Source organism: Dasypus novemcinctus, chromosome 9, assembly GCF_030445035.2.
Source record: "Dasypus novemcinctus isolate mDasNov1 chromosome 9, mDasNov1.1.hap2, whole genome shotgun sequence".
In the NCBI taxonomy this organism is placed as follows: Eukaryota; Metazoa; Chordata; class Mammalia; order Cingulata; family Dasypodidae; genus Dasypus; species Dasypus novemcinctus.
In genome coordinates, this window is record NC_080681.1 from 50,086,365 (window position 1) to 50,229,365 (window position 143,001).

The window sequence follows — 143,001 nt, forward strand, 5'->3', positions numbered from 1 at the left end:
CTACTTTACGTCCATTTTCAAACTTATTAATTGTATTCTAAATCCTTTTTAAGGTCTCTGCCTACCCTAATAGATTGTGGGTTCTTGAGATTGTATATATCCTTCCACCTAGTGCTGGGACAGTGCCTGACACATGAGAGGAACTTCACAACCTCAAAGTGAGATCCATGATTCACCTCCATTGGAATCACCTAGAAGATGTGTTAAAATGCAGATTCCTGGACCCCACCCCAAACGTACAGAATCTGCATATTTGTAAGGATTTATGAGAACTCACATAGGGCCTTCAAAGTGTATCAAGAAGATGATGAATCCAAAAGGCATAAATATCTATGGGCTGATTTTCCCTATTATTTATACACTATTGTTTGGCCATAATTATTTGCTGAATGCTGAAATGCAGGAGAAAGTGTCACTCTAGGTAAGCCTCCCTTTTATAACAAGAACCTCTTAGGACTCCTTTATCTTAGAGATAACACAAGAGTATTGTGGCAGTGCATATCTCAAGTGCTTTCACTGAATCAAAACAAATAAGCTGGGGACTTTAAAGCTTAAGGGACCTTAGAGGTCATACCTTATACAAAATATGTTGAGGAAAATATATCAAAAATGAGTTAAAAGCATAAAGGTCCGCACACTCCATCTGTGTTATTCTCACCATTTATTTATACAAAATTTAAAAGTCTAGAACTCAAAACCCCAAACTCTTTTTTTTCAAGGACAAAAACATTCATAATTTTTTTCATGAAAATGTTTTTATTTTACAGTTATTTTAAGTACAAGAAATATTACAAAATTATTATAACCTTATTAATAATTCACTTTTTGATTAGCACATTACTAAATGTATACATCCATAAGTAGGAATATAATAAATAATGCATTTAGAACAATATCAAAATATATAGTTTCACAGATTGGTTAATCCCCAAAATTCAGTACCAAAAAAATTTTTTTTAATATATGCTATAATTTTTTGAAAAAGAAAAAAACTATTTTTTTCAAAACAAGGATATAATTTTACCTATTCTTAGTCAATACTACTGTATGGGACAAATAGTTCAAAATATTAAATGTTTACTTAAAACTATCTTTAGGAAAAAATTTTTAAACTTTTCCTTTTTCTTACTACTTGAAAAACATGTATACAACTTAATGTCTCCAATTGTAATAAAAATGTCACATTCAACTTATTCCTCCAAGCAGATAATAACCATGAGTCATTTCTGAGAATCAGATTTTCAGGTAATAGTGTAGGGACAGGCTGTGCCATTTTGCACACTTCAAAATTTTAGAAACTTTTTATAACCATGATATGTGTAAGGACTTATAATTTACTCTGATACCTCCTTCAGTCTGTGTCAAGAATATAATAAATGTGCATTTTCCACAGGGCACTAATACTTGGGCCTGTGAGTTGAATGGCATCTACTATCGCTTTTTCCACTGACCGCTTGGGTAACACACTTAACTGTCCTTCTAACCTAGAACCTCCATCAGAATAATAGCAATGCCATTGGTATCCACATATTTCAGATATATCAGAGAAGGAAAAGGACATTATATTAACAACCTTTTACATCTCTGGCGGCTAACAATGATCTATTTAGAAGAACCATTATTCTTTTTGAAAACTCCATTTGCAGATAAAATTCGTTTTGCTATTATGTTAGGTAGCCAAAGATAACTGAAGAAATCCAGGAGAGTCTCTAGATTTGATGAAGGTCCAGAAATAACATGGGCCTAAATGAAGTGTGCTTTACTTGGGGAAAATGGCTATCTGCTAAAGTAACAGTGGAAAATATTGCAAATTATACACCATTTGGAAAAATTAAGTTCATTCACTTAGTTAATTATCAGTCACTTTATAATATTGGATATAGCAGCTACAAAGAAAAGTAAACTAATTACTGCCTTTATAATTTAATTCTTAAGGGTTTTACATCATGTCCTTATATTTTTGAAAGATCACAGAAACTCAAAATGTGCCAATTTGTAATCATCAGAATGTGTATATTTGATCAGGATAGAATTATGTTCAAGGCCCCATTGAGCCCAATGTTCAATCATCATCTGCATTCTCTGCCACAATCAAAGAAAACACATCATGTGCTCTTAGTGGCCACAGAGAAGATGGTGTTCTGTTTGTTCTGTATGAAAGGAAATCAACAACAAATGAAGTATTCATCCTAGATTGGGAAAAACTAGCACAGAACAAGAGAAAAGCACAGGGTTCCTCCGAAAACGTCCAGTATCACCAATGAAATGAAATGTTTAAAAAAAATGATCTGGCTAAGGAAAGCAGCAGAAAGGGAGCCCACATTTGTAGATTATGTGACTGCACAAAAAACAGATCCTGCTTTTTGTGCAATGTTATAAAAAGGTGCAAAATCCACAGATAGATATATTTTCAGTGTGGAAACAAAACGACATAAAGAAATTGACCTTGTTATCAGTTTGGCAAGAGAGGTGAGAAATAAGGATATTTCAAAGCCAAACCTAACAGTATGTAAAGCACCTCAGTCCAGTTGAAGACCTTAGGAATAACTGCCCATTTAATTCTAATAGACAAGTATAGCTACAGTTGTACATGGATATAGGCAGACACCAAATATTCTAGAAAGATCATTGTGAGCACACCTAGTTATGACAATCAATGACTCCCAAGGAATAAGCACCAAGCATCAGTCTTCTATGCATACCCAAAAAGGAAGGAGAAACTGACATCCACCAATAATAAACAATGACTTATCATTTCAAATCTAACATGTAGTACCAAGAAATTTATTTTTTGTTTCCTGCGGGCCTCCTTAGTCATCCAGTAATTTCACCATTCCTGAAACAGCTCTCTTTTTGTCCTTCTAAGACAGATGGGATTAAGAATGAATAGGCCGAGCCTCAGCAGAGTAGAAACTCCTACTCTCTGGTTCGTTGGACTTACCCAAGTCAGCTAACAGGGAGGTGAAGATGGTCAACCACCACACCAGGGAACCAAGAGTGCCTACAACTGCAAGCAGAGGAATTGCATCCATCATCCATGTGGGATCTAAGCCCCCTCTAGATATAGAGTGGGAGTGGACATCACCATCCCAGGGTCCGCAGGATGGAGGAATAAAAATATTAGAGTGGACTTATTGATACTCTACTATAGAACTATTGTGACTAGTAATGAAGAAATTGTAGCATTGATGTGGATAAAGTGGCCACAGTTGTTGCTGAGGGCAGGGAGAGGCAAGAAGAGATGTGATGTGGGGACATTTTCGGGACTTGGAGTTGTACTAAATGATATTGCAGGGACAGATGCTGGTCATTACATTACATATCCTGCCATAACCCACTGAATGTACTGCACGAAGAGTGTAAACTACAATGTAAACTATTATCCATGTGATACAGCAGTACTCCAAAATGTATTCACCAAATGCAATGAATGTGCCACAATGATGAAAGAGGTCTCTGATGTGGGAGTGGGGGGCGGGGTGGATATGGGAACCTCTTGTGTTTTTTAATGTAACATTTTTTGTGACCTATGTATCTTAAAAAAAATACAATTAAAAAATAATGGGGGTGGGTGGTGGGAGTGGGGTATATGGGAATCTCATGTTTTTTAACTTAATGTTCTTTGTGATCTATTAACTTTTTTAAAAGATAAATTTAAAAATTAAATTAAATTTTTTAAAAAATGAATAGGTATTTTGGGGTTTCCAAAAGAAAACGACTAACCAAGTACCAGCAAATTACAGTCCAAAATAGATTCAATTTTCAAAAATGAGCAAGAGCAATAAAACAATCCATGTTCCTATAACCTACTTTTGTTACACATTTATGACTAAAACAGTTTCTGTGCAGGTTTCAGATTTAACAGACAAAAAATATCACTTTTATAACATTAAATTTATGTGAAAGAGGAATGGATGCCAATAAAACTAGTCTCACCAGAAAAGAGTTCTCTAAGCAATAACCCAGCATGAAAAGGGAACTGCTTCTGATTTCTTAGAATGCACTTCTCACCAGTTATTATTTCTGATTGCCATGGCAGCACATAGCATTTTTCATGTAACACTTTAGAAGAATACGTGGTCACACCATGCTCTGCCTTATTAAATGACCTATTTTGAAACAATTTATTTCCATTTTTTCTTACATCTTTAAAACATCAAATAAGAGTTATCTATCAGTCATTTACCCTCAATTTTCTCAATAATGTAAGGTTTTTAGAAAGAGCATGTTAAAACTCTAAAAGAATAGGCTAACATATTTTCCCAATTCTCTTTCTCCTTTATTTCCACAGGGAGGGGAATCTATATCTGAAAGTATCTCCTTTAAAGTTTAGGGGGCTTAAAAGAGTTGTTCTTTAACCCAAAAAAATATTCTCAAGCATATGAATTTTCTGAATAAATATCTTTCAAATAAAAAATTCTATGAAGAATGTAAAACCTTCCCTGTAGTGTTTAGAAAGGGTAATATAAACATAGTTCTAAGTGAAAAAAGCAACAATGTTTTAAGACATGGTTCTTAAAAAATCAAATAGTAGTTCTAACCTACCTGTCTCTTTTCCTCCACACAAACAAATAAATACATACACACAAAGGACAACAGATTTTAACTACGAGCTTTGTAATTACAAAGAAAAAAAAAATCAATCAATCCTTATTTCACAAATAGAGAGAGGAGGCCATAGAAATCAACAGACCACAGGAATCTTTCTCTTTTTCTGCAGAGGATTAAAAGCAATGCTTCTCATTTGACAACATGGATGAACCTGGAGGATATTATATTGAGTGAAGCAAGCCAGATACAAAAGGACAAAAGGACAAATACTGTATAATTGAGCTATTATGAATTAAATATACTATGTAAACTCATTGCATTAATAATTAGAACATAGGTCACCAGAAAATAGGAGGGTAGAAAATGGAAAGCTAAGTGTTAATATGTGCAGAATTGGTAAAAAGGTTGTTTGTAAATCTTTGGAAGTGAATAGAAATGGTTAAAACACATCATGGTGTTTGTAACTAGCAGTAGTATTGTGTGGGTATGACAGTGGTTAAAAGGGAAAGTCTAAGATCATGTATATTAATTGATGGAAAGCTAAAAACTGTAACATGGGACTGTATGAGATAGTAAAACCTCATGTAAAACATAAATATAGGTGATATTGCATATAAAAGACTATTTTTACAAAATATAAATACAAATATCCTATAGAGAAGGAAAAAGAATAGCAGCTATGTACGGCAGGGGAAGCATAAAGAGATTGAGAGGTGATGAGTTTTGGTTGTTTTTTGTTTGTTATTATTATAATCGAAATAATGAAAGTGCTCTAAGAATAACTGAAGCAATGAATACACAAATGTGTGATTACATCAAAAACACTGGTGGTACACTTTGGATAGATTTATGCTTTATTAATATGTATCAATAAAACTGATAAGACCAAAAAAAAGGCAATGCTTCATGGAAAGCACCTACTTCCCATGTACAAGGTCCCAGGTTTAATCTCTGGAACCCCCTAAAAAAATAAAGCAAAACAAAACAAAACAAAAAAACACAATGCTTTAAAGCTACATTAGGCATAAAATCATATTTTATTTCCTGAACATATCCTGATCAAGAAAGTATAACAGTATATAAGACGCTATAAGGTAAATTATACCCCAGTCTAATGTTCATTGCATGAAGAATTGGCAAAACAATCACAAAGGTATTGTACCCAACAAGTTACACATGGAAAATAAAGCATTGGCAGTAATGAGGAATAAAATCTCCTAAAACATTTCTTAAAATTTGCTTCAAAAAAAATTTGAATAAATATTCAAATTGACCAAGATTTTTGGTAGTTTGTCTTAAGCCTATGACATAAGCAATTGCATAAAAATTACCAAATTATATTTCATATCTCGTATACACATATTAAACTAAATCAGAGTTTGTAATGTTGTCTAAAATCAGACCCTATGGTTTTAAAAAAAGAAACAATGGTTTATTTCTTCAGAGACGGATCATCCATATCATTATTGTCCTCGTTTGGCATCACCAACTACTCCCCAAACATCAAAGACAAATTCATCTGGGAAGGCAAAGTCTCCAAGAGTTTCATCAAGTGCCACAGCAAATTCATCTGGATTAACCTTGTCCTTTCCAGCTTCAAACATTGTGGCAGCTATCAAAAAAAAAAAAAATTTTTTTTAAGTTAAAAATAAATGAAATAAGCATCAGAGGACTGAAAAAAATGGTGCCAGGAAAATTACTTTTGAAAAGTTAACATGTATATCACACACTTCTAATGCAAATTAAAACAATAAGATACACTCTATAACATATCAAGTAGCAAAGGCATGTTTTAACAATTTTCCACTGAACCCAGTTTGCAGCTGCCACCCCTGGCCTCTCCCCAACCTTGCAATAATCAGTTGGGTATGGTCCTTCCCCAATCTCCCCGTATTCACTAGCTTTCTCCACTCCCCTTCAGTACTCACCATCAACTCTGATGCAGCCTAGTACCCCTTTGCCAAAGAAAAAAAAGACAAAGTATTATACTTGCAATGGGACAATCAAGCTCAAGGCAAAATAAGAAAGACACTTTTCTATCCATGAACTCAAAGCATTACTTTTCTGCACTTCTCTCCAGTTCAGGATAGAAAATAAAGGTGGTGCCACTATCTTCTTTTTTCCCTAGTAAATTGCCTGGGGCCCATTTTCTGTGTTTGTGGAGTCAACATCCGAAGGAATACAGATTCCCATGGGACTTGCTCCAGCTGTCTGGGAATCCATGAGGCTCAGTTGGTTCTTGCTCAGCCCCAGTAAGCACCAGCAACCAGGAAGAAAACTGTGACTATGATTTGGGTCTTAGGTAAGTTCACTCCCCTAACCTCCAGGGGAAAGGAAAACACTAAGCCCAAGAGAAACATTCCAGTGCCTCCTTTCCTCCCAGGGTAGGGTAGACAAATCCAAGGTGATATGATTTCTCTGAATGAGCCCCATGGTCTGTTCTTCCAGCTGAAATCCTCTGGGGCTCTTAAGAGCAGGTAAGAGCTCTTCTTAAACAGTTCAGGACTAAGGCAAGGCAGGCTGAGGGCAGTGGAGAGAGGTGACCCATAGTAGGGCACAACAGTCAGGGCAGAAATGCAGGGTGGGAGTGGAGAGATGAGGTGCAGGGATAAAAACCTGAGTGAGGTGAGGTGGGGCAGCCTGACGTTGGGGGTAAGAGTCCAGGTGTGGTGAGGAGGACATCTGGGGGGCAGGGGTGAGGACAACAACCACAGTGATAAGAGATTGGTTAAATACATGGGGCTTGACTGTGGAAGTACATATATTAATAATGGGAGCCAGGTTTGTCATTGTTAGAGGTCAAGTAGGGAAGGGAGAAAGTAGAATGAATCCTGTCACATTGAATTGGAATTGGAGATATCGGTGGGACTATATATATATATATATACAAAAAACAGAGATAGATTATTCACACATGCACACACACCTAGTTCAGCCCACTGAGAGGGCCTGGAAGCAGAGACAACCCAGTAACAGAGAGCACACAAAGCACCCAGTTGTTGATTCTTAAATATCATTCTCCATGAAAAGGAATCAGAATTCCTTGGAGAAATGGCTGATTTCAGGGATAAGCAATCAAAGTACAATATGCACCCAAGAATATCTTGTGCCAGAAAGTAAGAAAGTATCAGAAAATGGTGGGAGGACATAAGACATCACCAAAAAAAACCTCCCCAGAGATTCAGTGAATAGAAGGACAAATCCCACTTGCTTAGAACTCTGGAGGACAGCAGCAGAAGACTCCACAAATGCTAAACTGAAGAAAGAAAATTATCAGGTAGGAAACTTCCAGCCTGACCCACTGGTCCTCTTCCATCCCCCTCACTCAGTCCCACACAGCTTGCGAGTTGCTCAGAAGCAGTGGCCATGATCCCTCCCACCTCCCACTCAGGACACTAACAGCAGTGAGTCAAAATGCCACACATATCAAAGCACAGGGACCCAAATCTACAGAGACCTAGAAAAACACAAGCCACTGAGGAATATTGCATACAAAAAGGCCCCCAAGGGATGGGGGAAGAGACTGTGGTAGAAGGGACCAAATTGTCAGCTGAACCAGCTAAACCCAAAATGGACTTTTCTGTAGTGACCCACCTTTCTGGATGACCCCATCTGGCCCCCAGGGTGAAATGCCCTAATGAGGAAGAATTCAGAAAAGTCTCACAGATAAGGGGGGGGGGGGGGGGAGAGAGGGAGGGGACATTAAAATGAATTCCTGTAAGACAGGAGGGTCCCAGAATTGGAAAATGTAAGGAAAATGGGGCACAGAGTGACAGAGAATTTAAACAAATCCTAGGAGCTGGGGAAAAAATTCTGAACAAAAACAAACATAACAGATCAAGATTCCTGAAGAAGAAACAGAGAAAATGAAGCTCTCTTCTGGAGGTGAAACAATCACACAAAAAGTACAATCATAAAAGCTGTATTGTGTGTCCAGGGCAAGAATTAGATGAAGAGCTAAAAAAAAAAAAACCTGATCAAGATCCAGAGTGATGGACCTAATGCCAAATAAGAGTCTTAATACAAAGCCAATCAACAATAAAATCCTTGACAAGAGGGAGAAACTGATTTTCAGAATTAACTCATCCAGATAATCAGATGCCTAGACATCAGCAAAAAATTACAAGCCATACTAAGAAATAGGAAAATATGGCTCAGTCAGGGAACAAAAACTCAGAGGAGACACAGAATTTGGAACAACTGATCAAAGAAGATCAAACAAATTTAAATTAATTCAAGGAGATACAGGAAAATATGTATAAGGAGATCAGGGATATTAAGAAGACAATGTGTGAGCATAAAAAAGAATTTAAAAGTATAAAAACAAACAGCAAAGGGAAGCAGATGTGGCTCAAGCAATTGGGCTCCTGTCTACTATACAAGAGGTCCAGGGTCCAATATCCAGGGCCTCCTGGTAAAGGCAAGCTGACCCATGTGGCAAACTGGCCCATGTGAAGAGTTGGCACAGCAAGATGAAGCAACAAAAAGTGACACAGAGGAGAGACAATAAGAGACACAGCAGAACAGAGAGGTGAGGTGGCGCAAGAGAATAAGCACCTCTCTCCCGCTCCAGAAGGTCCCAGGATCAGTTTCCAGAGCTACCCAATGAGAATACAAGCTGACACAGAAGAACACACAGTGAATGGACACAGGGGTGAAATAAATAAATAAATAAATAAATAAATAAATAAATAAATAAATAAATAAATAAATAAATAAATACCGCAGAAACTATGGGGATAAAAAGGCACAGTAGTAGAGATTAAAAATATACTAGAGGCATGCAACAGAAGATTTGAGGAGGCAGAAGAAAGAATCAGCAAACTAGATGGGAGGACAATCAAAACCATACTGTTAGAAACACAGATACAGAATAAAACAGAAAAAAATTGAGCAGGGTCCCAGGGAACTGAACGACAGCAGAAAGCATACAGACATAAATATCTGGGGTGCCCAGAAGGAGAATAGAAGAGAAAAGGGGTAGAAAGAATATTTGAGGAAATAATGACTAAAAAATTACACTAGTAATAAACAATCTGAAGAAGAAATCAAGAAAAAAATTCCATTTACAAAAGCAATGCAAAGAAACAAATATCTAGGAATTCCATACAGAAAGCTACAAAACATTGCTAAAAGAAATCAAAGAAGATCTAAATAAATGGAAGGATATTCCATGTTGATGGATTGGAAGACTAAATAATGTTATTATATCAATTCTACCCAGAATGATTTACAGACTCAATGCAATCCCAATCAAAATTCCAACAACCTAAATTGAAAATCAACAACCATAAAACTCCTTGAAGAAAACGTAGGAAAATACCTTCAAGATTTTGTGGTAGGCAGTAATTTCTTAAACCTTGAGTCCAAAGCATGAGCAATAAAAGAAAATATAGATAAAGGGGACCTCCTCAAAATTAAACACTTCTACAACTCAAAGTTTTTTGTCAGAAGGGTGAAGGCAACCTAGTCAATGGGAGAAAATATTTGGAAATCACATATCTGATATAGGCTTAATATCCATATCCATGATATATAGAGATAGTACAACTCAACAATAAAAAGACAAACAACCCAATTTAAAAATGGGCAAAAGACTTGGAAATTACCCAAACAAGAAACACAAATGGTGAAAAAACAAAAAAAAAAAATGTTCAACATCACTAGCTATTAGGGAGATGCAAATCAAAACTACAATGAGATATCATTTCACACCTATTAGAATGGCCACTATTAAAAAGTCAGAAAACTACAAGTTTGGAGAAGATGTGGAGAGAAAGGAACACTTATTTCACTATTAGTGGAAATATAGAATGGTACAGTCACTGTAGAGCACTGTTTTGGCAGTTACTAAAGGAAATTGAATATAGACTTGCCACTGACATAAACAGACATCTGTGCACCAATGTTCATAGCAGCATTAGTCACAATTGCCAAAAGATGGAAACAACCCAGGTATACCTCAACTGATGAGTGGATAAACAAATTTTGGTGTAGACACACATGGAATATTGTGCAGCTATAAGAAGAAATGAAGTCGTGAAGCATATGACAAAATGAGTGAACCTGGAGGACATTATGCTGAGTGAAGCAAGCCAGACACATCAGGACAAATATTGTATGATTGCACTTTATGAACTAAATATACTGTGTAAACTCATGGGGTTAATAATTAGAATATAGGTCACCAGAAAATAGAAGGAAGGTAGAGAATGGAAAGCTGAGGGTAAATCTGTGCAGAATTGGTAAAAAGGTTGTTTGTAAATCTTTGGAAATGAATAGAAATGGTGAAAGTACACCATAGTGCTTGTAATTAGCAGAGATAATACATGGGCATGACAGTAGTTCAAAGGGAAAGTCTAAGGACATGTGTATTACAAGAAGGAAAGTTAAAAAATGTAACATGGGGCTGTATAGCATAGTAAAACCTCATGTGAAATATGAATATGGGTACTATTACATACATAAGATTGTTTTCACAAAATATAACTACACAATAAACTACAGAGACAGAAACAACAGTAGCTATATACAGCAGGGGAAGCACAAAGAAATTGAGAGGTAATGGGTTTTCTGTTTTTTGTTTCTCTGTTTATTGTTTATTATTATTAGAATAATGAAAATGCTCTAATAATGATTGAAGTGATGAAAGTACAACTATGTGATTACACCAAATATCACTATTTGTACACTTTGGATAGATTTATGCTTTATTAATATTTATCATTAAAATTGATTTGTTTGGGCGGCGGACTTGGCCCAGTGGTTGGGGTGTCCATCTACCACATGGGAGGTCCGCGGTTCGAACCCCGGGCCTCCTTGACCCGTGTGGAGCTCGCCCATGCGAGGTGCTGATGCGCACAGGGAGTGCCGTGCCACACTGGGGTGTCCCCGCACAGGGGAGCACCACGCGCGAGGAGTGCGCCCCGTAAGGACAGCCGCCCAGCGCGAAAGAGGGTGCAGCCTGCCCAGGGGTGGCGCCACACACACGGAGAGCTGACACCACAAGATGACGCAACAAAAAGAAACACAGATTCCTGTGCCGCTAACAACAACAGAGGCGGACAAAGAGGACACAGCTGATGGACACAGAGAGCAGACAACGGGGCGGGGGGGGAATAAATTAAATAAAATTTTAAAAAAATTTTTGATTTTTTGGGGAGCAGATGTAGCTTAGTAACCGAACACCTGCTTCCCATGTACGAGGTCCCGGGTTCAATCCCTGGTACCTCCTGGAAAAAAAAAAGGTGAAAATTGATTTGTTTAAAAAAAAAAAAAGGAACAATGAAGTTAGAGGACCCACACTTCCTGACTTTAAAACATATTACAGGGAAACAGAGGTGGCTCAATCAATTGGGCTCCCGTCTACCATATAGGAGGTGCCGGGTTCGCAGCCCAGGGCCTCCTGATAAAGGCAAGCTGGCCCACATGGCAAGTCGGCCCATGCAGAGTGCCGGCCCACGCAGGAGTGCCGCCCTATGTGGGAGTGCTACCCGGTGCAGGAAAGCCACCCCGTGGAGGAGTGCTAGCCAATGCAGAGAGCTGGTGCAGCAAGATGACTCAATGAGAGACACAGAGGAGAGAAAATAAGAAGAGGAAGCACTCAACCACTTGTGCTACATCTACTCCCAGGCCAGATGATTTCTTACAAGACTGCAAAGTCCACTCAATTGGGAAAGAATACCTCTCTTCAACAAATGGTGCAGGAGGATCAGATATTCTTATGCAAAAGAATGAAAGAGGAATGCAAAATGGATCAAAGACCTAAATATAAGAACCAGGGTCTTGTTTTAGGTAATAGTTAATTAGACTTTATCCCAAAGCACAAGCAACAAAAGAAAAAAATAGATAAATGGGAACTCCTCAAAATTAAAAACTTTTGTGCCTCTAAGACTTTATCTTGAAAGTAAAAAGACAGCTTGCAAAATGGGAGAAAATATTTGGAAACCGCATATCCAATAAGCATTTAATATCCAGAATATATAAAGAAATACTACAACTCAACAACAAAAATACAACCCAATTTTTTAAATGGACAAAAGACTTAAAAAGGCATTTCTCAACAAAGAGAATACACAAATGGCTAAAAAGCACATGAAAAGGTGCTCAACATCACTATCTATTAGGAAAATGCAAATCAAAACCAAAAGATATCATTTCACACCCACTAGAATGGCTACTATTTAAAAAAAGGCCACAAGTGTCAGAGAGGATGAGGAGAAACAGGAGCTCATTCATTGCATATGGGAATGTAAAATGGTGCAGCCACTGTGTAGACAGATTAGCAGTTCCTTAGGAAGCTAATTATACAATTGTCATGACCTGGAAATCCCACTGGTATCTACCCAGAAGAATTGAAAGCAGGGATTCAAAGAGATATTTGCACCCATGTTCATAGTGGCATTATTCACAATTGCCAAAAGCTGGAAGCAATCTTAGTGTCCTTTAAACAATAAATGGAAAAACAAAATGGGGTATATACATAAAATGGAATATTATTCAGCCGCAAAAAGGAATGAAGTTCTGATGAAAGCAAAAACATATGAACCCTGGGGACATTATGCTGTGTGAAATAAGCCAGACATAAAAAGACAAATATTGTATGATCCCACTGATAAGAATTAGAATAAGAAAACGCATAGAGTTAGAATCTAGAATATAGGTTAGCAGGGGATAGACTGGGTTAGAGAATGGGAATATTTAATTTGTACAGAAGTTCTACATAGGTTGATTGTCAAGGTTTGGAAATGAATGGTGGTGATGGTAGCACATTATTGTGGGTTTAATTAACGGCACTGAATAATATTGGTGAATGAAGTTAAAAAGGAAAACTTTAGGTCACAATTTTTACTAGAATAAAAATTAAATGATAAAACATAATATAGCGAACCCTACTTAATATTATGAGAGTGTTCTTTAACAAATTATAACAAATTATGACATTAATATAATAGTGTTAATAGTAGGGTAGTATATGGGAAAATTATATATCCTAAAACAAACTAAAGACAGTAGTTAATATCTTTAATACTATTTCAATAATTTTTCATCAGTTGTAACAACAGTAATTACTGTTAAAAAAAACAGTAAAATTATAAATACACACATATACACACACAGGCCTTTAAAAAAAATAATGGGAACATATGAGAAGAACACAGAGGCCAAAATTAAAGCGCTCCCACTAATGAAATAAGGGACAATTTAAGCATCAAAATAATAAGTAATAGTAAAAGATTATAACCCCATTGAGTAAAAGGAGAAACTATGAATCCATTTGGAAATAGGTGATAATTGAAGGAGAGAGGTGTGGGGAGAGGGTGGGAGGGTGGGAGCTAGTTTGATAAGGAAAAAGATATTTACATAACTTCATAATTTCTCCCCAGCAAATACTTAATTACAAAGATAATATCTTCACATGGAGAAGCCTAGCATACAGCGTTTTAAAGTAGTCATCAAAGAGACCAACAAACAGAAATCTTTGCTTCCTGGTAGGATGCAATGAAAAGAATATGGTATCATTTTTGTGATATTCCTGTCAAAGATGTAACCCAAACATCATTATGGGGGGAAAAAAATCAAACAAACCCACTTTTACCTTGAAGTAAAACACACAGGTCTACTAAATTGTTACTTGATCTGTGTAAGCAGAAAAGTTCTAGGTCTAGTGAACAAAATTCAGAGTCTAACCTGAATTACAAAAAGTGAGTTATAGCCCCTTAAATCAATTTCCAGACTTGAGAGAGTTTACAGACCCAGAGCCCCTCAAATGAAGGGAAAGTCAGGTCCCCTTGGAGAAGGCCCCTGTTACACTGCCAAACATTTATATGGCTAATCTTCCCCCCAGCTTTCCCAAAGAGAACTTCAGCCTTTTACCATGGTAACTATGCACTGGAAAAAAGAAATTATCAGACATGTTGGGGATTATTAGACCCTGACTCAGAAATGACATTAATCCTAGGAGACCCAGAACATCACTGTGGTCCACCAGTCAGAGCAGGGACTGTGGCACTCAGGTGATAAAGGGGGTTTTACCTCAGGTCTGTCTCCCAGTGGGTCCAGTGGTCCCCATACCCATTTCTGTGGTTATCTCTGCAGTTTCAGAATGTATAAATAGAATAAACATATGCAACAACTGGCAGAATCTACACATCCGTTTCCTGACTTGAGCGGTGAGGGCTATTATGGTAGGAAAGGCCAAGAGGAAGACACTAGAACTTCTTCTATCTAGCAAAATAGTAAATCAAAAGCAATATTCCTGGAGGGATTGCAGAGATTAGTATCATCATCAAGGACTTGAAGGATGAAGGGGTGGTGATTCCAACCATATTCCAATTCAACTCTATTTGGCTTGTGCAGAAAACAGATGGATCTTGGAGGATGACAGTGGATTATTGTAAACTGAACCAGGTGGCTACTCCAATTGCAGCTGGTGTTAGAGATGTGGTATCATTGCTTGAGCAAATCGTCACATCCCCTGGTACCTAGTATTAACTATTGATCTGGCAAATGTTTTTCCTCAATTACTATTAGTAAAGACCACCAGAAGCAGTTTGCTTTCAGCTGGCAAGGCCAACAGTACTTTCTCTGTCCTGCCTCAGGGGTGTATCAACTTTCCATAATCTAGTCTGCAGGGCCCTTGGTTGTCCCTCCCTCCCACAAGGCACCATGCTGGTCCATTATGTTGATGATTGGACCTAGTGAGCAAGAAGTAGCAACTATTCTAGACTTACTGGTTAGGCATTTGCATGACAGAGGATGGGAGAAAATCCAACAAAAATAAAGGGGCCTTCCACCTCAGTGAAATTTCTAAGTGTCCAGTGGTATGGAGGATGTCAAGATATCCATTCTAAGGTGAAGGATAAACTGTTGCATCTGGTACCTCCTACAACCAAAAAAAAGAGGCACAGTACCTAATTGGTCTCCTCAGATTTTGGAAACATATTCCTCACTCAGGTGCGCTACTCCAGCCCATTTATCTAGTGACCTCAAAAAGCTGCTAATTTTGAGTGGGTACTGGAACAAGAAGAGGCTCTGCAACTCTGGGCCGTATACTCCAGCAGATCCAATGGTGCTAAAAGTGTCAGTGGCAAATAGAGAGAGCATCTGGAGCCTTTGGGAGGCCCCTATCAAGAGTCACCGAGCAGACAATTAGGATTTTGGAGCAAAGCCCTGCCATCCTATGCAGATACATACTCTCCTTTTGAGAAACAGCTTGGCCTATTACTGGATATTAGTAGAGACCCAAAGCTTAACCACGGGCCACCAACTTACCATGAAATTCAAGTTGCCTATCATGAGCTGGGTGTTGTCTGACCCATCAAGCCATAAAATTGGGTGTGCACAGCAGCACTCCATCATAAAATGGAAGTGGTATATCTGAGATAGGACTCAAGCAGGTTCAGAAGGCACCAGAAAGTTACAAGAGGAAGAGGCCCAAATGCCCAAAGTCTCACTCCTGCCACACTGCCTTTGCTTTCCCAGCCCACTGCTTTGGCCTCTTGGGGAGTCCCTTACAATGGGTTGACTAAGGAAGAGAAAACTCGGGCCTGGTTTACAAATGGTTCTGCACAATGTGCAGGTACCACCCGAAAGTAGACAGTTGCAGCACTACGGCCCCTTTCTGGCACATCCCTGGAAGACAGAGGTGAGGAGAAATCCCCCCATTGGATGGAATTTCAAGCAGTGCCCCTCGGTTTTCATTTTGCTTGGAAGAAGAAATGGCTGGAGATATGTTTGTATCCTGATTCATGGTTTGTCACCAATGATTTGGCTAGATGGTGAGGAACATGAATGGAAAACTGGTGACAAAGAGGTCTGGGGAAGAGATAATAGAAAGACCTTTCTGAATGGACAGTGACTCTTGTCATTGTCCAAAGGGTTCATGAACAAAGTGGCCATGGTGGTAGGGGTGAAGGTTATGCATGGGCTTAGCACCATGGACTTCCACCCACCACAGCTGACCTGGCAACAGCCACTGCCAAGTACCCAAACTGGCAGGAGCAGAGACCCACACTCAGCCCCCAATATGGTACCATTTCCCAAGGTTATTAGCCTGCTACCTAGTGGCAGGTTGGTTATATTGGACCACTTCCATCATGGAAGAGGCAATATTTGTTCTATTTGAAATAGACACATACTCCAGATATGTGTTTGCCTTCCCTGCACATAATACTTCCAGCAAAATTATCATCCATGGACTTAAAGAATGCCTTATCCCCAAATTCAGCATGTAAATACATTACATTCCCTCCAGCATGGGAGATGACTCCCGGGGATGAGCCTCCCTGGCACCAAGGGATTACTAGCAAGCACCAGCTGGTGATGTAAATAGAAAAAGACCTTGAATAAAAGGGTCAACTCAGACCAGCAGAATATCTCGGCCTACATGTAGGATCATGTGTTAAAAACTGCTTTTTGACCTTTAATAAAAGGGGGAAAGTCAAATGAGTTTATATGGCTAAGAGTCTTCAAAAAAGAGTCAGGAGGCATCAGAGGGGTCACGCTTACACATTCCTCAGGAGGACCCTAGAAAGAGCCAAAGTGGATACAACCCAGGTACTGGTTCTCCTAAGGTCTTCGGAGACCCACAGGGATATGGTCATGGCAGATAGCTCTGGAGCTCAGTACCATGTCAGTGGGCCCTACTTTGGAATTTGTGTCCCTGAGTGTGATGGAGTTGGACTCAGATGTGAGTCTACACATGCCTCTTCTGTCACTTTTTTTTTTTAAGATTTTTTTAAAATTTATTTCTCTCCCCTTCCCACCACATGCCCCTCCCCCCCCCCCCCAGTTGTCTGCTCTGTGTCCATTTGCTGTATGTTCTTCTGTGACTGCTTCTATCCTTATCAGTGGCACTGGGAATCTGTGTTTTCTTTTTGTTGCATCATCTTGTTCTGTCAGCTCTCCATTGTGTGCAGTGCCATTCCTGGGCAGGCTGCACTTTCTTTCGCGCTGGGCACCTCTCCTTATGGGGCACACTCCTTGCATGGGGGGCTCCCCTATGTGGGCAACACCCCTTCATGGCAGGGCACTCCTTGCGCGCATCAGCACTGAGCATGGGCCAGCTCCACACAGGTCAAGGAGGCCCGGGGTTTGAACCGTGGACCTCCCATGTGGTAGGTGGATGCCCTATCCATTGGGCCAAGTCCACTTCCCTCTTCTCTCACTTTCAATGAACTTTTGGTTGGTACTAGCATTGGTGTACACCCAGGAGACTTGAATCTCTGGACTCTCCATGTGCCAGCTGGACCCTGAGCCTCAGCAGAGTTGCAACTCCTACTCTCTGGTTCATTGGACCTATGCAGGTCAGCTAACAGGGCCATGAAGATGGTCAATCACCACACCAGGGAACTGAGAATGCCTACAATTGCAAGCAGGAGAATTGCATCCATCATCCATGTGGAATCTAAGCCCCCTCTCAATATAGAGGTGGAGTGGACATCACTATGCCAGGGCCCACAGAATGGAGGAATAAAATATGGATTAGAGTGGAAAAAAATATATATTTTACAATAGTTCAGATTTTTTCTATGCATATTTATACATATGCAGATTTATAAAATTGAATTTTACTATATATTATAATCTAATTGTTTTTATAACTATATTGTTGAACATAATTCCCTGTTTATATTTCTATGTTCTACTTTTAAGTGGCTACCAAATGTATGGATGTTTATTTAAGATCTGATTTATTTTGAGCACTAAATACACATATATATATGTGATTTCCTAAGAAAAACAAAACAAAACAAAAAAAAAGAATGCCTTATCCACCATCATGGCATTCCACACAGCACTGCTTCTGATCAAGGAACACACTTCATAGAAAATGAAAAGTAGGAATGAGCACATGTTCATAGAATGTGCTAGTCTTACCATGTTCCCCAACATCCTGAAACAGCTGGATTGACAGAACAGTGGAATAGCCTTTTGAAAACTCAGTTACAGCACCAACTAGGTGGCAATACCTTGCAGGGCTGAGGCAATGTTCTCCAGGAGGCTGTGTATGCTCTAAATCAGCGTCCACTCTGTGGTGCCATTTCTCCCACAGCCAGGATTCACAGGCCCAGGAATCAAGGGGTTGAAACGGAAGTGGCACCACTCACTATTACCTCTAGTGATCCACTAGAAAATTTTTTGCTTCCTGTCCCTGCAACCTTAAGCTCTTCTGTCTACAGATTTTACTTCCAAAAGGAGCACTTCAACCAGGGAACATAGGAATGATTCCACTGAACTGGAAGTTAAGACTGCCACCTGGCTACTTTGGGTTCCTCTTGCCTCAGAATCAACAGGGAAGGAAAGGATCAATCCCAGGGTGATTGGTTCTGACTGTCTAGGAGAAATAAGGCTGCAATTACACATGAGGTAAAGAAGAGTTTTCTTCTATTCTGTAATAGAAGAGATCTCTTAGGGCATCTCTTGGTATTAGTATGCCTTGTGATTAAAGTCAAAGGAAAACTGCAACAAACCATTCAGGGCAGGACTCCCAATGGCCCAGAAACTTCAGGAATGAAGGTTTGGCTCACCCCACTAGGCAAAGAACCACAGCCTGCTGAGGTGCTTTCTAAGAGTAAAGGGAACATGGAATGGATAGTGGAAGAAGGTAGGGACAAATAAGAACTATAACCATATGACCAGTTACAGAAACAAGGACTGTAATGGTTATGAATATTTCTTCCTTGTTTTGTTATGAGTATATTTGCATATGTACATAAAGCAAATATCTGTTTTCTTCCTTATCTTCTTACATAAGTTTTATTAGTTTCATGTCATAGTATTTATTTTTTAATATTAATTTTTTACCTTCCATTCTTTTATTTTTCATTTTCCTCTCCCCTTCCCTTCCCACCCACCTCCCCACCCCCACCCCACCCCCAGTTGTGTGCTCTCTGTGTCCATTTGCTGTGTATCCACTTATATTCTTGTCAGCAGCATTGGGAATCTGTGTCTCTTTTTGCTGCATCATCTTGCTGTGTCAACTTGCCGTGTGTGTGGTGCCACTCCTGGGCAGGCTACACTTTTCTTGCACAGGGTGGCTCTCCTTACAGGGTGCACTCCTTGCACGTGGGGCTCCCCTACGCAGGGGACAGCCCTGCGTGGCACAGCACTCCTTGCATACATCAGCACTGCACGTGGCCCAGCTCATCACACGGGTCAGGAGGCCCTGGTTTGAACCCTGGACCTCCCATGTGGTAGGTGGACACACTATCTGTTGAGCCAAATCCGCTTCCCTTTGTCATAGTATTTAAGTTATAGGATATCAAGTTTAAGAGTGAATTTTACCCAAGGACTTGTTCCCTCTTCTGGAGAGAGTTAGTACATTTCCAGTTGTATACAGGACAATTGAGTATTGTTAGATAAAAAATAGAACTGTTATTGTTTCTTTATTTAGAGATTAAGTATGGTTTAAGGTGCCAAGTTGACAAGGGGTGGATTGTGATGGTTAGGTTCATGTGTCCATTTGTCAACTTGGCCAGGTGATGATATTCAACTGTTTGCACTGACGTGATTGTTACTGTGAGGACATTTCATGGACTTAAATCACAGTAAGTTGATTGCATCTATGGCTGATTACATCTACAATCAACTGAGGTGATTCAATTATGAGACATCTCATCTGATCAGCTGAAGGCTTTAAAAGGAGAAGTAATGGTTCTAGCAGTCAGAAAAGAGAATTTCCATCTCTACTTCAGCCAGCCATCTTCTCCTGGGAAAGTCACTGAAAATCTTCATCAAAGTTCCCAGCTTGCAGCCATATCCTATGGAATTTGGACTTGTGCATCCCTATAGTCATGTGAGACAACTTTTATAAAAATCTCATAATATTTAAAGATATCTTCTATTGGTTATTTCCCTAGAAAACCCTGACTAATCAACAATTAAACGTAACAATGTGACTTTAAACAGGATAATTTTGCTGTAATGGATATTAGAAATTTGATAAAACATGAATAGAATCTGAGTGGTAAGGTATCAAAGTTAATTTCCTGATTTGAATGATTGTATTGGGTTAGATAGAAGAATGCCTTTGGTTAAAGGAAATACACATTAAAGTATATGGGGACAATGGCACATCATTAAGGAAACCTACTCTCAAATATTCAGGAGGGGGTAAAAAAAAAAAAAAAAAGCCTGTGTACTTTATTTGTAACTTTCCTGTGAGTTTGAGATTGTTTCCAAAAAAAAAATTTTTTTTTGAGGTACAGGGCCCGGGAATTGAAACTGGGACCTCGCATGTGGGAAGCCAATGCTCAACCACTGAACCACATCTGCTCCGCTGAGTTGGTTTTTTTCATTTGTTTGCTCGTTACTTGTTTTTTGTTGTTGTTGTTCTTAAGAGGCACCAGAAACTGAACCCAGGACCTTCCATGTGGAAAGCAGGCACCCAACCACTTGAGCCATATCTGCTCCCAAAAAAACTTTTTTAAAAACCAGAAAGAGCAAGGAGGAATTGAGTCTCTTCTCTACAGCAATCTCCCTTTCTTCCTTGCTTTACTCCAGTCCTCACCCATGACCCAACCTAGAAGCAAACACTTCTAAGAAAACTTCTAAAAGGAGGCCAGACCTTGTCCACAGCTAGAATTTCTGCCCCAGCCCAGGGGCTCTAGCAAATTACCCAGACTCTCTCAAACCTCCCAAGTTTAATAAAGCTTTATATATACTTTTGTTTGTTTTAATGATATGCCAAGATACAGAGAAACAAACATTCAGATATACTCTTTTGACTCTGTAAATTTTGTTTTTGAAAAACAATTTTTCAACAAGTATCAAAATCCTTACAAATGCTCGCATCCTTTAATCTACATCATATTTCCACTTCTAGGAATCTCTTCTTTAAAAATAAAAAACTAAAATAGAAAAGATCTATTTTCCTAACAGTTCAAAAAAATACTAACATTACAGGATCATTAAGTTACTTCTCGTATGATGAAATATATTAGATTAAATAGCTAACATATTTTAAATCATTTTAAACAATCTATATGAATAATTTTTAATAACTTGGAGACATCATTTTCTGTTAATATTAGCCAAAAAAAAAGCAGTACATAAATTTTATATGATAATCCTACCATGTTTTGCAAAAATCTATATATAGGATGGGTAAATGGAGAATGTGATAAAGCAATTACAGAGAAATATTAATGTAGGTGAAAAGTATAGAATTATAGCTAAAAAGTTTTTCAACTATGCTGTATGTTTGAAAATTACCATAACAAAATATTGAGGGTACAGACAAAGGAAGAAAACTTAGCAAAACTTAATAGATAAGTTCAAATTGGGGAGAGAATTTTTTTTTTAAGTTAAGGGTATTTGATGCAGTAAAACTGCACCTAACTTGTAATACCTACTCTGTGTGCTCACAGACACTAGCTGCATTTTAGAAATTATGAATAAAATAAATAAAATGCATAAAATAAACTTGGATTCTCTATTTCATATAGAAAAATAAAATTCTAGAATATAAGTCAAGAAAAACAAGTTCTAGAGAAATAAAATTCTAAGAGCAATTATAGGGATTATAGGGACAAGTTATTTTTAAAGTGGTTTAACTATTAAGAAATGATATCTATCTTAAAAGCCTAAACTTAAATGTAGGTCTTGCTAAAATAGGACTTATATTCAGTGTTTTGCTTAATCTGCCATTTTAAATGATCCTCATAAACCCTACATATTGAGATAATTACTTAAAGATTCCATTGACATATGGATGAAACACAATTTAATTGAGGAAGAAATAACGTACACACAGGTAAAAGATATGAGAACATGTACAGACCATCAGCAGCAGAAATTAACAGTGTAGATGACTCTTCAGTGCTGGAGGAGACAAGGGCATGGATCCAGATGTCCACTGGTGGTTGAATCAATCATTCAACAATGCCTCCCTCCTCCCTTTTCCTTCCCACCCCTTCTAATTTTACCCTAAGAAAGAAACGAGTTGGCACATGTTTTTTCTTTGTACCTCAGAAAGCTCAGCAGCACTGTCTAGGGTACTTAGTCTGGGAACACCAAATTCTAGACCTAAGCCCACTCTGACTTGCAATCTCTGCTTTGGTTTCCTTAGTCACAAAATGAGGAAAATGTTGGCTATAGGTGCCCACGTTATAACTTCACAATTGAAAATGTATCATCTCACAAATGCACTAATTCTGGCATACTGGAAAAGTTGAAGAAAAACCCCACACACTAAATATTGGTCAAGGCCTCCAATTACAAAGTCTTACACATTCTACCTCTACTACCACTACAATTATTAGTACTAATAATAATTAGTATATTTGCAGATGACATGATCCTATACATAGAAAACCCTGAGAGATCTACAACAAAGCTTCTAGAACTCATAAATGAGTTCAGCAAAGTTGCAGGTTATAAGATCAATGCGCAAAAATCAGTAGCATTTCTGTACACCAATAATGAGCAAGATCAGGAGGAAATCAAGAAACAAATACCATTCACAATAGTAAATAAAAAAATCAAATACTTAGGAATAAATTTAACTAAAGAGGTAAAAAAACTTATACACCGAGAACTATACAAGACTGTTCAAGGAAATCAAAGAAGACCTAAATAAATGTAAGAATATTCCTTGTTCATGGATAGGAAGACTGAATATTATTAAGATGTCTACCCTACCACAACTGATCTACACATTCAATGCAATCCCAATAAAAATCAACACAGCCTTCTTTAAGGAACTAGAAAAACTAACTATGAAATTTATTTGGAAAGGAAAGAGGCCCCGAATAGCCAAAGACATATTGAAAAAGAAAAACGAAATAGGAGGAATCACACTTCCTGACTTCAAAACATACTACAAAGCTACAGTAGTGAAAACAGCATGGTATTGGCATAAGGAGAGACACACAGACCAATGGAATCGAATTGAAAGTTCAAATGTAGAACCTCATGTATATAGCCATATAATATTCGATAAAGCCACCAAACCCTCTCAACTGGGAGAGAATGGCCTATTCAACAAATGGTGCCTGGAGAACTGGATAGCCATATGTAGAAGAATGAAAGAGGATTACCATCTCACACCTTATACAAAGATCAACTCAAGATGGATCAAAGACCTAAATATAAGAGCCAAGACCATAAAGATCTTGGAAAGCAGTGTAGGGAAACATCTACAGGACCTTATAATAGGAAATGGCTTCATGAATATCACACCAAAAGCACAAGCAGCAAAAGAACAAATAGATAAATGGGACTTCATCAAAATTAAAGCCTTCTGCACCTCAAAGGAGTTTGTCAAGAAAGTAAAAAGGGAACCCACACAATGGGAGAAAATATTTGGCAACCATATATCTGATAAGAGGCTTATAACTCATAAATCTTGAAAACAAAACCCATTTAAAAAATGGGAAAAAGATTTAAACAGACACTTCTCCAAAGAAAAAATACAAATGGCTAAAAAGCACATGAAAAAATGCTCCAAATCTCTAGCTATCAGGGAAATGCAAATCAAAACTACAATGAGACACCATCTTACTCCCATAAGATTGGCAGCTATGAAAAAAACAGAAGAACACAAATGCTGGAGAGGATGTGAAGAAAGGGGAACACTCATCCACTGCTGGTGGGAATGCAGAAGGATCCAACCATTCTGGAGGACAGTTTGGCGGTTTCTCCAAAAACTAACCATAGATTTGCCATATGACCCAGCAATACCACTGCTGGGTATATACCCATCAGAACTGAAAACAAGGACACAAACAGATATATGTACACCAATGTTCATAGCAGCATTGTTTACTATCGCCAAAAGTTGGAATCAATCCAAATGCCCATCAACAGACGAGTGGATCAATAAAATGTGGTATATACACACAATGGAATACTACTTGGCTGTTAGAACAAATACACTACAATCACACGTGATAACATGGATGAACCTTGAGAATCTTATGTTGAGTGAAGCAACCCAGGCACTGAAGGACAAATACTACATGACCTCAATGATATGAAATAAGCAAACTGCCTCAGAGAGCTAGACTCCAGAAAAGAGGCTTACAGGAAATTGGAGGGTGGAGGAAGGATGTGAGTTAACGTCGTCTGTAGGGGTGGAATCTGTGATGAGTTGGCGGTAAGTATGAGCACAAAGGGACAAAATGGGGGCAAGGGGTTACCTTCGGGTGGGGCTTTGTGGGTTTGAGGGGGGCTGGGGATGGGCAGAGGGGTAATATTGTCAAAAATTGGGGGGAGGGAGGGGCAACATACAAACATGGGAGAGTGTCAGGTGTCCGTTGAGAACAAAATGTTGAGAAAATCGTATCAAAGTATAAGTAGGAGGGTTACCTGTTTAGGATGCTCAGGGGGTATGGTCTGATGCGGGACGGACTCTGGGCGAATAGCTGAAGGCTCATTTTGCCAAGGTGGGTTGTACCATTGGGAAGAGACCCAAGAAGTGAGAGTTGGGGTAGACCCACATCCTGGGGAGGATCAATGCCGTCAAATAGAGAGAACTGTATATCTAGTGAGAAAGGAGGGCTCCCAGGGCATTAGGGCAGTTGAGAAAGTCAGGCCCTGAATACTGCTGCAAGTATCTCTGGACATGGCTTCTCGGGAAATGGAGATTGGCTGGCGTTGTGGACCCCAAGGGGAGGGGAAAATGGATGTGGAATGGATGGAACCAAGGTAAATATGGGGGCAAGAGAGGAGTTTTGTGAGAGTACACGAAGATGAATATAAAACATGTAATATTACACCAAAAACATATAGGGGACGACAGACTAATAATGTAAACCATAAGGCAAAACATAGGATAACTAAAAAATTTAGAAAACTATACAACCTAAAGTATGGACCACATAGTAAGCACAGATGTCATCTTGTTTGAAAGCTATTGTCTCGGAATCTGTACATCAGTTTCAGGAAATATGATATGAACAAGTTAAGAGATTATCACTGTGGAAGGGAAAAGGTTTTATGGTGAATCTGGGGAAGTACTGTATATTGTATATATGAATTTCGGTGATCTAAGACTCTTGTGAAGCTGACATTATGTTGGTATTCACTTCACAGGAAGTTTTGGATCACAGAGTGGTTCAACAATGGCAGCGGAGGAATACTGATATAGGATGTTATTGACAGGATATATATGGTTGACAGGGAGTCATACAGGGCATATGCCCAGGGTATATAGTAATGTCTAGATATACTCATAGTGGAAACAATTAAAAACAACAGCTGAGGGGGTACTGGGCCCCTGGCCGGGGGGTCACTGTCATGGACACTGGGGGAGCAGTGGCAGTCCCCCAGGTACAACGGCAAGAACCAGGAAGGAAGGAGGGCCCAACAGTGGGCTCTTGATACTAATGGCTATGCTTTTGAGCCTATACACCTGCAATAAGAATAAGGCCTAGAGTAGCACTGTGCCTGGGAGTTTCCTCCTGACAGCCTTCATGTTACTCAAATGTGGCCACTCTCACAGCCAAACTCAGCATGTAGATGCAGTGCATTCCCCCCAGTGTGGGACATGACACCCGTGGAATGAGCCTCCCTGGCACCGAGGGATCACTACCACATACCAGCTGAAGATGCAACTAGAAAAGGACCTTGAATTAAAGGTTCAACACGGATCAGCAGAATATCCCTGTCTACATATAATAACATGACTTCAAAATGCTGTTTGACCTAATGTAAGGGGGAAATGGAAAGGAGAAATGAGTTTATAAGGCTATGAGTCTCTAAAAAAGAGTCTGGAGGTTGTCAGAAGGAATCCCCTTATGCACAACTGAGCAGAGTCTGAGAGACAGATAAGGAATAAAGAGACCCACGGGTTCTATGGTCATGGCAGATGGGGTTCACTGCCATGGCAGATGGCCCTTCTTTGGAGCTGGTGTTTCTGTGTGATGGAATTGGACTCAGAGGGGATCTCTTTTCACAAGACTTGCATGCTACTTTATTGGAATTGTAGTTGGTGCTGGGGTTTTAGATATATTTAGGGGATTTGAATCTCTGGACTGATAATATGACACCCAGGCCCAGAGCCTCAACAGACTTCAGCTCCTACACTTTGATTTATTGGACTTAACCCCACTCAGCTAACATCGAGTTGAAGAAGGTCAACCACCACACCATGGAGCCTAGAGTGTCTACAACTGAAAGCAGGAGGAGTGCATCCAGTATCCATGTGGAATCTAAGCCCCCACTTGACATAGATGTGCAATGGACACAACCAATCCAATGTCCACAGAGAAAATGTGGAATGGGTGTGGGAAGGGTAGCCATGGTGGCTGCTGGGTTTGGGGAAAGGGAGGAAGAGATGAGATGTGGAGGCATTTTCGGGATGAGGAGATGTCCTGGATGGTGCTTCATGGACAATTACGGGACATTGTAGATCCCCCCAGGGCCCACTGGATGAAACGTGGGAGAGTGTGGGCTATGATGTGGACCATTGACTAGGGGTGCAGTGATACTCAGAGATGTACTTACCAGGTGCAATGGATGTGTCACGATGATGGGAGAGAGTGTTGTTGTGGGGGGAGCGGGGGGTGGGGGCAGTGGGGTTGAATGGGATCTCATATTTTTTTAATGTAATTTTTAAAAATAAATAAATAATTTTAAAAAAAAATAATAATAATAATTAGTAAACTTTGCTAAGAGTGGTCTAGCTACACGATTATTTATTAACCATGGAACAAAAACTTCATACATTGTACTTAATTTGATCTCTTGGTAACTCTGTAAGGATGTTTTTATTGTATCCCTTTTATAGATGTAAAAACAGGCTCAACAGTAAATTTTTTTTTTAAAGATTTATTTTTTATTTATTTCTCCCCCCCTCCCCAGTTGTCTGCTCTCTGTGTCCATTTGCTGTGTGTTCTTCTGTGATCGCTTCTATCCTTATCAGCAGTACCAGGAATCTGTGTTTCTTTTTGTTGCATCATCTTGCTGTGTCAGCTCTTCATGTGTGCAGCACCATTCTTGGGCAGGCGGCACATTTTTTTGCGCTGGGCGGTTCTCCTTATAAGGCACACTCCTTGTGCGTGGCACTCCCCTACGCAGGGGACACCCCTGTGTGGCATGGCACTCCTTATGCACATCAGCACTGCACATGGGCCAGCTCCATATGGGTCAAGGAGGCCCAGGGTTTGAACCCCAGACCTCCCATGTGGTAGGCGGACGCCCTATCCATTGGGCCAAGTCCGCTTCCCTCAACAGTAAATTATTTGCTCCAAACTGCTGGAACTAGAACTCAAACTCCCTGTGAATGGCAGTATGTTTTGTGTCTCTCAACAAACATTAAACCATCAAACATTTACCAAGTACTTACTCTGAGACAAGTACAGTTAATGAGCTAGGATTGAAAACTGAGTAAGATCTGGTTACTGCTTCCAAGTAACTCCTGGTGTTATAAAAGGGACAAAAATACCAGGCTGCATAGCCATGTTAGAAATGCTGTATATAATACCATGTTCCATAAGTCTTTCAATAACAATAATTTACTAGATGAATTTAAAAAGAAATTAAGAATACATTTGAAAATATTATGAGTTTTTCCGGATGCATAAAATATAAAGGTAACTTTTAAAAATCCCTAGAGGAGAAATAAACTGGTATAATTTTATTCTTTTTGATAAAAGATAAATATTTCTGATTTAAGAGAAAGGCAAATTATTTAGCAAAATGAAATAATTTTTGAAAGTTACATCATATTATTATAATGATAGCTACTAAAAAGCTTTTCATCTGTTAACTATAATAAAGTTGCAACATACTACAATAATATTTAACACCTGAATACAATCGGGCAAAAAATACTGTTCAGCAGATTTTTTATAGCAGCTAAGTGCTGTCCTCTAGTGGCCATTTTGAGAATATTTTTATGTCATTACCACTACTAAACTATCACTGAACCACTACATATTTTCATTCTTATTAATGATAAACTCATTTTGGTGATACAGGTCAATCTATATTTTCTGTTAATTTTTAAAATATTAAACAAAGGCTTTAAACATAATGTATTACTGCATAACGAAAAATCTTGGTACAAAAGTCTCAGGATTTAATCTCAAATCTTACTGGTTAACTTGATTTGAGCAAGTTACCAAACTTCTCTGAACCTCAGTTTTCAAATCTATAAAATGGCACATAGAAAATTTTAGATAAAGATTAGTCATAACCTTTGTTAATTTAACAATCTATTGTTAAGTTGTTAAATCCGTAAATTTAACAATTTATTTCCTTCTATGGAAGGTCTTAAACACTTTCCCTAAGACTTTTCATAAATATTCCTTTCAGCCAACTCACACATGTGTCAAACATCAAAAATATGGCAAAGGTAGAATATGGTTTTTTTTTGTTTGTTTTTTTTTTTGGGGGGAGGGGGTGTTGTTGTTTTTTAAGATTTATTTTTTATTTATTTCTCTCCCCTTTCCCCCACCCCTGCCAGTCGTCTGCTCTCTGTGTCCATTTGCTCTGTGTTCTTCTGTGACCACTTCTATCCTTATCAGCAGCACCAGGAATCTGTGTTTCTTTTTGTTGTGTCATCTTGCTGTGTCAGCTCTCCATGTGTGCAGCGCAATTCTTGGGCAGGCTGCACTTTCTTTTGTGCTGGGTGGCTCTCCTTACGGGGTGCACTCCTTGTGCGTGGGGCTCCCCTATGCAGGGGACACCCCACATGACAGGGCACTCCTTGCGCACATCAGCACTGCACATGAGCCCGCTCCACACGGGTCAAGGAGGCCCAGGGTTTGAACCACGGACCTCGCATGTGGTAGGCAGACACCCTACCCATTGGGCCAAGTCCACTTCCCTGGTTTTTTTTTTAAATGAAAATCTTCATGGATTTATCTGAGAAGGATGGCTTTATATAAGGTCCATTGTTTTGGCTTCACTGAGAAAAAAAAAGTTAGCCTTGGAAGAAAGGTAATTATCTCTACTAAAACATCATTATTGTATACTTTCATGAGCTATAAAAGATCTTAAAGGAAGAAGACTTACAAACTATTATTCAAATTTCCTTCCTATACATTTCTGGATCTCTTAATAAATCTTTACAACCAACCAAAGCACTTCCATCTGCTACATAAAGACATTTGAATTATTTTCCAGTTTCAAATGGTACATGCATCCCAATCCTTCTGTGAAAGATAGTGCTTTGTTTTTACTTTCAAAAAAAATTTTAATACAAATGTACATTAACAACTCCAGAATATGATGATGCCAGTGTAATTTGCATTGATTATTAACATTTTTGAAAGCTAATACTGGGAATATAAACAAGTAAGTATATTTGTTTCTCTGTTAAATCAATGTCGCATTTGTGATTTATATTCCATGCTAAACAGATTTGAATGAGAGAAATTCCTAATTTAACAATGGGTGGCATAGTTCAAATAATTATTTTCCTTACATTTTATCTCCCTGGGTGACTGATCACTGGTAATCAAAGTGCAATAATAATTATTTTTCATGTCAGTTGGAGGGATTTGCTGCAGATGATTAATTAACTTTACAAAGTATAACTAGTTAATTCACAAGAAATTTGTGAGGAATGTTTAGTGCCATGAATTTAAGTAAAAGAAAATTGATCCTTAACAGTTTCTTAATTCATTTACAATTATTAGCACCATTTTCCAATGCTCTGCCCTATATACTTGTATATTTTTAATAACTGAAGAGCAAAAGTAATTTATATAATTATCCCCAACTATAAGCCCTATGCCCAAAATTAAGGTTTAAAGTAGGGGACTAAGATCCATCTTTGAAAATTATGGTTCTCCTAAATTCAAGCTCATCAAGACCCAGTAATTGATAAATTAGTTCAATTTTATAATTTTATAGTTTTATAATATTCATAGCTATATTTTTGGAAACTTCTCAACTGAATAAAGATGTATATATTATTTTCCAACAAATACTACCTAGTTAATCTGTTTAAGAGCACTGCCATTTCTAAATCCCCTACAAGCCCACTTCATTTTTGCAAATTCCTATATTTGGGGAGAGAAGCTGTAAGAAATTGACTTTCTATAAGATCATCTCAACTTTAATTCCTTGTCCACATGGAGCAAAAATCTATTATATGCAAATTTTATATTTCTCTTCAAGAAGCTAGAAAGAGTCCCAATTATTTTCCAACTACAGACATCATCTATACATCCAACAAGAAGTTTTTCTTTTAAAACTTCAGACAAGCCACAAAAAAATAAGTTCCATATGGAAAAAAGGAAGATGAGTGGAAATGGAAAAGGGAAAGAAGAATGAGCTTCAAATACTCTACTTTGTGTCAGGGAGACAAAATAGTCCACTTTCTTGACTTTAAAAATTTATTAAGTTCCTGATACAAGTGTACACATCCATGCACACACACATGGATGCAAGCAGGCAAAAATGCTACCACTGTAATGCATAGTTATTCTTTTTCCCATCCTGAATCCATCTCCCTTCATGTGGTATTTTGAGGCTTGTGTGGACCCCAGAAAACTATGTTCTTAAAGCTAATCCATTCCCGAGGCTGCAAACCTAGTGTAGGTGGAACCTTTTGAATAAGTTACTTAGGTTAAGGGCCTTTTGATTAGTAGCATAGGCGGGTCTTAATCCTTTTACTGGCGTCCTTTATAAAGAGGATGAATACAGAAGGGAAAAAGTCACAGGAGAAGACAGAAAGCCACAGGAGCAGACAGAAGCCAGAGGAAGCCAGAAGCTGAAGGCAACAAAACCCAAAAAAGAAGGGAGAGACCAGCAGACAGAACCATGTGCCTTGCCGTATGACAGGGGAATCCAGGATCACCAGTAGCCAGTCTTCAAGGAGAAAGCATTGCCTGATGATGCCTTAATTTGGACATTTTTTTGCAAGCCTCATAAGCTTACAACCTAATAAATGCCATTATAAAAGCCAACCCATTTCTGGTATATTGCACTTCGGCAGCCTAACAAACTAAAACAGTTCATTTATTTTGATTCTACGTGGGAGGCACCATGGCTTTCCAATTCTCAGCCCTTTATCTCAGGGTCACTCTCAACTCCGAAAGTAGAGCATCTGACCCAGACCAAACCATCCCTTCCCTTAGTGACTGGCTCCAATCAAACCAGCCAGAGACAGTCCCAGGCATTTGTTTGAATGACTTGGAAGAAGTCAACAGGATGTAGACACTGGAACCACAGCCGTCGTTTTGCCTCCATGAGGGAGGCTCCTGGAGCTGCCAGGGGATGCTCTGGGAGCATGAAATGAAGCCAGAATTGAGAGAAGAAAAAACCACATCCTGATGGCAGCATAAGAATTCTGGATCCCACCATTCTTGAAGCCAGGATCTACCTCTGGACATCAAGTATACAAACTAATACATTTCCCCCCTTTTTTCCTTAAGCTAGTTGGATTTGGTTTTTTGGTCATTTGTGACTGATAGAGTAGTAAATCAAGACCCTGACATCCTAAAGATGACATAAGAAATACCCAAATGTGTTCCTTTTCTTCATATTTCTGATTCATTGTTCATAGTTTAAGTAATTCTAAAATAGTACAGATTTTAATACCCTAATAAATATGCAATTTAATCAATATAAATCTCATTTTATCAAATAAAAATGTCTTTCATATGTGTCACTTACAAAATTCTTTACATATACATATATTTTTTAGTCTATAAAAGAATCCTATGAAGGGAATGTTGTTATTCACATTTTGTAGGATGAGAACTAAAGTTCAAAAGAGTTAAGTTGGCTCTATGACCCCACAGCTAGTTAAGTTACCAGGTCTTCTTTTCCTTATTCTTATTATCATTTGTTTTTGTTTTTGTTTTCACTATTTTTTTTTCATTACTTCACAAATACCTTTTTTCTTGAAAAGCAGAACTGTCTATGAATACAAGTAAGACTTAAGTATTAAATTCCATCAAAACAAGAAATAGAAGACATTTTAATAGAAAATTCTTACCTAAATCAATATCTCGAATTCCCATGTACAATTCAAGAAGATCATCAATCTTTTTAATTGCCTTTTCTTCGGTTTCAGAGGGCTTTATCAAAGAAGAGAGAGGTAAGAATTTATATTTTTATAATGAAATCTCTTGAATGCCAAAGAATCCATAGGGGAAATTTTGATGTGAGTCAGTCCATGGTTATGTACTTTAGCATTTAATAGAAACATTTCATGGAAATATATCTGTAACTCAATACGATAAATACTTATTTAGTGTCAGAATTAAGTGTTAAGAGATTCAAACATGAAAAGTCAGGGGACACAACACCAAGTATATTTAAAAATCAGAAGGGGGGACAGAGGTAGAAATAAATAATTATCTAACAATAATAAGGGGGATTTTTAAAGGATGTAAAAGGTACAGAGGCACCATGGGAAGAGGAAGCAAATGCAAATCTTTAAAAGTCAGGAAGGCTTCCAAGAAAAGATGACATAAGAAGTGTGTTTTCAAAGATGACCAGATAAGCAGATGAGGGCACTTCAGGTAGAAAGCAATAGATGCATAAAGCCTACATGAGGTTGCAGAGTCTGAGAAAAATTATAACATGTTAAAGGAACATAATGCCAGACACAACTAGATATAACCGGAGAACATACTGCCAGACAAGACTAGATGATAAGGGATCCTGTATGCCATGAGAAGGCTTTGGTCTTTTTGTGTGGGACAGGGTTCCCAAACATTTAATGGCTCACCCCAATAATAAAACATTTCTGAACATATACCCATATTGTTTATTTTTTATTTGATTGTATATTTTTAAAATTACACACTTGTTACCATATTAATAGTTTACGTACATTATAAAAGTAAACAAAAATACAAATTTCATAAAGATGAGATAGGGATTAAATAATATTTTAAAATAAGTTCTCTTTTTATGTATTAGTGGTACCAAAACATTTTTGTTCTTCCCACTATTATTCACAAAATAATAACGCTATTAGTATTCATTTTTTAATGCTTAATCATGTAAAATTTTATTTCAAACTCAATACTTTAGCCTGAAAAGGTTCTAGTTGATGAAAATGTCAAAAGCAGAAAGATAGGAATGTTTTATTAGTTATGTGCCTTTAGTTTCTGACAAACGCTAAGTAGACTTTTTAAATGTTTGCTGCCAGAGCTCAGAGTTTTATTAAAATAGAAATGGAAAAAAATAATAATAATATTGCTAGTGAAAAACATGACTGAATAAGTTTTGTTATTCTTTTAAAACCTTGGTTTAATATTTGGTAAAGTGTGGTTCTATATTCAGGTCATTTTTTTCTAAAGGTACTTGGGATTGAACCTGGGACCTCCTACATGGGAAACAGCCAGTCAACACTGAGTTACACCCGCTCCCCTCAGTTCATTTTGATACTAGTTTTAAATGACTTCATAACTGAAAAAGAAATTGCCCAGGGAGTGGAAGTGGCACAAGCCATTGGGCACCTCCTTCCCATATTGGAGGTTCTGGGTTCCGTTTCCTGTGTTCCTAAAAAAAAACAACAAAGACAACGAACAGACACAGAGAGCAGAGAGCAAGCACAAACAACAGCGGGGTGGTGGGGCGGCAGGGAGAAATACATAAATAAAATAAATCTTTAAAAAGAAAAAGAAGTTGCCCAAAGATGCTAAATGTACAACTATAGGTACACATGAAGAATTCATGATTATGCTGTATGAAATTCATATTACTTTTAATACTATTATAGATGTCTGTTGCTTTGCTTTCTCAAAATTTATTAAAATCATGCATTTTATTGCAAGTGAACATTTATTTATTGCTTTGAGGATATTGGTTTTCACATTTCTCACATTTTTATTTGCATGAGCTAAGCCTTAAAAGCAATAGCTCTTGCTTTCATTACAGGATATTTTGAATTGAAAAGCAACAGGCTATACAAAGTAATCTAAATGTTTACCTTTGTATCTATCCAACTAGATTGTAAACTCATTCTCATGAACTAGGATTGGTATTCAGTAATCTTCATACACAACTGGCCACCAATTTTTTTTTTTAACCATTCTATCTCCTAAATAGCTCTTGATCTTATCACCTCTTCGTCACCCATATTTTGATTGCCTTGGTACAGCCCTCATCTCTTCTTATTACAGAAGTTTCCAATGCACCCTGTTCAACAACTCACCACCTCAGAACAAAGGTATTTTTCTAAAACAGAAAACTAAGCACATGGCTCTCCTCACAATTTTTAGATGACTTCACATTATCCAAAAGGCCCTTCACTTCCTGACCCAGGCCTCTATCTCCGTTCTCATCACCCCTACCACTACCTCCAGCACCCAACACTCCAATCTCATGGATGGCTTACAAGGTCCCCAAGTCCACCAGTTTCATGCCTTCAATACTCATCCCATCTTTAGTCAACTCAAGCCTTCCTTTTGAGGGAAATTTCCCTTACTTCCTCCTTCCCTGACGCCTGCCAGCAATAGATCAGCCCCTCCCTTTGTATGTGTGACATGAGTGTACCTTGTACCATACTTCAGTTAACCCTTACTCCACTGGTTTATAAGAGCTTCTTTTCATTCTTCTCTTTCTTTAGAAGAGAAAGTGTCATATTCATCTTTGTATCACTAGTCTAGATTGTGCCTGCATAAAAACCTCGGATTGAATAAATGATGAGAGATGGAAGTAGAGTATCTTTCATAGTTCTCACAACTTGTGCTAGGTTATAAAGGGGTGATTTGCTTCAAATCCTATAACTATTTTGGCATTTAAATTAAATTGGAAATAACTTGTATTAACTTTAATATTAGCACAAAACTAGCTTTTTAAAAATATACACATATTTTTAAAGATACTTAGATTACATAAATGTTACATAAAAATATAGAGGATTCACATATGCCCCACTCCCAACCCCTCCCACATTTTCCCACATTGACAACATCTTTTATTAGTGTGGTGTATTTGTTACAATTGATTAATTCATTTTGGAGCATTGACACTAAATATGGATTATAGTTTACATTGTAGATTATACTCCTTCCCACACAATTTTGTAAGTTATAACAAGATAGGCGGCAGACTTGGCCCAGTGGTTAGGGCGTCCGTCTACCACATGGGAGGTCCGCAGTTCAAACCCCGGGCCTCCTTGACCCATGTGGAGCTAGACCATGCGCAGTGCTGATGCGCGCACGGAGTGCCAAGCCTCGCAGGGGTGTCCCCCGCGTAGGGGAGCACCACGTGCTTGGAGTGCGCCCCGTAAGGAGAGCCACCCAGTGAAAAAAAGTGCAGCCTGCCCAGGAATGGCACCGCACACACAGATAGCTGACACAACAAGATGACACATCGATAAGAAACACACAGATTCCCATGCCACTGACGACAACAGAAGCGGACAAAGAAGACACAGCAAATAGACACAGAGAACAGACAACCAAAGTGGGAGGGGAGAGAAATAAATAAATAAATCTTAAAAAAAAAAAGATTATAACAAGATATATAATGGCTTGTATCTGTCATTGCAATATCATTCAGAGCAATTCCCAAGTCACAAAACTAGCTTTTTCTTTTCATTCTGAGCTATTTTTTAATACATATATTTTTAAAAGATATTTAGATTACATAAATGTTACATTAAAATATAAGGGATTCCCATTTGTACCACTCCCTACATCTCCCACATTTTCCCACGTTAACAACATCTTTCATTAGTGTGGTACATTCATTACAATTGATGAAAACATTTTGGAGCATTGCCATTAAGCATGGATTACAGTTTACATTGTAGTTTACACTCTCTCCCACACATTTTTATAGGTTATGGCAAGATATGTAATGTCCTATATCTGTTGTAATCATTCAGGACAATTCCCAAGTCCCAATAATGGCCCCATATTTCACCTGTTTTTCCCTCTCCCTGTCCTCAGAACCTCCAGTGGCCACAGCCTCCACATCAATGATATAATTTCTTCCATTGCTAGAATCACAATAAGTCTATAGTATAATAAGACACCAGTAAGTCTACTTTAGTCCATAGTTCATTCTAGGATTCTGGGATGGTGATGCACACTCCACCTCTAATAGAGAGAGGATATAGGTCCTATGGGGCAGATGGATGGAACTCTCTTGCTTGCATTTGTAGATTCTCTCAGTTCCTTGGGATGATCCTTGTCCATGATCATCTCCTTGTTAGTGGGCCTGGGTGAGTCTAATGAACTGGAGAGTAGGTGTTGCAACTCCGTTGAGATTCAGGGCCCAATTGGCACATGAACAGCCCAAAGATTTTAGTCTCTTAAACATACATCAATCACTCCTAGTACTAATTATAGGTTCACATAGAAGGGTCAGAAGAGCCTTGTTTACAGAAATCACAACTGAGTCCAACTCTGTTACACTGGAGAGCATAAATTCCAAAGTAGGGCCCACCGGCAAGGCATCAAACTCCTGAGCTACCTTCCCTGACTATAATGTCTGGATGTTTCCAGAGCCCTCACAAGCCCCACTATTTGAGGTAGTATTTACTTTAGCAGTCAATGAAATCCTGCATAAGCATAAACTCTGGAATGAGCTCCCAACTAATTTTCAAGTCTCTTAGCCATGTAAACTCATTTGTCTTTACCTTTTCCCCCTTTAGGTCAAGGTCTTTTTCCAATTACATTGCTAGCTGGTGGTTTAGTAATCCCTTGGTGCCAGGGAGGCTCATCCCTGGGAGTCATGTCCCACACTGAGGGGAAGGTAATATATTTATATGCTGAGTTTGGCATAGAGAGAGGCCACATTTGAGTAACAAGGAGCTCTCAGGAGGTTTTTGCAAATAACTATGAGTCTTGTTCGTCAAGGAGTGAAGCCTGGTGGTTGCTGTGGGTACTGAGGGGAGGAGGAAGGAGGAATAGAATAAATGGAACATGGGGCATTTTGGGGGTGATGGAAGTGTTCTACAAGATCTTGCAATGATGGATACAGGCCATGTTAAATTTCATCAAAATTTATAACAGTGTATGGTCCAAAATGTAAACCATAATGTAAACCATTGACCAGGGTTAGTAGCTATGTTCCAAAATTTGTACATCAATTGTGACAAATGTACCATTTACCTATAAAATGTTATTAATAGGGGGGAAATGTTATTAAAAGGGGGGAAGGGGGAGAATGTTGGGTATATGGGAAACCCTATATTCTGTACCTGAGCTCTTTTTATTTTCCCTGTTTAATGACACAGGGTATGCAAATAAGAATGGATTTTAGTTGCTTATTTTTGAACAAGTCTTTCCAACCTCCCAAATAGACCTGAAGCTACTCTTTCGTATCCCAGCACGTTATACATAGCAAATGTATGTAATAAATATGTGTTAATTATGTTAACTATTAGAAGATAACACTCCTGTGCTTTCTTTGTAAGCTGTTTCAAGGTCTGCCCATTGTTCCTCACAGCCTGAAGGGGAAGAACTAGCTGGCATTCTCCTAGCTCTCTTATTGCCAGTTCCATCTCTCTGTTTTTCTATTCTTACAAATTTCTCTCTGCTACTGAAGTTTGTTCATTCATTCAAGAAACATTTACTAGCCTTCATCAATATGCCAGGCAGTGTACAGGATAAATAAAAACCTTAAACAACCAGAAATTTTTGTTAACAAGCCTCATATCTCATTTTCAATATACTTTTGGCTATACTTGGTACCTCAGTTGCCATACATCTCCATATCAATCCTTTCACTCACCCAGGACCAATGCACCTGACTCAGACAGACTCTTCCTCCAGATTCCCCAATCCTAACATCATCCTGGGTGAACCAAACCTTCATAAAGACAAGCTTTACCTCATGGTTCCTTGAATCCTAGAGTCTCTGTTATAACCAACCACTCCCATGACTGACCCTGGACTTTGTCACCCAAAGAGCTCTGTGACACTCCTTTCACTTGTTTCACTCCTTTGCTCTTCAAACACACCAGGAATCCTGGTATTCATACACAGAAACGAGAAGTGCCCACTACCTGTGCCTCTGCCTTTAGGAGCTTCTGAGCCTCAGATGCCTGTCTGACTTGCCAACTGCCTACAGAACACATTATACCACTGTTGTCTTCACTGTGTTGGGCGGATTTGCCACTTCTAATCTTTACTGCCTCTAATCTCTGCTATTCTTTCCTTCCATTAGTTTTTTCCACTCAAGTTTCCCTTTGCATAGACACTGCCAATTGCTCTGATAGAGCAATCCCTGCTTTGCTCAAGCTAAAATGAATCACGTATTAGTTCATTCATCCAGCAGAGAGTTGCATTCCTTCAATGTGCCAGGTATTCTAGGTGCTGAGGTTACAGCAGTAAACAACACGTAAGATCAAAGGAGCCAGACGACAGACAAAACGTAAACATGATATGAGTCATGTGGTGGTTAGAGCTTTGAAGAAGATAAAGGAAAATGAAGTTGAGCAGTGTGGGGTGAGGCGGTAATTGCTATTTATACAGATATTCAGAAAAGGTCTTTTAGTAAGGTGATATTTGAGCAGAAACCTGGAGAAAGAAAGGAAACAAGCTATGCAACTAACGGGGGTGGAGCATGCAGAGAGAGGTAACAAAGACCTTAAGGGAGGGAGAACAGATGTGGCTCAAGCGATTGGGCTTCTGTCTACCATATGGGAGGCCCCAGGTTCAATTCCCGGAGCCTCCTGGTGAAGGCAGGCTGTGGAGAGCTAGCAGCCCATGCCACGGAGAGCTGGCACAGCAAGATGACATAACAAAGGGAAACACAGAGGAGAGACAGTGAGAGATGTAGCAGATCAAGGAGATGAGCTGGCTCAAGCAACTGAGTGCCTCTCTCCCACACTGGAGGTCCTGGAATCAGTTCTCAATGCCTCCTAAAAGAGAAAGATGAGAAGACAAGCAGACATGGAAGAATACACAGCGAATGGACACAGAGAGCAGACAGTGAGCACGAACAACAATGGGGGGGGAGGGGGGGAGGGTGGCATAGATCCATTTAAATAAATAATGAATGAATGAAAAATGTTTTAAATTTTAAAAATTTTTAAAAGACCTCAAGGGGGAGATGCATCTGGTGTGTGCAGGGACAGAGAGCAGGCCACCATGGCTGAAGGAGAGGGACACAGGGAGAGAGTGGTAGGAAATGAGAGAAGAAAGGGGAAGTAGGATCATGTGGTAACTCTCAGGACTTCACCTTTTATTCTGGGTGACACAGGAAGCCAACGGAGGGTTTTGAACAGAGAAAGAAACTAAGCTCACTTTTGTTTTTAAAGCTTCATTCTGGCTGCTGTTCTGAACACACACCGAAAAAGGAAGACTCGGTAAGAGGAGAGGATGGCAGTATCCAGGATAGAGAGGACGGTGCCTTGGAACCAAAGGTAGGGAGAGAGGTAGGGAGAAGGTGTTGGATTCTGGTATACTTTCAAGATAGAGCCACCAAGACTTGCTGATAAAAGAGACGTGGGAACATGACAGAAAAGGGTCAAATATGACTACAAAATGTTTTGGCTGAGAAGAGCGGAGTTCATGAATATAATATTTTATTAACAAAATCTTTATTAATGTATTTACTCCTATTGGTGGTTCTGAGACCTTTTTCTTAACTGCCAGAGACTGTTTGTTGATTTTTAAGTTTCTGACCTAGTCCAGATATCTTTAGACTCTAGTCAAAGTTTTCTGCAGGTAGCTGAGGATTGCTATAGAAAACAATCTCGGGAAACGGACTTGGCCCAGTGGCAGGTCTGCGGTTCAAACCCCGGGCCTCCTTGACCTGTGTGGAGCTGGCCCATGCGCAGTGCTGATGTGCGCAAGGAGTGCCCTGCCACGCAAGGGTGTCCCCCGCATAGAGGAGCCCCACGCGCAAGGAGTGCGCCCGTAGGGAGAGCCGCCCAGCGCGAAAGAAAGTGCAGCCTGACCAGGAATGGCGCCACCCACACTTCCCGTGCCGCTGACGACAACAGAAGCGGACAAAGAAACAAAACGCAGCAAATAGACACAGAGAACAGACAACCGGGGGGGGGGGGGGGGGGGGGGGGGGGGATAAATAAATAAATAAATCTTTTAAAAAAACAATCTCTTCTCAGGCACTTAAATTCTGTATTTTCTTCTTAAATGCCTTCAATAATTTTCATATTGGTTAAGAAGGCAATGGATTAATATCCAGGTTTTAATTAACATGTAGGTGTGATATTTTATTTAACTTCATGATTTTGCCTTTATTTCCTGCTTTAATGAACATGAATGTCCATACATTTCTAAGAAAAATGGGAATTAAATGAATATAACAAACCTCTTCTTCCACTATAGCAGGACCTTTTGATCTCAGTCGAAGTGTCCCTCTTCCAGTACCAATTTTTTCTGCTGACGACTTTCCAGTTTTTGACCTTGGCTCTATTTCTATAAATATACAATGAATGGGGAAAGGTACCTTTATTCAGAAAGAATTACAACATATTCTTGTAAAATCTAATGTCATTTGCATTCAAAAGTTACATTCAATTATTACAGAGATTTGATAAAAGGTATGCCTTCTTATAGAATTTCCCAAAACAAAATAAATTGACCTGCCATCCATTCTTCTCCTGTGGGAGTCTCTATGAGAAAGTCCTGGGTATATAAAGAAAAAGGGAATATGTGACATATACAGATGGAGAAGACTAGAATTTATAAGGAAGAGGACATAAAAAGAAAAAATTAAAACAATTGGATTTATTACCAGGGTAAAGAGGTTTAGATGGCAGTGAAGCTGGCTAGTAAGATAGGGAATCAACAGATGGATCTGGACTGGTCAGAGAGTCTACAAGGACATCAACCTCAAGATGGCTACTGGAAGACCCTTCCCAAGATTCTGCCATTCAAAACAAAGACTTCCTCCAGAAGCCAGGAGAAGCCCTGTATATTCTCCAAGGACTTTATCATTGGGCCCTCATGGGGGATTGATGGGTGGGGTGATCAATCAAAACAGCAAACAGCTGGAACCCCTCCCCTGCCAGTAGCAAAGGGGTGGAATAATTAAATGGTTCACAAAGCGGACTCACTCTCTCACCTTTGGACCCTGATTCTAGCCACCTTCTCCCCCTCCTTGGATTAATTACTATGCAAGTAAAACCTGGGCATTTATAATCTATAACGAGGAATAGTAGTTGGTAAATCAGCCTGCTTTATCATTTTTCAGCCCCTTCCTCTTCACCTGGGACCCATGGTTTGTTATTTTCTCCCATTTCTCATCCCTCCCCACCTTAATAAATTACTGGCCTAACTCACCAATGTACTTTTGAAATTCATTTCTGCAGCATAGTCAAGAACCTAAACAAAATCCAGTAACAGCAGGACAGCAGAGATAGATCAGCTGGACTTTATCAAGGTCATGAAGAAAGCAAAGAGCCTTCTTGATAGAAAGGAGGGACAGAGGCACTAATACATGAGCACCTATGTTCTGATTGATGTTTGAAGTACAAAATCCCATTTAATACACATATCCACCAATGAAGCAAGTTATCACTCTCATTTTACAGATAAGGAAATTGAACTCAGTAGGAAGCAGAGCCAGGACTGAAATAAAGTCTGGTGATCCCAAAGTCCATATGCTTCCCTTAACAATACCCGCCTCATGGAAGTACAAGGAATAAATTCAGAGGGTCCTGAAGATAAAGAGCCTGGGAGCAGATTCCAAGGAAGGAATATCCCCATAGAAGGTAGGGGAAAGAACAGGGTGCAAGAGTCTACAAAAAGCCTCACCTTTCCTTATGCTTGCTTTTTTGGTTTGTTTTTGTTTTTCCAATGCTGCTGGAAAAAGTCCCCTCTCCAATATCAAACAACAAATGAGTGAAAGGGTAGGGTGGGGACTGAGGACAAATGGAAAGGGTGTGCCCTATCTCCGCCACTCCAATTATGTTTTGCCCAGTGGAAATGTAGGCCCTGCAGAACCAGATCATATGTTTTTTTGTAAAGAAACTGGATATTCAGAGCGTCAAGTGAATCTTCTGATTTTTAAATCTTCGCAATTAAGTCAACTATTTAACAGACCTATCTTAGCAAAATAAAATATCTATGAGTCAAAAGCCAACCAAAGGCTACCAATGTATAACTTCTGCAAATAACCCTGACTCCAGCCTGAGGACATTATGTGGTAAGGATTTGGGACAAAGACCTGGAGATATCTGCACTCTAAGGAGTCACACTAAATGCAAATAGTTAGTGAAGGCTGAACAAAGTCCTCAAGACATAGACATCCACCTGGTGGCCTGCACGAAGGCATTCTTACTAAAAGCATACTATCATTTCCATCTTCAGCCAAGTACTGTTTTGTTATTGGGAATCTATTCCAAAGTGACATAGGATTTTTTTATATTCATTTTAACTCGTATTTGGGGACAAAATCACCAAAACATAAAACATAAGATTTCCTCTGAGAATAAAACTATAAAAAATTATCATGCACTATGTAGATCAGCCACTCTGAACAAAAACCTATATGTGAGGTAGCTGGGGAGTTTGAGGAACACCCAAATACTAATCATGGGGACCAGACAGATTCTCAGGAGGCTAGGGCTGTGTTGGCAAGTCTACAGTGTTGGCCTCGCCAGGTAAACCGCACCCTGTCTGCAGGAAGAATGTAGTAACAGAAGCGAGAGGCTCAGCACACTTTCTAAAAGGTGTCCAAAGAAAAAGATTAGGCCAAAGAAAAAGATTAGGCCGGTTTGTCATCAACATCATCCAAGATTCTGCTCTAATCAGCATGTGAGTATTCACAGGCCAGAGACTTATCTACCTCTGAAGTGGAGAAGATGGGCTTGGCTTAATAGTACTAAAAGTTGAACAACCTCCCTCCTCCACTTCACTGCGATTTCACCAGGCAACCTACTTAGTATAATTTGTCTCCCCATATCTATTTCCTTCAGGGTGGAACATGAACGGCTCAGCATTTTAGCCTGCCATTACATAAATATTTCTAATTCTAAAGTAATCCATTGGCATTCTGAGTTATCGACATGTCTCTTGTGACTTTGATGTGCATTACATAGCCCTGGAAAATCGAACAAATCTGGAAGCACTGAAAAAATAAATAAAAAGCCTTCTGAGATTTACGAAGCTAAGGACCCAGACTCTGGAATTTGGGGACTTCATTAAAGGTATTATCCTGCCTAAAAAGTCAGCTGGGGGAGCAGATGTAGCTGTGGCTGAGCACTTGCTTCCCATGTACAAGATCCTGGGTTCAATCCCTGGTACCTCCTGAAAAAAGAGAGAGAGAGAGAAGTCGGCTGGCCTCTCTACATGTCTCTGACTCATCTTGCTCTGCTTGGCAACACCAGTAACTAGAAGGGAAAATGTACATAGAATGGAAGTTGTTTTTTCAAATCTGTGTATTTGTCAGCCATCTTCTCTTTCTGTGTGACATCTCAAGACTAACCACTGGGTGGCATCAAAGCAAAGGCTAAATTTAAGTTCTGGCCTGGAAATGCCTTCAGAAAGGCAGTTTTCACTGCTAAGGGAATGTTAGCCCTCTTTCTCAATGATCTGGTACATAAATCAACCTGCTTCCACATCCAAACAGCCAGGCTGGTCCTGTTCACCCACAGGGGAAAAAACAGGCTTCTTGTTTTTTTAATGTTTTAAAGATTGTGAATGTCTTCAGTCTGGCCTACTCCTGGGTGCTGGCCTGTCTAAGCATGCCTGGCCAGGGCCAAGCTCTAAATTAGTCACTTCCCAAAAGGGGATTTGGACCAGACCTTTCTTGGGGCCAAATTATGAGAGTGAAGAGCTGTATAGAGCAGATACTAGCTAGCTGGTTCACTGGATCCATCAGTGCTCTCCACTCCAGGGAGGCAGACTGCCTGCCGCCCTAAAGCACAGGACACTCAGCCCAGCTGCCCCCAGGGGTGAGTTATGTAGGTTCCAGATGCCTCCTAAAAAGAAGACAAGCAAGAAGCAGTCATGGTTGTTCCCTAACTCTTTTAGGAGAATTTTATCTATTACTGTAATTATGCAATTTAATTAAAAAATACATGAACTGATGAAATGACTGTGATGGAAGAACTTATTATTGCCATAGAAACAAGGCTGATGACTTTAGAAAGACTCACTAAGGGTGAGCTACTATAAAAAAAAAAAAAGATAGCATGGACAATATGACTCCAGGAAATTAGGAAAAATATCTTTTAAAAGACAGGATTTCACTCAGATCAGTTATCAAATATCTTTAAATTCATACCAACTTTTAAAAAATAAAATAGAACCCAGAGACACACATTATTGTTGAGGTTTATATAAAACTTCACAGAACTTCCATCTGTATCCTCTATTCAAAGAAGTCCTATTACATCCAAAATATTGCTAAAAGAATGTACTTTTATGTTTTATACTAAAATGTCATATACACATGTATCATTCTCTATGATACCCCATTTTTTTAAAGATTTATTTATTTATTTCTCTCCCCTCCCCACCCCCACCCCAGTTGTCTGTTCTCTGTGTCTATTTGCTGCGTATTTTTCTTTGTCCATTTCTGTTGTTGTCAGCAGCAAGGGAGTCTGTGTTTCTTTTTGTTGCGTCATCGTGTGGTGTCAGCTCTCCGTGTGGGCGGCGCCATTCCTGGGCAGGCTGCACTTTCTTTCGTGCTGGGCGGCTCTCCTTACGGGGCACACTCCTTGCGCATGGGGCACACTCCTTGCGCATGGGGCTCCCCTACGCAGGGGACACCCCTGCATGGCACGGCACTCCTTGCGCGCATGTGATACCCCATTTTAACTGACACTTTCAATAAAAAGACCAACTCCCAGCCTCTGCCATATCCTGAAGCTCAAGTGGAGAGATCGGGACATGGAGAGGACAGATAAGTGTCTATCTCCTGTCCCACCCCCAAAGCCTGAGCCTGAGCCCTAGAGAAAGCCAAAGAGCTGACAGAAGCTGTTTTCAAGCACTTGCAACATGGCTGGGATCCCCAACTGCTGAACGGTGATGCAGTAGGGAGCCTGGGCTTTTCTCCCCACTTTTGCACAGAACAAGGCTGTTCTGGTCCCAGGAAGGGCCTGGTTGGCCTAAGTCTGGAGCAATGCTCACAGAGCAGCGGCAGAGACCATATTTCAACAGGAGATGGGCAGAGATGGGCACAGCTCTATCCAGCCAATACTCATAGTGCAGAGCTAGCCTACGGATGCCCGGAGGAAAGAATGGAATGCTTAGGAAAACAGCAGATCCACAGGGGTGCCTAACAAGACCAGGCTTCTTTTAAGCTCCTGAGACACCCCTTGGGAACATCCAGAGATGGATGTAAAGAAGTAACATGGCTGGGGTCTGGAGGTCCTGAGTGGAAAAAAATCAATGATATTTTGGTCACAGAAAGGAAACAAACCAAGCAATGTGAGCTCAAAATTGAGATAAATGTTGCTTTAATATTTCTTATTAGTTCTCAGCTGAATGGATAAATGCCTCTTGTTTTCCTGACTTTGCAAAAACATTTTTAGTATCTGATCCTTTCAAAATGTCTTGAGAGGGAAGCAGATTTGGCCCAACAGATAGGGCGTCCACCTACCACAAGGGAGGGCCAAGGTTCAAACCCAGAGCCTCCTGACCTGTGTGATGAGCTGGAGCACGTGCAGTGCTGATGCACGCAAGGAGAGCGCTGCCACGCAGGGCTGTCCCCAGTGTAGGGGAGTCCCACGCGCAAGGAGCACGCCCAGCGAGAAAAAAGCGCAGCCTGCCCAGGATGGCGACGCACACACAGAGAGCTGATGCAGCAAGATGACACAACAAAAAGAGACACAGATTCCAGTGCTGCTGACAAGAATTCAAGCAGACACAGAAGAACACGCAGCAAATGGACACAGAGAGCAGACAACTGGGCAGGGGGACGGACGGGGAAGGGGAGAGATTAAATTTTTTTTAAAAATTTTTTAATGTCTTGAGAAGAGTTTACTACTGAGCACTGGTCATTACAACCTTCATACTCAGTTGTTTTTCCAATGTGCTATCATAAATCCCGTGAATAACTTTCTCAACTACATTCTAACTGTTGATATTTAATTGTTTGCCCTAGGAGAAAAATTAATATTTTGGTTGAATCTGTACTGTTCTCCATAGGATAGTGGTTAAAACATAGACTTTGGCATCAGAATGCCTGGATTAAAACCCCAACTCCAGGAAGCAGATGTGGCTCAAGCAGTTGGGTGCCTGCCTACCACATGGGAGATGCCTCTTAAAGAAGATAAGCAAGACAACAAGATGACACAATGGGTTGGCACAGCGAGCTGACACAACAAGATGATGCAATGAGATGATACAAAAAGGAAACAAAATGAGGGACACAACAAGCAGGAGCACAGGTGGCTCAAGCCATTGGGCACCTCACTCCCACATGGGAAATCCCAGGTTCGGTTCCTGGTGTCTCCTACAAAGATGACAAGCACACAATGAACAGACACAGAGAGCAGACAGTAAGCACAAACAACAAGGTGGGCAGTGAAATAAATAAACAAATCTTGAAAAAAAGAGAAAAAACCAGCTCCTCCGTTTTTAAACTCTATGAACTTGGGGAATACCTCCTAATCTGTAAACTGGGGATAATACCTATTTACAACATCATTTTTTAAGCATTAAAAGAGCTAATCTATGAAAAATAATTAGCTCAGTGGCCAGGCCTATATTAATAAATTGCTGCTGCTAGAGTTTGTAATTTGCTTCTTCTGGTACATTCCAACCTGGTGAGAGAGAAATTTGTTCTTCCTACTCCCTCCCCCGCAAAACCATTTGCATTGGTTTTCTCTCTAAAAAATGAGAAACATGCAAAAGTTCCTCTTCAAATGTTCAGAAAGTTGTCACTTCAAATACCAGGGACAAAAGGCCTCTTTTTTATTCTATTTTGCTTCTCTATAAAAACAATCTGATTTTCCTTTTTAATAGGAGGACAGAAACAACAGATGAGTCTGCCCAGATTCTCCAAAGTGGCTAAGCTTGGGCCCAGCCCTCAGGAGGCACCCAGCAGTGAAGCCCCTACAGGCTCCACCTTATTGGTATGGAAGATTTAAAGTAAAGAGGGGGAAGGGCCCACTGAGGAACCAGAGAACATAAGACTAATTCCCTGGGGAAGGGGATGTGGCTCAAGTGACTGTACTTCTGCCTACTGCCTGGGAGGTCCCGGGTTCAGTTCCTGGTGCCTCCTAAAGAAAACAAGCGAGACAACGAGCTGACATGACAGGCTGGCGCAGTGAGATGACGCAGCAATAGACACAAAGAAGAAAACATAATGACAGACACAACAAAGCAGGGAGTGGAGGTGGTTCAAGTGATTAGGCACCACCCTCCCACGTGGGAGGTCCCGGGTTTGGTTCCCCTGTGCCTTCTAAAAAAAGGAAGATGAGCACACAATAAACAGACACAGCAAGTACAAACAAGGGAGTAGGTAGAAATGAATAAATAAAATAAATCTTAAAAAAATAATAATAATAATTCCCTGGATTCTGAGGTCTCTTCCATCCCTCACCTGACAATGTCCCTAGCTGAGTTACATGACACCATGTGGGCAAGGGACCAGCTATATCACCACTCCATCTCAGAAAAAGAAACATACAGATCCCTCTCCCTAATCACCCATAGTTTGTAAACTACCTCAACAAACGCACTAATCAACTTCTGTAATTTCCATCTTTCAAATTACACATATCAAGAGAAACATCAAAACAAGTACCTGGGTTGTCCTGTGGTACCAGGAGCTCTAAAAACGGATGCTAACAATGAAACAATGGAAACTGTTGTTTTCTAGGAAACACACACACACACACAACAGTGGCCAGCAGGCAACACAGATAGGACTTTGCAGGATGTATAATGTATATACCATGATTCTCACTTTGCAGGCCCAGAAATGCTTCTTCACCAACCCTCCCCACCAGTGTTCCCAGAGTTTATCTGAATCTCAGTAACTGAGACTCACAAGAGACAGATGTTACCACTTCAGTTACTAATCTAAACTGAGGGATGCTATCACAGGTCCAGGTGGGCTTCCACAGTTCATCTCATGATCCTGAGGAGAAACTGCTTGGAGAAAGTGATGTCTAAGCAGAGACCTGACAGAGGAGGTTAACCCAAGAACAGATGCAAAGCAGGAAATGGAAGGGAAAGTGCTCCAGGTCACTGGTTCAACAAGTATGAAGTTCCTGAGAGCAAGGAATGGAGAATTTATGTTTAGAGTACCTCTTAAGCGGTGACTCTCATTCGATAGGTCTCTGGTTCACCTGACCCTTTCTTCCCACTGGGTACCTGTGGGAATTAGTTGTCACAAGTTTGCATGATAAGCATGACACAAGAGTAGACCACTTCAGTACCAAGGGCAAGTCTCCCAGGCCACGGCCTCAGGCAGGCAGTTCACAGTTACATGTGGTCCACCGAGGTTCACTGGGTTTGCAGGTTTTAAGTTATTTAATTGTTTGCTGAGATGGTTAGTTTTCTATTTAACTCTGCTAGGTTATATTACTCAGTATTTACTCAAACACTATGACCCTAAGTAAAGGCGATTACCCTTGATTATATGGGTGGACCTCATCCAATCAGCTGAAGGCCTGAGGTTTCCTAAAGAAGAAACTCTACCTCAAGTCTACAGCATCAACAACTCCTTTCTGAGATTCCTGCCCTAGACAGTCCAAACTTGCTAGTCCCCACATCACGTGAGCCAATTCCTTGAAATAAATCTCTCTAGGTACATATGCATACACACATACATATACATCCTATATATACTATTGGTCTCGCTGGTGAACTCTGACTGATAGAATGGCCCACTTTTAAAAACTGGGGGATTTCTAATCAAAAGTCAAATTTCAGGTTTCCCTCAAAGACTGACAATTCCTACACAGCAATAGGATCAACAGCTTTACTTGGGGCTTGCAGCAATATGACTCCCCATCAGCCTCACCTCTCCCTGTTTTTATATTTGTTTTTTGTTTTGATTTCTTCAGCTTTGACTTAGTTTATTGCACGCAGATATTCAAATCTGTAAGCCCTAACCTAGATCTGCTGGAAGGCCAGCAAAACATCCTTTATCCCTCCATAGAATACAGCTCTCTCTGGATCCAGAAGGGTTATGACTCCAAATCCAGGGCCTCTCTCCCAAAGACAGCATTCAAGGAACACTGTAGTTCTTACTCTCTGAATCTGCGTTTTCTAGGATCCACGCGAGCACACACAGTCTTTAGGTAATGTACCAAAAAAACTGACAACTATTATGTTTTGGCTTACTTAGTTTGGATTACAGTCCCCCCAGGAAATCGATGCTAATCACCCCCACCCCGACTACACTGAGGTGTGTGCAAACCTTCTCCAAGCTTCCTCTTCACACAGTTTCTCAAGGTCTCCCTTTACAAATGGCTATTAGTTATTACATGCTGTTTCTTATAGAAGCATTATACTTAAATTGTTATTTTCCTTCAAACTAACAAATACATATTGCCACACACATACACTATAATTCGACTAGTGGCAGTCATGAAAACATCTGGGAAAAGTTAATTTAAAGATAAAATATTTTTTTTTCTTAACTGAGCATTTGATATGTTCCAGGTAAGATACATTCTTTACATGTTCTTTTAATTAATCTTCCCAACACTATTATGAGACAAGTATTATTATTATCCTAATTTTATGATTAAGGAAAGCAAGAATTTGATAAGTGACATGACTTCACCAAGGTCATAGACAACAAGTAAGTGGAAGAACTGGAATAAAAGGCCAGGTGGGAAACAGACTTGGCCCAGTGGTTAGGGCGTCCGTCTACCACATGGGAGGTCTGCAGTTCAAACCCTGGGACTCCTAGACCCATGTGGAACTGGCCCAAATGCAGTGCTGATGCGTACAAGGAGTGCCCTGCCACGCAGGGATGTCCCCCACATAGGGGAGCCCCACGTGCAAGGAGTGCGCCCCATAAGGAGAGCTGCCCAGCGCAAAAGAAAGTGCAGCCTGCCCAGGAATGGCGCCGCACACACAGAGAGCTGACACAGCAAGATGACGCAACAAAAAGAAACACAGATTCCCATGCCGCTGACAACTACAGAAGCAGACAAAAACGAACACGCAGCAAATAGACACAGAGAACAGACAACTGGGGTGGGGAGGGAAGAGAAATAAATAAAATAAATAAATCTTAAAATAAAAAGATTCAGTGTTATTACTGTAAAGGCATTACTTACTTCAGCCATTTTATCCTTTGGCTTTCATATGTCATATCTTATTTTTGTCTGGTTTTTTTTTCACCCCTTTGATTACCCTTTCTGATAGTCTTCACTTTGCCACTCTCCTCTGAGCCTCTCTCTCTTTTGTTTTCTTTTCTGGCTGCAGAGCACCCTTCAATGTTTCCTGCAGAACTGGATTCTTGTTTATGAACTCTCTTAGTTTCTGTTTATCTGTGACTATTTTAAGCTTACCATCATATTTGAAGGAAAATTTTGCCAGATTAAGAATTCTTGATGGGCAGTTTTTCCCTTTCAATACTTTAATTATATCACACCACTGCCTTGTTGCCTCCATGGTTTCTGAAGAGAAATCTGCATTAAGTCTTTCTGGACACACCCTGATGTGATGTTTCACTTTTCCCTTACTGATTTCAGAATTTTCCCTTTATCTTTGGCATTCGGGATATTATATGTCTTGGGATAGGCATATTTGGATTTATTCTAATTGGAGTACACTGTGCTTTCTGGACACCTATATCCATGTCTTTCATGAGAGTTAGGAAATTTTCAGTCATTATTTCCTCAAATACTTTTTCTGCTCCTTTTTCCCTTCTCATTTCCTTCTGGAACTCCCATAACACATATGTTGGTGCACTTCATGTTATCATTCAACTCTCTGAGCTCCTGCTCAATTTTTAATTTTATCCATTCTTTTCTTTCTCTGTTCTTCCTCTTCAATTTTAGTTGTTCTTTCCTCTGTGTCACTGATTCTTTCTTCCATGATTTCAAATCTGCTGTTGTGTGACTCTATTGTATTTTTAATCTCACTTATTGTGTCTTTCATTCCCATAAGCTCTGTTATTTTTCCATGCAAGATTTCAAATTTTCCTTTGTGCTCACTCAATGTCTTCTTAATGTCTTTTATTTCTTAAACCATGTTGTCCTTTAACTCCATGATTTGATTTAGGAGATTCATTTGAACCTCATTAATTAGCTTTTTCAAGTCCTATGTCTCATCTGGAGCTTTGATATTTTCTTTTGCCTGAATCATATCTTCTTTGTTCTTCGTATGACTTGTAATTTTTTGCTGATGTCTGGGCATCTGATACCGATGCTGAGTTTATTCTGAGATTCAGTTTCTCTCCCTTGCCTAGGGAATTTACTGTTAAGTAGCTGTGTGCTACCACTGTTCTTGTGATTCTTGGTTTGACTTGTTCTAGATATTCAGGATTGCCCCTGTTTAACTGCTCAAACCATGGCTAAGGACCCAGTAATGGGGTGCAGGTCAGTTTCCAAGGGTCTTGGAGAGGCTGGCAGTAAAGGCACGCACCTGTTTGCCTTTTTATTGTTCTTTTTCATGCAATTTATGGTCTTGCCAGCAGATGGTGCCTAGGGAAGACCTCTCAGTTCAGATCCCAGGTGCTGGGAGGGGGAACTCCTCAGGTGAGTGGGCGGTACAGAAGCAATGTCCTCTGGGCTGGCCAAGGCTCACAAACAAATTTTCTCACAGGCTGCTCTCCACCCTTGGCAGGCCACACCCTCCCTCCCTCTGCCTCTTCAGGAACCAAGCCTGGGTGGTAGGGAAGATGTTAGGGAAGGCAAATTATCTTTAGCTCCCTGCTGGCTATCAGGATCAACAATGTTGCAGTCCCACCCAGCTGGTAGCCTGTGACCCCTCCAATGCAGCAGACAAATTCTCTGGTCAAAACCGGAATCTGCTGTAGGCTGTGTTCCTTCCTCCCCCCTTTCCTTGGAGAAGAGGACCCTGGCAACCCCCTCAGTCCATAGCTGCTGCAGTCCACAAACTGCTATTTGCTCCATAGGTGGGGGGGAGGAGGGCATCGGCTGCTGCTTTTGCAGCTCTACTCACAGGATTTTTCAGCCAGCTGAGACTCCTTTCCTTCACCCCTCTCTCTTCTGGGTGGTGTCTGGCCTTCCTGTGTCCTGAGCCTCACAGCAGCCCTCTAGTCAGTCTCCGTCTGTCATCTAGCTAGTTTTTCTGGGAGAGAAGCAATCCCTTGGCCTCTAATCCTCCATCTTCCCTCATTCAACTGTAGTTGTTATTCTTTTTTTTTTTTTTAAAGTTTTATTTATTTATTTAATTCCCTTCCCCTCCCGCGGTTGCCTGTTTTCTGTGTCTTTTTGCTGTGTCTTGTTTCTTTGTCCGCTTCTGTTGCCGTCAGCAGCACGGGAAGTGTGGGCGGCACCATTCCTGGGCAGGCTGCACTTTCTTTCAATGGGCGGCTCTCCTTATGGGTGCACTCCTTGTGTGTGGGGCTCCCCTACGCGGGGGACACACCTGCGTGGCAGGGCACTCCTTGCGCGCATCAGCACTGCGCATGGGCCAGCTCCACACGGGTTAAAGAGGCCCAGGATTTGAACCACGGTCCTCCCATGTGGTAGACGGACGCCCTAACCACTGGGCCAAGTCCGTTTCCCTGTTATTCTTAATAGAACTCTATGATTCTTAACTTATCTGCCTCCTTGTACTCTTCATACAAATTGTAAGCTCCCTGAGGACAGCACATCGTACAGTTGTTAGAAAGCAGGCTCTGGAGGCTGACTGCAAGGGTGAGAAGCCTGGCTCCATCAACTGCTAGCTCTAAAATCTTGGGCAAATTTCTTCACCTTTCATAGTGTTTGTGAAGAATTCAATGGGTTCATATTTAGAAAGTACTTAGAAAAGCTGCAACTATTAGGCTATATTGACATATTTCATTATTTGGTATAAGACATTATCTGTCTTTCTATAACTGGAACAGATCCAGCAGTCTCAACAAATACTTGCTAATCACCATCTCACCTGCATTGCTTTTCCCATTTTATGTGTTCCTCTTTTTAAAATTACTCTTAAAAGGCTATGTCTTCATGATAATAGTAATAGTAACAGCTAACTTTTACCCAAGACTTACTATGTGCCTAAGACTATTCCACTCTTTTTTTTCATGTATTTACTCATTTAATCCTCACAACACTCCAGTGTGGTAGGTACTATTACCATCTTCACTTTCCATATGAGGAAATCAAGGCACAGAAAAATTAAGTAATTTACCCAGTGTTACATTATCACACAGCCAGTATGTGGCAGAGCCTATGTACTTAATTAACTATTGGACTTTGTTGTTTCTTTTGTAATATTTTTCATATTCCCCTAGAGCAGGAGTTCTTAACCTTTTTTGTTCCCTGGACCCCTTTGCCAGTCAGGTGAAAACCACCAGACCCCTTATTAAGTCCACACCATACTGCGTATTATTTAATAAATAATATACCTGCACAAACATGTCCCCACAATAATGCTTTTTTTTAAAGATTTTTTTATTTATTTCTCATACAAATCTTAAAAGACAAAGTTTCACTCTCTATATCAAATAGGCTTAGTCTTTGGAAATGAGTACATAGTTAAACTGAATCACAAAGATGACGTCCAGCTGTGAATGATTCAAAGGCCTAAGAAGTACTTCACATACTTAACATCCTCTTCCGATAGATACATAGCACAGAAATGAAGCCTCTAAGCATAGTCCAGAGATTTGTAACCCCAAAACAAAATTACTAATGCTTTAGGAGCTTTAGCTTTCAATCCCATATGTCAGGCCTCCTGCCACAAACCTATTTCCATAAAGGGCAACAATTAAAAATTAAAGAAATTCTCCAAGATAAATGACACAGAGACTCGTGAAAGTAAACCTGAATCAAAGCGTCATAGATTTTATAGTTATTTTTCTGCAATTAAGAGACTTCATAGGAAAATAAAACAGATGAGCTAGTCTGGTCAGAGTCACTTAAATGGAAAAGCAGATTTTCACAGCCTTGGTAAAATCCAGGTTTATGGAGCAAGTTCTACAAAACTGAGCTCATTATAGAGACATGCTCCTTTTTATTGGTAAAAGGGGAAAGGAAGTGAGCCATGACCTAAAAAAATACCACTAGACACATTTCAGCTGATACTTGATAAGGACTGGGAAGGCTGCCATCAACTCATGGCTAGAAAAGAAAAATTTGGATCTGAAAGCAACTGACCAGGAAAAGTCATGTAAGGTATGTGAAAGATTTCCCATTAAAATAAAAATTTTCAGCAAGGGAGTCATTTAAACCAATGGTTTTTAAATGTTTTGTTTTGTTGTGTTTTACTGGGACACACAGTAAGAAATAGATACAATATATTGTGACCTATAAATATACACAAACATACATAAAACTGAAACACACACATATATATGAAGTAATAATTACCCTTAGTATGCACAAAGCTTATGATATTTTCTGTTCTATTCTACTTCTTGTTCTAAATATACTGGTTGAAACCCACTAGTTTGAAAAACAGTGATTTAAACTGACCAGCACAAGTGATTCTGAAGGCATGTTTTATAAATGGCCTTTATTCCTCCCCCAAACTTCCACAGCCAATTTGAGAAAGCCACAGTGGAGCATCTGCTCTTGGGTCAAGGGCCTTGTTCTTGAATGCTTGAGTGAAGGCTACCCAGAAGGGTTCTTCCTCCATATCTAGCCATTCTTTACTGTGCTGGCTCATCTTTAACACCACTTAAATCTTGGTGTTCCCCTACAGCTCTGCTCTTGGTCTTTTTCTCTTCTCACTCTGAATGATTGTATCTATTTACAAGACTTTCACTACTAATGCAGGGCAGTTACACATAAACCCTATACTCTAGGCCCCAATTCTCAATACCCTTCTACCTTTTAAACATTTCCAACTGAATTTCAAATTATGTCCAAAACTTTACTTTAAAATCCCTACTTTCTCATCCAAATCTATTTCTATTCCAGTATTCCTCATCTCAAAGAATGGTACCAACTACATTCTTCAATCAAGTCACAAATCTGTGGGTCAAAATGTGCAATCCCCATTTCCTTTACCTCTATATCTAAAGGGTAGCCAGTTCTACCTTCTTAATATTTGTTAGTATGCAAATAAACATTTAACAATTAGCTCTCCAGAAAGAGAAAAAGCACTGATTTGTAGTATTTGCCAGTTTCTGTGTTGAAAACACCTTCAACATAGGCAATTTCAAGCAAACAACCTGATGTCACTGAATGCAGAGTTGGGAAGAGATATGCATAAACACTCTAGCATACCACTCTCTTCCTCAGAAAAAAATTGCTTCTCTCTAAGCCTACTGCTACTGCCTTAATTTAGGCCTTCATTTTCTCTTAGAATCTGTTTTTTTTTAGGAGGCACTGGGAACTGAACCTGGGACCTCCCATGTTGCAACTGCTTGAGCCACATCCATTCCACAATAGAATCTTTATGGCTCTCCTCATCTCCATCTCATATCCAACCCTTTTATCTGACACAAGTCTCTAAAATATCTTTCTGAAATCCAAATTTCAACATGTTACTACCCTGCCTAAATCCCTTCATTGGTTCTCCATCCCCAGTCTTTACCTTCATATAAGGCACTTGATAATTTGGTCCCTACCTACTCCTGAGTTTCCACTCTTGCCACACCACCAACCATACCTTCTAGTTCAATTACACCGACATACCTGGTATTCCCAAATACATCATACTGTTCCATACCTCTGCACATTTGCTCGTATTGTTCCCACTCCCTAGACTAACCTTCCCCAATTTTTCCACTTAGCAAGCACCTCCACATCATTTTAAGATTCATCTCAAATATCCTCTAGGAAGTTTTTCTTGAACCCCTTACGTAGACTTGATGCCTCCTACTTTTACATCTCCAGCACATTTTAGTTTCTAAACATGCTTTATTGAATTTGTTTTTCACATCCATCTCCTCTCACTAGACATGAGCTTTCTGGATCTTATTCATTCATGAATCAAGCATGTGATATGGTGATGGTATACAATAGGGTGGTATACAATAAATTGTGACTTTTATTTCCCCAGGCAACTAGCACACTAAGACCAGCATATTCTAATCACTTGATAAATGTCTGTTGAATGAGAATATATCAATATGTTCTTGCCATCTGTCCAAGGTTAGAGGACCTGACTGCTAAGATACCCAACCAGCACCTTCTGGATTGTTAGGGAGCCCAAGATCCACTTCTATAGTCAAAGAACTTACACTGTGACCTTTTTTCTTTCTTTCTTTCTTTCTTCCTTTTTTCCTTTTGGTCTCCCCTAGGCTGTGAACTCCTCAAAAGGAAGGAGCTAAAGTTTAGTCTTCTTTTCTTAGTATCTCCTGTGCTACAAAGAGTATGGAACACAGCAGATTCTCAGTAATTATTTGTGGACTACATAAATGAAGGACCTTCACAGAAGTAATGCCCAAAGATTTTGGCACTGTAGTCCCCTTCAAATTTCATGGCTAGCACTAAGAAAAATGTGGCACTACTCCTTCCCTGAATGTAAGCTCGATGTTGTCATGATTTCTACATAGTTCATTGCCAAGCAGCTATTTATGTGGCATCCAGCATATAGCAGAAAAATAAAATCCTTAAAGGCAAACACCCAAAGCCATTTGAAAATACCTTCCCTCCAGATTCATTCTAATACACCCAGACTGACAGTTATCATGAATGCCTAACGTGAGATTCAAAGTCAAGAGACCCAAAACTACTCTGATTATAGAACAAAAACATCAATTTCATCATGTCATTATTCAATTCATATATCTAAATGATGCTATATTACCTACTAAAAAAAACTCAGGTTCCCTCTCTAGTTTTTGAAACTCTACTTAATATGGGCCTGAGCTGCTTTTGAAGGCTGAATTACAATAGCCCCTGCAAGAAAAGGTTCTTTACTATCTTGGACACTTCCAACAAGAAACCCTTCTTCCTATTCCATAACTTCCTTCCCATCCTTACAGGCCAAGTTCAAGTGTATTTTTCTCTAGGACTCTTTCTCACTCATCCTGTAGCAGTTTGATATTATTTATGAATTCCAGAAAAGATACTGATTATATTTGTAAACTGGTATGTTCCTCTGGGCACAATACTCTTTAATTCAAAGGTTTTACATTTGCTTGATTAAATCAAGATTAGAGCTTTGATTTGACCACGTCAGTAGGGTGTGACTCAGGGTTAAGTCCCCGCCCCCTTGGTGGGCTGATAGGAACCGCTTACTCAAGAAGACACACAGAAGAAGATATGGAAGAGGAGAGAACTTGGTTGTTTGAGAGAACTTGCCATGTAACAGCAACGAGAAGGCTCAAACAGCTAAAGCCCCAGGAAGAGAGACGAGCCCTATTGTTAGCCTACGGCTGAAATCAGAAGAAGCTGGGCCCACAGAGCCTGAAGAGAAAGAAGGAAGGCGAGACCAGGCAGAGGTCACCCACCATCTTGCTTTAGCACGTGGCAACAGAGTTTGGTGAGGAAGTAATCTTGAGTCAGACTCTTTAGACTTTATAACTGTAAGCTCCTACCCCAAATAAATACCCTTTGTAAAACCCAACAGATTTCTGGTACTTTGCATCAGTATACACAACCCATTTAAACTTCTATAGTGGATTTAAATTTATATTTTTATTCTACAATTCAGGTTAAAGAAATGTCTAATTGAATCTGATTTTGAGCCCCCCTCTATAGGTTTGGTGATTTAAAAAATAATAATAATTAGAGGGAGTTAATTAGGGCAATTTCATGAAATGATTCTTAGTACACACGTCCCCAGAATGGCCTTGGGTCTTGACCTTCCCAAGGCTGGATTATCCAATTCGGTCTTTGTTTCTGGGACTGATGTGGTAGTCTTTCATTAAATTCCATTTTCCTTAAATTAGTCAGTGTTTATTCTGTTGCTCTCGGTCAAAGAACCTTGACACATATATGTTCCCTGCAAATGACATGTGGTGTACGTAATGATGGACAATAAAATATGGAAATGGGAACAGGCAGTAAGGATTCCTCTATCTTCTGCTGAGAAGTTGTGCTCATATCCTTGTTACACAATTTCAAAGTTGCCAACTACGGTATACTTCTTATACTTGACGACACAGTCCACATACCTGGGGGAGCTGGTAGAAAAATACTAGAGTGTGTTGACCATTTCTGACACTTTTTGGCAAGATCCTAGAAATGATTTTGCTTTAGCCATGATGGCATATCTGAATGCAGAGAGGAGAACATTCTGCCTTATTTATATTGGCCCTTTCTCCTGGCAGCAATCAAAGATGACAAAGTCAAATAAACATGGCAGACTAGAAAATTTTAAATCTTGGCCCTGAGCCAAAGATAATTCTATGAAACACAGGTGAGAAGGAAACATAGCAAAAGATAAGGCCGGAATCAAGAGAAGCCAGGAGAATTAGGCGAAGCCTGATCTCCCAAGTACCTAAATGTATACACCCTCCCTGACAAAAACCTAAGTGTTAGGATAAAGCCAGGGAATAAGGGACAAATTAGCTCTGCCTTTATCCCAAAGGCAAAAAGATAAGTAGCTAAGTTAAAGGCTGAAGGATGAGCAGAGCACAAGGCCTACTTCTAAGAGGAAAAACTCCCAGACTAGGACCCAGAGTCAAGGATCAGCCCACAAAGTGGAAATATATAAAAATAAGCAACCTAAGTTAAATTGCCATAGAAACCTTGCTAAATAAAAACCTATCATTGTTCCAAAAGCAATGTCCAGGCCTGCTAATTCATACCAGTATTTGAGATTCTAAAATAATATAACCCCATTAGGAAAATCCTACTCAGGAACCTTTTCAAATCTGTCCATAGAATTCATATGTTGCAACAGAAAGCAGGTTCAATAGTAGCTAGGCACATAAGGCTGTGAACTATATCAACTATCTACACATGCCTGTAGTATTGAATGAAAAATTCTTTTTTTTTTTTTAAAGTTCATCACCAAAGAACTTTTTTTTTTTTTTAAGATTTTTATTTTTATTTATTTAATTCCCCTCCCCTCCCCCAGTTGTCTGTTTTCGTGTCTTTTTGCTGCGTCTTGTTTCTCTGTCCGCTTCTGTTGTCGTCAGCGGCACAGGAAGTGTGGGCGGCGCCATTCCTCGGCAGGCTGCTCCCTCCTTCGCGCTGGGCGGCTCTCCTTATGGGTGCACTCCTTGCGCGTGGGGCTCCCCTACGCGGGGGACGCCCCTGTGTGGCAGGGCACTCCTTGCGCGCATCAGCACTGCGCATGGGCCAGCTCCACACGGGTCAGGGAGGCCCGGGGCTTGAACCGCGGGCCTCCCTTGTGGTAGACGGATGCCCTAACCACTGGGCCAAAGTCCATTTCCCTGAATGAAAAATTCTAATAATGGAACAAAAATAGCTAAGTACAGCAGCCTCTATAACATCCAAAACAACTATTATCCACCTTGCTTCCAAGTTAAGGTATATCATCTACTTTCTACAAAGTGCCAGGGTCTGCAAGATTTACACACAGACAACAGGAAAAATTAGGAAAGAATTAACACTTGAAAATAGATGATGTGGTAGATATGAAAGTGGGAAGAAATTATATATCCTTGAGTTGTACTAAGAGGATGGCTTTGATTTACAAAGAATCAAAATCAAATAAGAATATTTATCTCAAACAGCATACACCTATCAGTTCCCACTGCATGATACCTATGGAGTTGGGTTACCAAAGGAAGCCATATCCAAAGGAGCCACCAGATGAAAACCTCAATGCTGGCTACCTTCCTCTGTGAGACGTGACCTCAGAACCTCGAATGCACTGTACTGAATCATGGCACTTATAGCAGTGAGTACCAGAGTGGTCCCTCCAAAAGCAGCACCAGCATGGGTGGTCCTTTTCGTAAAGCTTCTATGGATCTCTGTCTCCCACAAATAACAAAACACACATGGTATTTCTATTAAATGGCCAAGAACCACTTGGGGCCAGAGAAAATTTTCTAATTCCATATGGCTAGGATCTATTGTTTGCTTGCTAGGAGGGAAAATGTGATTCCCCAGATAAATGCCATTCTCCTGTCATTTTCAGTAACTGCCATGAGAAAATAGTCTAATAAAGACAATCCATAAGGAATATTTATGTTCTGCAACTAGAAGAAAGAATATAGGGTGGATAAGGTCATGAATGAGTAATGGCAGGCCTGAATGATTCTACTGAAGATGTTTTAACACTGATAAATACCAGGCCATAATTTGTACTCATTAAAATAGTGCTGGGTAATGAGAGAGAAGTTGGCACATTTTCTACAGCAGAGATGGCCCTGGAGGTTTGAACAACAGTTGGGCTACAGCTGCCATGGCTAAAACCAAGCATACCAAAATGGAAATAATTTCATACCATCCCATGACGCCAAATTCAAAATGACAATGGAGGAAAAATATTGTGAGGAAGTCTTTAAAATAGACTGGGTAACTATTTTCAATACCAGTTCTCTGTGTAACTGAAATTTTTGCTATTGAAGTCTATGAACAATGGTTATTATGGTTTAAAGAGCTCAATCAAAAAATATTACTGCTCTTCAAAATGAACACAAGATAATGTGCTATTCTTAGAAGTTGGAATAGCCACATCAATTTCAAAGACACTAGACATTAGACTTCCTTGTTTCAAATATCTGTTTTAGAAAATGTCCAACAAGGCAATATTCTTCTTTTCTGCCTTCAATACTTCTTCTTGTAAGTAGTGTTACCCATCATTTCCTGTGTTCTTAACAGATAAGTTAGGTAAAGAGATATACTAAAACCCTAAGGTATACCTTAGAATGATAAGCCAGGAGAAGGGAGCATTTCACACAACATACACAAAACAACTCACCAAATGCCTTCTTAGGTTCTATTAACTTCAAGGTAAAAAGTTCCTCTTTTTTTAATTCTCTTAACTTCTTAGCAACATCAAAGTGACGCCATCCAACAATATTTTCTCCATTTATGGATTCAATATGATCCCCCACACAGATTGTTTTAACTGAATCAATAACGCTGCCATCTTTAATTTTCTGAAAGAAAGAAAATTAACTATAATATATAATGTAAAATGGAATTGTGTAACATTACTTTCCATGCTGATATATTAACAATGCAGTTTAAGACTGAGTTAAAGATGGGAAAGTAAGCAAAAATTGACCACCATCTTACTCTAACCATCCTTCTTTATCCTTATATTCAGAATTCACTCAGTCACAGAGTGACCACCTCTGGGAAAGTTCTCCTGACATCCCCCAATAACCCTCCTCCTGGCCCCCAACACACACACAAGACTGGGTAAGGAGCCACTCTCATGCTTCTACAGTACATTTCACTATCTATGCTGAGATCTAAGCTAAGCACTTTACATTTGCTATTTCATTTAATTCTAACAATCTTTATGAGACTGTCATGTTACAGGTCAAGTACGCGAGGCTTGGGTAAATCAAGACCTTGCCCAAATTCAACTTACCACACTGCAGTTGTTCATTTACTCTCATCTCTGCTACTAAACTCTAATATCTTCGGGGACAGAGCTTGTTCTATTCACAACTGTAGGCCCTGTTCCTAGCCAGCACAATACCTGGCACATAAAAGTCCATCCATAAATGATTGTTGAATCATTTCAACATGAGCTCCCATTACATAAAAACGGAGCATGAATTTTTTCTACTGGTTACATTTTTTTAAACCTTAAATACAAATGCAAAGACTCAAAAGAATGGCACAATCTTAACTAAAAAGACCGATGCCTAAGAAGAGATAGGTGTAGTTACCATGCTGGAAGCCAGAAAAGGTGATTTTATAATACCAGTTTTCATTTTTGTATTTCAGGTGAGGAGAACTTAGGACCCAAGAAAAAACTTTAAATGGGTCTTTCTTAAATCTATCTTACATCTGTATACCACCATCAATAGTGGCCTAAGAGTCCCAAAGACAGTCCCAAGAATTTCTGAAAGGATTTTAGGGATAAGAGTTCCAGGAAACCTTAAAAGTAAAGGTCCTGCAGAAGCATGTACAAGTTTCTCCACATGGTGAGAGGTTGGGCAAAATGAAGGCCACAGTGTGCCATGCGAGTTCCAGAATCCTTCATGGGAATGATGGGATAGAAATATTAGAGGTTGTTGTAATTGTGAAATAAAAGCATGTCTATACCCTATACTTGCTGGGTGAAGGCAGAACATCTCATGAATCAACAGGGTGATCCTGTGTCAAAGAGGTTAAGGGAAAAAAAACAAAACATCTCTGTAATATTGTTACCAGAAAAGAAAAAAAATTGTAAAAGACTAATCTGGGAAGGTTGGACATTTCTAACCTTTAAATGATATTACTATGTACCAAAACTCACAATAGAATTTTTTTGCCCCCAAATTTTTTTTAAAAAGTATGTTCATTGTAATGGTGACTGTTAGCATGTTTATGTGAATGACACAATAGTGCCAAATCAACAGCGCTCATTTGTCACCACAAACAACTAATTATAAAGAGACCAGAAATTTCATAACTGACATTATAAACCTATATTAGCCTTATATAGTTAATCCTTCTATAAGAGGATACTGAGAATGATAGTGTTGTGCTTATTCATAAAATTGTTGCTCAAAATGAACTTCGTTATTTTTTTTTTAAGTTAATTTATTCTCATTTTTAAATTCATGTTATCATCTAAAAGTACAAGTCTCTTCTCTTGGGCTAGGAGTCAGTAACAATGGCTCACAGATCAAATCTGGTCCACAACTTATTTTTTTTCCCATCCTCTCCCCCTCCCTGCCCTTCTGTTTTTTTGCTCTCTGTGTCCATTCACTGTGTGATCTCCTGTAGCTATTTCTCTTTTTGTTTTGTCTTCTCTTCTCGTCTTTCTCCTCTAGGATTCACTGGGATTTGATCCTGGGGACCTCTGATGTGGAGAGAGGTTCCCTATCAGCTGCACCATCTCAGTTCCTGGTCTCTGCTGCGCATCACCTTGATTCTCCCCTTTGTCTTTCTTTTGTTGCATCATCATCTTGCTCAAGCAGGCCCTGGCTCACTGCGTAGGCACTCAGCTCACCACATGGGCACTGATTGGCTCACCATGCAGACACTTGACTCACCACATGGGCACTGGCTCGCCATGCAGGCACACTTTCTCTTCCTTTTCACCAGGAGGCCCAGGGATCGAACTAAGGTCCTCCCATATGGTAGGTGGAGGCCTTATCACTTGAGCCACATCCACTTCCTCCAGCGCTTTTTTTTTTTTAAAGATTTATTTTATTTATTTCTCCCCGCCCTCCCCCTGGTTGTGTGTTCTCTGTGTCTATTTGCTGCGTCTTCTTCTTTGTCCACTTCTGTTGTTATCAGCGGCACAGGAATCTGTGTTCCTTTTGTTGCGTCATCTTGTTGTATCAGCTCTCCGTGTGTGTGGCACCATTCCTGGGCAGGGTGCACTTTCTTTCACGCTGGGCGGCTCTCCTTACGGGGCGCACTCATTGCACATGGGGCTCCCCTATGCAGGGGACACCCCTGTGTGGCACGGCACTCCTTGCTCACATCAGCACTGCACATGGGCCAGTTCCACACTGCTCAAGGAAGCCTGGGGTTTGAACCGCAGACCTCCCATGTGGTAGGCGGACGCCCTATCCACTGGGCCAAGTCCACTTCCCTGATTAACTTATTTACATACTGTATTTTCTCCTGAGAAATATTAAGACTTGGTTACAAAATCATGAATGTTTAAATCTATTGCCTTTTCACCTGAAACATCTTACATTGTAAAAACCATGTTGTACTATTAAGTGCATTTCTCTGCCACTGATCGCATCTAATTATAGTGTTTTGTTATTATTATTAAAGGATTAGCTACCACTTATGAGCTTTGTCAGCCATGTTATATGGTACTACATTTATACGCCAGATAACTATCAATAGGTGCTATCAGTTCCATTTGAGAGAGACTCAGAGAAGTTTAATGGTTTTTCCAAGGGCATGCAGTTAGTAAGTGGTTGAGCCAGGACTGAAAACATTCCTGTCTGACTCTTAAGTTCATGCTTCTATCCATCATACTGCACTGCCTCCCTAATCATGGAATTCCTGTCTGGGTCCTTACCACACTGCTCTACTCTTACTTTGACCCACTCTTTCTTCCAGCCACTGTCAAAGGCATATCAAGGGCTCACTTCAACAGCACACACACTAAAATTAGAAACATGCCGAGATTAGCATGGTCCCTGCACAAAGATGAACGTAAATTCATGGAAAATTCCTTTTTCCCCTAGCTAATCTTGGCAAAAAGAAACACAGAGTAAGATAAACCAGAAATTAATGAAACTGACTACATGTAAGGAGTAAGGAAAGTGCGTAATAGAGTAGAGGGATAGGGAAAGGAATGACACACCTGTGAATATATCTTCTGGCATAACTTGACTTTTGGAGTCATGTTAATATTCCAATATTCACAAAAAATTAAATCAACAGAATGGGGGGAGTTTTCTAAAACTCAGTGCAAATAGAAAAAATGAATTCAACAGTACTTAAGATTTATTTACTTATTTTCCCCCTTCCCTTCCCCCCACCCTGCTGTTTTTGCTGTCTGTGTCCATTTGCTGTGTGATCTTCTGTATCTTTTTCTCTTTTTGTCTTCTCTTCTAATTTTTTTCCTCTAGGATTCAATCCTGGGTCCCTCTGATGTGGAGAGAGGTTTCCTGTCAGATGCACCACCTCAGTTCCTCGTCTCTGCTGCACTTCACCTTGACTCTCCCCTTCCTCTCTCTTTTGTTGTATCATAATCTTGCTGTGTGACTCACTTGTGCGGGCACTGGATCACTTAATGGACACTTAGCTCACTGCATGGGCACTCAGCTCACCATGTGGGCATGGGCTCACCATGCAGGCACTTGTACAGGCACTCAAGCTACCACATGGGCACTCAGCTCGCTGTACAGGCACTCAGCTCACCACACAGGCACCAACTCGCCACACACGCACACTTTTTCTTCTTCTTCTTCACTAGCAGGACCCAGGGATCAAACTCAGGTCCTCCCATATAATAGGTGGAAGCCCTACCACTTAAGCCACATCTGCTTCCCTCAACAGTGCTTAAAATGAATAACATGATCACCAATGGGAGGAGGGGGCAGGAGAGAACTATTCCAAAAAAATCCTGAATACAGCATTTGGATCTTATATGCATATGCACACACATTTATCCTAAAGATAAAAATTATGCTATATCCATTCTACTATCACGGTATGATATAGTAATTCTGAAACCATTTATGCATATTGTAAAACTAAACAAATGAGTAAATATTTTGATGATTTTGAAAAGTAAATATTTTGTTGGGGAAGCCAAGGAAGAACCTTGAGAGGCAGGGTTAGAATTAGAGGCAAAATTAAAAGTTCATAATCTCTAATATATGTTTTCTACTCCTACTGCTAAATAATGATCTAGAAATAATGACACTCTTGTAGCAATGAACCACAACTGAGCCATCCAGATCTTGATTTTGAAATACCAGTCCCCACTGAAAAATTCAGAGCTCCTTAGAAAAACTGATTCCACATATGAGGAAAAGAAGATATAAAATGAACCTAGAAAATTTTGTTGTGCACAAAGTAAGAAACTGCTCAATAAAACGATGGAGGCCATGTCAAAAGAAGATAGCCAGCTTGAAGGGATTCCTGCAGGTCAGATCTTAAAAAATGTGAGTATCAAAAGAAATAATGATAATAAGGGATTATATACCATTGAATAAAATAAGAAATCATGTGTCCATGTAAATAAATGAATAAAGAGATATTATTTACAATAGAATGTTTTCTAATACATAAGGAATGATGAGATTAGACAATCAAAGCATTTTGCAATCATTATAGGGAAGCAGATGTGGCTCAAGTGATTGAGCTCCTGCCTACCACATGGGAGGTCCAGGTTAAGTTCCTGGTGCCTCCTAGAGAAGATGAGCAAGGCAGTGAGGTGATACAACAGGCTGGTGCAGCAAGCTGACACAAGATCATGCAACAAAAGACACACAGCGGAAAACATAATGAGAGACACAAAAAAGCAGGGTGCGGAGGTGGCTCAAGCACTTAGGTGCCTCCCTCCCACATGAGAGGTCCCAGGTTCGATTTTCAGTGCCTCCTTAAAAAAAGACCAGCACACAACAGACACACCAAATACAAAAACAATGGGGGGGGGGGAATAAACTAATCTTTTTTTTTTAAATCATTATAGTAAAATTGGCTCAGGTAAAACTCAATAATGGATGCTAAATCTGTGAGGAGGAAGTAGAACAGAATATTTTCATAATCTCAATGGATATTCCTACCAGTTACTTGTTAATTACAAAGGAAAATAAAATCACAGTGAAAAAACCTATTGAACGCTACTCCATTAGTCAGGGTTCTCTAGGGAAACACAATCAACAAGGGATATCTGTTAATAATAGATTTATCAGAGGCTCTGACACGGTCATGGGGATGCACAAGTCCAGGTTCCGCAGGCAGGCTACAACCAGGAGCTCCAATGAAAGTCCAGTGAAGATTCTTAATGAGTTCTGACAGATGTTGGCTGTCCAAAGGAGAGCTGGGGAATTCTCTCTCAATGTTGGAATCACTTCCCCTTTGAAGGGATTCAATTGATTGAGTTAAGCATCACTCGCTGCTAATGGCAATCCTCCTAAGTGATGTGATTATAACCAGCTATCTATGATTTACCACTGCAGTATGTTAATGGTGACTAAAGTCCATAAATGCCCTTGTATTACAGTTAGCCCAGTGCTTGCTTGACCAAACAACTGGGCACAATTACCTGGCCGAGTTGACACAATAACCTAACTATCATAGTCCACCCTTTGTCAACTCAGCAACCATACACATTACCTTAAACCATACTTAGTCTTTAAGTAAAAACAATAAGAGACATGCATATATATATATATATATATTTCCACCTAACAATGTTCAACTCAGAAACACATTCATTCCATACAGAATAAGGTGCAAGTTCTTGGGTAACATTCACTCTCAAACTTGTCATCCTCAAATACTATGACATGAAATGGATACGACTTGTTATATGATAAGGGGAAAATTTGGGGAAGAAGGCAAAAAAATTCGTTTTATTTACATATACTATCATCATAATGAAACAAGGGAGAAAGAGTCATGACCATTACAGTCCTTGTTTCTGTAACAGGTCACATCGTTGAAGTTCATATTTATCACTACCTTCTTCCATTACCCATTCCATGTTTCCATCACCCTCAGCAAGCACTTCAGCTGGCCGTGGTTCTTTGCCTGGTGGGATGACCCTAACTTTCATTCCTGAAGATTCTGGGCCATTGTTAGTACTGCTTGGATTGGGTTGTTGCAATTTTCCATTGAATTTAATCATAGGACATGGCAGTACTAGGAGATGCCCTAGAGGATCTCCTGTATTCCAGGAAAACTCTTCTCCTCCATTATGTAGATACAGTCCTATTTCCCCTTGATAAGCAAGATCAATCACCCCAGCCAGTACAGTGATTCTCATCTTTGACTGTTGATTCAGAGGTAAGAAGAGTCCAAAGTGGCCAGGTGGCAGTTTTAACTTCCAGTTCAGTGGAATCATTGTTGTGTTCCCTGGTGACAGCACTCCTCCTTTTGGAACTAAAACCTGTAGACCAGCAGAGTTTGAGGCTGCAGGAACAGGAAGCAAAAATTTTCCTAGTGGGTCACTAGGGGTAATAGTGAGTGGTGCCACTCCCATTACTACCCCTTGATTCCTGGACCCATGAATCCTGGTTATGGGAGAATGAGCACTATAGAGTGAATGCTGACTTAAAGCATACACAGCCCTCTGGAGAACACCACCCCAGCCCTGCAGGGTATTGCCACCTAGTTGGCGCCATAATTGAGTCTTCAAAAGGCCATTCCGCTGTTCTATCAATCCCACTGCTTCAGGGTGATGGGGAACATGCTGAAAGCAAACTGTTTTCTGGTAGTCCTCATTAATAGTAATTGAGAAAAAAAACATATACCAAATCAACAGCTGCATACCAGGTACCAGGGGACATGTTAATTTGCTCAAGAAATGATACCACATCTGGGACAGCAGCTACAATTAGTGTCACCACCTGGTTAAGTTTATGATAATTTACTGTCATCCTCCAAGATTCATCTGTTATCTGTACAGGTGAAATAGGAGAACTGAATGGGGATGTGGTGGGAATCAACACACCTACATCCTCCAAATCCTTGATGGGTGGCACTAATTTCTGCAGTTCCTCCAGGAATCCAGTTTTGCTTTTGGTTTACTATTTTGCTAGGTAGGGGCAGTTCTAGTGGCTTCCACTTGGCCTTTCCAACCATAATAGCCCTCACTCCACAAGTCAGGGATCCAGTGTGGGGATTCTGCCAGTTACTGAGTATGTCTATTCCAATTATGCATTCTGGAACTGGGGAAATAACCACAGAATGGGTCCAGGGACCAACTGGACCAACTGTGAGAGGGACCTGAGCTAAAATTCCATTAATCACCTGACCTCCATAAGCCTCTACTCTGACTTGTAGACCACAGTGACGTTTTGGGTCTCCTGGAATTAATGTCACTTCTGAGCCAGTGTCTAATAATCCCCAAAATATCTGATGATTTCCTTTTCCCCGGTGCACAGTTACTCTGGTAAAAGGCTGTAGATCTCCTTGGGGAAAGGTGGGAGGAAGATTAAGAGTATAAATTTTGGGCAGTTTAACAGGATCCTTCCCCAGGGAGACTGGCCTCCTCCTCATTTAAGGGGCTCTAGGTCTGTAAACTGTCTCAAGTCTGGGAATTGATTAAGAGGCTGTGATTCTCTGCATATGTAATTTGAGCTAGAATTTCATTCACTCTACCCAGAACTCTTCTGTTTATATAGATCCCAAAGAAATTTAGTAGACTGCCCCTCTATTTCGCTGCTAGGTATCCCATGATGTATTAGCCAATGCCATAACTCTACACAGCTCAGTATTTTGAGTGCTTTTCTGAATCTGCCTTTCATTGAGGCAGCCATGCCCACCTTAACTTTGGTGATTAACTGCTAATACTTGACTTCTACCAACCTGAGATCCAATCATCCCCATAATGTTTAAGGATTCTAATTCCATCACAGCCCTCCGTACAGTAATATCTGAACTATAGAGAAGAGCAACCACAGAGCTCTTCAGGGAAGATGGAGTTCGTCTTACAAATTTATTCCTCACAGTTCTGGTTACAGGTGTGTCCTCTGGACATTCCTGGGGTGGGTGGGCAGCTCTCAAATGGTACATCCATTCTAGCATTCCAATCTCCCTAAGCCTTTGAATTCCCTCTTCTACAGCATACCAGGGCAAATTGGGCATCTCAACCTCAGACATGCTGGGCCATCTTTTGGCCCATATTTCAATCAGCCACCCAAATAAATTATTAGAGCCCTTTCTAACCCCTTGACCTATAGCACTGAATCCAGAATTTCTGCTTAGTGGGCCCATATCAATAAATTCAGCCTGATCCAACTTTATATTCCTTCCACCATTTTCCCATACCCTTAGCATCCATTCCCACACACATTCCCCTGATTTCTGTCTATATAAGTTGGAAAACTCATGCAGTTCTTTTTGAGTATACCTTACTTCCTCATGGGTCACACTTTGTATTTCACCTTTGGGGGCTTGTTGTGATTTTAGTCTAGTAATAAGTCTCGAAGACAAGAGAGGCAGTGGGGGTGGGTAAAGAGAAGGATTAGAAATGCCTTGTAAACTTCCGACCTCAGGGCATTCCCTTGCATTTTCTTCGGGTGAGACTGGATTAATCTCTTCAAGCATGGGTTGGAAGGCAGTTTCCTCGGGGTAGACTGAAGGTTTGGCAAGGCATGCTGGAGTTTGGCTAGTACATGCCTCAGGGCTGGGAGGAGGTCCAGACTCCCTGGGGCAGGCTGGAGCCTGGATGATTCAAGGTTGACAAGGTGTGGCCTGTACATGCAGACAGGGCAGGCTTATCTGCCAAAGTCTCCGCAGAATTCAGGGTTCCAATGTCTCCATCAATATCATCATCCCATATGTCTCTATCCCACTTCTCTGAACTCCACTCTTTTCCAATCAATGCCTTCACTTTAACTGCAGAAACACTTTGGGGTTGAGAGTTTAGTTTCCTTTGTAACTTTGCTACTGGAACAATGAGAGTCTAAGTTTGGTTCTCAGATATTTCGAACCTGTGGCTACAGGAGACAAGCTTTTCTTTCAGAGCACAATTAGAAACTTTTGCATCATCCATTCGGTGCTTAAGTTTCAAAATTGAAGACTTTAACTGATCTCTTTCTTTGGTAACAGTATCCAGAGTATCTAGGAGGAGCCACCCAACATCATTATACTGTTTGACTCCATAAAACTCTGCTAAGGTGTTGAAAACACTCTCACCCAGATCCTTGCTTCTTACAAGCATGGAAGTAGAGGAATCCAGTGATGCTATTTTGCAGATCTCAATTACCAACTCGCACCATGGACTGTCAGCAGCCTCTTCATTATTGGAAAGGGAGTCATCAGTACCCTTGAGTACAATTAGAGTAGAAAGACAACTGAAAAACTCCCAGAATCACCTCAGACATCTCATGTTTAACACTCTGTTCCTCAAGAACCACTCCCAGTAGCAAACTATATTAGTCAGGGTTCCCTAGAAAAACACAATCAACAAGAGATATCTGTCAACAGTATGTGATTTTACAAGAGTCTCTCATGCAGCCGTGGGGATGCACAAGTTCAGGTTCCGCAGGCAGGCTACAACCAGGGGCTCCTATGAAAGTCCAATGAAGGTTCTTGACAAGTTCTGGGAGACATTGGCTGTCCAAAGTCAAGCTGGGAAATTCTCTCTCAATGCTGGAATCACTTCCCTTTTTAAGGGATTCAACTGATTGGGTTAAGCATCACTCACTGCTGATGGCAATCTCCCTGACTGATGTAATTATAACCAGTTATCTATGATTTACCACTACAGTAAAGTCAACGACGACTAAAGTCCATAAATGCCCTTGTATTACAGTTAACCCAATGCTTGCTTGACCAAACAACTAGGCACAATTACCTGGGCAAGTTGACACAATAGCCTAACCATCACAACTACCTTAGACAGGTGATAAAAATTAACATCATGAATAATGAGACAAATCAACATCATGTACCTTCTGATGTCGTGCAATGAGAAGGCCACAGAATCACTTATGTAATTTTCCTGCCAAAACCGCAAAACCTGTACCTAAACAAGAGGAAACATCAGACAACACCCAAATTGAGGGACTTCCTCCAAAAGTCTGGGGAACAGTTCTAGATTAAGGCAGACTAAAAAGACATGACAACTAAATGAAATGCCTGATCCTGGATTAGACCTCCATTAGGAAAAAAAAATGCAGGAAAGGACATTATTAAAGCAACTGATAAAATTGCAATACGCACTGTATATTTAAGTATTATATCAGTGTTAGATTTCCTGAGTTTCACAATTATACTGTAGTTACATACAAGAGAATAACCTTGTTCTTAGGAAATATACCCTGAAGTATTAAGGGGTAAAGGGGCATTATGTTTGCAATCCACATTTTCAAATGGTTCAGGAAAAATTATACATATATATAATACATAGGAGAGAGAATATTAAAGCAAATGTAGGAAAATGGTAAAAAGAATGACTATGGATAAAGGATATAAAGGAGTTTGTATTATTATTGCAGTCTTACTATATGTTTGAAATTATTTCCATCTCACAAATTTTTTAATCATATCAACTCTGTTCACAGTATGATATTCATTTATCTTCTAAGTTGAACCATATGTTGGCAGTTTCACTGAAGCCCCACTTCTTTTCCAGCATGCTCCCTGACTCCACAAGGATAGTGGCTAGTACTCTGTGGCAGGCACATGTTTGACAAGGCATGAAAAAAATAGAAACACAAGCTCTGAATGTCAGAGGCCAAGATCCAAAAGAATCCAAGCATGTTTGCAAAACTTCCAAGTCCTTCTCTGCTGATATTAGAAAAGCACTGGTATGTGTGCCTCATGTCCTGAGTTTCCCCTGGATAATCCCGCATGACTTTCCCAACTCAACAGATTTTCCATTTGGTCACCCACACAAACTTCAGCACAGTCATATCTTTTGCAGAGCTAAAAATAGCCATTCTATCAAGTGGGAAGTTAAGTAAAGTACCATTTACAATTAAGAAGATAACTTCCCCAAGACTATTTCTTTCTTTCTTTCTTTCTTTTTTAAGACTATTTCTTTAAAGATGACAATGCATTGGCAAATTAGGGATTTGGATAAAATAAAGACATGAAACTTGCTCTGTGGTGTGAGGTCTACCTAATTCTTAGCTTAGTGGTTAGGAATGCTGGCTATAGAGACAGACCTCTTGGATTCAAATCCTGAATATGTCCAGTTGTATAACTTTGGGCAAGTTACTTAATCTTCCTTATCCTGATTCTCTATTTGTAAAATAGGGGTTGCTAATAGTACCTACATGTGGATTAATTTTATTAGCATCATGATGATTTAAAGCAGAAACAGTAGAGTGTACACAATGTATGATTCCACTTATGTGAAGTTCAAGAACAAGAAAAACTATGGGGATAGTGGTTAAAAGAATGGTTACACCCTGAGAAGGAGCACAGAGAGCTTTCTGGATGGTGGATATGTTCTACACCTTGCTCTGAGTGGTAGTTATGCGGATGTACATATGCAAACATTCAGTAAGTTGTACATTAAAAATGTGTGTTCTTTAACCATTAATTACACTTCAACAGAAAAGCAAATAAAAAAAAATCATAGTACCAAATAAATAGAATTGTTGAGAGGATTAAATGAGAAAATGTCTGCAAAGTGCCTAATTCATGGTATGTACTCAATATAGGTCAGCTTTTATCTCAACTACTAATTACAATAATACAACCATTATTATTTTAGGAGGTGAATCTACCTTTCTTTTCACCAATCCTTGGTTCTTAAAATTGTTCACACCATTTTCAATCTCCTTTTTCTTGCCTTTGTAGTTTTGTATTGCTCTCTTTGCATTTAAAAAAGGAATTATATGGCTCAGAAATTTTTGAAGAGCATTTTTAAAGAAGTAAAATAAGGTAGCCAAAAATATGCACAGTTCGAAGTAACACTAAACCAGTGGAAATGAGAATGGAAATCACCTGATGTTAATGAACTACATACCTGGAACAGAGTATATAGCTAGGCTCTCCTTTTCAATAAGTTCTAAATTCTAATAGAAGTTTAAACTGAAGGGAAAAAAAGTCAGGAAATGGTAAACAAAAACTGATATCTTTTAAATATTTTATAAATGAAAGTGAAGCAGTACCTATCCATCCATCCCTGCTGTGCTAGCTGTCTCTCTGAAGATCACTTCTAATTTTCTTTGATGTGACAGACTCTCTTAAATGTTACCCTCAATTGGGTCACACAGTTATTGTTTTTATCTTTAACTTACCTTTATAAAAGCATAGCCAACACCATTATCTGTAATGGTGAGACCAAGTGAATCCTCAGATTTATATACATTTACTTCTTTCTTAATTCCTTTCACATGGGCAAATATGAAATCTTCAAGACCTATTTGTCCTCCTAAGAGTCTTTCCATGTCAACTTTAGGTGTGTTTAAAGTGCAATACAGGATCTGCAAAGAGAAAGAAATATTTTAGGTCAATTTCAATCAAGAAAACATCTGTCATTAATTAATTTATTCAATGTTTATTGAGTGAAAGAGTCCTCAATCTGTGATATAAGTGATTGCATGTTGTTGGAAATTGAATCATGTTCCCCACAAGACATGTTCAAGCCCTAACTCCCGGGCCTGTGGCTGTGAGCCCATTTGTGAACAGGATGGTTGAAGATCCTGTTAAGATGAGGTCAACAGAATCAGGGTGGGCTTAATCCAATACAACTGGAGTCCACATAAGGAGAGGAAACTTGGACAGGAAGTAGAAGCCAGGGGAAAAAAAGAGAAGGAGGGAGACATCGCCATGTGGCAGAGGCAGAGGCTGATCCTCTCCCAGAATATTACAGACCAAGAGAAAGCATGGCCTGTCAATACCTTGATTTTGGGTTTCTAGTCTCCAAAACCACAAGACAACATATTTCTGTTGTTTAAACCAAAGAATCTGAGGTATTTTGTTATGGCAGCCCCAGCAAATTAAGACAACTGTAAAATGTGTTTGTATGTTGGTCAGATAGAATCTGGGACACATTTTCTTACAGTGATATTAGGTAGCATATATATATATATATATATATATATTTTAAAGATTTATTTATTTATTTCTCTCCCCTTCTTCCCGCACCAACCCAGTTGTCTGTTCTCTCTATTTGCTGTGTCTTCTTCTTTGTCCGCTTCTGTTGTTGTCAGCAGCACTGGGATCTTTGTTTCTTTTGGTTGCGTCATCTTGTTGTACAGCTCTCCCTGTGGGTGGCGCTATTCCTGGGCAGGCTGCACTTTCTTTCGCGCTGGACGACTCTCCTCACGGGGCGCACTCCTTGTGCGTGGGGGTCCCCTACGTGGGGGGCACCCCTTTGGGGCACAGCACTCCTTGCGCACGCATCAGCACTGCGCATGGGCCAGCTCCACACGGGTCAAGGAGGCCCGGGGTTTGAACCGCGGACCTCGCATGTGGTAGACGGACGCCCTAACCACTGGCCAAGTCCACCGCCAGGTAGCATATATTGAGTTTCCCATAGGTCAGGCTCTGTGCTAAGTACTTTACATCTATCATCTCATTTAATCCTCACAATAACTACAGAATACATTATTATCCCCATATTACAGATAAGGAAATAGTGACTTAGCAAGATTAAGTAATTTGCCTAATGTCACAAAGCCAGTACTTGTCAGAGTCAGGATTCAAGTTTAGGTCTCACTAACTTCAAAGTGGTTTAAACTCCTATTTTACCTGCCATTTTCAGTGCTGACATGAAAGATTGTATTTGGGAAAAGGTAAGGTCATGGTATGGACACTACAATGAAAATATAGGGGCGGCGGACTTGACCCAGTGGTTAGGGCGTCCGTCTACCACGAGAGGTCCGCAGTTCAAACCCCAGGTCTCCTTGACCCGTGTGCAGCTGGCCCACGCTCAGTGCTGATGCACGCAAGCAGTGCCCTGCCACGCAGGGGTGTACCCCGCATAGGGGTGCACCATGTGCAAGGAGTGCTCCCCGTAAGGAGAGCCACCCAGAGCGAAAGAAAAGTGCAGCCTGCCCAGGAATGGTGCCGCACACACGGAGAGCTGACACAAGATGACGCAACCAAAAGAAACACAGATTCCAGTGCCGCTGACAACAACAGAAGCGGACAAAGAAGACGCAGCAAATAGACACAGAGAGCAGACAACCAGGGTGTGGAGGGGAGGGGAGAGAAATAAATAAATAAATCTTTTTTTAAAAAAAGAAAATATAGGAAAGACTATGAAAACTGGTAATTAATTTTTTAAAAAATAAGGAAATGTTTATCTTGCATTGTACTGCTTAAGAGAAGCAATTTAATTAGTGAATGATGTTAAAGTAAAATGTTTTAGAGCTAAAATGGACATTAAAGTCTAACAAATCCAACCCCTTAATTTACAAAAAGAAGGAACTGAGACCAGGAGAGATTAAAGCAATTTGCCCAATATCGCACAGTGGCTGAAACAGAATGAAAAAGAAAATGCAACAGTGGAAATTTGGGGTGAAGATTTTGAAGGCACTTATTACGTTTACTATGTCTTTATTTGGTTTCATTTTTTCCCTTCAAAAATATGATGTATTTTACTAAAATTTGCAGTTCTAGTCCTAAGTTAACTATAATATGTGTAATTTGTGGAGTCCAAATAAAAAACTATAGAAAAGGAAAAGTGTTGAGAACATGTCATTGGTTAATCAATTATGTTCAACATTTATTGAGTACCTGCTATGTACCAAACCAAAAAAAAGACCTCTTTATATAGCTGTTTTATGCCAAAATGTCTAAATAAATGTCTTAACTATTTTTTGTTATCAGGTAATGTTTGCCACAGATATTTCTAGCCCTTCCTCTATCCATCAGCCTCACTTCAACCCTCATTCCCAACCCTCTCCCTCTATCGCTGGGTTTTATACCATATCTAACTCCCACTGCAACTCTGAGCCTTAACACAGCCATAGCCTCATGAAGCTCAGATGCATGGTGCAATTACTACTTAATGAATCTCTTTTTAGGCCCCATAGAAATGTGTTTGAGGGAGCAGATGTAGCTCAAGCGGTTGAGTCCCTGCTTCCCATATGGGAGGTCGCAGGTTCAGTTCCCCATGCCTCCTAAAAACAAAGACATGGGAAACGGACTTTGGCCCAGTGGTTAGGGCGTCCGTCTACCACATGGGAGGTCCGCGGTTCAAGCCCCGGGCCTCCTTGACCCGTGTGGAGCTGGCCCATGCGCAGTGCTGATGCGCGCAAGGAGTGCCGTGCTACACAGGGGTGTCCCCCGCGTAGGGGAGCCCCACGCGCAAGGAGTGCACCCGTAAGGAGAGCCGCCCAGCGCGAAGGAGGGAGCAGCCTGCCGAGGAATGGCGCCGCCCACACTTCCCGTGCCGCTGACGACAACAGAAGCGGACAAAGGAACAAGACGCAGCAAAAAGACACAGAAAACAGACAACCGGGGGAGGGGAGGGGAATTAAATAAATAAAAATAAATCTTTAAAAAAAAAAAAAAAACAAAAACAAAAAACAAAGACAAACAACAACAAGCAAACAAATGAAAAAACCAACTCAGGGGAGCCACATGGCTAGTGGTTGAGCACTGGCTTCCCACTTACGAGGTCCTGGGTTCAATCCCCAGTACCAGTAACTAAAAAAAAAAAATGTGTTTGAATTATAAGAGCTTTGCAAAATAGCATATCTAGTACTCCTGCTAGTTTTCAAACCAGGTTTTGAACCAGGGACTCAGAACCAATGGTAAAGAAGATATATCTCTGGTCCTCAAATAACTCATAGTCTAAAGAAAGAGGCAAATGTGTGAACAGATCATTTTATATAAAGAAATAAGCTCCAGAATAGAAGTTTGCATACGGTTTCATAGGTACTTAAAAAAAGACACCTGGGGAAGTGGACGTGGCTCAACTGACAAAGCGTCCATCTGCCATATGGAGGGTCCAAGGTTCGATCCCCAGGACCTGCTGACCCATGTAGTGAGCTGGCCCATGTGCAGTGTGGCTGCGCACAAGGAGTGCTTCTGCATAGGGCACCTCTGCATAAGGGTGCCCCATGGGCAAGGAGTATGCCCCGCAAGGAGACCTGCCCCACGTGAAAAAAAAAAAGCATAGCCCACCCAGCAGTGGCGCTTCACACACGGAGAGATGACACAACAAAAAGAGAGATGCAGTTTCCCAGTGCTGCCAGAAAATGCAAGCAGACACAGAAGAACACACAGCGAATGAACACAGAGAGCACACAACTGGGAGGGACAGGAATGGGAGAGAAATAAATAAAATAAATCTTTAAAAAAAAAAGACACCTATACCTAAATCTTAAACAGGACTAAGCTTAGTAAAGGAAACAGGGACTTGGACTTCTAAACAAGGAAAACAGCTTTCTGAAAGGCCCATAAGGAATTTAAAAATTACCTCTAGTATTATTTCAGTACAACTGAAGCTCAAATTATGAGTCAAAGTGGGTAGGGAGCTGAGCATGACATCCTGGGTTGGAATTAACTGGACTGTGAGTCGTCAATTAGAAAAAAAGAAATTAGCATGCATGATATGAGCCTCTCTTCAACAAGAATTTGACTATATCCCTAGTATTATACCATTATGTGTATATTGTGGGATAAAATAAATGAGTATGGAGGTGTCATTGGGAGAAGAATTTTCAGCATGGGAGGAAGGAGATACAGATTGACAAAATTATATAAAAGCACTATTTGAATTAGAACTATCAGTATGAACTTAGGATGTTGTGATGATTTGCAAACTGTATGTACCCCAGAAAAGCATGTTCTTAAAGTTAATGCATTACTATGGATGTGAACCCATTATAGGTAGGACCTTTTGTTGCGGTTACTTCAGTTAAGGTGTGTCCCACCTCAATAAGGATGCATCTTAATCCTACTTCTGGAATCCTTTATAAGAGAATGAAATTCAGACAAAGAGAAAGCCATGGAAGCAAGAAGACGAAATCAGTGAAACCTAGAGGAGATGGAAGAGACCAATAGATGCTGCCATGTGTCTTGCCATTTGACAAAGCAGCGAAGGATTACCAGCAGCTGATATTCAGGAAGAAAACATTGCCCTGATGAAGCTTTGATCTGGACATTTTCCCAGCCTCAAAATCATAAGCAAATAAATTCTCATTGTTTAACCCAACCCATTTATGGTATTTGCTTTGAGTAGTCTAGGAAATTAAAACAGATGTATTTTCTCTTTATTTAAAAAACTGTTCTTGGGAAGCAGATTTGGTTCAACTGATAGAGTGTCGACCTACCATATGGGAGGCCCAGGGTTAAACCCAGGGTCTCCTGGCCTGTGTGGTGAGCTGGCCCACACACAGTGCTGATGCACGCAAGGAGTGCTGTGCCACGCAGGAGTGTCCCCCGCATAGGGGAGCCCCACGCACAAGGAGCAGACCCCACAAGGAGAGCCACCCCATGTGAAGAAAGCACAGTCCACTCAGGAGTGGCACCACACACATGGAGACCTGACACAACAAAGAGAGACACAGATTCCCAGTGCTGCTGAGAATGCAAGTGGACACAGAAGAACACACAGCAAATGGACACAGAGAGCAGACAACAGGGGGGAAGGGGAGATAAATAAATTAAATAAATCTTAAAAAAAAAAAAAAAGATTTACTTAAAAAAGGGTATTCTTATTATTTCCTAGTTGTGGTAGACTTGCTATTAAACCTGGGAGGAGAAACAGATTTAAACCTGGGAGGAGAAACAGTTGAGGGCTCGCCTCCCACACGGGAAATCCCAGGTTCAGTTCCCAGTGCTTCCTAAAGAAAAATCAGACAGCAAGCAGACAACAAGCAAAACAACAGACAGACAATCAGCAAAAACAAGCAAACAGACAAGGGAGCCATCTTGGGAGTGGGGAGGAACCTGGGAGGAAGATTCTTAAGAAAGATTTTTTTCACTCCAAAGAAAGAAACACAGGAAGAGACAGTCCCTTTCTTCCTCTGGATATTGTCATGTCTGGATGTGATCTAGGAACTTCCACCCCTATCACAAAGCAAAATGATGGAGTAAACCTACATCTTTGATGGTATCAGTGACTTGCTCTGTTAACCATATCTGAAGCCCACTTGATCTCTTTTAGTGAAAAAATAAATTATCTTATTTTAGCCAGCTTGAGAAGTAGTTTTCTGTTACACACAGCCAAAAGCATCCTATCTAATACACAGTTCTATCCCTGGAATTTTTAGCTACATGAACAAATAAATTCACCAGGCCATTCTAGGATAGATATTTTGTTGCTCTGCTTTAAACTAAAAATTCCTAACTGGTACAATCATTCTACTTCACATCTTCATGATTCATCACAGTTGTTTAAAAGAAAAGAAAATGTACTAAGAGGTAAGAGACCTATTGGACCTAGTCCAAATTCTATATCCCACAGTTCAGTGAGTTTCATTAAGTTATTTGACCTCCCTGATCCTCGTGTAAAATATGGTATTAGTTAATCTGGGTCTTCATCACAGCATTGTTATAAATATTCAATAAAAGACTATATATAAAAGTACTTCCTAAATTAAAAAGTTCATTTTAAAGGTTTTTATTATTATTCCTGGAATAATAAAAACTGAGCAATAATATTTATACCTATGCTTAACAGCTTTTAAGTTGCATGACTTTTCCCAAAGATCAGATTTTGCTCCTTTTTTTTTAAAATGTCATAAACAGGATGAACTTTACTTTTCCTCAACAACCACACTATCCTTCAATTTTTTTTGTTAAAGGATAATGCATGGAGATTTATTGTTACTGGGCATTTCTATTTTAATTCATACTTTCCTTAGTATTTTCAAGTTCTTATCACATGGTTATGACTATTCACCCTTGAAACTCAATATGGCTAGGATGATAAAAATCTAAACTATTGTACAGAACCATTAATATAAATTAGCATTGCTTTTTCTCACAAGGCACTATTACATATTCCACAAATGTGCTTTGTGAATAAGGGTTAAATAAATCATTTGTCATTAGTGTTTCAAAAGATATTCTGGTCCACAAATGGGTTAACAAATCTCTCCAAAAACAAATTCATTTTTTAAACTCCAGGAAGTCCATTTTCAACTTTCTTTTGTTTAATGCTTTCCTTAAACAGGAATTGGGCTGGCCAAAGTATCCCACATGTTCCAAATATCTCTAGAAGAAATTGTGGGAATGTGAAGTGGGAATTACATTATTTGTGGGTGTGCTTTTAAATGTAAGAAACTGGAATGACTACTGCTTGTGCTTGTCTAAAGTAGCAGTATTACTAAATATTTTAATACAACTACTTTCTAACATCTCAATCTACTTCCAGAAACCTGCTTATTTTTTTTACTTTATCTAAAGTAAACATTATAGAACTATCAGCCAATGTCATTAAAGAAAATAAGAAGGAAGTGCATAATAATAAATCTAGTAATTAACTAAATCATACTTTCATCAAGAGTTAATACCAGATCTTTACACACAAGAAAACCACTCGGATTAAGTTTCCTTTGTTAACAACAAGGTTTTATCTGGGCTGTTCTTATTATTTAAATTTCAAACACTTTTTCTAAACGAGAAGAAGAAATATTTTACCTCTGTCTAGTCAATTGCCCTTAAAATTGTAGGAGTTAAAAACAACCTGAAACTGAAAACGTAATAATTATTGGGAGAGCATGGTCACCCACTGTACCCTAAGTGCTTCAACAGAAGGGAACAGCTCTAGTCAAGCAACAGTGAAGAAAATGTTAAACAACTCTTCCAAGGAGGTCTGTCTTATGCTGTCATCTCCCCGACCCGAAATATTTGGTAAATGTATTACTTCAAGGAACTTGTAAAACTCAAACTATTTTTCACCTATATTCATGGAGTAGGACAACTGCTCATTGTTCTTACTTGTGCACAGTTTGGATACTGCCTCCCACTACCAAGAAAATACTGTGAAAGCAAAGGAACCAGGGAGGTAAAGGAATATAAGGATGAAAAAAGAAATCAAAATTCAATTTCAAAAAATATTCACTGATAACTTGTATGCACCAGGATACTTTTACATGCTACCTCACTTAAGCCTAACAACAATTTCATGTGAAAGTTATTATTACACCCATTTTTTACAGATTAGAAAAAGGCTCAGAGAGGTAAAATGGCTTGTACAGGGTCACATATGCCTTCTGTGATACCTCTGGGACTCAAACCCAGGTCCTAAATGGCTTGTACAGGGTCACATATGCCTTCTGTGATACCTCTGGGACTCAAACCCAGGTCCTTCAACTCCACGCGCTTATTTTATTTATTTTTTTTTTGCATATATATTGCCTCTGTGATACCTAACATCTGCACAGACACCTCCGTTACTAATGACTTCCTGAAGCATTACCTCAACTAATCTTTGTGAGTCAGGAACAGGAATTCCGGTATCACTACAGACTGTGCAGAGGGAAAAACCAGCTCAGATCTGTTAAAGTGATTTGTCTAAGGTCACATAGCTAGTGAATGACGGTTAGAACAGGAATTCTGGCTTTAGGGTTTTTTCCTCCCCCATGATACTGTAGCTGTGATGTGGATATAAACTCGGTTTTTAATTTAAAGCTCCTAAAAGACAGAGACTATATATATATACAGTTTTATGCTCTATATGGCAACTAACATGTTGTATTTGTTTAATAAACCACCTGCTTCCTTAAAGGAGTTAAGACAGCTTGCAAAAAGGAACTATTTTTAATTGGACTTAAAAGTCAAACATATTAGATGATTAAGAAATATCAGGGAAACGGACTTTGGCCCAGTGGTTAGGGCGTCCGTCTACCATATGGGAGGTCCGCGGTTCAAACCCCGGGCCTCCTTGACCCGTGTGGAGCTGGCCATGCGCAGTGCTGATGCGCGCAAGGAGTGCCGTGCCACGCAAGGGTGTCCCCCGCGTGGGGGAGCCCCACACGCAAGGAGTGCGCCCATGAGGAAAGCCGCCCAGCGTGAAAAGAAAGAGCAGCCTGCCCAGGAATGGCGCCGCCCACACTTCCCGTGCCGCTGATGACAACAGAAGCGGACAAAGAAACAAGACGCAGCAAATAGACACCAAGAACAGACAACCAGGGGAGGGGGGGAAATTAAATAAATAAATAAATCTTTAAAAAAAAAAAAAAAAAGAAATATCAAATAGCAATAACATTATTGTTCGATTTGAGTCACCATGACTAAGTACTTTTTAAATTATTTCTTGCAGTTAAATAATTTTAAAACTGACCAGTTACATTTTATTTCTTTGCATTGTAAACAGTCATTTAAATTTTCATGCCTATTATTTTCACAGTGTAATAAATGTATTAAATTTCTAAAATTTGTTCTAAACTATACACTATTTTATATATACAGTGCTTTGCCTTCACCTTGTCAATGACTTCAATGACTAAAAGTCATCCAGAAACATGTTTCACTATTTGGAAAAGATATAAAATTGGCAACAAGACAGATTTAGAAACATGATACGGTATCCTCTATTTAGACCTTCTGAGGATATTGTATAAAGCCCTGCCTTCTGAGTAGAACTTTCTATAAATGAATCACTTCTAAATTAGCTACTCTGGGTCAGCAGTGGCAAATCTTAAATAAAACGTGAATCACCCTTTGTAATCTTCCTTCTCCAGGACACCTCCTTTACTTCAGTATTTTCAATGAATAAAATAATATGATAAAAATAACTTGATACCAAAAAAAAAGATATAGTCAAATCCATATTTTCAATCCACCAAATGACTTCCCAGAAAAAAAACAAAAAGACATTTTGCTAATGAAATCTAATTAAAGAAACTATGTATCAAAACAAATTAAAGTGACTCTTTAGGTGAAATAAAATAGGGGTAGGTTTTGGTCTTGCCTTTGTGGCTATTACACAGTCAGTGAACCAAAAAGTACAATAAAGCAAAAGATAATGCTATATATATATATTGATAAATAGATAGACAGATAATCATCCTTTCCCAGAATAGTCCTCCAGTCAGAGGAGATAGCAGAGCTTTACCACAGTCTAATAATGCTGAAGGGTTACATGCCAATTTTAAAGACATAATAAATCACTGCTGTTCCCCCTTGTCAGATATTGTCTCAAATTTTCTAGCTTTCTGAACTACTTATTTTCCTAAAACCATCCTCATGTTTGATACTTAAGATGGAAGAAATCTAAAAGGATGCAAGGAGACATTTTACATGCTGCAACAATGTAGTCAAGTGATTTCTGAAACATAATAAATTTTACAAATTGTAATTATTAGTGAAGAGATTTGTGAATTAAACTTTCCAGTTTATCATATAAATATACAAATATAGTTTGTGAAAAACATGCATGAGATCTCTAAAGGGTCCTTAATTAAAATATTTAAATTTATGTTTAGCAGAATGCTCATGTAGCACCATGTTCATACTAGTCCAGGAGGTAGGCTTACAACCCTTTCACAATGAAATGTCTATCAAGCATGTGATATTTAAAAGCCACACAGGGAAGTGGATGTGGCTCAAGATGTGGGTTCCCATCTACCATACACATGGAGTGCTGGCCCGCATGGCAAACTGGTCCAAGCAGAGAGCTGAGACAGCACAATGATGCAACAAAAAGAGACACAGAGAGACAATAAGAGATGCAGCAGACCAGGGAGCTGAGGTGATGCAAGTGATTGAGCACCTCTCTTCCATTCTGGAAGGTCCCAGGATAGGTTCCCAGTGCCGCCTAAACAGAAGACAAGCAGACAACGGGCCGGGGGATGGGGGGCGGAGATAAGTAAATAAATAAATCTTAAAAATAAATAAATAAAAGCCACACAAATTAATCATGGAAAACTAGAAAGCAAGCATGGTGAGCCACTCAGGTGTCAAGACAGACTAATAGGAGAGGGTGTTCTATTCTTTACTATTCCTTAAAACAGAAGTTCTGAAAAAAATGAGCCATTTATGAGAAAAATATATATATTTAAGAAACTATCAAACACACACATTGAGAGAAAGAGAGGAGAGAGAGGGGTTGATTTTGAATATAGGAGTGATCTTGAACCAAGACACCTGAAAGACATTAGTATATGTGTAACAAGGTTCCCTAGATGAGGAGTGAGAAAGAGCTCAAGTGGAGAGGGAGGTGGCAGTAAAGTCACTAACCCACTGAAACACTTTTAGTCTTTAGATGCAATTATTCTTTAGGAAGTTTGAGAAGTATAAAAAGATTCGCCTTTGGGAAGGTTCGGTGTCACTGAATGTGCAAGTGAGGTGGGTTAGCCCCGAATCTGGAGTGGTGAAGGATTTCTCTTGGCTAAGAGTTGCTCAATTTTGAACCATCGCCTGCCCCAAGGATTGAGAACCCTAAATAGAAATAGAATAGAAAATGGGAAAGGGTGGAGAGGCACTGCCAAGAATAGAATCCTGTCACAGGTTCAGACATACTTAGGCAAGCCCTCACTGAGAGAATCTCACATTTCCTTGGAGTTACTCTAGCTCCCACTCAAAGCAGCTTCTTCCGACCCTCTCCGTGCCAACATTCCTGCCATGACTACCAAGACTCCTGGGATTGGGGTGGGCAGGGCACTTAAAGAGGGGGAAAGGACCTAGCAGGGTCACGAGGCTTCCCAAAACAGCCGGCAGGCTACCCGGGGCTCCATACTCAACTTGCAAGAATGTGTCACCAAGCCAGAGCCAGTACTAGGTGTACCAGAGTCTCCAGGCTGCAAGCTTTGGTGCTGACACTGAGCCCTTACTACCTGTTTCTATTTTTATGACCACACACTCAGCTCCCCATCCCCATCCCAAAGGCCTGGAATGTGAAACCTTCCTTACTGCCCAGGAAACTGACTTATATACTGTCAAGGCTCTATTAAAAAATGAATGATAAACTATCTCACAACGTATTCTTATGAGAACATATTTTCTTCTTTCTCCTTTTTCCAATAGGCAATTTAATTATAATTAGGGGAACCTGAGGTCCCAGCTTTCCCCAGTTGTCCCGGCATAATTATTAATAGGGCCCCTCCCTTTCACTCTCTGAAACGTCTGGGTTTGGAACATAAATTATATGGTCGCTTATTTATAATGCATCTCCTTAAGTGGGTCAAATAATCATGTTCCCATTTCAGGGCACTTAGAATAAGACAGCAAGGGACAAAAGGAAAATCATATGATTCAGATATTGAGGAAAGACCATGGTAGTAATTCCTTGGTATTGAAGTAATCTTGCCCAGGTGCCCAAGTTCCACACTTTTTGGAAGAAAATATCAGAACCCATGACTTGAGTACAATTACTAAGATTCTAGGAGAATTAATGAGCTTGGCGAGAGTTGATAATCAGCTCTAAGTGTTCATAAGTGGGGGGCATACAGTTAACAATTATATGTTGATCAGGGTTCTTTCACAGATACTCTCTAGGATTTGAAATACAAATACACGTATTTAGAAATACACATATTTAGTAATACACATACTACTAGAGAGTTCATTTTGGCTCAGTTGAAATAAGCATTAGCAAATACAAAACCATTTTGAATACACTGGTATTTTTAATATGTGTGAAGTTTACCTGAGATCTTTCAGTTTGTTGACTGAAATAGATTATTGGGTTTGTACTAAATTTTATTGAAGAAGCCCTCATCAGAAGAATCCAAATTAGTTACTGGGCTCCACCCCAAGGTAGTTCAGTTTAAGGACCACGTATAGGGAAGTGGATTTGGCTCAGTCGATAGAGGGTCCGTCTACCACATAGGTCTACGGTTCAAACCCTGGGCCTCCTTGACCCGTGTGGAGCTGGTCCATGTGCAGTACTGATGCGCACAAGGAGTGCCCTGCCACGCAGGAGTGTCCCCTGTGTAGGGGAGCCCCACACGCAAGGAGTGCACCCTGTATGGAGAGCCACCCTGCGCAAAAAAAGTGCAACCTGCCCAGGAGTGGCACTGCACGCATGGAGAGCTCACGCAGCAAGATAACACAACAAAAAAAGACACAGATTCCCGGTGCCACTGACAAGAACACAAGTGGACACAGAAGAACATACAGCAAATGGACATAGAGAGCAGACAACTGGGGGCGGGGAGCAAGAGAAGAGAAATAAATTTTTAAAAAATACATCTTTTTTTTTTTAAAAAAGGATCATGTATAGAGATATACTTTTTTTAAACATTTATTTTATTCATTCCCGCCCCCCCCCCCCCCATTGTCTGCTTTCTGTGTCCATTCACTGTGTGTTCTTCTGTGTCTGCTTGTATTCTCATCAGGTGGCTCTGGGAACCTTTCCTGGGACTCTCCCGAGTGGGAAAGAGGTGATCATTCTCTTGCGCCATCTCAGCGCCCTTATTTGCTGTGTCTCTTATTGTCTCTTCTGTTTCTTTTTGTTGTCATCTTGCTGCGCCAGCTCTCCACGTGGGCCAGCACTCTTGCGCAGGGCAGCACTCCTGCACAGGGCAATACTCTGCACAGGCCAGCTTTTCACATGGGCCAGCTCACCACCCAGTTCAGCTCGCCTTCACCAGGAGGCCCTGGACATCAAACCCTGGACCTCCTATATGGTAGACAGGAGCTCAATTGCTTGAGCCACTTTCCTAGAGATATTTTTTTTTTCTTTCTTTCTAATGCACTTCCCTAGAGATATACTTTTTTTCTTTCTAATTAGAGAAGTTGTGGGTTTACAGAAAAATCACGCATAAAATAGAGAGTTCCCCTAAACTATCTTTTTAGAACACTCAGTATTGGTGTGGAACATTTGTTTCAACTGATAAAAGGACATTTTGATAATTGTACTATTGACTATAATCCAAAGTTTAACTTAGGGTTCACTGTTTATGTGGTACGGTTCCATGGATTTTAATTTAATTTTTGTCCTAGTAATATATATGCAACTTAAAATTTCCCCTTTTAAACATATTCAAGTATCTAATTCAGGGCTGTTAATTACATTCACAATGTAGTGCTACCGTCACCACCATCTATTACCGAATAGAAACAGAACATTTTAAGCCTTACATCCCTAGTCCCCACCTCCACCCCATTCCCTGTAAGCTATATTGTAGATTCTGACTCTTTGAGTTTGCTTATTCTAATTATTTTATATCAGTGAGATCATACAATATTTGTCCTTTTATGTCTCCTGATTTCATTCAACATGATGTTTTCAAGGGTCATCCATGTTATTGCATGTATCAGAACTTCTTTCCTTTTGTGGCTGAATAATACTCCATTGTTCATGTATACCACATTTTGTTTAGCCATTCATCAGCTGAGGACACTTGGGTTGCTTCCATTATTGGCAATTGTGAATGATACCACTATGAACATCGGTATGTAAATATGTGAATGCCTGCCTTCAACTCTTTTGGGTATATACCTGGTAGTGGGATTGCTAGGTCATATGGTAATTCTGTATTTAACTTCCTAAGGAACTGCCAAACTATCTTCCACAGTGGCTGCACCATTATACATTGCCACTAACAAATGAATGACTGCTCCTATTTCTCCACTTCCTCTCCAATACCTGATATTTTTCACTTTTTTAATAGTAGTCATTCTAGTGGGAGAAATGTCATCATTCTAGTGGGTTTGTGTTTTGATTTGCATTTCCCTAATAGCTAATAATGTTGAACATCTTTTCATGTGCTTTTTTTTGGGCCATTTTTATATCTTCTTTGGAGAAATGTCTATTCAAATATTTTGCCCATTTTTATTCCTACATATTTAAGTTATTAATGTAAATATAAGTTTTTTATTGATTTTTTCTTATGACTGTTCATTACTGGCGTTTAGAAACACTACTGATTTTCAGGTATTGCTCTTTTACTCTGCCACTTTGCCAAATTCATTTATTAGCTCTAAGAGCTTTCTTGTGGATTTTTCTGTATATAGGATCATGCCATCTGCAAATAGGGAAAGTTTTACTTCTTCCTTTCCAATATGAATGCTTTTTATTTGCCTTGTCTAAATGTTCTGGCTAAACCTTCCAGCACAATGTTGAATAACAGAAACAGTGGGCTTGTCTCATTTCTGATCTTAGAGGGAAAACTTTTGGTCTTTCACCATTAAGTAGCATATTAGCTGTGGGTTTTTCATATATGTGCTTTATCATGTCCAGGAAGCTTCCTTCTATTCCTGGTTTTCTAAATGTTTTTATTAAGAAGTGTGCTTAATTTTGTCAAATGCCTTTTCTCCATCAATTGAAATGATTGTGTGTTTTCTCTCATTCTGTTGAAGTTGTGTATCATGTTAATTGATTTTCTTATATTGAGTCACCCTTGCTTACCTAGGTCTCATGATCTCTTGATCATGAGATATAATTCTTTTAATGTGATGTTGGATTCAACTTGCTAGTATTTTGTTAAGGATTTTTGCATCTACATTCATGAGATATTTTTTCTGATATCTTTACCTGGTTTTGGTATGAGGGTGACACAGGGCTCATAGGTTGAATTAGGGATTGCTGCCTCTTCAATTTTTTGGGGAGAGTTTATGCAGGATTAGTGTTAATTTTTCTTGGAATCTTGCGTAAAATTCACCAGTGAAGCCATCTGGACCTGGGCTTTTCTTTGTTGGAGGTTTTTTATACTCTTTACTAGTTATTGATTTGTCGAGATCTTCTATTTCTTCTTTAGTCAGCTAGGTGGTTTGTGTATTTCTAAGAATTTGTCCATTTCATCTAGGTTATTTAATTTGTTGGCATATAGTTGTTCATAGTATACATGTATACACAAAATATGTGGCATACAGTTATTCACAGTATCCTGATAGTGTGATAAATGTCTTTTATGATTTTAGTTATTTGTATCCTTTCTTTTTTTCCCTTTCATCAGTCTAGGAAAAGGTTTGTTGATTTTATTGTTCTTTTATAAAAATTGACTTTTCGTTTTGTTGAGTCTGTTTTCTTTCTTTTATTCTCGATTTCATTTATATGTGCTCTAGTATTTGTTATTTCCTTCCTTCTGCTCACTTTGGGTTTAGTTTGCTCTTCTTTTTCTAGTTTTTTCCAGTTTTGAGGTTAGGTTTTTGATTTGAAATCTTTCTTCTTTTTTTAATTTAAGCATTTAGAGCTATAAATTTCTCTCTCAGCACTGCGTTTACTGCTTCCCATAAGTATTGGTATGTTGTATTTTCATTTTTACTGACCTCAAGATATATCCAAATTTCCCTTATGATTTCCTCTTTACCCCACTGGCTATTTAAGAGTATGTTGTTGTTTCCAACCTACTTCTGTACTTTCCTTTCTCCCTGTTTTTCTATTTATTTGAGACTTGTTTTGTGACCTAAATATATGGTCTATCCTGGAGAATGATCCATGTGTACTAGAGAAGAATGTGTATTCTGTTGTTGGGCAAGGTGTTCTGTATGTGTCTGCTGGATCTAGTTGGTTTAGAGTATCATTCAAGTCTTCTATTTTCCTTTTTGATCTTCTCTCTAGATGTTCTATCTGTTTGAAAGTAGTATATTTGTCATTAAAGAGGACTCTGGGTCTCATAAAGTTAAGAACCACTTCTGTAAAGAGAGCATGGGCTTTGGAATCAGACAGGGCTAGGGTAAAAGCAGTGGACTGTGGGACTTCAGGAATTTACTTTTACTTTCACTCTGAGCTTCAGTTACCTCATCCATAGATTACAATAGTTTCTAGGGGTGCTAGTAAGAAATACCATTTCAGATAAAATAATATAAGATGTGGTGATAGGTATTCAGAAATAGTTTTCTCTCCTTGATTCTCCAGATGTGTTTGCCTTCCCCCTCCTGCCTTTATAGGAAAGTTAAGAGAGGAAGGAGGAAAGTACAAAGAATACAGAAGGAGCAGAGAGGGGACTGGAATTGCAACCACCACCTAATACCTAACCATGTCCAGTACACATTGCAAATATTAAATGTGAGATGCTTCAGGAAGATAAATTAAGGTTCTGATCCTCAATCTTAAAGGACATAGTGTTAACAACACTGTAAACACCACTACATAAATGCAATATATATATATATATATATATATATATATATATATATACTGTTTCAAGAATGGATACAGAGTTATTATTTCCTCAAACTTACTACTGTGTATTCCTTTGAGGCCATTTTAACATGTAACTTAAGAACCTGTGACTTTTACTGACTGAGATGTAGATCCTGGACGCTGGCCATTCAAAAGAAAATAAATTGGAACTGTTTCTCCACATGTGCTTTGATTATCTCCAAGGAGTTTTTTAATGCATATAGCAAACACACTTTCTAAATGCTTGAATATTCAAGACTATATTAGCCACAACTCACAGAGGGTCAGATATGTTTTGAAAAAGCAAACATTTATCACACTAACAAGCTCTAAAGTCTCTTCTTGTTTTTCACTTATCCATTGAAGCCACAGGACCTCCCTGGTATTAGTGATGCCCAAGATTCAATTTCCTACTCCACATTTTAGCTACCAAAACCTCAAAAAATATTCAGCACTCCCCAAACAGCAGGGCTGGAGAGTCTAACATGAATGATGAAGACTTGTTTCTTGGATCCCAATCCAGAAAAGAGTGACAAAGCCATCCACCTTCAGTGCCTTCCTCTTTACTTTGTCTATCTCATCAAGCATCTGTCCCAAAGGTATTTTTTATTACTTTACTTTTCTTTGAACAAGTATTAATAGTTTCAGGGAACACTTTGGGTTTTATTATAGAGAGATATAAGGAAGCAAAGAAAACAAAAGAAACTCAAGAGACATAAAGCCTTCTTAGATATTATCAAAAATTCAGGGGAATGGATGTGGCTCAAGCAGTTGAGCTCCCGCCTCCCATATGGGAGGTCCTGGGTTCGGTTTCCAATGCCTCCCAAAAAAAACAAAAACAAAACAACAAGCAAAACAAACAATAAAACCAACTCGAGGAAGCAGATGTGGCTCAAGCAAATGAGCTCCCACCTGAGGTCCTAGATTCGGTTCCTGGTGCCTCCTACAGAAGACAAGCAAGACAGTGAGCTAATGTGATGGGAAAGCACAGCAAGCTGACACAATGAGATGACATAACAAGAGACAGGAGGAAAACATAACGAGAGACACAACAAAGCAGGGAATGAAGGAGGCTCAAACAATTAGATGCCTCCCTCCAACATCAGAGGTCCTGGGTTTGGTTCCTGGTTCCTCCTACAAAAAAGACCAGCACACAACTAACAGACACAGCAAATACAAAGGCAGTGGGGAAAAATAAATAAACAAAATAAATCTTTAAAAAAAAAACCCAACTCAGGGAAGCCAGTGTGGCTCAGTGGTTGAGTGCCGGCTTCCCACATATGAGGTTCCAGGGTTCAATCCCCAACCTCCAGTACCTAAAAAAAAAATTCACTCATTGACATTGAAGACACAATAGCAGTGTTCCTGGCACAAATGATATTCCTGGGACACGCTGGGACACTACAAGTATCCCCAAAGATTCAGCCATTCCCAGGCCTCAGTATTTTTCCTGTGTCCACTCCTCTACTCCTTCTACCACTATCAACTGCACAGAAGAGATTATAGTATGCTCCTAACTGGGTAAAAAGAAAAGGGCAAATGGTGATAATGACAGCACAACACTGTGAATATAATTAATGCCACTGAACTGTACACTGGAAAGTGGTTAAGATGGAAATTTTATTTTGTATATATGTTACCACAATAATTTGAAAGAAACAAACATAGAATTGTAAATTTTAAAAAAAAGGAAGAAAAGAAAGGAGGGGCTCATAGGCACACAGGTATGTGCACACATATACACACACACACATATAAATCCAGATTATTTCTGGAAGGACAATCAAGAAAGTGGCCACAGTGGATGCTTCTAGGGAAAGGGACTAAGAACTGTGGTTCTGAAGTGGTGAGACACCCACTTTTTAAAAATTTTCTCATGTGTTCTTATTATTAAAATAAAAGCTGGTTTTAAATGATATCATTTATATGGAGCTCCACTGTAGATTTTTGTTCAACAGGGAGTAATTACTGCCAGTTGCTGCAGTGAATGACTAAAACACAGAAGTACAGAAACCACTTTCCTTTGCTGGTCTTTATTCAAATATTATAGATACTCTCATTAACTGAGTAAGAGCCAACAGGGCAATGGGAAGAAGAGGGCCTGAGAAACAGATTGCAATTGTTAACTCAGAGAGGAGGTCAAGAGATGAGACGACTTAGGAGATCTTATGAAATGACTGACTATCCAGCCTATGTCCAAAAAGCTTGAGGCAACTACAACTGACACCACCATCCCAAATTACCAACCATTACATCTGGTGTCAGAAAAGCAGAAAATATGCTGTATCTTCTTAAAAAGTTTATTTTAAGTCTAAATCACTATGCTTTACTGAACTGTATGCATGGAATTCTGTTTTCCAAAATTTTTCATTGACTTCAAACACTTCATCTTCTTTTTTTATTTACTCTGATTGACAATGAGAGTTATTAGCATTTCAGTTTTAAGCTCTCTCTCTAGCACTTCTCAAGCAAGAAAGGCTTGATGACAGAACACACCAAGATCTTTGCACTTAACCCATCCACTTGTATAACCCATCCACTTGCAAAGCAGTGGGAACTTTGGCTATGTTTTGTTTAGTTTTTTAGTAATGTCAAAAACAACCTCTGATCTGAGGTCTGGATTTTTTTTTTATTCTGGTTTGGTATTACACTTTATAATCTCACATTTATGGAATTGCCATTACATACTAGATACATACATTGAGCTGTACATGTACACATGGCCCAATACTTCAGGTTCTCTTCTATAATTATCCCAACCAGATTCCATCTCACCTTTCTTTGATCTCTGCCTACCACCTTAGATATCTCTGGCAGCATCCTTCATCTACCTTGTATTACCAGTAGATGAATACCTATCTTAGTTTACTGTCATCACCACCATATCTATATGTTATAAGCTCCATGAAACAGGCATTGGCTTAGCATGTCCTTCAATACCTTGCACATAAAGACGGTGCTGAAATGGTTTTAATTGAATGGGCAGAATCCAGAGAAACATTCAAACTGGAAAAGACCTCAGATCTTCTCATTTTATCAAGCAGTTCTCAAGCACACATCTACTGACTGATGAAAGGACAGATGCCTGAGGACATCCGGGGAACTTTAAAAATTTTAACAGTCTCAGGCCCTACCCCAAATCTATAGGGATTAGATCCAGGTGATTATGAGAAACAAGATGGTTTGGGAACCACTGGTCTAGTCCACCCACTTTATATTACATATGAGGAAACTGATGCCCCAAGGGGTAGAAGACTTGCTCAAAATTGGTTAATGAAGTGAACAGAAGAGTGAAAATATCATAGTGGACAAGGACAAAAATGGAAACTGGCAGAATTATTCAGAATGAGATTAATGAAGGTTAAGTATTAATTAATTAGAATATTATTAATCATAAAGGGCCTTTTAATCAAAAAATAAAACAATTGATGAACAGCTTTTTTAAAAAAAATCAAGCATTTTTTTAAAGTATGTACCTTGAAAAACTGGTTTGCAGGAAAAAGGGGGGAGTTTCACAGTCAAAAAACTGTGGGAAATGAGAAACACCAACTTTGTTTTTGTGAGTTTTAGTTTACTTCTCTAAGCTGTTAATCTCTCTTATGAACTTACAAGATACATTTCCTACTTATTTAACAAACGGAGGCATTTTTCTACAGTATTCCAAGGAATTAGTATTCCTTGGAACACATTTTAGGAATCCCTACAGTAGCCTGTGAAGTTTCTTGTCTTTGAACTAAATTAAGTCCTTTTTCACCTTTATATTTTCAGCATCAAGCACAACACTGAACTCAACAGTAAGCACTCAAAGGGTTCCTTCACCAAAATTTAGTTTAAAATAATTCAGGGATGGATTGTCTATCCATCCCTAGGTAGGTAAACAGGTTAAAAAGTTGGAAGACAATAAAGGCCCTTTCAATTCTAGAATTATAACAACTAATTTGATAAATACCTACTACATACCAAGCACAGGTCTATGGATATTATTTCACTTACCCTCACAACAACCTTTTGAGGAGCACACTATCAATCACCCCATTCTACAGATGAGGAGCGGAAGCAGTTAGCAGTCAATAACTGGAACCAGCGCTTTCAAACAGGAGATTGGTTTGAGAGTTCACAGCACAGAGGAGGTATTAAGAGTGACCATATAAATGATGTAGGGTTGTCCAGCAAAAAGAATAAGTACGATTATGCTCTCCTGCTTGGCAAAGTCTTCAAGGTCTCTTTTTCCTACAAGAAATGTGGATTTAAAAAGGAACCCTACATTAAAAGAGATCAGAGAAAAGGCCAACAGGTGTCCACTGTACATTGTCCAGCTGGAATTGGTCATTGACTCAAGCAGCTCCTATCTCATAGAGCAGAAGAACTAAAATGTAAGTTCCATGTAGTCAGGGATCATTGTCTGTTTTGTTCACTGATATATCCCAAGATTTGGAATCATCATTAGAATGAAGTTGCTTATCAATTTTTTAATAATGAAAGATAAGATTGAACAGGTCTAATATGTATACCTTCTATTAAAAAACTGCATTAGCGGGAAGTGGACTTGGCCCAATGGATAGGGCATCCGCCTACCCCATGGGAGGTCCACAGTTCAAACCCAGGGCCTCCTGACCCATGTGGAGCTGGCCCTTGCGCAGTGCTGATGCACGCAAGGAGTGCCATGCCACGCAGGGGTTTCCCCCATGTAGGGGAGCCCCACGTGCAAGGAGTGCGCCTCATAAGGAGAGCCGCCCAGCACAATAAAAGTGCAGACTGCCCAGGATGGCACCACACACACGGAGAGCTGACACAGCAAGACGACACAACAAAAAGAGACACAGATTCCAGTGCCACTGACAAGAATACAGGTGGACACAGAAGAACACACAGTGAATGGACATAGAGAGCAGACAACTGTGGTGAGGGGGAAGGGAAGAGAAATAAATAAAAAATAAATCTTAAAAAAAAAAACTGCATTAGAATTATTCTCTAGTGTTATAAAATCATGTGTACAAATGATAAATAAGCATTTTTATATGATAAACAGTTCTTATTAGAGAGATTTGTCATTTTTTCCCCCAGTACTGGTTTTCCATACACATAACAGGAACATTTTTGGGGGAATTAAAATTCAGCCAGCATTTTATTCAAGACTGCAGGAAGGCACACGATTTCAAGGGCATGGCTGGGAACATTTACTAGGGATGAAGGACTCACAGATAGTTCTAGCCACAGGTTCAGAAGGACCTTCAGAAGGTTGTAGAAGGAAGCATTTGCTTCACTGTACAAAAAACTGGAATATAACATAGAAAGGACTTTCAAAATGGGCTACAGTCTACTCCATCAGCAATATTAACAGCACTACAACAGTAAAGACTTACCATATTTTCCCAGCATATTTTAGTCATTCATTCTTTCAACAAAAAATTTTGACTGCACCTGTGATAACAGTCTCCCAGGAAAAAAAAAACAAATCTTATCCGATTAAGCCTGATGATGCAACTATCAAATTACAGGAAATACAGATGACAGAGGATACTAAAACTAAAATATAGGAAGGCAATCTGCAAAATATAAGCTGTGAAAAACTCTAATAAATGATCTGGTTTTTTCAACAAATAAACTGGAAGGGGAAAACACAAGATGGAGAGGAACCTATAGATTAAAAGATATTTGGAAGCGGACTTGGTCCAACAGACAGGGCGTCCGCCTACCACATGGAGGTCCACAGTTCAAACCCCGGGCCTCCTTGACCCATGTGGAGCTGGCCTATGTGCAGTGCTGATGTTGCACAAGGAGTGCTGTGCCACACAGGGGTGTTTCCCGCATAAGGGAGCCCCACATGCAAGGAATACATCCCGTAAGGAGAGTCGCCCAGTGCGAAAGTTATTTTGGTCTGCCCAGGAGTGGCAGCCGCACACACAGAGAACTGACGCAGCAAGATGACACAACAAGAATAGACAGATTCCTGCTGCCGCTGACAACAATACAACAATGGAAGCGGACACAGAAGAACACACAGCGAATAGACACAGAGAGCAGACAACTGGGGGAGGGGAGAAGGGGAGAGAAATAAATAAATAAATAAATAAATCTTTTTAAAAAGAGAGAGAAAAAGAAGATACTCAATGGAGTGGATGAGGCTCAAGCAGTTGAGTGCCCGCCTCCCACACAGGAGGTTCTGGGTTCAGTTCCTGGTGCCTCCTGAAACAGCAAAAACAAACAAGCAAAACAAACAAACAAAAAACTAACCCAGGGAAGCCGATATGACTCAGTGGTTGAATGCCAGCTTCCCACATACAAGATCCCAGGTTCAATCCCTGGCCCCCCCACCCCAGTACCTATAAAACATTTTTTTAATTAAAATAACTCAAAAGACATATTTTAAAGCAATCAAAATTAAAATTATGATGTCTAGGGAAGCATCTACAAAAAAGCAAGGAATTAATTGCCATAAAAGTCAGAATAATGGTTACTGTTGGGAGAAGGTGGAAGGGGGCATATGGAATGTACTAGAGTGTCTGACAAAGTTCAATCTCCCCACATAGGTGTGGTTATACAGGTGTTAGGCCTATCAAGCTGTGCATTTGTTTTATGTGTTTTTCTCTATTTATGTTACCTTTAATAATTTTTACAATGGAGAATGAGGTAGAAATCCTGGCAAAATGTTGATAACTGCTGAAGCTGGGCACATGGGAATAAATTACAATATTTTGTTTTTGCATGTATTTAAAGTTTCCACAAAAAAAAAGTTTTTAAAAATTACATAATAACAGCCAGTCTCTGCCCAGAAGTAGCTCTCAATCCTATGAGATAAGCAAGTAAATCAACAATTAACATTAAATCTAATAAGAGTTATGGAAGCACAGAGGAGAGGTAGGCAACCCAGTCTTGAGGGGAGTGGGAGTGTTTGGGTATTGACTACAGGATAATTAGGAGTTAACAAGGAAAGAGGAGGAGAATGATTCCCAGGGGAAGGGAAAACAATGCAGAAAAATCTTAGAGAACTGCAAGTAATTCCCCATTCTGGACAGGTCACTGAAGGTATCTGCTACTTAAATTCCCGATTCAGGAAGCCTCCAAATACCTGCTATGCCCACGGTCCTTACCTACAGGACTCCTTGCCACTGTCCAGCTGCCTTGGTACCACAGGATCCTCCACGCTGGACCAGTGATAAGCCCCTGACCCACAAGCTGAGGGGCCTGTCCCACCTATATTGTACCAGGACTAGCCAACAAAAGAGTGACTCTCTGGAAACCTGAAATGTACAGCAGCAGAGACTGTCCTGAGCTCTCTTACCTGCCTACAATATCCTAATAACTGAAATAAGCACATACATACATAAAAACTAGCCAAGGTCACCTGAGTGTTTCCATCACTTACAAACCTGAAAAAGCTTGCCACATCCACTCAGGATGGATGGAGTGGTGGGGGCAGGGGAGGGAAGGGGAGGTGAAGGGGACAGTTACTGGCCTGTGAAGTAGCAGGGACTTGGAGAGAAGCGTGCCCCGCTACAGGGGTTTGAACTTTATCCTAGGGTTGTTCACACACCTACATCAGTGATTTTCAGCACAAGAGGAAACAGTCATATCTAGTTCTTACCTTTCAGACAGCAATGAGGTCTTTAAGGCAGCGGGTTGAATTCTCCTACTTCTCAAAATAAGTCATATTTTTCCTGATTGAGTTTTCTCATATAAAAATAAGGCTAATGCTTATGAAGGGATATTAGCATACATAATGACTATAACATATTTACAGCTTTCTTATATAGGACTGCGTAATTCAGAAAACACCAATATGTGCAACTTAAACATTATTTATAAAGGAAACTTGGAGAATAAATGGTTGGTTGTGCTTCTACTTTATAAAACACAAGTGTGGGTGATTCCTCTGCTGAAAAACTTCTGAGGGAAACAGACTTTGGCCCAGTGGTTAGGGCGTCCGTCTACCACATGGGAGGCCCGCGGTTCAAGTCCCGGGCCTCCTTGACCCGTGTGGAGCTGGCCCATGCGCAGTGCTGATGCGCGCAAGGAATGCCGTGCCACACAAGGGTGTCCCCCGCGTAGGGGAGCCCCACGCGCAAGGAGTGCACCCATAAGGAGAGCCGCCCAGCGCGAAGGAGGGAGCAGCCTGCCGAGGAATGGCGCCGCCCACACTTCCTGTGCCGCTGACGACAGCAGAAGCGGACAAAGAAACAAGACGCAGCAAAAAGACACAGAAAACAGACAACCCGGGGAGGGGAGGGGAATTAAATAAATAAAAATAAATCTTTAAAAAAAAAAAAAAAAAAAAAACTTCTGAGTTATTCTCATTGCCTAGAGAATAAAATCTGTACAGTTTCAAGGACATTTGTAGTGTAGCTACTATCTACACCTCCTACTACATCCACTATCTGCCTTCATTTATCAAATTTTATGGAATAGCTGAATGATCTAGGGACTCTGCTACTGTCTAGAATGAGATTAAGGAGGAAAAAAAAGGCCCAGCCCTCAGGGGGACATAGAGGAACAGCTAACATCAATTCAGTGTGCTGAAAGCTATGTTAAAATCATGCAAAGGGTACTACACCTAATCTAGATTGGTGGATTCAGGAAGGCTTCTTGGAAGAGACAGGCTGAGACTTGAAGAGGAACTACCTGAACAAAGCAGGGAGAAGGCATGGGAACAGGCACAGAGGAGTGGTATTCAGGGTTGTAAATACAGGTGAGGTTTGAGCAGCAGGCATAGGACAGGACTCGAGAGGCAGGCAGGGAAGGTGAGACATCGTTTGGTTAGGGCGTTAGGGGTGAGCACAAGGGACACAGCACCCCATGGGGAACTGTAAGGGGTCTCAGTAAGAGGGTAGTAGAAAGGATGTGCGTTTGTATGAAGTGATTTTAGGGAGGGGTCAAAGAAGAGTGGGTTTGCCCTGATTGGGTACTGTCAGAAAGTGGGGACAATTCTACAAGTATCTTAGTATACCTATCTATAAGGGGGGAGAAATGGAACAAAGCTAAAGCGATGACTGATACAGGAACAGCCATCACTCATACCAGCCAGGACAGAAAGATGCCTGGCCATTTTTGTGATTTGGACAATGTTCATGTTTTGTCTGTGCTCACAGACAGACTGGTCCTGTCTCTGCCTTACTTCATCACAGACACAGTGGGCTTGCCTGATGCCGATGCAACGTGAAGTTGTTCGTGTTGAACAGAACTCCAAGGCCAAGTGTAAATGCCAGGCCAGCTCCTGGATGTCATGATTGCTTTTCTCTTTTTCATGCTCTTCTACGCAGTATCTTGTGTTTGCTTGAAAGCCCTCGGAAGTCATTGGTAAAATTCACCCCAAATTCCCAATTCTTTATTTTTTATGTTTTTCTTGAAGGGGTGGGAGTAACTGTGTACAAGTCAGTGAACCCACTTTGCTGAACTGTCCCCAGATTTCCCATTTGCGAGGCAGAAAGACACAGTTCCACTTGGCAGTTATCTGCATTGCAGAGAAATGGTAAAGTCTGCAGAGCATTTCATGTTCTTCACATAAATAGAGACTACTGGCTTTCACAGAGCTCAGTGCTTGTGCCAGTGAGTTGAGAAAGGGAAGCGTTTTCTGGAAAGCCTCACAGGGCAGCTCCCATATGCTATAACTCACTTAGAAAGTGACTTTGCTTGCAAACAAAGCCTCAAACTTCATAATTTATGGAATTTTTAGAGATGGAAGCACTCATACTAAATAATTCCTTTACTTAGCTTCCCAGAGTCCATTCTTCTCCCTTTTAGAATTGAGCATTGGTGTTTCTTCTTATCCACCTCTGATCTAAAGCTAGTCTTACCCTTTCCTCACACAAGATTTTTTAAAAAATTAACATCTACCTAAGAGTTACTAATGGGGGAATATGTGGGGAGAGTTCAATGTAACTTTTCATTAAATCTGAAACCTCTTTAAAAATAGAGTTTATGGGGAACAGGCCTAGCTCAGTGCTTGAGTCCTTACTTCCTATGTATGAGGTCCTGGGTCCATTCCCCAGTGCCTCCTAAAAAGAAAAAAGAAAAAGTTAATTTTTTAAAAAAATCTACCTAAGATATAAGTATTGTAACAGTACTAAAGCTTTACCAGAAAGATACAGGAATTTAAGTACTGTTTTTGTGAGGATTCTTTTATTCAACAAATATTTTTTGAGTCCTATCTACATTACAAGTACAGCTCTAAGGCCTAGGGCCTACATCAGTAAATGACCCAGAAAATAACCCTTGGGGAGTTTATATTCTGGGGGGTGGAAAGGAGGGGTGCAGAGTGGGTAGGCAAACAGAATAACAAATATGCATAGAATGTTTTGCTACAGAAAAAAATTAAGCATGGAAGAGAAGTCATCGTTTTAGATAGAATGAGAAATGCTGGCCTCCCTGAGAAGTTGACATTTCTGAAAATTTAAAGGAACAACAGGGTGTATGGCCATCAGAGGATTTTGGATTTTGCTTCAAGTTAAATGTGCAGCCATCGAAAGGTTTTGAAAGAAAAGAGGAGATGTAGACTAAAGAGGGGCAAGGGCAGAAACAGGGAGATTAGTAAGGACGGTACTACAACTACCCCGGTAGCGATGATGAAGTTTGGATGATGGTGACAGGAGTGAAATTAAGGTAAAGGGGTAAGATTTCAGGTCTATTTTGAAGATTGAATCAGCAAGATTTGTGGATGAACTGGCTGTGGCTGTGAGTTATCAAGGATGACCTCCCCACATTTATACTGAGTTAACTTTTCTTTTAGATGAGATTAATTTTTTCTTTTTATGGAATTGCTCATGTCATTGTTGTGAAAACGACACCAGATATAAGGGCTTTTTGTATAACTGGCCACCTATTTCAAGGTAATGATCGCAGTAGACTGTACCACACCTGGGTATCAAATCATAAAAGATTCATGGGCTTTGACAGTTTTCTCCTTTAGGGACTATGAAATAGCTGTAAACTACAACTATTTCTCCAACTATCTTTCTGAGGCAACTAAATATTTTTGTAGTTACGTCTATGACTTGAATTGACAAGAGTAGGTGTTCATAAAAAATAAAAGTTTTTCTGGGTGTGTACTCAGAATTTGAATGCAGTTACTGGGAATCTCACAGCTGCTATGTAATGAGCCTGGAACCAGCAAACCCAGATTCAAATCCTGGCTTGGCCATGTACCAGCCCAGTGACTCTGGGCAAACTCCCTAACTTACCAGAGCCTCATCTAGCCCAACTGCAAAACGGGAAGAATGTTTGCCTCAGTGAGACAGGGAGGACTACATGGCCTCAGTGTACACTTACCTGCCTAGCACAGCTGTGGGCACATGATGGACACCCAGTAAATGTGACTGATTGAATCTGTTTGCTTCTGCATCAAGTCAAGTCTTTCCCTTTTTTCCCCAGTAAAGTTCTTCATATAGTGCTATTTATAATAGCCACCTCTCTAAAGAAAAGGTCAGACTTCTTATGAGTTGTCTATTCAATCTTATTAAGGGGGGGAGGGTACTTATTTTAACACTACTGACACCTCAAGAATTATTTATACCACGATTCCCCTTGCAAGGGAGATTGGGATGGGAAATGGGACCTCACTTGTGTGCATTTTATTTTAATAAGTTACTTCTGTTTCAAAATTAACCACTGAGTTGTGACATAATATACAATACCATGTTATAGTGACCAATTCTTTATCCTGGATATATTTATTAACAGGATTTTTAAGTCAGAAGGAACACCTTCATTAATGTTTGTTATATGTATAAACATTTATACACTCATATACATATTTGAGATTATAAAAAGAATTTGTGAACTTTGACATGGCACATCAAAACACCTATGTTTCTCATCTTGGAATTTTATCTTGCAAGTCAGTGCACTGGAAAATAAAAAGACAGAATATAGCTGCCAAGTTATTGCTGAGAGACTATGGAAAATTTGGGAAGCAATATGCACTATAACTACATGGAGTTTGGAATCAGAAAAAAAAACATGGCTTTGAATCCAGGCTCTGACACTTAACTGTAATTTTGAAAAAATTCTTAACCTCAAACCTCAGGTAGCTCTCTGTAAAACAGGGATATTAACAATAATACCTACTTCTAGGATATTAAGTATATTAAATAAAATCATGCCTCTTGAAGACAAAATAATGTTAGGCATTATGATAAGATTGGTGATGCAAAGTAACTAAAACTGAAGTCCCTGATTACAGGAAAGATTTTTTTAAGTTGTCAATTAAGTATGCTAACCAGATCATTGGCTTAAAAATCAGAAGATGCAAGTTTAAGTAGCGGACCAGTTTTTTTCTTGCCAGCTATGTGACTTTGGCAAAAGCACAATCATTCTGCACCCTGTCCTCCTCATTTAACAGTTAGATATTAATATTATTGGCTACAATTTATTAAGTACTGACCATATACCACTCAATCTGTTAGGTTTATATGTGAACTCCAGTTTTTACAAAAATCACTTCAACATATATATTTTGACCTCCATTTTTATAGATGGCTGAGACTAAGAAAAACTCTTCCGAGGCCATTCAGCTAGTTAGAAATGAAACCCGTATCCACAAAGCTTTGTCTCCAAACCCTGTCCTTTGGTCCTAAGGAAGTACACGCCCACCTGCACACCCAAGAGAAGGGCAAAGGAATCTGTTTCTGTGAAACTGCTTTTTGAATTAAAAAGTCCTTCACAATGCATTATTATTACTTATACAATATGTCACTATAAATAACTCACAAAATGGGTTTGTGAGTTGCCCGAGTGCCTAGGAGCCCTGAAAGAACAATGTGTTAGACTTCGAGGTCTCTTCCATCGCTTCCTGGAATTTTGCCTTTACCTCCATTTCACTTGAACAAACCTGATAAACAGCATCAAAGAACAGATATCCGAAGGTCACGCCAAGGCAGATTTCTGCTCTCCTAGCAGTCCAGGGCAATAAAATCCTGCACTTTTCCTAGGAGTGTGAACAAAATATATTCTTGGGCGAGGCTTTCATACCTACATTTGCAGTTCTCAGGTGTATGCATAAATAAAGTGGTCACAACGAGTGAGCCGTAAACTAGTCCTCTAAGGATCACGCCTACGCCCACCTCCAGTTCCGGGCAGGCAGGAGAATCAACCTATTTGATAGTAAATTTCAGTCCCCATTCTAGAATATGTAGTAAAACTGAGAGCTGATTTTCCCCAGGAAAACTCTGTTAACTAGTCTCATGGAGTTAACTATGATTCTCTAAGTTATCCACTCCTGGAATTATAAATTTCTCCCATCAAATAGTGTCTGGTATTAATCAGAGGCAAAGTGGGCCTCGGCATCACCCGGAAGGCACCTTTTTTTTTCCTTAAGACGCCCTGAGCTGCTCTCGGACCACTGCGGAAGAAGCACGAGGGTAAAGTCCAGGTGGGCGTGGGGAGAGCGAGAAGGGTTAATTTATTTGCTCAGTCAGTTGTGACTCTCGGAAGGTGCTCGCGCCCGCAAAAGCAAAAATCGGGCCGGCTGGAGCAAACTCGTTTGCAAGAGGAAGAAAGGTCGTTTCCAGTTTCCTGGAGGCCATGTCTCCTGAGATGGGGGTGTGCCTTTCTCTCTCCGGTCCTGAGACTTTTTAACTTTTCCCTTCCCACTAAAATCTCACTTATTCTCCTTTGGGGCGCTCCGGACGGACCCCCTGTGGCCCCCAATATCCGGCTCCGGGAAGAGTCGCTCCACCCGCCCAGGGCCACTGAACCTAGCGGCATCTCGGTAAGGAGAGGCTGGGAGAGGCTGGGAGCGGAGGGACGGGCTGTGCACCTGACCCTTTACCTCCGAGGGCGAGATCTCAAAGGCGCCCGCGATCTTGGCATAGAGCTCCTGGATGCTGGAGAAATCCTCCACTCTTCCCGTGGCGCTGCCGTGCGCCAGCTGCGTGTGGAACACCAGCCTGCGCGCGGGAACCTGCTCCGGGAGGCGCCCGCTGCGCGCCCCCGCCCGTTCGCCCTCCACCAGCCGGGCCGCCTCCTTGGACTTGGCTTTCTTCTTTCCCCGAAGCCCGAGAGGCATCTTGCCTGGCCGAGGGGGAGGGGGGCCCACCTGCGCCGCCGACCTCCGCCTCCTCCGCCGACGCCGCGGACTTTGAGCTCCCCTGCCCGCAGCCTCCGCGCAGGTAAAGCCGCTGCGCCAATGGCTGAGGCGCTTCCGCCTGGCACCGCCCGGGCGGGACCCCCTCCCTTACCCGAGGTGCCGAGACCGCGTCCAGGAGCAGCTTCCCGCCCTCCCATCGGTGGATCTGGAGAGAAGGCTCAGTCCCGCACCCTCCTCTTAAAAATGGCTCGATTTCTGTAAAGGCCTCTGGGTGCAGAAGCTACAAAACAACACGTCTTAGAAAACTAGCTGGCCCGTCTGGTGCTTTTCATAAACGCGTGACGCACTCACACAGGATTCGGTCACAGACCTTGGTGTCCCTTGCGCCCGGTGCCATTAGGAAAAGGGATTTAAAAATAAGACAACCTTCATCTGCACTTGCTACGCCACAGAATTGGTTGGGAAAAGTCACATAGATAGGCGCCACGTTAAATTCATGGTCAGTGTTCTCTAATTAAGGGTCAATGTTCTCTATTGGGCCCTCAGCACCTCCCAGTAGCCTTTCTTACGTGTTCACCGGCAGCTTCCTCTCGCAAACTTTCAGCACTGAGCAAAGGCTTTAGCCCCCATTCCACTCTTCTTTGTCTTGGCAGAGGACCCTGACCTTTACGCTGCAGAGAAAGAGGCCTCGGGCGTAAAAAGTGAGCTCCCCCTCAATTCCCCACTCTGTGTGTGTAGCTCCACCCACCTCTTTTCTTTGTCCTCCCTAGAAATCTCTCGGAGGATCTGCTTGTAAGTTTCCTGTTGACTCTTCCCTTCCCCACCTGGTGCCACTGATTGTCAAGAACACAAATCTTATATTGTTTTAAAATCCTCTTTCAGCCCCTGCGGTCTCCTCTAGCTACTTTTTCACCTCAAGGCAACACTCTGGAATGACTTGCTAGCCTGCATTTCCTCACTTGCCCACACACTCTCCTGAAATTGCTTTGATTGTGGTCAGAACTTCGCAAATACCAAAGACAATCAACTCTTCTCAGTTATATTACTTGCCCTTTAATAGCATCTGACTCTGTTGACCATTTCATTCTTAATTCTTGCCTCACTTTTGGCTTGCTAGGAACTCTGTTCCCCAAGGCTATTTTGCCCTGTGTTCTCTTCTACTGCAGTTCCTGAATGACTGCCTGTTCTCTTAGTTTTAACCAGATATGTTTACTACTAAATTTATACCTCCAGCTCTGTCCACCAAAAAAAGGAATGCTCTGCAGCAAATTTAAATGACAGAAACTGAACGCATCTTTTCTCCTGAACTCTTTTCTTTTTTTCAGTGAAGGGACCACAAGGCACTCACTTCATCAGGCCAGACACTGGCAGTCATCACATCAAGCTTTTCCCCTAACCTTTCACAGTGATTCAGTCCTGAAAAGCCATGGTGCTCGAATGTTCTGAGGAACAGCAGAGGAGGCCATGAGTTCTTTAGGATAGTATATTAGTTAGCCAAAGGGGTGCTCATGCAAAGTACCAGGAGTCTGTGGGCTTTTTTTTCCTTAAAGATTTATTTCTCTCCCCCATCCCTTGCACCCCATTGTCTACTCTCTGTGTCCATTCGCTGTGTGATCTTCTGCATCCACTTCCATTATCCGCTAGTACCAGGAATAAGCGTCTCTTTTTGGTCGTGTCATCTTGCTGCATCAGCTCTCCGTGTGTGCGGTGCCACTCTTGGACGGGCTGCACTTTTTTCACGTGGGGCAGCTCTCCTTACGGGGCACACTCCTTGCATGTGGGTCACCCCTTCGCATGGGCACCCCTGGGTGGCACGGCATTCCTTGCACACAGCAGCACTGCATGTAGGCCAGCTTACCACATGGGTCAGGGGGACCTGGGGATCGAACTTTTGCACCCTCCATATGGTAGACGGATGCTCTATCAGTTGAGTCATATCTGCTTCCCCTGTTGGCTTTTATAAAGGGTATTTATTTGGGGTAGAAACTTATAGTTACCAGACCATAAAAGGGTAAGTTACTTCCCTCACCAAATTCCATTGCCACATGTTCCTCTCTCCCCTAAGGCTCTGTGGTCCCAGCTTCTTCCAATCTCATGCATAGGCTAAAGGGCTGTCTCTCTCCCCAAGTTTCTGCCCAGTCTCAGCTGCAGCTGTAGGCTATCAAGCTCATCCCTCTTCCTGGGGCCTCTGCCGTGTCTAATGATCTGTCTCTCTTCCTCTGTATTCTAATTCTCTGTGTCTTTACTTCCATGTGAGCATCTGTTTTATCCCGGGGGGGGGGGGGGGGGGGGGGGAGGGGGGGGGCTGGCTAATGATGTGGTTGGATCAGAACCCTAATCTTAACATAATTTAATCAGACATCCCAGCTGATTCTAATACAATCAAATTGTTATCACACCAGAGAAACTTACCAGTTTACAATCTATAGTTCTTTCAGAAATTCATAAATAAAATCAAACTGCTACAGATAGCTTTTTTTTCCTTCAAGTTTTGAGTCTTATGTTTCCTTGACTTAAATCAACATAAATATACTTTGTATCATCTGCATAATCCCCTGAAAATGGTATACTACCACATGATCTCAGGGCTTGAATTTGCCTTTGTGTTTACGATTGCTATGGCACCAAATAGTATTACTTGAATTGACTTGGGCTAATGAGAAAAGTGGAGAGGAAACCTGATAAGCAAAAAAAAAAGTGAAAGGCAAAAGACTTCACAATGTTTTTCATGAATAAAGAGCTCATAGGGATTTGCTTGAGGAAAAGTAGCAGGAGAAATGTGCCATCATAGTGGCAGGGCCACTGCTAGGACATAGGGTATGTTTGAAGCAGGCTAGGGAGGGAAGCAAAAGGTGGATCTGTAACCTGGCAAAAAGTCCACGTGGACATCAATACCCCCAACGTGGCCCCTGGAAGACTCTTGGGAGATTCTTTCACTCAGAGTAATATTTCCCCAAAAGCCAAGGGGAAGCCCCAGATATTCTCCAAGGATCTTGTCATTGGGCCTTCCAGGGGGATTAATGGGTGGGGTAATCTATCAAAACAGCAAACGGCTGGGACTCCTCCCATGCCATTAGCAAAGGGGTGGAATCATTAATGGTTTAAAAACAAGCACAAAGACCTTTTGCTTTCTCTTGACTTCGCCCTGTCCCGGTGCCTGTTTGCGCCTTATTCGGGCTTCTTAACCCCCCCCCCGGGTCAATATGCAAGTAAACCTGGACATCTATAATCTATAATGGGAATTGTAATCTATAAATTGGCCCTCTTTTATCACTTTTCCGCCCTTTTCCTTCTACCTGGGACTAATGATCTGTTATTTTCTCTCTTTTCTCTTCCCTCCCTATGGTAATAAATTACTGGCCTAACTAACCCTACATGCTCTTGAAATTCATTTCTTGTAGCACAGTCAAGAACCTAGATAAAATCCTGTAACACCTTTATGCAAATTAGAAAAAGCACCCCCTCAGAGTGCATGGTATAGAAACATCTGGGTAGATACAATTCCTTGCTAGGCTGCATGGCGTGGTAAGTTCCTCCAGCAGATTTTCACCTTCCACTTTTCCGCTTTAGACAGGCACCTTCTGCAATGTATGACTTACTCAGTGCGCTGGTGATAGTGCCAAATTCAAAAGAAACTCTCATGATATCTGTCGGCACCAATTAACATGATAGAGGCAATTTAGATTCAGCTGAACATCACCTGCTATATAAAAAAAAAAAAGCTAATTTGAATTGTATTCACTTTAGTACCTAGTTTCGTTTGTACATTTTTAATAAACCTTTCAATAAAAATAATTTGCAATACTAAGAGCTTGCAAGAATTATTTTCCCTTTAAAGGGAGTCCATGGCTGCTGTTTCTATTTCATCAGCATCTCTTGAGTCTCCTTCTCTATACCCTTAATAGAGACAATTTGACAATTAAGGGAAGGATCCATCCTTCCTTCAGAGCACTAAAGGAGTAAACTCCATAGGCCATTGTGGTGGTGGTAGCAACTTAAAGGGCATCATCCCAAAGGAAAAAGGGAGCTCATGGAACAAAAGTCAGTGATCTGGGATCTAGTGACCTTTCTCCACCTATAGAATTTTTCATTGAAGGTAAATGGCAGGTTTTCTTATAATTCTGTAAAGAAATGTAACAGAATTATATAAAAAAGAGTCAAGATTTGGCTACTCTAATGCAGTGTGAGGAATCTTTCTGAGAATAGTTTTTGCACCTGAGGAAAGAGACCCAGGATGCAGGAAGAAGTGTTGAAGAAGTGAAAGTAGCAAGAATTTGGCAGTAGAGGCAAAGTGCATAAGTAAGGATGGAGTGGGAGGTTTGAGTAGAGTCAGAAAAAGATTAGGGACAATTACTACAGCTGGGGCAATTAGTTGTTTAGAGACTGAAACAAAAAAATGATTGAAATATTGCACTGAAGGCTCAGATAAGACTAGAGAACATGAATTCTATATGGAGCCCAACAGACCAAGCATTCAAGGACAAGGAACAGAAAAACATAGTGGCTTTATTCTGGGTAGTCTGTCAAAAGTGAAGGTATGGAGGAGCAGATGTAGCTCAAGTGGTTGAACATCTGTGCCCCTCATACGAGGTCTGGGGTTCAATCCCTGCCCCAATACCTCAAAAAAAAAAAAAGTTTTGAATAAAAGGGGAGGAGAATAGTTGTATCTCAGTGGTTGAGTGTTTGTTTCCCACATTTGAGGTCACAGGCTCAATTTTAGGTAACTCCTAAAAAGAAAAGAAAAGAAAAATGTTTAAGTTATGCAGGTAAATGTCTAGAATAGTAGATGCGAATAACTTTTCCAACATTTTATTGTAAGAATTTTCATATAGCAAAGTTGAAAGAATTTTATGAACACCAATATATCCACCATCTACATTCTATCATAAGCATTTTGTACTACATGCTTTATTATGTATCTCTCCATCTCTCCATCCATCAATCCGTTTACCTTACATTTATGCATTTCAGGATAAATTGCAGACATCAGTATACTCTCCCTAAATACTTCAGCATGCCTATCATCAACCAGAGTTCTATTGCTGATAAGTTTTTAAAAGTTTAATTTATTTGAATGTGGGTGAGGGTTATATAGGCATCCCCTATACTTTTTTTTTTTAAGGCCAGTAAAAAGAATTTATTGGGAAATGGTGGAAAAGAACAAAGCTTGCTGAGAAATGGGAGAGAAGGACAGAAATATGGTCCAGGATTTAATGTGGGCTCCTCTAGGCAGAAAAAGCAGGCTTTGGCTTGTGTGTTCACCTTTTCAGCTATTAATTATTCCTCCCCTTGCTAATACTAAGGGGAGAGGCCCCAATGGTGGAGGCCAATGGTAAGGCCTTTTGTTTGGGGTTATCTGGGACCAATGGGGAGGCCTGTTTGAAAGTACTGGGACCTCAAGTTCAAGATCAAGGACCTGGTGGGGTCTCGCAGCCATGTTGTCTGTCAGCCATGTTGTTACCTACCTCCAGACTTCCTGGCTGACACTTGCCAAATGAAGTAAGGGGAGTGTTGGATTCCCCTAGGTTTTTGGCTATGTTGCATAAAAGAATTTAAGAACATGCCGGTTTAGTTAGGTAAAAAAGAATTTATTGGGAAATGGGGTAAAGAAATAGAGCTTGCTGACAAATGGGAGAGGATGGAAATACGCACTGAGAGTTGATGCTGGCATCTCTAGACAGAGAAAGTCTACCCTATGCTTTTGATGTAGCTTTTCTGTAATCTAAAACATCTCTAAAAATAAAGTTTATTATGAATTTCTAAAAAATGAAAATTAACCTCATTTGTCAATAAACAATTGACGAGAAGGAACTATTGTGTGAAAGAAAGATTCTTTCATTCAATAAACATTTTTAGAATATCAACTACCGTGCTGTGCTCATATAAAAATGATTAAGACAGAATACCTCTATTCAAGGAACTTCTTGACTTAGGTATGGTAGAAAACATTCAAAAACATTTAAACACAATAAATTGTTTTAAAATTTTTTAATGTCTGTAAGAACAGTATAAGGAAACACAAAAGTGTATGGAATTTTGAAAATCTTTTAAGAGAAGAATACCTTTGAGCTCTGTGAAACAATATCAAATAAAGAGGGCAGAAGTTTTGGAGTGGGGTAGTGTGATGGATAAGCTAACGTGTCAACTCAGCCAGGTAATGGTGCCCAGTTGTTGGATCAAGCAAGCACTGGGCTAATTGTAATACGAGGACATTTATATACTTTAGCCATCAATGAGTTCATTGCATAGATGGCTGATTACATCTACAATTAACCACGGGGATTGCAGTAAGCTATGAGTAAAGTCTTATTCAATTAGTTGGATGCCTTAAAAGGGGAATGTGATTTCAGCATTGAGAGAGAATTTTCCAGCTGACCAACATCTCTTGACAACTCATCAAGTACCTTCATCAGAGCCCCTGGTTTCCTGCAGAAGTTGGGCTTGTGTATCCCCATGGTCACATGAGAGAATTTTATAAAATTTCATGCTATTTACAGATATCACCTCTCAGTTCTGTTTCCCTACAGAACCCTGACTAATACAACTTGGTACCAGGAGCAATTCTTGAGAAAAAGAAACTTAAACATGGGATTTCTGACGTGGTTCTGGGAGTTTTACAATTGGCTCTCCAGTCTAATTGGATTCAAGCATACTAATGACTCCCTTTCCAATAATTAAGAGGCCACCTAACAGTCCATGGCATGAGTTGGCAATGGAGATAAGGAAAATATCACCACTGGATTCTGCTATTTCCATGCTTATAAGAGGCAAGAATCTGGGTGAGAGTGTTTTTAACATCCTTAACAGAGTTTTGTGAAATCAAAAGATACAATGATGTTGGCTGACTCCTCCTACATACTCTGGATATAGTTTCAAAAGAAAGGGATGAGGGAAGCAGATGTGGCTCAGGTGACAGCTCCCGCCTACCAGGCCATGGTTCAGTTCCCAGTGCCTACTAAAAAAGACAGTGAGCTGGTGTGACAAGCAGGCCACAACTAGCTGACACAACAAGATGACACAACAAGAGACACAAGAAGAAAAAACATACTGAGAGTCACAACTAAGCAGGGAGCAGGGGTTCCTGGTGCCTCTAAAAGAAAACACGCAGGACAGCAAGGTGATGCGAAGGGCAGGCGCAGCAAGCTGACACAAGAGACACAAGAAGAAAAAACAAAATGAGAGACACAACAAAGCAGGGAAGGGAGGTGGTTCAAGTGATTAGGTGCCTCCGTCCCACATCGGAGGTCCAGAGTTTAGTTCCTGGGGCCTCCTAAAGACACAGCACACAGCAAGTGTGTTACTGGATTTTTCTAGGTTTTTTACTATACTGCAGAAGTTAATTTCAAGAGCACGTTGGGTGAATTAGGCCAGTAATTTATTAAGGTAGAGAGGGAAGAGAAATAGGAGAAAATAACAGATTATGGGTTCTAGGTAGACAGGAAAAGGTTGAAAAGTGATAAAGATGGCTGATTTACAGACTATAATTTCCCATTATAGATTATAAATGCCCAGGTTTTACTTGACTGGCCATTATGGCAGAGGAAAAATGGTGAGAGCAGGACACAGAGGGCAGGAACAGGGGTCCAAAAGCGAGAGAGATTGAGTTAAGGCCTTGCGCCTGCTTTTTGAACCATTAATTATTCCACCTCTTTGCTAATGACAGGGGAGGGGTTCCAGCTGTTTGCTGTTTTGATTGATCACCCCACCATCAATCCCTCATGAGGGCCCAATGATAAAGTCCATGAGGAATATCTGGGGCTTCTCCTGGCTTCTGGAGGAAGTCTTGTTCTAGATGGCAGAATCTTGGGGAGGGTCTATCAGCAGCCATCTTGGGGGTCATTGATGTCATGTGGACTTCTTGACAGGTCCCAGATCCATCTATTGATTCCCTGTTTTACTATCCGGCTCCAAGTACAAACAATGAGGTGAGGGGAGAAATAAATAAGTAAATAAAATAAATGTTTAAAAAAATTAAAAGTAAAGGTTGAACTAAAAGCCTCACATTTCCAACTTAAACACTGCTTGCATGATGTGCGAGTGTCTATATGTGATTTGAAAGAAAATCTTGTTTCATGCAGCCACAGACTTGAGACCCATGAAAACCAGACTCAGAGTCTCCTTGTAAGATTAGCAGAGTTACAATAGAAACTAAAATCTCAACCTTGCAGGGTGTCTGCTGTTAAAGTGAAGGCATTGATTGGATAGGAGTGGAACCCTGAGCATTGGGATGGAGATATATGGGTTGTTGCTGATATCAGGGCGGACATTGGAACCCTAAATTCTGCTGAGACTTTGCCAGATAAAACTGTGATGGCCTGCCCTGTGGAGACCACAAAATGTCAATCTTGTATCACTCAGCCTCCAGCCTGCCCCCAGGGAGTCCTGAGCTCCTCCAAGCCATGAGGCAGGTACCAGCCAAACTCCAGCATGCCCTGACCAACATCCACCCTGCCAAGAGGAATCTGCCTTCCAAACCCTGCCTCACCAGATGAAATGCAAAGGAATGCCCTGAGGTCAGTAGATTGCAAGGCATTTCTAATCCTTCTTAAACACCCATACCACCCCTCTTCCAGACCTATTACTTGATTAAATTCACCCCAATGGCAAAGTACAAAGTGTGACCCATGAGGAAGTACACCATACTCTAAAAGAACTACATAAGCTTTCCAACTTATATAGACAGAAATCAGGGGAATGTGTGTGGGAATGGATACTAAGGGTATGGGATAATGGTGGAAGGAATATAAAGATGGATCAGGCTGAATTTATTGATATAGCCCCACTAAGCAGAAATTCTGGATTCAGTGCTGTAGCTTAAAGGGTTAGAAAGGGCTATAACGGTTTTTTGGGTGACTGACTGAAACATGGACCAAAGATGGCCTAGAATGTCTGAGGTTGAGATGCCCAATTTACCCTGGTATACAGTAGAAGAGGAAATTCAAAGGCTAAGACAGTTTGGAATGCTAGAATGGATTTACCATTTAAGACCTGCCCACCCAATCCAGGAATGTCCAGAGGACACACCTTTAACCAGAACTGTGAAGAATAAATTTCTAAATCTAATCCCATCTTCCCTGAAGAGGTCTGTGGTTGCTCTTCTTTATGGGGCAGAGATTATTGTAGGAATTGCTGTAATGGAACAAGAATCCTTAAACATTATGGGAATGATTGGATCTCAGGTTGGTAAAAGTCAAGTATCAGCAGTTAAACACCAAAGACAAGGTGGATGTGGCTACTGCAATGAAAGGCAGACTCAAAGCAGCAATCAAAAGAGCCTGAGTCACATAGAGCTATGGCATTGGCTAATAGATCATGGGGTACCAAGAAGTGTAATACATGAACAATCTATTAATTCCTGTTTGATCTGTATAAGTAGAAGAGTTCTAAGTTGAGTGAACAAAGCCCTAACTTGAATTACAGACACAAAGAATCACAGCCCCTTAATCAATTCCCAGATTTGCCCCAGTTTACAGACCCAGAACTCCTTGAATAAGGAGAAGGCCAAGTCCCCTCAGGGAAGGATCCTGTTACCCTGACAAAAATTTATACTATTAATCTTTTCCTCAGCTTTACCAAAGGAGACCTACAGCCTTTTACCAGAGTTGGGGAAAAGGAAATGATCAGACATGTCAGGGATTTTTAGACACTGGTTCAGAAATGACATTAATTCCAGGAGACCCAAAATGTCACTGTTGTCCACTAGTCAGAATAGGGGCTTATGGAGGTCAGGTGATTGATGTGGTTTTAGCCCAGGTCCATCTCATAGTGGGTCCAGTGGGTCCCCAGACCCATTTGGTGGTTATTTCCCCAGTTTCAGAATGCATAATTGAAATAGACATACTCAGTAACTGGCAGAATCCCCACGTTCGACCCCTGACTTGTGGAGTGAGGGCTATTATGGTAGGAAAGCCCAAGTGGAAGCCACTAGAACTGCCTCTACCTAGCAAAATAGTAAACCAAAAGCAATGCTGGATTCCTGGAGGGGTTGCAGAAATTAGTGCTACCATCAAGGACTTGAAGGATGCAGGAATGGTGATTCCCACCACATCCCCATTTGATTCTCCTACTTGGCCTGTGCAGAAAACAGATGGATCTTGGAGGATGACAGTAGATTATCATAAACTTATCCAGGTAGTGATTCCAATTGCTGCTGCTGTCCCAGGCATGGTATCATTGCTTGAGCAAATTAACATATCCCCTAGTAACTGGTATGCAGCTATCAATCTGGCAAATGTTTTTTCCTCAATTGTCACCAATAAGGACCACCAGAAAGTGTTTGCTATCAGCTGGCAAGACCAGCAATATACCTTCACCGTCCTGCCCAGGGGTATATCAACTCTCCACTCCTATGTCATGTTGTCAGCAGGGACCCTGATCATCTCTGCCTCCCAAAAGACATCACACTAGCCCATTATATTGATGATATCATGTTAATAGGACCTAGTGAGCAAGAAGTAGCAATGACTCTAGACTTATTGATAAGGCATATGCATGAGAGAGGATGGGAGATAAATCCAACAAAAATACAGGAAACTTCCACCTCAGTGAAATTTCTAGGTGTCCACTGGTGTAGGGCATGCCAAGATAGCCCTTCTAAAGTGAAGGATAAGTTGTTGCATATAGTCCCTCCTACATCCAAAAAAGAAGCACAATGTTAGTTGATCTCTTTGAATTTTGGAGACAACACATAACTCATTTCGATGTGCTACTCCAGTTCATTTACTGAGTGACCAGAAAAGCTGCTAGTTTTGATTCGGGACCAGAATAAGAGGAAGTTCTGTGACAGATCCAGGCTGCTGTGTAAGCTACACTGCCACTTGGATCCAGCAGATCCAATGGTGCTGGAAGTTTCAGCGGCAAATAAAGATGCCATCTAGAACCTTTGGCAGGCTCCTACAGGAGAATCACAATGCACACCCTGAGGATTTTGGATCAAAGCCACCCTCTGCAGATAACTACTCTCCTTCTGAGAAAAAGCTTTTGGCCTTTTACTGGGCCTTGTGGAGACTGAACACTTAACCATGGGCCACCAAGTTACTCCATCATAAAATGGAAGTGTAATATCTGAGATAGGACTCAAGCAGGTTTAGAAGGCATAAGTAAGTTACATGAAGAAGTAGCTCAAATGCCCATGGACACCACTCCTGCCATGTTACCTTCTCTTTCCCAGCCCACAGCTTTGGCCATCTTGGAGAGTTCCTTACAATCAGCTGACTGAGGAAGAGAAAACTCAGGCCTGGTTTACAGATGGTTCTGCATGATATTCAGATACCACCAGGAAGTGGCCAGTTGCAGCACTGCAGCCCCTTTCTGGGTCATCCCTGAAGGACAGTGCTGAGGGCAAATCTCCCAGTGGGCAGGACTTTGAGCAGTGCATCTGGTTATTCATTTTGCTTGGAAGAAAAATGGCCAGAGGTGAATTTGTACACTGATTCATGGGCTATTACCAATGTTTTGTCTGAATGGTCAGGGACTTGGAAGAAATGGGTTTGGAAAATTGGTGACAAAGAGGTCTGGGGAAGAGATATGTGGATGGACCTTTCTGAATGGTCAAAAAACATGAAAATATTTGCATTCCAAGTGAGTGCTCAGCAGAGGGTGACTTCACCAGAGGAGGATTTAATAATCAAGTGGATAAGATGACCCCCTCTATGGTTAATGCTTAGCCTCTTTCCCAAGTCACTCCTATCATTGCCCAATGTGCACTTGAACAAAATGGCCAACAAGGTAGGGATGGAGGTTATACATGGGCTCAATAACTTAGACTTCCACTCAACAAGACTGACTTGGCTACAGCCACTGTTGAGTGCCCAATCTACCAGCACCAGAGACCCACACTCAGCCCTCAACATGGCACCATTCCCAGAGGTGGTCAGCCTGTTACCTGGTGGCAGGTTGATTACATTGGACCACTTCCATCATGGATGAGGCAGCAATTTGTGTGTTTTTTGTTTGTTTGTTTGTTTTTAGCAATTTGTTTTTTGTTTTGTTTTTTTTAATGGTGAAAAACTTATATTTAGAATTAGCCAGGAGGATTCAGTTTAGATGATCCCAATTTTCTTGGCAACATCCAAATCATCACAGTCAGGAGCCAGTCGAACATATGCCTTCTTCTCTCCATCAGGCCTGATCAGGATGTTGACCTTGGCCACATCAATGTCATAGAGCTTCTTCACACCTTGCTTGATCTGGTGCTTGTTGGCCTTGACATCCACAATGAACACAAGTGTGTAGTTGTCTTTGTTCTTCTTCATGGTTGACCCAGTGGTCAGGAAGAATTTGATGATGGCTTAGTGGTCCAGCTTGTTTCTCCTGGGAGCATTTTCCAAGGATATTTGGGCTATTTCCTGAGACTCAGCATCTTAGGCCACCAGAAGGTGGGTGACATGCAGATCTTCTATTTTTGTGTATGGCTGTGGACACCTTTCAGTACTGCTTTCTTGACTTTCAAAGCTTTTGCTTTGGTTTTGTGAGGGGCAGTTGCTTTCTTCTTCACTTTCAGCACCATCTTCATTAAAAGGAGAAGTTTGTTTTGACTGGAATAGACACATATTCTAGATATAGGTTTGCATTCCTACGTGAATGCTTCTTCCAAAACTACCATCCATGGGCATACCAAATATCTTATCCACTGCCACTGCATCCACACAGCATTATTTCTGATCAAGGAACCCATTTCACAGAAAATGATGTGCAGGAATTGGCACATGCCCATGGAATTCACTGGTCTTACCATATTCCTCATCATACTGAAGCAGCTGGATTTATAGAGCAGTGGAATGGCCTTCTGAAGATTCAATTATGGTGACAACAAGGTGGCAATATCTTGCAGGGCTGGGGCAATGTTCTCTGGGAGGCTGTGTATGCTCTAAATTAGCATCCACTCTATGGTAGTTTCTCCCATAGCCAGGATTCATGGGTCCAGGAACAAGGGGTGGAAAAGGGAATGGCACCACTCACTATTACCCTGGTGATCCACTAGGAAATGCTTGCTTCCTGTCCCTGCTACCTTAAGCTCTGCTGGTCTACAGTTCTTAGTTTCACAAAGAGCAGTGTTTCCACAGGGAACACAGAAATGATTCCGGCGGCGGACTTGGCCCAGTGGTTAGAGTATCCAGTCTACCACATGGGAGGTCCCCGGTTCAAACCCTGGGCCTCCTTGACCCTTGTGGAGCTGATCCATGCACAGTGCTGATGTGCACAAGGAGTGCCCTGCCATGCAGGGGTGTCCCCCGTGTAGGGGAGCCCCACGCGCAAGGAATGCAAATAGACACAGAGAGCAGACAACTGGGGGGAGGGGGAAGGGGAGAGAAATAAATAAAGTTATTTTTAAAAAAACAAGGACATTTATGGACTTTTAATCATCAATGAGTTCACTGCATAGATGGCTGATTACATCTACAATCAACCAAGGAGATTGCCATCAGAAATTAGTGAAGTTTTATCCAATCAGTTGAATCCCTTAAAAAGGGAAGTGATTTCAGCATTCAGAGAGAATTTTCCAGCTTGACTTTAGACAGCTAATGTCTCCAGGGAACTCATCAAGGACCTTCATCAGAGCCCATGGTTTTCAGACTACCTGTGGAATTTGAACTTGTACATCCCCATGGTCATGAGAATTTTATAAAATCTCATACGATTTACAGATATCTCCTGTTGATTGTTTCCCTAGAGATCCCTGACTAATACAGGTAGGCAGGTAGAATTTCATAACTTCTCAAATCCCTTTAATTTATTTTTATTAAAATATTTATCATTTATTTCTCTCCCCTCCTCCCCCAGCTGCTCTCTGTGTCCATTCTCTACGTGTTCTTCTGTGTCCACTTGCATTCTTGTCAGCAGCACCAGGAATCTGTGTCTCTTTTTGTTGTGTCATCTTTCTATGTCAGTTCTCCATGTGTGTGGCGTTTCTCCTGGGCAGGCTGTACTTTTTTCGTGCAGGATGGCTCTCCTTATGGGGCTAGCTTCTTGCACGTGGGTGTGCATCAGCACTGCCCATGGGCCAGCTCACCACACGGGTCAGGAGGCCCTGGGTTTGAACCCTGGACCTCCCATGTGGTAGGTGGATGCTCTATCAGTTGAGCCAAATCCACTTTCCCCTTTAGTTTCTAAATCCTATTTTCCCCTGCCCAGAAAGGAAAAGTTTCTTTTTAAGCCTACTTCATATCCTTATCTTTCTTTGAAATTTCACTTAAGGAACCAGCTACATCAGGTATCATTACAGCAGGAAACAGATGGTGCACTTGAACTAAAATATTTAATAGTTTAATAAAGTGACTACACTGGTATAGTACCTGTGATGGTTCAGTTCATGTGTCAACTTGGTCAAGTAATGGTGCCCAGTTGTTTGGTCAAACAAGCACTGGCCTAATTTTACTATGAGAACATTTTGTGAACTTAAATCATCAGTGAGTTGATTGCATCTATGGCTGATTATATCTACAATCAACTGTGGAGCTTGCCTTCAGCAATGAGAGACATCTTATCCAATCAGTTCAAGGCCTTAAAAGAAGAATTGATAACTTCAGTAGTCAAAGAGAGAATTCCCATCTCTGCTTCAAACAGACAGCTTCTCCTGGGGAACTCATCGAGGACCTTCATCAGAGTTCTTGGCTTGCAGACTGCCCTACAAAATTTGGACTCATGCAGCCCCACAGTCACTTGAGACAATTTTATGAAATCTTACAATATTTACATATTTATCTTCTGTCAGTTCTGTTTCCCTAGAGAAGCCTGACTAATATGGTACCCCAGAGCTATTTCTACACTTAAAAGAGATGAGAACCTGGAAGCAGAAAGTTCTGTAGAGAGAAGAACTACCTTAAGAGGAACAGATATAGGACATTGTATATTTTGTCAGAATCTACAAAATTGTGCAACAGAATGTAAACTATAATGTAAACTGTAATCTATTTTTAATAGTAATGCTTCCATATGTGTTCACCAATTGTAGTAAATGTACCACACTAATGAGGGATGTTTTGATGTGGAAAATGTGTGAGGGGGAAGGAATGGGGCATATGGGAACCCCTTATATTTTTCATGTAACATTTATGTAATCTAAACTTCACCGAGAAAAAATGAGGAACTGTGACATTTGGTTGAAGGAAACATTCAGCCAGAGGCAACCTTGGAGGAAAACAGCCAGGGAAATGAATCACCCGACTCACTATTACCTTTAGAGGGCCAAGGGGGCTCTTGCTCTGGTCCTCCTCCAGCTACACTCCACTCCCACAAGGTAGGAAGTCCCTTGGTCCCAAGAGTCATGGCCACCCCTTCTAGACCATGGTCTGGATACTTAGGATCCTGGATTTCCCTGCTCCAGTGACTCAGAGCCTGCGTCCCAGGCCTGCCTAGGCTTGCCCAAGATGTCAGCAGGCAGCACTGCTGGTGTGTACATCCCTATGCCTGAGGGATGGCCAAGGAGTGGCTCTTTGGAGGGCATGGAAAGGATGAAGTAGGCTGCATACAGGCAGAGACCTGTTTTTCCTTATGTCCTCACATTCTATTGTAGTCTGAGGAATTGGGGAACTCTAAATTTGAACCTAGCCTTTTAGTTCATTAGGAAGATATAATGGTCAAAATAGGAGGATTGTTTTAAAACAATTAGTTTTAAATATGTAGGCTTGTAGTATCTGGGTTTCCATTTGTACTCTTACCTCAGGTCTCACAAAAATGCCTACCTTGACCTCATTCTCTTCCCTCGGTCCTATATCCTGTATCCTGCGCACGTTTGACATTGGTTGAACTAAACCAGTGGCCAGAGGGAAGAGCCTCTGGGTTGATGTGGCCCAGTGCAGGTGATGCCAGGAGAGACTGAGAAGGGCAAAGAGTTGGTCTAGAGAGGTAAATGGAAGCTATCTGGCACACTAGCCCACTTAATTCCTAACTTCGGTGAGTTCCTAATGTATATCTGCTGTGTGCTAAAAAATAAAAATTCTTTACTACATAGTTTCATATTTGCATCTATGCTGACTTTTTTTTCACATATGTAAGTTGTCTCCCTAACCAGGCAGTTTCTTGATGGCCAAAACCATATCTCGTATTCTTCCTTGGAATCTTCTCAAAGTCCTGGCATAGTGTTATGTCTATAATAGATATCAGTAAATATGATTGGACATACTTAATTGAACTTTGTTATTACCTAAGATAAGTGGATTAAATACAATTAATCAAAGGTATCATCTTCACTTTATATCCTACAGGTCAACCCAGGTTACATCAATCTACAAAGATTTTCACTCAGAAGCATCTGGTATTTCTAGAAGCCTAAAAGTGTCAACTATAAAATCAAATATGAGTCATAAAACAATGCTAGGATTAAATTAATATAACCTTGTATGTCTGCCAAAAGCAATTATGTTACCTTGCTTATAAGAAAACATGTAGTCATCAAATGAATCAGAAGATAAATTTATTACCTTATTTTTCCTAGTAAATACAGCCTTTAAGTACAACGTATAACATTAGGAGTTCTGAAGAAACACACACTGATCATCCCCATTACCCAACCCCCAAATATGTATGTATCCAGTAAGCAAATACTTGGGATAAAATAAACACAGGATTTGTTAAACCATAAGCAGTTTTCCCTGGGACTAAAGATAGCATGTTTTGTAGTTGCATGGCAACAATGAACAACTGAAGATGGCAAATGGGGGAGGAAATAACCCTTATTTAGCTAAAATTAAATTTTCTATGAATAGTTGGACATAGAGAACTGGAACATAAGAAGAGGAAAAGGAGGTAAAGTGATATAATGGGAAGGATAAAGTTAATAATCAGTAATACCCAACATTTATTGAGCACCCATTGTGTGTCTGGCTTAGTGCTCAGTATTTTACATGCATTATCTTATCCATGATAACATGGAGAAAACCCTCTGGTATGGAACCTAACTTAATCTGCACCTCTAAGTTTATGGTAAATAATTGCAAATATGGTAAATATTAAACATTAAAGGTGGACAGTAATTTACTCTAACATAATTTCTTCTATAATAACAAATATGGGTTTAGAGATCACCTACATTCAACAGGTAACTTTTTTAAAAAAGTTACATATTTTATCATTTAAGAACTAAATACAAAACTTAAAATAGTAGTAGTAATTGGTTGACATATAAGCATTTGGTGACTAAGAGTTAGGCAAATAATTCCTTCTTAAACAGACCCAAAATAGTAGATAGAGTAAATAAAACAAATGTTTTCAATGAAAAAAATGACCTAAAGTTTTTTAAAAATAATCATTTCAGTGATTTTATAGCAATGACATAAAGAAATTTCTTTAAGGAAAATAAACATCCCGCAGAAGAGTAGACATTTTGGACTAATTCCACCACAGATCAAAAATATGAAATCTGGGAAGGGTCACTCTACTTTCCATTTGCTGGGGTGCGAGTGTTGAGAAATGTGAAAGATTTTCAGCACTTGAGAGTCATTAGCTGGTGATGAGATCATTTTCTCCAGCTGTTCCATTTTAAATTTGAAAGAAATGCAAATCATAGGGTCTCAAACATGGCCAAATATTTTTCATTTTGTCCTTTGGTTTTATTGCAACAGTTATGCTAGTAAATGTTATCCAAAAATATTTTGGCACATTTAATTATTAATTTTAGAACACTAACCCAGAAGGTTTTTTAAATTAAGAATTTGACATGAAAACTAATCATTATAACTGCAGTAATTTGAGGTAACAGAATTGTTTTGTTTTGTAATTTTTACCAGAGACAGGGTTTAAGTGTATATCTTTCAAGCAGAATACAGACAATTTTCCTTTACATGAGATAAAGATAACCTAAAAATCCAAATGGAATTTTAAGTGGACATCCTTGTTTCTACTTTCTTTTCAAAAGTCAAATAAAAAAATGGAAATGGTGAGTTTATATGACAAAAAGAGGAGGAAAAAAATCAATGATAGAAGAATGTTAGGACGGCGGACTTGGCCCAGTGGTTAGGGCGTCCGTCTACCACATGGGAGGTCCACGGTTCAAACCCGGGGCCACCTTGACTGGTGTGGAGCTGGCCCATGCGTAGTGCTGATGCGCGCAGAGTGCCGAGCCACGCAGAGGTGCCCCCCATGTAGGGGAGCGCCACCCGCAAGGAGTGCGCCCCATAAGGAGAGCTGCCCAGCGTGAAAGAAAGTGCAGCCTGCCCAGGAATGGCGCCGCCCACACGGAGAGCTGACACAACAAGATGACGCAACAAAAAGAAACACAGATTCCCGTGCTGCTGACAACAACAGAAGCAGACAAAAAAGATGCAGCAAATAGACACAGAGAACAGACAACCGGGGTGGGGGGTGGGGGTTAAATGGGAGAGAAATAAATAAATAAATCTTTTTTTTTTTTTTTAAAAAGAGTGTTATAAGGAAACAGTTGTAGCTCAGCAGTTGAGCCCCTGCTTTCCACATATGAGGTCTCAGTTTCAATCCTCAGTACCTCCTGAAAATAAATAAATAAAATTTTTAAAAATGTTATAGGATCAGAGCAGAGGCAGTCTAATTTCCTATACTTTCAACATGACTGAGTAAAGCTGTTCAAGATATCCATTATCTCTTTTGCTCGGTCTCTCGGTGTCGACAAGATGGGTAAGCATTGTCTTGGTACTGCCAGGAAGCTTCGTAGCCACCGATGAGACCAGAGGTGGCCTGATCAACAGTACAAGAAGCCCATCTGGGCACAGTCCTGAAGGCCAGCCCTTTTGGAGGCATGTTCCACGCAAAGGGAATTGTATTGGAAAAAGTAGGGGTTAAAGCCAAACAGCCAAATTCTGCCATCAGGAAGTGTCAGGGTTCAGCTGATCAAGAATGGGAAGAAAACCACAGCCTTCACACTCAATGATGGCTGCTTGAGCCTTACTGAGGAAAACGAGGAAGTTCTGGTTGCTGGATTTGGTCGCAAAGATCATGCTGTTGGTGACATTCCTGGAGTCCACTTTAAGGTTGTCAAAGTAGCCAATGTCTCTCTTTTGGCTTTATATAAAGGCAAGAAGGAAAGCCAAGATCATAAATTTTGATGACACAAAGCAAGCAGTAGTAATAAATTTTCATATGCCAAAAAAAGATCCATTAAGACAAGGCGCCTTGGAGTGAGGGTCAAGTCATTGCACTATATATAATAGTAGCAGACTATGCTTTGAGGCAAATAATATACTATTGAATCTGACACTATTATAAATGTTTATTTCTTCAAGTAAAGTAATACATGTAATAAATGAAACAACTCTAATTTCCTTCTGTGTTCTGAGTGGAAGAAAGAAAAAGAAGCATGCTTCTTTACAACAACAACATATAATTTAAGTGCTCAATATGTTTAATGATTTACCTAATAGAACTAATATCTTCCATCACATTATATATATATATATATATATTTTTTTGGAGGTACTGGGGCCAGGGGCTTAACCTGGGACCTCATATGTAGGGAGCCAGTGTGGCTTCCCAATATCTTCTAAATATACTTAGTCAACCAGTACTCTGATTTTTTCCAAGGAAAAGATGTTTTTAGTTTCCCAGTACTCTGATTTTTCCCTGGGAAAAGATGCTTTTAGTTTCTCAGAAAATATTTTTTCAGAAAATATGGTTTCATTACTTTGGAAATTATACACACACACATAGCATTTAATGCAAATTAATTTTCTAATAATTTCTAATTTTATAAGTTACAAACATATAAGTTAGAACTTTTCCAACACCCCAAACAGAAACTCTGTATCCATGAAGCACAGCATTGTGAATATATTTCTACCACTGGATTGTAGACTTGAAAGTGGTTAAAATGGGAAATGTTATATTCTATATATGTTACCACAATAAAATTACTTTTTAAAAAAGATCAGTTATTAGATCCTGCATGCTACTTTAAGAGATATGTGCATGTGGCCCATTCATTTATGTCCCAGAAGGGTACCTTGGACTGAAACAGCAGTAATATAGAGGACACACACGCAAAGGTCTGAATTCCAGTAGGCTATACATAAACACTATGTACAGTCTGTTAATCCATTAAGAGTATACCAGGGAAGTGGATTTGGCTCAAATCCTGATAGAGCGTCTGCCTACCACATGGGAGGTCCAGGGTCAAACCCAGGGCCTCCTGGCCCGTGTAGTGAGCTGGCCCACACGCAGTGCTGATGCACGCAGGGAGTGCTTGCCACCCAGGGGTGTCCCCCACATAAGGGAGCCCCATGCACAGGGGGTGTGCCCCATAGGGAGAGCCACCCCACATGAAGGAAGCGCAGCCTGCCCAAGAGTAATGCCGCACACATGGAGAGCTGATGCAGCAAGATGACACAACAAAAAGATACACAGATTCCCAGTGCCACTGACAAGAATCCAAGCGGACACAGAAAAACACACACAGCGAGTGGACAGAGAGAGCAGACATGGGGAGCGGGGGAGGAAGAAAGAGAGAGAAATAAATAAAAAATAAATCTTAAAAAAAAAAAAAAGAGTATACCAAATCCTTGCAAATGAAAATCACTGAGTATAAAAACTCAGGAAACATAATTTTCCCTACATTGTATTTGTGGTCACTGTTAATGACTGTAAAATTCAGAAATACTATCAAAATAGACAACATTTAATGGTATTTTGTTTTCTTGCATACAATTTTTCTTGTTTACAATATAATCCTGAGAGGAATGGTTGTAATGTTGGCAAATAGAATGGAAATCGTAAGAACTATTGATGGTATATTTTATTTAGAAGTCATCTTCCCTGCAACCAGGGTAAAGCAATACATCAGAATTAAGCTCATTCAAATCCATTCTGAATGAATAATCTAAAACTAATAAGAAATTAAGCACATTTATGTTTCTTAATAAATACCTGTCTCTTGCTGTGAGAAATTTATGGGGTTTAGTAAATTTAACTTTTTAAAATGCTACTAATAAGTTTGCTAAAATAGTGTATAAATAAAATTTGAAGGAAATCTAAATGTTATTGACACGGCTTTTATGGATATTCAATATGGTAAATTTCATACAAATTTACTTTCCTGTCTATACTTATCTTAATTCCAGAGGACCATAATTTGAAATAAAGTCCAATGAAATTTGTCCCATGACAAAGAAAGAGTCACATCCACTACTCTTCTAACAATAAAATAATGGATTAAAACCTTTGTCAATAGGGAAGCGGACTTGGCGCAGTGGTTAGGGCGTCCGTCTACCACATGGGAGGTCCGCGGTTCAAACCCCAGGCCTCCTTGACCCATGTGGAGCTGGCCCATGCGCAGTGCGGATGCACACAAGGAGTGCCGTGCCACGCAGGGGTGTCCCTCGCGTAGGGGAGCCCCACACACAAGGAGTGTGCCCAGCAAGGAGAGCTGCCCAGCGCGAAAGAAAGTACAGCCTGCCCAGTAATGGCACCACACACATGGAGAGCTGACACAACAAGATGACGCAACAAAAAGAAACACAGATTCCAGTGCCACTGACAACAACAGAAGTGGACAAAGAGGAAGACGCAGCAAATTGACACAGAGAACAGACAACTGGAGTGGATTAAAAAAAAAAAAAGCCTTTGTCAATGGTTTAAAAATGAAATTAAACAAACTGACAATTAAGTTTTAAATATTAGCAACCACTACATTTATATCATTAGGAGAATAGCTAGAGTGTTTTCGAAACTGTAGAGCTATTTTGCATTTGTATCATAAAATAAATGTAGAGGAATACACCAGAAAAAAAATTTAATGAACCAGAATAAGAGAGAATATATCAGTCGTCCCATCTAGAAGTATAGTTGATGTTTTATGAAACTTTTTTTAGAATAGGTATGTGTGTGTTAAACCATATGAAATTATCATTTTCATGGGCCAAAAAAATCAGATATCAACAATTACATATTACCATTTTTATAGATCAAATAGTTGAATATTTACAATTTTATTTGGTTCAAGCTAACATATGTGTGTATATATATATATACATTCATACATAAATGTAAGCAATTGGATGATAGCACAAAATGTAGTTTCACTGGGAAAAGTTAAAAAAACCCAAACTGCTATATATTGCTTAGTTATAGAAAATAGCCTAATACATGAGTTTTTATTTCTGTTGAATTACAGTGTAGTATTTTTTTTTTTATTCTCTCCCCATCCCTCCTCCCCGCCCGTTGTCTGTTCTGTGTCCATTCGCTCCATGTTCTTCTTTTTGTCCACTTCTGTTGTTGTCAGCAGCACAGGAATCTGCGTCTTTTTGTTGCATCATCTTGTTGTGTCAGCTCTCTGTGTGCAGCACCATTCCTGGGTAGGCGGCACTTTCTTTTGTGCTGGGCAGCTCTCCCTATGGGGCACACTCTCTATGCATGGGGCTTCCCCACGTGGGGGGCACCCCTGCGTGGCAGGGTACTCTTTGCACACATCAGCACTGCACATGGGCCAGCTCATCACAGGCCAGGGGTTTGAACCGCGAACCTCCTATGTGGTAGACGGACGCCCTATCCACTGGGCCAAGTCCACTTCCCATACAGAGTAGTCTTATTTATAAAAAATGTTTTTAAAGGTTTATTTATTTATTTACACCCACCCATCACCCACCCCACTGCTTGCACTCGTTGTCTGCTCTCTGTGTATATACACTACACGTTCTTCTGTGTCTGCTTGTTTTCTCTCCTCTCTTCTCTTTAGGAAGCACCGGGAACTGCTCCCGGGACCTTCCAATGTGAGAGACAGGCACTCAATCGCCAGAGCCACCTCAGCCCCCTGTTTTGTTGTGTCTCTCCTCTGGTCTCTTTTTGTTGCATCATCTTGTTGCGCCTGCTCTCCATGCTACACAGGCCAGCTTGCTTTTCACCAGGAGGCCCTGGGAAATGAACCCAGGACCTTATGTGTGGTAGACAGGACCCCAATCACTTAAGCCACATTCACTTCTGTATAAAATTTTTTGTGGTTTATTAACTTTTTAAAAGATTTATTTTATTTACTTATTTCTTCCTCCCCCCCACCCCCATTGTTTGCACTTGCTGTCTGCTCTCTATGTCTGTTCCTTTTGTACTCTCTGTGTCTGCTTGTCTTCTTTTAGGAGGTACCAGGAAAGAACCTCAGACCTCCCAAGTGGGAGGGAGGCACCCAATTTCTTCAGTCACATCTGCTCCTGGTTTATTAACTTTTTGTAATAATGTTATAAAGCGGGTTGATATTTGAAAATGCTTTGTGAACTTTAACTAGCTTATTAATATAGAGATATTTTTAAGTTTCTAAACTTTTATAATTATTATCTCTAGTATCACCTTTGAGAGCAAAATGGGGGGTAAATGAAAAATGAGAGTTGGACAAACTAATTTTTAAAATTTTTCCCCATACCAATTTCCCAAAACTGTTATTCGTATAAATAAACAGTTTAAATTTCAAAGTGTTGTAAAACATTAGCACTACCTAAGTTAAATCCCATGTATCATTTACTGTGATTTGTTACAATTACAGTGATCACAGATCATTTTTTCTACCCTTACACTATTAGTAGTTTATTTTAGTTAGAACACTTGTAGACCTTTCCAAAGTTTTTGAAGGTAAAAATAAGTTTCTGGTCCATGATTTTTAAATATACTCATCAAGAAATTAAATTTTACTTTAGTCTAATTTCCCAGGGTTAATTATGGTATGAACTGATTAGGCAGTTTCACTACAGAAGAATAGACCCTGGTGTGCAGCCAAATGTTGGATTACACAAAGTCTTCAAAGTAGCCATTATAAATATGTTCAAAGAACTAAAGGAAGCCATGATTAAAGAAGTTGGGGGGGGAGTGGATATGATTCAAGCAGTTGGGCACCTGCCTACCACATGGGAGGTCCCTGGTTTGGAAGATGAGCAAGACAGCGAGCTGACACAAAGAGCTGACACAACAAATGAAGTGATTTGATGCAACAAAGAGATACAGTGAGGAAACACAATGAGAGACACAACAAGCAGGGAGCAGAGGTGGCTCAAGTAATTCGGTGCTTCGCTCCCACATGGGCAGTCCCAGGTTCAGTTCCTGGTGTCTCCTAAAAAGAAGATGAACAGAGAGAAGACAACAAGTGCAAACAATGAAGAGGGCTGGGGGAAATAAATAAATAAATAAGTAAAACAAATCTCTAAAAAAAAAGGAAGGAAAGTGAGCCAATGTGGCTCAGTGGTTGAGTGCTGGTTTCCCTCATTGGAGGTCCTGGGTTTAATCACCGGCCCAGATACCTAAAAAAAAATTAAAAAGGGAAGATCTGATGAAAGGATGTCATCAAATAAAGAATATCAATAAAGAATTTCAAGAAACTCCAAAAGAATAAATGGAAAGAGATCCACAAAGAGACTTATCACAGTAAAAATGCTGACAGCCAAAGATAGTGAGAAAATCTTGAACATAGTAAGAGGAAAACAACTCATTGTTTAAAGGGAACCCCATAATTTTAACAGTTGTCTTCCCATCAGAAACATTGGTAGCTAGAGGAAGTGGAATAACATATTCAAAGTGGTCAAAGAAGAAACTGTCAACCAAGAATCCTTTACCAGCAAAGCTATCTTTCAAAAATACACGCAACGTAAGGGTATTCATAGTTGAACAAAAACAGAGAACTTGTTACTAGCAGACATACTTTATGAGAAATTCTAAAGGAAGTTCTTTAAGCTGAAAGCAAATGACCCCAAACAGTAATTTGAATCCATGCAAAAAACAAAAAGCACAAGCATAGGTAATTAATAATAAAAGATGGTATAAATGCATATTTCTTCTTTCTTCTCAAATCATTTAAAAAACAATTGCATAATTTATGTACAATGCCTCATTCATCCAGAGATAATCTGGCAATTTCATCAAAATGGAACACATCTGAGAAACTTGTAATAGCTTTTTTTTTTTAAAGCCTCTCAACAACCCCACTTAAGTCACAAAGTCTACACATTAGAGCTCATGCATGCATTGGTTTTTTGTTTAAAGATTTATTTATTTATCCCCACCCCCCCCCCGTTGTCTGCTCTCCATGTCCATTCGCTGTGTGTTCTTCTGTGTTGCTTGTATTCTAATCAGGCAGTACTGGGGATCTGTGACTCTTTTTGTTGCATCATCTTCCCGCGTCAGCTCTCTGTGTGTGCTGCGCCACTCCTAGGCAGGCTGCGGTTTCCCACGGGGCAGCTCTCCTTATGCGGGGACATCCCTGTGTGGCCTGGCACTCCTTGCTCGCAGCAGCACTGTGAGTGGGCCAGCTCGCCACATGGGCCAGGAGGCCCTGGGTATCAAATCCTTGGACCTCCTGTATGGTAGGTGGATGCTCTATCTGTTGAGCCATATCCGCTTCCCCATGCATTGGTTTTTATGTGAGATTTTAATAATTTTGATCATTTGACTTCCCAACTTATAACTTATAACAGTTCAGAAGTGATGGCCTGTAAAGGAGACTGAAAAAACTGAGTAAATACAGTATCCAAGACCTTTTAGTGTAGGTACAGCCAGTCCAGCCTAGAGGAAATCAATATATTACTTCATCTTCTGATAATTAATTGTCTTTTGTTATGATTCTATGAAAAGGTGAAATTATGATCAACACATACATGTAATATGTGCTTGAAAATTTTTATCTTAAAATGATTAAAAAGTTTAGAATATTTTTAAAAAGCAATTGCATAAAGCATTATGTAAATAATATATTATTGGGTCTATAATGTATAGAAATGTAACATATTTGCCAATAACAGCACAAAGGAGGTAGATGGGAGTGAAGCTGTACTGGGCTAAGAAAATGACTCAAAATTGTAAATTGAATAAACAGGAATAAATTAAGAAAACAGGAAATGATAAACAAGAAGGCTAATACAACAAAAGTTATAAATACATACTTGCTCAGTCCTTCTTTCAGTTTCCTTAAAGGTCATAAACTTATATAAAGTAATAATTATAACAAAGTAAGCTTTATAATATTTTTCATTTTATTAATACAACAATTTATTTTTACTCTATGTTAGTATTTCTAAATTACTATGTATTCTATTTCTAAACTTTAAACCCATCCCTGTATTTCAATTTCCTATTAATTGAATTTGGCGATGTATTAGGATTCATTGTTGAAGAAATTTTGGACCACAGAGGGGTTAAACCATAGCAGGGGAGGAACTCTGGTGTGGGGTGTTATCGATGGGGGGTACATGGGGGAGAGTTCTCCAGAGCATGTATATAGGGAATATAAGTATGTTAGGATACATGTTGGGTATTTTTATAGTAGTTTCAGTTACAAACATCAACTGAGGGAGTGCTGAGTTCCCACCCAGGGAAGCCCTATCATATTCCCCAACAGAACAACAATAATCCCCCAAGTTCAATGGCAAAGATCAACAAGGAAGGATGGTTCAACGATGAGCTCTTGATACTGATGACTATGCTTAGGAGCCTGTGTGCCTGAAATATGAACTAGGACTAGAGCTGTAGGGTGCCTAAGAGTTACCTCTTGAGAGTCTCCATGTTGCTCAAATGTGGCCACTCTCTAAGCCAAACTCAGTATGTAAATGCATTACCTTCCCCCCAACGTGGGACATGACTCCTGGGGATAAGCCTCCCTAGCACCGAGGGATTACTACCAATCACTAACTGGAGAAGCAACTAGAAAGAAACCTTGAATAAAAGGGTCACCTCAGACCAGCAGAATATCTCAGCCTACATGTTTGATCAAGTGTTAAAAACTGCTCTTTGACCTGGAATAAAAGGGGTATATGGCAAAGACAAATGAGTTGATATGGTCAAGAGTCTTCCAAAAGGAGTTGGGAGGTTATCAGAGGAGTCGTGCTTACGCACACCTCAGCAGGACACCAGAAAAAGCCAAAGTAGATACAACCCTAGGCACTGGTTGTCCTGAAGGCTGAGGAGATCCACAGGGTATATAGTTATGGCAGATGGATTTGGAGCTCTGTGCCATGTCAGAGGACCCTACTTTGGAATTTGTGCTCCTGAGTGTGACAGAGCTGGACTCAGATGTGACTTTTCTACACGTGCCTCTTCTGTCACTTTTACTGAACCTGTGGTTGGTGCTAGGGATGGTCCATATTCAGGAGACTTGAATCTCTTGACTGCCCATGTGCCAGCTGGGCCCTGAGCCTCAGCAGAGTGGCGACTCCTACTGTCTGGTTCGTTGGTCTCACCCAGGTCAGCTAACAGGAAGGTGAAGATGGTCAACCACCACACCAGGGAATCAAGAGTGCCTACAACTGTAAGCAGAGGAATTGCATCCATCACCCATGTGGAATCTAAGCCCACTCTTGTTCTAGAGGTGGAGTGGACATCACCATCCCAGGGTCCACAGAATGGAGGAATAAAATATGGACTAGAGTGGACTTACTGATATTCTACTATAAAACTATTGTGACGAGTAATAGGAGAAATTTTAGCATCAAGGTGGAGAAAGTGGCCACAGTAGTTGCTGAGGGCAGGGAGAGGGTAGTAGAGATGTGATGTGGGGGAATTTTTGGGATTTTGAGTTGTCCTTAATGATATTGCAGGGTCAGATGGTGGACCTTATATATCCTACCATAACCCACTGAATGTACTGTGGGAGAGTGTGAACTACAGGGTAAACTATTATGTGTAGTGCAGTAGTGCCCTAAAATGTGTTCACAGAGTGCGATGAGTGTGCCACAATGATGAGGGAGGTTGTTGGTGTGGGAGGAGTCGGGGGGGGGGGCGTATACAGGAACCTCTTATATTTTTCAGTGTAACTTTTTTTGTGTGATGTATATATCTTCAAAAAAATACAATTTACATAAATGATGTGGTGGGGGGTGGGAGTGGGTTATATGGAAAACTTATGTTTCTTGTTTTTTAATGTTTTTTAATATAACATTCCTTGTGATCTATTAACTTTAATTAAAAATTAAAAAATAAAAAAGCAAAAAAAAATTATAACAATGTATTTTTGGGGTTTTAACATTTAAAGATGCAATGTTTATAGCAAAAAGACCATAGAAAAGAAGGAAAGATAAAATAGAGCTACATAGTTGTAACATTTCTATATCTTACTGGAATCAAGTTAGTATGAAGCTGAAGCTGATTGTGACTAGTGGAGCCTTAAAATATGATAAGCCTTAAAGTAACCACTAAGGAAGTAACCCAAAATAATGTAGTAGAAAAATCATTAAAGAAATTGAAACGCTACATAAGAAAAAAAGTCACTTAAGGCAAAAGGAAACTATAAAGAAGGAATATAGGGGGGAAAAAGACATGAGACATATGGAAAATGAAAAGTAAAAAGGCATAAACTTAAACCAATAATACCATTAAGTGTGAATGAACTGAACCAATTTAAAAGTAGAGATTTTCAGACAGGATTTAAAAAAACAAGTTCCAACTGAATGATGTCTACAGGAGACACACTTTAATTCAGAGATACAAATAGATTGAAAGCCAAAGGATAGGAAAAGATATAGCATGAAAAGAGCATCCACAAGAAAACTGGAATGGCTATACTATTATCAAACTGCAATACCACACTTTCACTAATGAATAGAACAAGTAGGCAGAAGATCAACAATGAATAGAAAACATGGCCAACACTTATGAAGTGACTACACCTAATAGATCTAACAAAATTCTACCCAACAAAAATAGAACTTTCATTCTTGTCAAGTCCACATTCTTTTTTTCTGGGTTAAACCATATGCTGGACATATAATAAACTTCAATAAGCTAAAAAGATTAGAAATAAATTGCGAGAGCAGAGATCAGTTTGGTTAAATTCACCTTTTTATCTAGAACATCTTGGAAGAGAGGAGACAAATTTTTTTTCTCATACCAATCAAAACTAAAAGGAAATAAAATTTTCACTTTTCTGAATTTATGCAAAACAAATGAAGACAAACCTATCTGATAATCATAAAACTAAAACAATTTAAAGACAAGGAAAAAATGACTTCAAATTCTTAGTTCTGTCCCTAATGCTATTTAGGCAGAAACAATTGCCAATGGGTAGAAAACATATTTCTCATAGGAGGGCCTCTGCTGCATTTCACTGACATACTCTTTATGTACATACTCTCAATCCTCGAATTTTTAATGATCTTTATAAAGGTCATTTGTATCTTCAACTCCAGCATCTGAGTGCCCTATGTAAAAAGTTTCCTGTTGATAGTACATTATGAATGCATTTAACACCACTGAATTGTATATTTAAGCATGGTTAAAAGGGGAAATTTTAGGTTGTATATATTAATATGTTATCAGAAAAAATTTTTTAAACTATAGAGCTATACAATACAAACAGTGAAACTTAATGTAAACTATGGACTACAGTAAATAGTATAATGATAATATTGTTTCATCAATTGTAACAAAGGTACCACACTAATGCAAAGCATTAATAATAGGGAAACTGCATATATGTGTTATGTGTGTGAGTATGTGTGTGTGTGCAGGGGGAACATATTGGAATTCTGTACTTTTTGCATGATTTTTCTGTAAACCTACAAATTCTCTAAAAGAAAAGTTTCCTGATGATGACTATAGCTAAGATGACCTATAGGCAAGCAAAGCATCACAATGAAGTTGTCACTATTCACTGTGACAAATGAGTGGCTTCTGCCAATCTCATCATCTTACCTTAAATAATATAAGGGACACGGAGTGATTGTTCAGTTTTCACAGTGTCCTCTTCATAACTATATGGCCATGCATTGTAGAAATAGCAGGTCAAAAACCACAATCTGGGTTTGAATCTCAGTTCCAGGTTTTTTAGCTGTGACCTTGGACAAAGGACTTAAGAAACAAAACAAAGCATAGGACTTTATAACACAAACAGTGAACCCTAACGAACCCTAATGTAAACCACAAACTATAGTTAATAGTACAATTTTTAAAATATTCTTTCATCAACTGTAACAAATGTTAACACATTAATACACGGTGTTAATAATAGGATGGTGTATGGGAACTGTATTTTATGCAATTTCTTTAATTTAAAAAAATTCTGAATTTCTGATTCTTCATCTGCAAAATGAATAATAATCTCACAAAATTGTAAATTACTATACAAAGATGCTAGACTACACAGTTGAAAATAGATTTTTATTAAAGTGTTAGACACTGTATTTAGCAGGGTTCTCTAGGCAAACAGAACCAACAGGAGAAATTTGTAAATATTGAAATTTTGTAAAATTGTCTCACACAACCATGGGAATGTAAGAGTTCAAATTTCATAAGGCAGGCTGCAAGCCAGGACTCTGATGAAGGTCCTCGAAGAGTTCCCCAGAAGCTGGCTGTCTGAGATAGAGATGGGAATTCTCTGACTGCTAAAATCACTTCTTTTAACACCGTCAACTGATTGGATGAGATGTCTCTCTTTGCTGAAGGCAATCTCCTCAGTTGGTTGTAGATGTAACCAACTCACTGATGATTTAAGTACATGAAATGTTCCCACAGTAAAATTAGGCCAGTGCTTACTTGACCAAACAACTGGACACCATTACTTGGCCAAGTTGGACACATAAGTCTAACTATCACAGGCACTCTTCTTATAAAGTGAATATTTCACAAACTGAAAATCAGGCAGAGTTTTAAATTTGAGTTTCCAAAGTACTTATAGCAGTATATAAATAGACATAAGCTACTTGCTTCAGCTTTTTTTTTTTTTTGGAGTAGTCATATTCATAATTTTTAGATATTTAAAATATTAAATATATTTTAATATTTACGCTGCACTACCTCACTAGTTAGAATTATCTGTTGCTCTTTGATTTCTTTTTAAGATTTATTTTATTTATATTAGTTTTATTTATCCTCCCTGCTAGATGGTTCTCTCATGCCTGCTCATTGTTTGCTTGCCTTCCAGGAGGCACTGGGAACCAAAGCCAGGATCTCCCACATATGAGGCAAGTGCCCAACTCCCTGAGCCACATCCACTTCCCTTGGGCTGCAGGGTCTGCTGGCTTGTGGCGTCCATTTTGTTGTGGCAGGAGGTAGCATCTAAGCAACTTGCAGCAGGATGCAGTGTCTAAACTCCTTGCCATAGGAGGTGGTGTCTGCTCATCATCTTGTTTTTAGAAGACACCAGGACCCAAACTCAGGACCTCCCATGTGGTAAGCAGACGCCCAAGGGGTTGAGCTACATCTGCTTCCCTTCTCTTTGATTTAATGCCTTCATTTTCTGTAAATATTTTAAATCAATAACATGCATATGTTTTTTAAAATTTAAAACAAAAATCTATGTAAAAATTTATTTAAAGAGATTCACAATGCACATATCCTTATCCCTTTTTTATTTTAAGCTACACATGGTCTTGAACCATCTAATCATTACATTTAATCAAAAGTACATGTAAAACCATAAAAATCAGTTCTATACTAATTAAAGCATTGGTAAAGTTTTTAATTCTCACTAAGAATAAGGCCACATCAACATAAAATTAGAATCCCTAGTCAATGACTGATTTCTTTAATATTCAAACACATCATATTTAACAAGACAAGTTATTAAATAAAATGGCCTGTATCTATATATAATATAAATCACAGATTAAAATTTGAAAAGTAAAGGAAAAAGTTTCCTCTTGCTTAATACCTCAAGATTTTAACTTTAAATAAAAATGAAAGCTGAGGTTCTATTCTGAAATGATCGATATGCCTTAAATGACATTCTTTTGATTAAATGACCTTGGTCCAGAAATAAAAACAAAAATATTATCATTTTTGTGGTTTATAAGTCTTTTGTGTGCCAAAATAGAGATGATACATTTTCATATACTCTCCTCAAACATCATGAGGATAAACCTATTTAGTCCAATGTATTAGTCAGCCAAAGCAGTGCTGATGCAAAATACCAGAAATTGGTTGGTTTTTATAAAGGGTATTTATTTTGGGTAGGAGCTTACAGATACCAGGCCATAAAGCATAAGTTACTTCCCTCACCAAAGTCTATTTTCACGTGTTGGAGCAAGATGGCTGCCAACGTCTGCAAGAGTTCAGGCTTCCTGGATTCCTCCCTTCCTGGGGTTTGCTTCTCTTTCCTCTGTGAGCTTACTTCCTGGGGCTCCAGCTTAAGGCTTCAGCATCAAACTCCAACGTCAAAACTCTAATATCAAAAACCTTCCAACTCTGTCCTTTGTCATGTCTTTTATCTGTGAGTCCCTACCCACCAAGGGGATTACTGAACACCCTACTGGCACAAGAGGTTTGCCTGATTACTTAATCAAATAAACCTCTGAATCCAGTATAAACTATTTTTGGAATTCATCAATAATATCAAACTGCTACACCCAATAACTAATTTTTAAGTACTATGTCCCCATTTTTAGTTCTGGTTTCCAATTTTAACTACTGAATAATTTCCTCTAACATTTATATATCAAATATTCTGAAATAAAGACATAAAATGTATAACTATTCCTATTGTGTAATAGCTACTCTAAAGTTGTCTGTGCCAAGTTACAAGGTTGTGCTAGTAAGTAAAGGAGAGTAATTTATAAAAGCTATAGTGAAATAGAATTTTCCTGAGAGGGTTATATTTCTGAAAGCATTGTGGTAGGAAAATGATTAGCTAAGGAATTTAAGTTACGAAAAAAAGTAGTTTTATGCACAACCCTAAGAAGTCAGTGTTTAGGTTCACTGAAATGAAGAATTATTAAAAGAGAATGATAATATATATTTTTAAATAAATATTGTATAGTTTGCCATTCCTTGCTCATTAGAAACTTTTCAGACTTCCATTTGCATAGCTTCAATAAGATGTTTGCAAATTTATTTTTTGCCTTGTTAGACATAATGGGTATGTCAAGAAAGCAATTAAAAAAGAAAACCTAATATCACTCCAAATGTTTAATGCTTTTCAGATTTTAGTATTCTCAGTTAATCACACATGTTGAATCCCTCCATCCCCAGTCCTAGAGATGCAAAAATATAAACTTGATATTTTAAAAATTGTGTAATCTTTACAATCTATTTAGATAAATGTAGCTAAATATCTCTCTAGTATTTTTTTTAAACAGTGCAAAACAAATTTCTACCTCCCAGAAACTACAACAGTAATTTCTGCCCAGATTATTTTGTATTCATTTCCATTCTATACCCTTAACAAAAAAAGGAGTAGAATAGAATCTTTTGCTTCTGGCTTTATTTCCTACATTGAAGGCTGCATAAAATTTCTCATTTTCCTCTGCCATTCAATTTACTCCCCTTTTCTTTTTCTAACCTCCAGTTTTCTCTTCTTAAAACTGTTTTAATAAGAATGGCCAAGAACTACATTTATACAACCCAAAATTCTAACAGCAAAGAGAAGACATACCAAACAATTTTTAATTTGGGAAGGATTACCATATTTGCAAGTGGTTATAGAGCCTCTATATGTTATTACCCATTACAAACATTTTTCCCCAATAAAATCTGCAGAATGTTTTTTTGTTTCTTCTCATCTCTGTTTCTCTTTTCTTTTTACAGCTATATCACTTCACATATTTTGCATAGTATTCTTTACTTGGAAAAAATTTTAATTTATATGGTTTATCTAAAATCTCAGGTGTCACCTTGTGGTATTCTGAGAGTAACATTGGAATACATTTTTTAAAAAATTAGTGAAATGCACATACTTCTAAATTCTGGGCTATTAAGCTACTAGTTTTCTTTTTGGAAAAATAGCCTATTTTTGCAATTAATGTATCAAAATTTTATAGTTAACTTTTAAAATTATAACTATATATACACATTCAAAAAAGACTCAAAATATTTCAAACAAGTATGCTAACTTACACAGATGCACAAAGAAATAGGCAGATCTCTGGAACAGAATTTGACTTAGAGATTTAGCAGTAGGGGGCATCATGGCCTACTGGGGAGAATGATACTGAGAATAAGCAACAAATATTCTAAGAATTCCCTTACCAGCTTTTCTTTTTTTTTCAGATTTATTTTATTTATTTCTCCCTACTCCCCTTGTTGTTTGCACTTGCTGTGTCTGTTGTCTTCCTTGTTTCTTTAGGAGGCACCCAGAGCAGAACCTGGGACCTCTGCCGTGGGAGGGAGATGCCTAATCACTTGAGTCCCTCTGTTCCCTGCTTTTTTTTTTTAATCTGTAGTTTAAAAAATTTTATTTATTTATTTTTAAAGATACTTGGTGTTATATAAATGTCACATAAAAAATATAGGGGGAGGGGAGAAATAAATTAAAAATAAATAAAAATATGAGATTCTCTTAAAAAAAAAGGGGGTTCCCACATGCCCACTCCCCCACCTCCCACATATTCCCACATTAACATCATCCTTCGTTAGTGAGGTGATTCATTGCAATTGATGAACACACTTTAGAACATTTGCACTAAGCATGAATTAAAGTTTACATTGTAGTTTACACTCTCTCCCACACAATTCTGTAGGTTATGACAAGATTTATAATTGCCTGTTCGTCGTTGCAATGTCATTCAGGACAATTCCCAAATCCCAAAAATGACCCCATGTTACACCTGTTTTTCCCTCTCCCTGCTCTCAGAGCCTCCAGTGTCCACTGCCTCCATATCAATGATATAATTTCTGCTATTGCTAGAATCACAGGTCTATAGAATACCAGTAAGTCCACTCTAGTCCATAGTTCATTCCCCAATCCTGAGGATTCTGGGATGGTGATGTCCACTCTGCCTCTAATGGAAAGGGGGCTGTGTCCCCATAGGACCTATGGATGGGTCCTCTTGCTTGCAGTTGTCCCTGCTTTTCTCATATCTCTTATGTTTGTCCTCCCCACATCTCTTGTTGCATCACTTTGCTGTGTCAGTTTGCTGTGCCTGCCCATCATGTCAGCTAGCTGTCTTCTTTAGGAGGCACCGGGATCCCAACCAGGGACCTCCCATGTGGTAGACGGAAGCCTAGTTTCCTGAACCACATCCCCTTCCCTACAAGCTTATTTTTAACCACAGGTAATCACTTAGCCTTTCTGGGTTTGTTTCCTCATCTAAAAAATGTCATCTCTAAAATTCTTTCTAGCTCCAAAAATTTTATGGATTTTATGAACTAGAAATATCACAGATGGAAAAAAAAAAAAGAAATATCACAGAAAAAAAATGTTTAAAAGGTTGTTATTTAAACTGTAAGACTTATCTAGTCAAATAGATATTGATTCAACAATTGTTTAAAAGTTGCAAATCACACTTACTTTTTCTTTCTATACTTCTCCATAAAGGAAAAAAAAAGTGAGGACAGACTATATAGTCAGTATACCGCATTACATATTATCGGATACAATATTGTTGTTAGTTTAAGTATGGTGTTTAACCTCAACTCTATGAAGTTCAGCAAATAATCCTTGAAATATAAGGATATGAATGTCACTTCTAAGTCAAATAACATACATTAATTTCATTTTAGCCATCATAATTTGAATGACAGATAAACAAGTAAGAGTATTTTCAAGTCCTTGCCTCCAAGAGAGGCAAGAGTGTTCATCTAAAGCAGGGGTTCTTAACCAGGGGTCCGTGAGCTTGAATTGAGATTTTAAAAAAACTTTTTTGTGGGGAAGTATTAGTATGGGTGTGATATATTTATCAAATAATACACAGTATAGTGTGGACTTAATAAGGGGTCCATGGTTTTCACCTGACTGGCAAGCTACCCATGGAACAAAAAAGCTTAAAAACCCCTGATCTAAAGCATAGGTCACAAACTCAGATGCTTTCTGAGACCACACAAGTGAACAAATGTATAAAGTAGTTTTCTGCACCACATAGAGTGGCAAGTTGGTGGCAATAAAGAATGTATGCCTTATCTAAAACATTCTAATTTTAAAACTTTTTTAAACTACTAAACTACTACACTTCTATTGACAAGCCATTGATGACCTTGGTCTGTAGTCATTTGTGTTAGTTGCTATAGCAGTTTGGCATTGTTTTTGAATTCCAAAAATAGATACTGGATTGGGTTTGTAAACTGGTCTGTTCCTCTGGGCATATTTGATTGTATTAAATTCAGAGGTTTCACTTTGACTTCATTAAATAACGACTAAGGCTTTGATTGGGCCATGTCAATAGGATGTTGAGTCCCTACCCCCTTGGTGGGTGGGTGGGGACTCACAGAAAAAACTACATGGCAGAGTAGTTGGAGATTTTTGGATGCTGGAACCCCGGTAACTAAAAACACACAGGAGAAGAACACAGAGGAATAGAGGAGGTCCCATAGACATGGCAGAGTCCCCGGGAAGTGACAGAGCCTGATAGTCTGTTCTCTCCTTGTGGAGAGAATAGAACAGCTGAGCCCAGAGAGGAATGAGCCCCTGAAGAGAGACAAGACTCGTCCCAGCCTACAGCTGATATTGGAAGATGCTGGGACCATGGAACCTTAAGAGGAAGAGAAAGCTTGAGCTCTTGCAGACGTCAGCAGCCATCTTTCTTCAACGTGTGGCAAAAGACTTTGGTGAGGGAAGTAATTTATGCTTTATGGCCTGGTAACAGTAAGCGTCTACCGCAAATAAATATCCTTTTATTAAAACCAACAGATTTCTGGTTTTTTGTATCAGCACCCCTTTGGCTAATACAGTTGCTTTTTAAAAAATTTTATTGTGGTAAAAAATATATATGATGAAACTTGCCATTTTGACCACTTTTAAGTGTACAATTCAGTGTTACTAAGTACATTCACAATGCTGTGGAACCATCATCACTATGTATTTCCAACTTTATCGACCTAAACAGAAATTGTACCCATTAAGCAATAACTCCCAATCTTATCTCCCCTCAGTTTCTGGTAAACTCTAGTTTCTACCTCCATGAATTTGCCTATTCTAAGTATTACATATAAATGGAATCATATATTTGTCCTTTTGTGCCCAGCTTATTTCACTTAGCATAATTTTAAAATTCATACATGTTGTAAAATATATCAGATTTTCTTCCCTTCTTAAGGCTGAATAATATCTCATTGTGTATGTGTGTGTATTTTGTTTATCCATTCACTGGTTGACGGACAATTGGGTTGCTTCCACTTTAGGTTCTATGAATAATGCTATCAACCTTGGTGTATAAGTATCTGCTTGAGTCCCTCTTTTAAATTATTTGGGGTATATATCTGGAAATGGAACTGGTCATTTTATGGTCATATGATAATTCTATGTTTAGCTTTTTAAGGAATTGCCAAACTTTTCCACAGTAGTTCAACATTTTACATTCCTTTCAGCAATGCAGGAAGGTTCTAATTTCATTTCCTTGCCAACATTTATTTGCCATTTTTTAAAATAACCATCCTAATGGGTATGAAGTGATATCTATGTGGTTTTGATTTGCATTTCTGTAATGGCTAATGATGTTGAAAATGTTTTCATGTACTTATAGGCTATTTGTATAGCTTCTTGGAAGAAATGTCTATTCAAGTCCTTTGCCCATTTTTTGATTGTGTTGTTGGCTATTTGTTGAGTTGTAGGAGTTCTTTATATATTCTGGATATTAATCCCTTATCAAATGTATGATTTGCAACTATTTTCTCTCATTCTGTGAACTGTCTTTTCACTTTGATGATGTCCTTTGATGCACAGCATTTTAAATTCTGACTAAGTCCAATTTATTTTTATTTTTATTTTTGCTGCTTGTGCTTTCAGTGCTGTATCTAAAGACCCACTGCCAAATCCAAGGTCATAAAGATTTACTCCTATGTTTTCTTCCAAGAGTTTTATGGTTTTAGTTCTGATATTTAGGTTGCTGATCTATTTTGAGTGACTTTTTGTATATGGTTTGAGATAGGGGTCCAACTTCATTCTGTTGCAAGTGGATATCCAGTTGTCCCAGCACAATTTGTTGAAGAGACTACTCTGTCTCCATTGAATGTACTTGGCTTCCTTGACAAAAATCAATTGGTTGGGGGAGTGTTCAAGCAGTTGAGCACCTGCTTCCCACATAGGAGGTATTGGTTCAGTTCCTGGTGTCTCCTAAAAACAAAAACACAAACAACAAACAAACAAAAAACAATTTTGGGGAACTGATGTGGCTTAGTGGTTGAGTGCCAGCTTCTTACATATGAGGTCCCAGATTCAATCCCTGGCCCTAGTATCTCAAAAAACAAAAAAAAATCACTTGGTTGGGGAAGCAGATGGGACGTAAGCAGTTGAGCACCCACCTCCCACACAGGAGTTCCTGGGTTCAGTTCCTGGTGCCTCCTAAAAAAAAAAAGATAGAAAAATAATTTAAAAAAAAAATCAATTGGTTGGAAGCAGATGTGGCTCAAGTGATTCAGTGCCTGTTTCCCAAATGGGAGGTCCCAGGCTCCATCTCTGGAGCCTCCTTAAAAACAAAAAACAAAAAACAAAACATACCAGGTATCCAAAAACATGATTGAATTTAAAGAACTTAAATTGCATATGCATGCAATGGAATATTATTCAGCCATAAAGAGGAATGAACTCAACGCAAAGTGTTAATATTAGGGTTGTAGATGGGAACCCTGTATTTTATTCATGACTTTGCTGTAATCCTACAACTTCTCTAATAAAAAAATGTATAAAGTACTGATAAATGCTACAACATGGATGAACCTTGAAAACATTATGCTAAATGAAAAAAGCCAGAC

The 143,001-nt window shown here is 39.7% G+C and overlaps 1 protein-coding gene and 1 pseudogene across 1 annotated transcript; one reads left to right on the forward strand and one right to left on the reverse strand.

Moving 5' to 3' along the window:
* Positions 1–736: 736 nt before the first annotated feature.
* On the reverse strand, positions 737–104,856 carry GIPC2 (GIPC PDZ domain containing family member 2). The gene is made up of 6 exons (XM_058303306.2): positions 104,263–104,856; positions 73,822–74,007; positions 61,230–61,410; positions 40,705–40,811; positions 32,453–32,534; positions 737–6,163 (listed from the first exon to the last, which is right to left on the reverse strand). The coding sequence occupies exons 1-6, from the start codon at positions 104,497–104,499 to the stop codon at positions 6,015–6,017; spliced, it is 942 nt and encodes a 313-aa protein (XP_058159289.1). The 5' UTR covers positions 104,500–104,856; the 3' UTR covers positions 737–6,014.
* LOC111758997 (U6 spliceosomal RNA) lies at positions 64,523–64,622 on the forward strand (annotated as a pseudogene).
* Positions 104,857–143,001: the final 38,145 nt, after the last annotated feature.

Excerpts from the sequence above, each read along its gene's own strand:
- GIPC2 (XM_058303306.2), bottom strand. The coding sequence starts at position 104,499 with ATGCCTCTCGGGCTTCGGGGAAAGAAGAAAGCCAAGTCCAAGGAGGCG. Across the intron at positions 61,411-73,821 it reads TTGGCTATGCTTTTATAAAG|AAAATTAAAGATGGCAGCGT; the intron begins GTAAGTTAAAGA and ends TCTTTCTTTCAG. Across the intron at positions 32,535-40,704 it reads CTGCTATAGTGGAAGAAGAG|CCCTCTGAAACCGAAGAAAA; the intron begins GTTTGTTATATT and ends TCTTTGATAAAG.